Source organism: Meles meles, chromosome 9 (assembly GCF_922984935.1).
Source record: "Meles meles chromosome 9, mMelMel3.1 paternal haplotype, whole genome shotgun sequence".
NCBI classification, from domain to species: domain Eukaryota; kingdom Metazoa; phylum Chordata; class Mammalia; order Carnivora; family Mustelidae; genus Meles; species Meles meles.
The window spans coordinates 58,951,597-59,095,775 of NC_060074.1; the positions used below are offsets into that span (position 1 = coordinate 58,951,597).

The following is a 144,179-nucleotide window of genomic DNA, read 5'->3' on the forward strand; positions in this document are numbered from 1 at the left end:
TATGCAAAACCTTTACTACTCTATAGGTTTATTCCCTCTGCTCTCTCTTGAGCTATTATGGTGATACAAATTACATCTTTATACATAATATGCCAACACAAAATTATTATTGCTTTATGCAATTGTCTTTTAAGTCAAATAGAAAAAAATGAGTTACAAATAATACATTTATACTGTCTTTTATATTTACTTATGCAGTTATCTTTACAACTGTCCTCTATTTCTTCATGTGAATTTGTGTTATTGTCTAGTGTCCTTTTATTTCAGTCTGAAGGACAAGTATCTCTTGTAGGGCACATTTTCTGCAATGAATTCTATTTTTGTTTATACATGTATTTCGGAAATATATTAATTTCTCCTTCATTTTTGAAGGATAGTTTCCCTGGATATAGAATTGTCAGTTGATGGTTTTTTCCTTCAGTATTTTGAATATGTCATGCCACTGCTCTCTGCTTCCCTAGCTTTGGTTGTTAATTTTATTGAGAATTATGTAATGAGTGACTTCTTTCTTGACACAAGATTCTCTCCTTGCTTTTGGCTTTCAATAGGTTAATTATAAAGTGTCCAGATGTGGATTTCTTTGAGTTAATTCAATTTGGAATTTATTAATCTTGCTGTGTAGATTACTGTTTTTCATCAAATTTGGAAAGTTTTTGAACACTATTTCCTCAAATATTTCTGCCTTTTCTCTTTTTCCTCTTTCTAAGACTTCCACGATACATATGTTGGTATGCCTGATTGTGTTCCACAGACGTCTGTGACTCTATTCATGTTTCTTTATTTTCTTTTCTATTTGTTCCCCAAACTTGATCACCTCAACTAATCTATATTCAAATTTGTTTTTTCTTCCATCTGCTGAGATCTGCTATTGAGCCCCTGTAATGAATTTATCACATCAGTTATACTTTCCATCTCTAGAATTTTTGTTGTTTTTAAATAACTTCCTTTTATTGATTTTATCTATTTGGTAAGAAACTCTCTTCATAGTTTCCTCTAGTTCTTTAGACATGGTTTCCTTTAGCTTTGTGAATATATCTAAAATATCTTATATAAAGTCTTTATGTATATGGACTTCCTCAGGGAGAGTTTCTATTAATTGCCTTTTCCACTATGTATAGGCCATATGTTGTTATTTCTTTGAGTGTATTGTGCTTTAAAAAACACATTTTATTTTGGGGTGCCTGGGTGACTCAGTGGGTTAAGCCTTTGCTTTTGGCTCAGGTCATGATCTCAGGCTCCTGGGATCAAGCCCAACATCAGGTTCTCTGCTCAGTGGAGAGCCTGCTTCCTCTTCTCTCTCTGCCTTAGTGTGATCTCTCTCTCTATCAAACAAATAAAATCTTTTAAAAAAATGCCATATTTTATTTTGAAAACTGGACGATTCAAATAATATAATGTGGCAACTCTGGAAATCAGACTCTCCTCTGTTCCCAGGGTTTTTATTGTTTGTTTGTTATAGTGATATTGGTTTAGTGACTTTTTGAATGCATTCCTTAAAGTCTATATTTTTTGTTGTGTGTGACCAGTGAAGTCTTTGCTCAGTTAGCTTAGCAGTCATCTGATGACTGGACAAAGATTTCCTTAAATATAATCAAATAGTGAATCTCCTAGTCTTCGCTGAGGGGTTTAGTATGTGTATTGGGACATGCCTTCAACATTCAAGCAGCAAGTTTACACGTCTATATTGGTTTTCACTTCTTGCTTGTGTAGAGCCTCAAGGTCAGAGAGAGGTGAGAACTTGGGACCTTCTCAGGTCTTTCCTGAGCATCTACACAGCCCTAGATATGCATATGCCCCTAAGCATGCATATTACCTTCTAGATTCCCAGGAATGTCTCAGTTTTTCAAAGTTCCTATGGACATCTCATTCTCTAGCTAAATACTTTAAGGTGGCTGGAAGCAAGAGTGTTCTGAGCAAAATTAAGAGATTTTTGACCTTTCTATTAATTGTTAGGGGGAGTTACTGGTGAAATTTTTAGCAAAGAAGGAGCATGACTGTATTTGTGTAGCTGAAAAAAATCTTTGCTACTAAAGGAGAATGGATTTAAGGGGGACAACTGGAGGTAAGGAGTTTAAGATTATTGGGGCATTCTAGGAAAAAAGTAAGGAAGGCTTGAGTTAAGATTGGAGTAGAGGGAATGGAGAAAGGGGACTGGTTGGAAAAGCTCTTTTACAGATTAGACACTTCATGATTTTTTGGGTGATTTATTGGGAGGTCAATAGGAGAATAGGGGAGAATATGTCTATTCTCGGGTCTGAGCAGGGAAACTAGCTGAAATACGGGGTCATTCACCAAAAAAGCAAACAAGAGGCACAGGTTGGTGGACACATAAAAATGCTGATCCAAATATAGTATTACCTATGGTTATAATAATTGATTTTTTAAAAAATAGAAATGAGGTATTTTTAAGAGGGAAATTCTGTGTAACTATGCCCAGATTGGTTTGGATTCAGATGCTGTAATCCGTCCTTCCCCTCCATCCAGAAGATTCATCACTACTCTTATTTAAGAATGCTTTAAAAGTGCTTATTATTTGGAACATATTTGACAAAGTGAGAGGAACTTTGTCATCCTAAAGAGAGCCTGTGCCTAACTACAATATAAATTTGTTGATCATCAATCATTTCTTGGGTGATTTTGTCCTCTGAAAACCTAGCACAGAGCGGATAATGGGTAAAACGTTGTTGACGCTAATTATTTGGAGAAGCGCGAGTGATGATTTTTTCTAAGCCCTGTAAATTAAATTGGGCCCAAAATGATTGGTTTTAACATTTGGGAAACGTTGGTTTCTTTGAAATCCAATTCCTGGAAAGCGGAGAAATCGAGGAGGTGGGCGGACTGCGCTATGGAAGAGAAGCTCTGACCTATTTCCCCGCTTTACTCTTTTCTGCCTCTCAAGACGACCAAGTTGCGTTCAAACGAACCTTTCAGTTTTTGAGTGGGACGGCGGGGAACACCCAAACGAACAGGGTTCTTGTTTCAGCGTTCCCGCTGTTCATTTCCTACCAGGTCACCTCCAGGCTCCCGCAGGTCGGCGTCGCAGATCTCGAGCGAGGCCTGGATTCCCAGAGGGGAGAATGGGGGGCGGAAGGGAAAGGGAGGATGTTTGAGGGGCGGGAGCGGCCCTGGCGCCAACTTCCGTCCCGCCCTCCCAGCCTAGACTGGAGAAGCACCGCGGCCCGCGCCAACCGGCCGGCGCACTCCTCCCGGGACGCCCGCCGGACTCTCGAGCAGTCTCCAATTGGCCGTCGGGGGAACGGAAGCCGAGGAAGAGAAGTGAACCCGGAAGTGCTTCGCCGCGGAGGCCCGGGCGACTCTTTTGAATGGAATCGGGCTGATTCATCGCCGGTTCGCGGAGCCAGAGCCCTGTGGAGTCTGAGCCGCCGCTGCCGCTGCTGCCGCCTCAGCCGCCTTCGCGTCACCGTAGGTGGAAACGAGGGCCCAGACCGCGGCTGGCCGACCCCCCCCCCCCCCCCCCCCCCCCCCAGCCATCAGGTAAGACCGGGAAGGCAGGCCCGGCAGGTCTGCGGAGACAGCCCTGCTAGGCCGCTGCCAGCCCCGTGCTTTCCTGAGTCACGTTGCCCGGCGGAGTTGCCGCTGGAGGCCTGGGCCCTGAGGGAGGAGCTCAGGCTTCAGCGTCCTCCCCGCGGGTTACTCGGGTGTCTTGTAAGTTAGGTCTGGATGTGGTCTCCTCTTTCAGGCGTTTCTGCTTCTCTAAATTTAAGCGCATCTCGGGAGTCCTCTTCCTCCTATACCAGGAGAACCCTTGTGTGTGGCCTGTGTGTGTGTGTTTGTCTATTGATAGTCATTCCCGTGTTGAAAAACTTCAAAGCAGGCAGAGGAAACAAGGGAGAGAGAATAAATATAACTTTCCCGTTGAAGGCATGGTTGTTTGATCACTTGTCCTTCCCATAGGCCTGACCCTTTTTCTTAGTGTTAGGATTTCAATTCCCTTTAAAAACTAAACAGAAACCCCAGAGATGCACTGGTTTTTTGACCTTGAAACTCTTCAAAGTGTGTTTTTTTTGCTGTGCCTTTTAACTTACTTTCAGTTTGTCTTAATTAAGTAGTTGTTGTGAATAGGTAATATTTCCTGTTTTAAATAAAATAGTAATCTGCTACTCTGTGTTACCTCTTGGAACTTAATTTTCCCGGGGACTTACTTTGTGGCTGTCAAAAGAACACAAAACGCAAACTTTTCGGAAGAGTTTGAATATAAATCTAGTGACCGAATGAAAAATTCTTGAAATTAAAAACGGTAACTAAAAGTTGGTAAAGATTCATGGGAAATTTTAAGGCAGGGAAGAAGCCTTAAAAATTAACACAGAAATGCAGTTCTAGGATGAAAATTATTTTTTTTTTATCGCTCACAAAAATATGTTTTTAGTGCTACTAAGTTGTTGGTTATGTGTAAAGCCAGAAGACAGTCACTGGTAATGTTGAAAGAACAAAACAGAACAGAATACAGTTTTAGTGGAAATGATTAAGACAGTGGTGCTTTTCATGTTTTGTCATGGAAGGGTAGCAGCTGGCTCATTTAAAGCTTATATGTTTCAAACAAATTTAAATTTAATGAGTAACTGCGCATTTGGAAAGATTAAGATACAGTAGTTCAGAATTATCTACAGTGGTGTTTAGTGAAGTGATATTTAGTGAAAGGCCTGAATATTGTCTTGAATTTGCTCCAGAACATAATTACTTCTAGCCCACAGAAGAAAGTTTTGAAGTCATCTTTCAATGAAGCCTCACCTGTTGATTTTGGGATATTATCCCCCCCCCCACGCCCCCAAAGGTGCTTGGTAAATAATATTTTGCTGTTCTAATTGTAAAGCTGCATTTTAACCTGGGTTTAATTTATTTTTATGCTTGTCATATAAACCTTATGTTTAGTATGTAGGTTTAGAACTCCTTTTTGAGTATCAGGAACAAAAGGCAATTGTGTTTTTGTTTTTCATTTTATAGCAGTGTTCATTTCATAATTTACTGTCCACTTCTGAAAGTCATGTGAACGTTCATGGGATTTATTACTCATGAGCTTGTCATATAGCCAGTTTGTTGCACTCATTTGAAATTCATATCCTGCTTTGTGATATATTGGCATCTCCATCTGTAAAATGAGAATTGGATTAAATAATAGCTTCTGGTTCTGTGATGATAGCAATAATAGTAACAACAGTTATTGAGTACCTTACAAATGTTCCAGGCACTGTATTAGGTGCTTTGTGTTTTATCTTACCACTGACTTGCAAGGTAGGTATTATCCCCATTTTATAGATGAAATCTAGATTCTAGAAGAAGGTATTTTTTTCCAGATCATAACAGAGAGTAGGTTTGCTTGCCTTTTTTTTTTTTTTAAGTTTTTATTTATTTATTTGTCAGAGAGAGAGCGAGCGAGCGCACAAGCAGGGAGAGGAGCAGAGGGAGAAGCAGGCTCCTCATGGATCAGGCAGCTTGATGAGGGACTTGATCCCAGGACCCTGAGATCATGACCTGAGCTGAAGGCAGATGTTTAACCAACTGAGCCATCCAGGCATCCAATTTGCTCATTTTTTGAAGACTGTATTTATTTGAGAGAGAGAGAGTGAGCATGAATGGGCTGGGTGGTGCACACAGGGAGAGAGAGAAGCAAACTCCCCACTGAGTGAGGAGCCTGATGGAGGGCTCGATCCCAGGACCCCAAGATCATGACCTGAGCTGAAGTCAGATGCTTAACTGACTGAGCCACTCAGGTGCCCCTGGGGAGTAGGTTTTGAAGCTCAGATTCCAGTCAAGGTCTGATCGCCTTCACAGCCTTTCTGGCTCTACACTGCTTCCTTTCACTTTATGTATTTTTCATGGATTTATATCATGCCTCCCCAAATAGACTATAAATTCTTTCAGTGAAAATCACTGTTTCTTAGTGTCTCTGTTTCTGTATCACCTTAATATGTGTGAGATGGTACAGGTTTCTCCTATTTTCTGAAAGTTAGCTTTACCCCACTTCTCTTTTATAGAAGGCCTACATTATGCCTGTTTTTTGCTAACTGAAAGAAGTCTGAAGAGGATTTGTGCTTTTACAAAATGTTAATTGTTTCTTTGATTTATGCCATTTCCACTTAGGAAAGTTTTAATAGGAACACTCTGCTTTTGGATAGAGGGGGAACCTTGTATTTAATGAATGTTAAATTGAATGTTGTAATTAGGAAACAGCACAAAAAGGATACTGTGGTAGTTCCATCTTCTCTGTTCTAAACTGGAAAAAATCTTGCTTTCAAAATCCTATTTATATAATTAAATTTAATCTTGACTCTTTCTATTTCTTCCATTGAAGAAAGCCCTTAAGAAAGTCAAAGAAGTCCCTAATACTTTCCACAATTCAGAAAACAGTGGAATTAGAAATACAGTGAGATCTGGAGTACAGAAAGGATTTAGCATCAGTCTGAGAAGTAATATGTAACTGCAGCATGCGTTGGGGAGTATAAGATGAACTAAGAAAAACAATGATAAACTCGAACAGCTGAGAATTTCATGATTTTGTTTGAGTTTTTTGAATTACTGGGACAACAGTGTCCCTTGTGAACAGGTTGATAAGTTAAAAAAAAAAAAAAAAAGCCACATTCCAAATCTGGATTAAATTAATTTTGAAGATTCTGTTTTTTTTTAAGTTATTCGTGGTTCCACACATTTTCGATAAATATTTGAGAATTGATTTATTTTATTTCCAACGTGAACACAATCCAACTGTGTCAGGTTCTAACTAGATATTTACTCAGTAGGAGATGAAAAAGTGGAAGATCATCAACTTTTTGATGTACAATCTTTTGAAAGTACCAGTGCTTATTTCGTACTGTTTTTGCCAGTTAGGATTCTAAAGATTACTCTGTGCATGGCATATTAGTTACAGTTAAAAACTTTATTCAGGGACGCCTGGGTGGCTCAGTGGTTTAAGCCTCTGCCTTCCGCTCAGGTCATGATCTCAGGGTCCTGGGACCGAGCCCCACATGGGGCTCTGCTCAGCAGGGAGCCTGCTTCCTCCTCTCTGCCTGCCTACTTGTGATCTCTGTCTGTCAAAAAAATAAATAAAATCTTAAAAAAAAAACCTTGATTTATATTATCTGATAAATTTTTTTAAGGATTTTATTTATTTACTTGAGAGAGAGAGAGCCCCTGAGCAAGCACAAGTAGGGGCGAAGGGCAAAGGGAGAAACATACTCCCTGCTGAACAGGGAGCCAGATGTGAGACTGTGGGATCATGAGCCAAAGGCAGACAGAAGCTTAACCTGACTGAGCCACTCCAGTGCCCCTATCTGATAACGTTTTGAGTAAAGTTAATCATATCATGATAAGCTCTGGAGTCCTCTCTTTTTCAATAGGTGTAAAAGCTTGCTTTAGGTCTATAGGTGTTGGGGCCTGGGTAGCTCAGTCATTAAGCATCTGCCTTCATCTCAGGTCACGATCTCAGAGTCCTGGGATCCAGCCCTGAGTCAGGCTCCCTGCTCAGAGCGAGGCCTGCTTCTCCCTCTCCTGCTCCCCCCTATTCATGTTCCCTCTATCGCTCTCTGTCAAATAAATAAATAAAGTCTTTAAAAAAAAAAAGATCTATAGGTGTTATGTTTGGCTTTTATTTCTAAGAATTGGAAGTGTTGTCTTATTATAGTGTAACACTTTTAATTTTATGAACCCTTTTGTTAAATTCTGCAAAACACTAGTCCCTCCTCCAATATAATTCATTTAGTACTGCAAAATGTGCCTACTGTATTGAAATTTCACTAAGTGGCAAACTATGTATGAAAGAATCTGTGTTGTATGAACCGTAGCTCTGCTAAGGAGGGTGTTGCTGATAACAGCCAACACCCATTGTTTACTTACTGTACACCAAGCATTATGTTAAATGTAGATTATGTCCACTGTCTTGTTTAATTTTCTGAACAACTGTATAAGGTGGATGCTGTCATTATCCCTATTTTGCAGATGAAGAAACAGGCTCAGGAAGGTAACTGACCCAAGGACACACAGCTAATACGTATTAGAGACAGAATTTGAATCCTGTCACTTGTACTGCAGAGTCATAGCTCTTACCCGGATATAAGATATGCATAATACAAAACTTACCATTTTAACCTTTTTTTAGAGGTATAGTTCAGTGGCTTTAAGTATACTCATGTTGTGCAACCATCACCACCATCCATCTCAGAACTTTCACTTCCCATTGTAATACTTTTGGAATTCTAAATGGCTCATAATTTTGTTGAAGAGACCTTGGCTGTCATCTCTGCTTGCAAAACATTTTTTTTTCTTTTAGATTTATAAATACTAGTTAAATCTAGTCCAGTGATTATTTTTACTTCTACATTATCTATTTCTTTTTGCTTTGCTTTGTGGACACTTAAGCATTGGTCCACATAAGAACTTCATCAACAGTATAAAAGATAAAAAAGAATATGTCACTAACTTATCTCTTTAGCAAAACAAGTTCTTGTTGTAAAATAGTGTGTCATTCGCCCTTGTTGAATACCCAACCGGATGAGAACATATTACTTTTTTAGTCTTAGAAATATATTGTTCACTCATTGATCCACTTACTAAATAATTTTTGTGGTGAGATTCAGGTAACAAAATTAACCATTTTTTTTTTTTTTAAAGTCTGATTGCTGTTGCTAGACTTCTTTTTTTTTTTTAAAGATTTTATTTATTTATTTGACAGAGAGAGATCACAAGTAGATAGAGAGGCAGGCAGAGAGAGAGAGAGGGAAGTAGGCTCCCTGCTGAGCAGAGAGCCCAATGCGGGACTCGATCCCGGGACCCCAAGATCATGACCTGAGCTGAAGGCAGCGGCTTAACCCACTGAGCCACCCAGGCGCCCCCAAAATTAACCATTTTAAAGTGAATAGTTCAGGGGCACCAGGGTGGCTTATTTGGTTTAAGCATTCGACTCTTGGTTTCAGCTCAGGTCATGATCTCAGGGTCTTGAGATCAAGCTGGTCGACAGGCTCCATATTCAGCTTTAAGTCTGCTTGAGATTCTCTCTCTCCCTCTCCTCTACCCCTCTCTCCTCTCACAAGCATCCATGTGCTTGCACTCCCTCTTTCTTCTCTCAAATAAATGAATCTTTAAAAAAAAAAAAGTGAACAGTTCATTGTGGTTTAGTACATTCACAGTGTTGTGCAACTACCACCTCTGTCTAGTTCCAAAACATTTCCATTATTCTGAAGTAAAATCCCTTACCCATTAAGCAGTTTTTTCATGTTACTCCTTCCCTGTAACCTCTGGCAATCACTAATCCTTATTCTTTTTCTATGGATTCACGTATTTGGGATATTTAATATGAATGGAATCACGTGACTTTCCGTGCATGTTTTCTTTTATATAGCGTAATGTTTTGAGGTTTAATCACATTATCACATGTGTCAGTACTACATTTCTTTTTTGTAGCTGAATGATATTCCATATGTTCCATTGTATGTGTATTCGTACTGGAATTTGCTTTATCCTTTTACCCTTTGGTGGACATTTGGGCTGCTTCAGTCTTTGGGCTGTTGTGAATAATGATGCTCTAAACATGCATGTACCTGTGTTTGTTTTGAATACCTATGTTTAATTCTTTTGGATATATATCTAGGAATGGAATTGCTCGGTCATATGGTAATGCTTTGTTGAATTTTTGAAGAGCTCCCAAACTGTTTCCAGCACTCCTTGGTTCTTAAGTTCGAGAAAATGAATGTAGGGTATTGTTGTCTGAAGATGTATAGTCTGAAATTTTGTTTATATCAGTGATTATGAACTGGGAGTGATTTTGCCCTTCCAGTAGACATTTGACAATGTCTGGGGACATTTTCCATTATCATGACTGGGTGGGTGCTACCAGCATCTAATGAATAAAGGCCAGGGATTCTGCCAGACATCCTGTAACGCACAAGACAGTCCCCTACCAAAAAAAAAAATTTGGTTCTGAATGTCAACAGTGCTGAAGAAACCCTGGCTTATACCATCAATTTTATTGTTATTGTTATTGTTAGAGAGGAGAGTGCTGTTACCTGTTTCTTTACATTCACCTTCTCTAATTGTTGTGAAACTTTTTCTCGGTCTGTTCTCCTCTTTGACATTATGGATATAATACGAAAAATTCTGAATTTTCAGCTGTGTTCAAATGAAAGTTTAAAGAAGGACTACAGAGATTGTGTCTCTAGTCTTTTATATCTTTCTGAAAGATGATGAAATGGCTTTGGGCACAATAAAAACTGAAGGATGAAACAATAGCAATAATGTATTTCACCACTGCATAATTTTGAGTAATTCTTATTCTTCCATTTTCTTGTTATTTTATTTATTTTTTCCATTTTCTTGTTATTTTAGTCTTTCTGGCATAGTTGGGAATAATTGACTAAGACATGAGGAACTAATTCCTATGATAATGAAATAGCAGACTTTCAAATATAGGAAAAATAACATCTCTAAGATTCCATAATGTATTATGGATTTATAATAATATGCAATGGAACTATATGGTAATTGCACAGTAGAATGGTCTGTTTAAAAATAGGAGTAAATTTTCTCTTTGTTCTTTGAAACACCTCTAGAAATACATGTCAGTGAAGTGTCATGACATGTCAATTCTTAAATAAAATTATGAACTGCTCAAAAAAGTCATGAAATGTCAATTCTTACATATAATTAGAAGTGCTCAAAAAAGAAAATTAAAAACAACATTTGTATGTGGGGTAATCCTCTGTTCTTTAGCCTCCTGGGATGCTATTTCTTTCCATATTCTTCTGGAAATGGTGATTAAAATCGGTTTTGATTTCTATTTCGCTTTTAGGAATTTTGCTTCATTTAAAGCTTGTGGCATATTTTCCTCCTTAGGTCTCAAAGTAATTATATCTTATTTACATTTTTTAGGAGTGAGAGAAAAAGAACACTTGGGAAAAGTTATACCTGCCAGTATAAGCAAGAGCTTGAATTAAGAAGAAATTTGTCAAACTCAACGAATTGAAGCTTAACACCTCAAGAGTTTAGTCACTGACCAGGTGAGAATTGAGAATGTATATAACTTTTACCTATTCTTTCAGGATATGATATAAAGATGTTATGAAAACATCATTTTTTAAACACATCAAATTATAAATATGTGATACCCAGATTTAAGAGCTCATGAAGGTCATTTAGATAACTAGCAGTTTTGTTCTTATTTGCTTTCTATAAACTTTTTAAAAAAAGTAGTGTGATATAGAACATTTATTGATATATTTCATTTCCAAATGTTAGTATTTTTATTAAACCTCATTATGTTATCTAAAATGTTTTAGTTTGTTAAATATTTTTTCCTGTTTGCTGAGACATCTAATTTTACTAAAAACACAAATTTGACCTGCCAGATTTTCTTTCCCTCTGTTCCCCACATTGCTCATGTATATTCACAGCATCTGGAGTCTGTGTAAAGTCATAAGAAACAACACTGGGGAATAGATAAACTAAACACAACTGGGAATCGACTTTGGCCTGGAATATATATAATGTCTAAAGTATACTGTATGTTAGTTTTTTTCTGTTTGTTCTTAAGCTTGAAATGGTCCAAAAGAATTTTTTTCCTTTTGTAATACATTCTAGAGAAATATCTTTAATATTTTAAACTATTTGGGTTTTGCCCCTCTATTTATAGCCTTTAAAAAGTGCTATGTATTGAATGCTATATTTGAGTTGAGGAATTTTAATGAGAATTTGATGGAGATTCTGTTGGTAAATGCTGCTGTTAGAATGTGTTAAGGTTATAAAGCAGAAACTTTGTCTGGACTAGCAAGTTTTCTTATGTGCCTTTCATTTTTTTTTTTTTTAAAGATTTTATTTATTTATTTGTTAGAGAGAGAGAGATCACAAGTAGGCAGAGAGGCAGGCAGAGGCAGAGGGAGAAGCAGGCTCCCTGCTGAGCAAGGAGCCTGATATGGGACTCGATCCCAGGACGCTGGGATCATGACCTGAGCCGAAGGCAGCTGCTTAACCAACTGAGCCACCCAGGCGTCCCATGTGCCTTTCATTTTTTAAAATGAATTTATCCATTGTGAATCTCACAGACTTGTTGATATAAAGTTCTTTATAAATTGTTGTTTATATAAAATTCAAAAACAGCAGAACTAATCCATGCTATCACAAGTTGAAATTCTGTCTTTGCATGGTGGTAGGGACTGGAAGGGGGGCATGAGTGGTGTTCTTAGGTGGCCATAATGTTGTTTCTTTATCTAGGTGGTGGTTATGGGAGTGTGTTCATTTTGTGAAGATTCCATGGCTATGTCAGTTGTGCGTTTTTCTGTATGTGGATTTGGATAAAGTTTGCAATATTAACATTGTTAAATATAGGAGTAAATTGTTAGCAGAATCAACAAACATGATTAAGCTGTAATGTAATGATCTTGAGTACATAACATTAATTTTTAGTTTGTATAGCAGTTCTAACTAGTGAACAAATAACTAATTCATTAGCATTTAAATTTAGAATATAAATTGTAGTAATAACCATTATCTAAAGCATAAACTTCGAAAAGGAATTTTAAGGCACAGTAGCAATTTTCAAGTAGAAGAAATGCTTCATTGTCACTCTTAAAGCATTTAGTTGCACTGATACTAATTTTCTAGAATTTGGTTACACTTTTTTGTATAGTTGAGGTCATAGTGATACTCTTGCTATTTCTTTCCTTTGATTTCTTGTGAGTTTTTCAAGCTTTTAAGAATGTCTTCTATAGTTATTCTAGATATAAACAACAAATTAGATTGATACTCTAAAGTTAATCTTTGTATTAACTCTGAAATTATCATTGAGAATAGTTGAATTTCCTTAGGGAAAAAGGTGTATATCTCCACATCTGAAATAAGGCAAAATATCTGTGTAGGTTCTAGAACACTATCTTAATGCATTTAATGTTTACTTTATAATATTTCTTTTAGTATAATGAGTTCATTTTAAAAAAGCCTTTGATGCTAATTCAGAGATCCATAATCTGCTCACAATGTCTTTCACATGTAGTTTTGATGATAACTGACAAGCTGTAAGTTAATTAGCACAGAACTTACTAATGAGGATGTTAAAATTTAATTTAAAAGTGAGGATTTTTATTTGTACACTCAACAAATTGAAGGAAATTCAATCATACATATGATAAGCATTTCAGGCACTTTTTCCTCATTCAGGTACTTTATTAGATAACAATGAGAAAATATAATTAACTTAATGATAGCAAAGTTTTGAAAGTATGCTAAGATTGCTTGTCTTTAAAACCAGGGATAACCCAAAACCAAAGCAGTAAAGTAAGGTCTGTTAATTAGCATGGAAGACAGCTTCTTGAATTAATATGTGGTGTTAATTAACAGGAAGTCTGATGTTGTGTTGTAATTACCACCAATATTTTTGACATACTGAGTGACTGAAGGTGCATTATATAGATAGCAATTGAGTAAACACTTTTGTGCTTAGGAACGTTTTCCTTTGTTTCTGTTTTCTAGAAATATGGACAGACTTCTTAGACTTGGAGGAGGTATGCCTGGACTGGGCCAGGTTAGTATATAGACTTTCAATATTTCTTTGTTTGTAAACTACACGTCTTTCTCTAGTTATCCAAAGAGAAAGAAATCACTCCCAAGAAAATCATCTCACAGGTAACCTTATAGTAAGAAGCTTACCTTATTGCTGGTTGTTGTATTGCAACACTAAATAACATGAGGGGAACATTTTCTATTATCTTAATTTAATTCTCCTAGGAATAAGAATTTTCTCTGCTTCTTTTACTTAAATTTTGGGGATATGTAAGGTTCTCAAACTTGACTTTTAATAAAAAATAAAAGGACTCAAAATACCTTATTTCTGGGTTTACAATGTAGACTTTAGAAGAAACACATGAAAAAGTAAACATGGCATATTTTTGGCAAGATCCAGAAAACTGGCCCATAGAATGTTTGTATGTACAGTTTTAATATTGATAAATTCCTTCTGGTAGTTACACTAGGTGGCTCAAATAATATGTAATATCTCTTTTTTACTTTAAATTTGGAATGTATGGTTTCTTTTACATTCTTACTAAAATTAAATTTGTTTTCAGTTTTAATATTATCTATCTTGTTTCTTGCTATTGGGCAAATGGCCTCTACATAGATTTTCTAATCTCAGAATATTTATTCTGCTTTAGGTGAAGCAAAAATCTTTGCTTTTTTTGAGTTCTACACTGATTAGCTTTCCATTTTTCCATTCATAAAAGTGATAACTATGTGTTGTTCCTTTCTCGAGACTTTTATGTAACATAAGGTTTTATGACCAAAATTTGGGAGTATTTTTATAACCTACTTTTATAACCCTTGTAGCTACCAGCTTTCCCTCATTTTCATATCACTATTGATCAGTTTGTCTTTCTTCATTTAAAGTAGTCTATATTGGGGCACCTGGGTGGCTTGTTGTTAAGTGTCTGCCTTCAGCTCAGGTCATGATCCCAGGGTCCTGGGATCCAGCCCTACACTGAGTTCCCTGCTCAGCAGGGAGCCTGCTTCTCCCTCTCCCGCTCCCCCTGCTTGTGTTCCTGCTCTTGCTGTCTCTCTCTCTCTCTGTCAAAAAAGAAATAAAATCTTTTTTTAAAAATATAAATAAAGTAGTCTATATTTTGTGAAACAAACAGTTTTGTTGGGGATTTCATGGTATTCTCAGTGTGGAGGCACTTCCATAAGAATTCCTTAAGTAGGTCTGTCTCATGGCTTCTACTAATAAACCTTTTCCTTTTGGAAAGTTGGAATCATTTTGTGATTCTGTGTTGTATCCCTATATAGACTTCAGTTATTTTTACTTTTTTTTCCCCCCAGTTTTTACTTTTGTTGGTGTTGACTATTTCTCATGTTCCCTTACTCCCAGCCTATTTTTTTATGACTATTCATTTTTGTAAAAAATCTCTTTTTTTCCCATTTTATTTATTTTTTCAGCGTAACAGTATTCATTGTTTTTGCACAATACCCAGTGCTCCATGCAATACGTGCCCTCCCTATTACCCACCACCTGTTCCCCCAGCCTCCTACCCCTGACCCTTCAAAACCCTCAGGTTGTTTTTCAGAGTCCATAGTCTCTTATGGTTCGCCTCCCCTTCCAAATTTTTTTTTTTTTTAATAAACATATAATGTATTTTTATCCCCAGGGGTACAGGTCTGTGAATCGCCAGGTTTACACACTTCACAGCACTCACGATAGCACATACCCTCCCCAATGTCCATAGCCCCCTCCCCCTCTCCCAATCCCACCTCCCCCCAGCAACCCCCAGTTTGTTTTGTGAGATTAAGAGTCATTTATGGTTTGTCTGTAATATATTCTCTTAAGAAGCCTAAGCCTTGGGGTGTCTGGGTGGCTCAGTCAATTAAGTGTCCAACTTTTAATTTTAGGTGAGGTCATGATCTCTGGGTCTTGGGATTGAGCTGTGCATCGGGCTCTGAGTGATGTGCAGGGTCTGATTGAGATTTTCTCTCTGCTTCTACCCCTACCCCGCATGTGCGCATGCTCTCTCACTATTGCTCTCTCTAAATAAAATCTTTAATAAAAAGAGGCCTAAGTCTGTGGGAACTTGACCCTTCCAAAGCTGTTTCCATACTTTCATAAGCATTCTAGATAGCTTTTAGAATTCCCTCATTTATTCCAAAATTAGCAATAACGATGTTAAGGCATATCAAAGTGTCAGAAGTGAGCTGAGGTGGTACATAGGTACTGCAAATTTACCTACAAAATATAGGCAGTGATACTCCCTTTGTAGAATTCTTAAAGGAAGTTGCATCAAATTTAAATACCAAAGTACCTTTTCTTAAGCATTAGATGAAATAAATTACATATCCGTGCTAGAAATCCATGATGGGAAATTGCTGGATGTGAAATACAGTTTTATTGACCACAAATTGAGCTACATCATATCTCAGTGACCACTGCAAACCTTTGTAATAAGCAAAAAATTTAAGTTTGGTTCAATAACCTCTCCTTGGTTTCTGATAATTTAGTCACCTTATGTGTCCTGCATTCTTACTTGAACTTAAAAATATGTTGTTTGAAAATCTGTTGTTTAAGTATGTGTTTTCTTCCCAGTTAGATATCTCCTCTATCAAATACTAGCGTTTGAGTGTTTGTACTGCGCTCAGTGCAGAGTCTGCTTGTCCTGCTCCTTCTCCTCCCACAACTCACACTCATGCTCTCTCTCTCTAAAAATAAATAAATAAAAATATTTAAAAAATTTTTTAAATTTTACTTTTGTTCTTAATTTAAGATATATCTTTGCAGTGGATGTCAAGTGTATTTTTTAATATACAGAAGTAAAATGTGTGTTTATTTTTAATAAAGTGAAAAACATTTGAGTTAATAGCTGCTCTTTCCATTCAGTAATGCATAGCAGCCAATAGATGTGGAAAAGGAGACATAAACTCCAAAAGTAAATGGGTAATGTTACTGTCTTACCATTTAATGGAAAAGTTAGAATTTCCTTAAGATGGGGCAGGGATACTTGCTGGTAAGTTTGCAGATGGTCCTGTGAAAACATGAGAATATAAACAACAGGGTTCTTCATTCTGATAACTCTGAACTTCTCTGAAACTAAATGATTTCTCTTCTCCATGGCTAATCCTTCCACTTCTTCTTTGATCCCTTTGATGAAACCTTGCTTATCTGCACTGACCCTTTTCTCTGTGTACAAAAATGTCTGTCTGTATCCAAAAAACAACAAAGCTTCACTGTACCCTACCACTAAGCCTTTCATATATTTCTAGAATTCCTGGAATAATGGCTTATACTCACAGATTATACTTCCTTACCTTTGACTCTTGTGAGGTTATGTACTGGCCTTCTCTTCCATTACTTTTCTGGAATTGTTCAAGTTGCCATATCTGTTGGCCTAACTTTGGGTTCCTTTTCACTGGACTTTAATATTTTTTAAAGATTTTAATTTATTTATATGTCAGAGATAGAGAATGAGCAAAAGCAGTGAAAGCAGCCAGCAGAGGGAGAAGCAGGCTCTCCGCTGACCAGGGAGCCTGATGCAGACTCAATCCCAGGACCCTGAGATCATGACCTGAGCTGAAGACAGATGCTTAACCAACTGAGCCACCGAGGCATCCCTGAACCTTAATATTTTAATACTGTTCACAATGTCAGTATTAAAACTTTTTCTTCCATGCGCTTTATCATGGTACTTTTTCTTAGTTCTTCATTATTGTGTCTGTACCTACAAAAACAAGTTGAAGATTTATTTTTTTACATATTACACTTCTAAATATTGAATAGGGATGCCTGGGTAGCTCAGTGGGTTAAGCCTCTGCCTTCGGCTCAGGTCATGATCTCAGGGTCCTGGGATTGAGCCCCGCATCTGCTCAGCGGGGACCCTGCTTCCCCTTCTTTCTCTGTCTGCCTCTCTACCTGCTTGTGATCTGTCAAATAAATAAAATCTTTAAAAAAATGTTGAATAGCGATAGGCTAACATCATTAAATCTATCCACCATCCCATACTTAATTATAAACTTTTTTTTTTTTTTTTTTTTTTGTCAGAGAGAGAGAAAGAAGGAACACAAGCAGGGAGAGTAGCTGGCAGAGGGAGAAGCAGGCTTCTCTCTGATCAAGGAGTCCAATGTGGGACTTGAACCCAGGACTTTGGGATTGTGACCTGAGACAAAGGTAGATGCTTAACCAACTGAGCCACCCAGGCATCCCCAGTATAAACTTATTAGTGTGAAGTAGAAACAAACAGATTTTTTTCCAAGAGATTTATTTATTTATTTAAGAGAGAGAGCATACACAGAGAGCGGGAGAAACACTCTCTGCTGAGCAGGGAGCCGGATGTAAGGCTCAATCCCAGGACCCCGGGATCATGACCTGAGCCCAAGGCAGCCCCTTAATGGACTGAGCCACGCACGTGCCCTGCAAATAGATGTTTTATTAAAAATACTAAAATTTGTTAACTAGTAGCTTTAAATTTCAAATGTATTTTTTTATTTGCTAAGGTGTTTATGAACTTGAAATTACTGTAAGACATGAGACGATTTATTAAAAGCATTTACTGCTGTAATTTGGGTACTTGGTTATCTTTATTACTATCCCAACTTAGGTCTTGGCAACTAAACTTTCCAAAATCTGTGAAGATAAAATGCATAGAAAGGCCTAGTCAAAGCATAGTCTCCAGTCTCTAAAATGTTTTTAGTGTAAGTCTTTGGGTCCATTTTGCTTTAGAAACAGCCAAGGTAAGCTTATAAAGTAGGTTGAAAAGTAAATGAATTCTCATGGCCCCTGTGTGGGTCAGTCTGTTAGGGTCCGACTCTTGGTTTCTGCTTAGGTCGTGATCTCATGGATGGAGATCTCATGGGTCAAGAGGTGAAACCCCGCCTCTGGCTCCAAGCTCAGTGAGAATTCTCTCCCTCTGCCCCTCCCTGTGCACGTGCTATTTCTCACCAGGATAAATAAATCTTAAAAAAAAAAAAAAAAAAGGAAGAAAAGAAAAGTAAATGAATTCTTAAATGAAATGTCAGTAACATCTGTTAGCTTATATTGTATTTGAATTTGTTCTGCCAGTATCTTGATTTTCTAAGACTATTGTTACTTAACCTAAGTACGTTACATTCTACTCTGTATCCTTCTGATTTTAGTATATGTGCTGCTTGGAAGCCAGCACAGTATGTTACGTTCTAGTAGAGACACACCAATTATGAGTGGATACTAGAGTTCATTATAAATAATGTGATTTGAAAGTGTAGGGATATAGGGTTTCTTTTTTTTAAAGATTTTATTTATTTATTTATTTGACAGACAAAGATTACAAGTAGGCAGAGAGGCAGGCAGAGAGAGAGAGGAAGAAGCAGGCTCCCTGCTGAGCAGAGAGCCCAATGCGGGGCTCGATTCCAGGACCCTGGGATCATGACCTGAGCCGAAGGCAGAGGCTTTAACCCACTGAGCCACCCAGGAGCCCCTAGGGTTTCTTTTTCTACAATAACGGTACATAAGACTGAATTAGGGAGATGATGTTTGAGTTAAATTTTGGAACATACGGCAAGACATATTCAAAAGATTGGAGAATAGGCGATGTAAGGGAAAATAAGGAAAGAAGCTGATGAATGAATTTGGAGTAGATTGTGAAAGGGCTGAATGACATTCCTAGTGATCTATACTTTTTTTCCCCCCGTAGGCATTATAGTTTCATGAAGATATTTTTTTTAGCAGAGTTATGAGATAATCCAGTGTGTGCTTTTAAAAAAAAGATTTTATTTATTTGAGAGACACAGAGAGAGAGGGAGTGCATGCATGTGTAGAGGGGGAGGGAGAGAGAATCTTGAGCGATTCTGTACTGAACACAGAGTCCAAAATGGGCTTGATCTCACAATCCTGAGATCATGACCTGAGCCGAAACCAAGATACCCATAACTGACTAAGCCACCCAGGTGCCCTAATTCAGTCTTGTTTTTGTAAAGTAATTCTAGTGGTAGTTTGCGGAATAGATAGAAGGGAAGAGATTGAAGGCAGAGTCATCAATTATATGAAATAACTTCTGATTTATAACCTTTCTGGCACATAGTAGGATTTTATCTCTCTATCATTTTTTAAGTTAGCTTGACCATGAATTAACTTTGACCAGTGTAATGTGAGTTGGAAATTAATAGGTCACTTTTATGTGGACGCTTTAAAAATCAGTATGATTTGCCTGCCCTGGTAATCAAGAAAACATGGAAACGGAATCTTTGTTGGCTGGGTCCCTCAGAGAGAATTATATCTGCAATTCAGAGATTCTGTGATTTTTGTGTGAAATGTCCTAATTGTTTTGATCTCTGGTTTTTGTTTTAAGAAACATGATACAGGCTGAACTAAATACATATGCAGACCTGTGTTGCCTGTAAGTTCTCAAGTTTGTATCTTTCTGATACAGAGATAGTAATTTCCAGATGCAAAAAAAAGGGAGAAATACTATAGGTGAATGATCAGAGGAGGCTTTCTGAAAGCGGTGAGATGTAAGCTACATTTTGAGGGAGTATTTCAGGTGGCTTGATTTAAAAATACACACACACACATACACAAAACCTTCCTGAATTGGATGTACTCTGTTTTATTTGTTATAACTCCCAAATCGTACAGTATGTGGATTTTGTGTACATAACTAATAATCATTTTTCTGCTTCCGTGGGTCTTTGAGTAGAAATGTTCTTTCAGTTATTTGTCTTTTGGGTTTTGGTCTGATGTTTTATAGAAAAGATTAACTTTACATAAGAATGGGAAAAAAATTCCTGGAATAAATGAGGAAATAATACCATTTTCACAGATGAGGAGTCTTAATATCACATGCCAGTTCTCCAGTTATTTTGGAATTATTTTGGAATTTATTCTCCATAAATTCAGTGGAGTTCCAGTAAAAATATAAACTGGAATTTTCATGGAATTAGAAAATTGATCCTAAAATTCACATAACAAAAAATAATTCAAGAAAAACAGAAATTTTTAGAAAGGAAAAAGAGACTTGCTCTACCAAATATCAAAATATATTTTAATGTTATATGACTTAAGTAAGCTAATATTGGCATATAGATAGATCAGCGTAATCAAGTAGGAAGCCTAGAGATAGACTCATGCATATATGGAAACTTGATTTCTAATAGAGATTGTATTAAAAATTAGCAAGGAAGGAGTGAGCTGAGTGGTTCATTAAATGATGCTGGAACAAGTGGCTTTCTATATGGGGGGAAAAACTAATACTAGATTCCTACCTGTTTTATATAAAAAAATGTATAGCATGTGGATTGAGGCATGATTGTGAAAATCAAACTTTATAATTTTGGAAGACACACCAATTAGGATGGCTATTCAGAAAAAAAACCCAAAAACTAGAAAATCACAGTTGTTGATTAGGATGTAGAAAAATTTGAACCCTGTGCATTGGTGGTAGGAATGTAATTATGTCACCTCTATGGAAAACAGAATGGTGGTTCCTCAAAAAATTAAGCAAAAAAAATAAAAATAAAAATAAAAGTACATATAATGCAGTAATTCTATTTCTGTCATTGTATATATCCCCCAAAATTGAAAGCTGGAACTCAAATAGATATTTGTAAGCCATTGTTCATAGCAGCGTTATTCCCAGTAGCCAAAAGGTAGAAGCAACTTGTGTTGTACTGAGAGATGAGTGGATAAACAAAATGTGATATGTACATGCTGTGGAATATTATTCAACCTTAAAAAGGAAGGAAAAACCTGACATCTGATACAGCATGGATGAACCTTGAAGACATGATGCTAAATGAAGTGAGCCAGTCACAGAAGGACAAATACTGAATGCTTCCGCTTATATGAAGTACTAGAAAAGTCAGATTCATAGAGACAGAAAGTAGAGTGGTTGCTGCTAGGGGTTGCAGAAAGTAGTGGAGTGGGTTAGTGTTTATAAGGTTAGAGGGTTTCAATTTAGGAAGACAAAAAATTCTGGAAATAGTGGTGTTTGTTGCACAACACTATGAATGTGTGAATGTACTTAATGCCACAGAAATGTATAGTTAAAAATAGTTAAATGGTAAATTCTACGTTGTTCATATTTTACCACAATAAAAATTTCAATTACTGTATCTTTAAAATGAGATTAATACCTGCCTTGGCTGTTTCTTAAAAGGATTAAATATGTTAGACACAGAAGATAGCCCTAAACATTTCTTTTAAAAGAAAATTTTGTCTGTATGACCTCAAAATAGGAAAGCAAAACTCAAAAGATTGCTAATTTGACTGCTTCAATACATTACTAACTCTTGTCCCAACAAAGACCGTAGAAACAAACTTAACAGCCAAGCAATAGAAGGAGGGAGGATTTTTGTAACACATTCATCTGCAACACATTTAGCAGAACTACAAAAAAGGACAACTTCATAGAAGAAAGAACATGAAATGGCAGTTCGTACAACTGCCAGCAAGCATAAAAAAAGAAACTCAACTTCAATGTATGTCAGAGAAGTGAAAATTAAAACAAGTATTAGATTTAAAAAAAAGTCTGTTGTATTAGTGTTAATGAACATTTTGGACAGCAAAATTTTCATGTAAGTTCTTTTTCTGTAGGCCGGGTGTCGGTGTGGAGTTGGGTGTGGGAATTGGTTAAGGATTGTATCTCAGTGCTTAGAACATTATCTGAAATAGAAGACCATAAATACATGTTGAATGAACACACTGCATGTGGAATATAAATGGTTGTAGTCTCTTTGGAAAGCAATTTGACGGTATCTAGTAAAATTGAAAAATGCCCTAATTGCTGTGTCTCAGCAATTCCATTTATTCACTTTAAAGAATTCTTACACATGTTTATCAGGACATGTGTTTGTGGATTTACAACATACTATGACACTGTTTACACTATTGAAAAATTGCAGAATATTTAAATGTCTTTCTGTGGAAAAAAATGTGTTATGATGGAATATTATACTGCAGTTAAAATGATTCTTGGACTTATAAACACAATAAGAGAAAAATTCAGGTTGTGGAGAGATACACAGTATGAAAGCATTAATGTTAATTCTAAAAACAACAATTTTTAAAGGGTACATAACTCTCGAGTAAAAGTATTACAAGTTCTACAGCAGCACTGTCTGGTAGAACTTTCTGTGGTGATGGAAATACTCTATACTGGCTCTAACACAGTAGCCGCTAGCCATCAGTGGCTGGAGGTTAAGCACTTGAAATGTGAGTAGAACAACTGAAGAATTGAATTTTAAATTTTATTTAATTTTAACTTCTGTTAATTTAAGTTTAATAACCATATGTAGCTGTTGAGTCCATGGATTGTGCCTACCTCATGTGACTGAAGAACTAAATTTTCAATTTTATTTAAATTTATTGTTATATGTGGCTAGTGACTACCATAGGCCTAGATAAACCCACACAAATTCATGAGAATGGAGGGAGGCAAAAGGAACTTTTACTTCATATATAATGTTCTCTCTTTTTAATAAACAAATGAACAAACAAAAAAGCCAAGCAAAAGAACAAGTCAGTGAGTACCATTAAATGATACTACATAACATTTTCTTTACTACTTTTTAAAAAAGGTACCTAGTGAAACAAAATCAGAAATGAATTCTAATTTGCTTTTCAGTACTTATTTTCATGCCTTACTTAGGTATTTCATATAACACTAGAGAGGTTGCCAGAGGCTAAATTATGTAGGGTCTTATAGAAGATTCTCTTCCAAGTGAGTTGGGAAATCATTAAAGATTTTTGAGCAAAGGAGTTATGCCTATGAAACATTTTTAAATAGTACTCTGGAGATGGGATGCAAGATGGAAAGAATGGAAGCAGAGACAAGAAACTACTACAATACTGTTTTAAGATAAGTTACAGATTAAATTATTTTATTGTGTATTCATCTGCCAAAGAGATTCTGGTGTAGCTTGAGCCAACAGAGGTTATGTGTACACAGTTAATGTGTACACAGTTAATGTGTACAATTAATCTTTACATTTGCCACATTTGAAATACGACCTTTATTTACTAAAAGGTGCAGTAGCATGAAAATGAGCAGACATTTACAAAAGACTTTTTATGATTATGTTCTTTGAGTGCTTTAGTCTGTTTGTATTGACAGTTGTTACATACCGATGGATGCTTCTGGCTACCTTTTTTTCTCTTTGATTCTTTGAGTATCTATCCTTATGTGATCCTCTGAACATTTACAAAGAGCCTTTCTGAATATTGGTAGATTAATTTGGCCATTTTTCTGCCTATTAAGAATAGGGAAGGGTCAAGAAATTGTAATTGTTTTCTTTCTTTGCTTAACTACAAATAAATAGTGATTTTGCTTTAGAAACAAAGCAAAAATACAACATGCCTTTTAATTTTTTTCATTTGCTGCGTCTGTCATGTAATAATTTTATTATTTTTAAAAGTATAGTTCCTAATTATTCTATTCGTGTACTTGAGCTGATGTTTCTACTATAGAAAATTAAGAAAGGTCAGGTCTATAGCAAGCTAATTAGAGCACACTCTTTCTAGTTGTCATTGTAATGTAATTCTTCTGAGTAGATATTAAACCCCATGAAAAATGTGGTGCTCTGGAGAGGTCTCAGATCTACTCTTGAGAGTTCTCAAGTGAAAGGAAAACAAATTCCTGGTGGGTGCATTATAGTTACTCTCTTACCATTTTGTTTGAACATTCTGATGAGTGGTCTTTCAAGGGGAAGGATCTTTGACACTTGTGAATGTTAAATTTCTATTATGATATGAAATTACCATAAATGGTTTTGTTTGAATTTTTAAGATATAAGGGGAGCAGTTATTTTCAATTAGTGAGATCATCTTCCAGAATTAATCACATTCTGATGAAATAGAAAATCAAAATTATGAGGAAAAATGAAACATTAAGATTCTAAATTTGAAGTCAAAGATATGATGAACCTGTGACATTTGATACTGTTTTTGGTAGAAAAGATAAATGGGATGAGAAATAAGATACCTCTGTCTAATATAGGAAACTGAGGTATTGCAAATATAATCTCAATCTGCCAAATATAGGGGGTGTTACAGTCTTGAAAATCCAGTCTGTGTCTTTTTCTTACCTGCCTTCTACATTGTTTTATATATTTGATTTACTGGCTACATTGTTCTTTGGGTTTCCTATCTTAAACTTTTGGAATGTACCTTGTAATTTTTCAGATCATACTATCATTTGGACAGTACTGTAGATATCCTACTTATCTAAAATCTGGGCAGACGTGTTGTTTCCCACAACACACAGTCAAGGTGGTTCTTTGTGCACTGTTACCTGGATTGAGTGTCCAAGAAGCATGCCACTAGAGCGGGGCAGTTGTCTCCACTGCGCAGCCTTCCAGTGCTGCTTTTCAAACTGTTGCTGGTGATTTCATGGGCTCTTCCTGCCAGGACACTGAGTGCCTGTGTGGAGCACCACGGGAGGGCTTAGGGACAATAAAGAGTAAATTAATGATTCAGATAGTTATACTTTTCTCTTACTCCTATGTATATTTTCCCTCTTTTTACCTGTGTACATTCTTATTGCCTGTGTAGTTGTCTGTTGATGAGTTCTTTATTCCCTTAGTGTTCTAAACACCAGAGCCTAAGTAATTGAAAGCAAAATGCTTATCAGAAGTAGATGAAACCACAAAACCTAGTTGGAAAAGCACCCCTTTCGGTTTTATAGAGAAGGAGGTGTTCTTTTACTAAATGGAAATGGCTTATTTTATCACCTAGTAGAATACATTTTGTTACTATTAAATAGCCATATCACTATAGGGAGATGATTTTGCTTTTACTTTGGTTTTCACCTGGTTCCACAGTTTCTAGCTGCTGTTTCTTTCGCATCCCCCCCTCCCCCATTTCTATTTGGTAGGCTAAATGAGATCTTGGAATATTTTATAGTTTAGTCTTTCAACAAGACTCTTTCTTAGGGGTTTCCTTGAGGGTTGTGAACATTGTAGCTATATTGTAGCGCTACTATAGCAATAAAGGGATATAGTCTGAATCGGAAATGTAATTGTCAGTGGGATCTAGGGCAAATGTCTGAATCCATGAAGAGAACCCACATATTTTGACAGTTTTATCAGGATTGTCCTAGAACTTATAGAAGTGGGGATGGGGGAGAGGATGAGAGCCAAATGGACTAATACTGAGTGCCTCCTGTGTTTTAAGATGTTCTATGAATTTAATCTCATTTAATCCTCACAGCAATCCTGTGTGAATAGGGATAATTACTCCTGTATAATAGGCTTGAGTCATAGAACTAAGAAGTGAAGCTAGAGTTAGAACACAAGTTTTTCTGTTGCCAAGGGCTATTCTACATCAACTTTTTCTCACATAGGTAATCTTACAGTGTTGTCACTGGCTACTTGCTTCATATTAAAAAACCTTAGTCTGGAACTTCTTATTGCAAAATGTAGGTGAAGAGTAAGAAGCTTTGCTTTTTATTTATTAATTTTTTTATAGTTATTTCTTTTTGAGAGAGAGAGAGAATGCCTCCGTGCCCTCTTATGCAGTGGTGGGGAGGACCAGAGGGAGAGAGAATCTTAAGCAGACTCCCTGCTGAGTGCAGAGCCCACCTGAGTTCTATCCCACAACCCCAAGATCATGACCTGAGCCGAAATCAAGTGTTGGACACTTAACTGAACCACCAAGGCCCCCCAGATGCTTGCTTTTTAAATTTTTAAGAAACACAAAAAAATATTTGAGAGGGGTTTTCTTTGTTGTTATATGTCATTCTTGTTTCATGTTTTAAGAATATTTAAGGAATGGGTGAATATTTCATTTTATTCTCTATGATAACATGTAATATATACCTTGATATATTGATTAAAAATAGAGGATACAAATAGTACAACTTATTAAAGAAGGTATTTATTTATTTATTTATTTATTTATTTGACAGAGAGAGAGATCACAAGTAGGCAGAGAGGCAGGCAGAGAGAGAGGAGAAAGCAGGCTCCCTGCGGAGCAGAGAGCCCGACGCGGGGCTCGATCCCAGGACCCTGAGATCATGACCCGAGCCAAAGGCAGCGGCTTAACCCACTGAGCCACCCAGGCGCCCCTTAAAGAAGGTTTAATACCTTATTCCTTTTAGTTTATAAAACATTTCCTTACTATTCAGAAATCAATTAGTATTCTAAACTAATTGCCAAAATAAGCTGTTTTATTTTAAAAAATATTTTTGGAAAGACACTTCTTTTAATAAGCTGATTTGAATGACCAGTCTTGTTGTACCTTGACTTGTAATAATGAAAGAAGAGGTACAGAGAGCTGTTTTATTTGAATAATAGACTTGCCAATTAGCCATCAAGTGCTCCCATCTGTGAAATTGTTGATCAGATGGGTTAGCTGGGATGTTTCCAGACTAGGGCATCATAAATGGCACTTGAAAACTGTCACTTTGATGATGAGGTTTCAAGTATTACACGGCTTGATGCTGTGGAACCTTTTTTTCCTTTTGCAGTACCATGTTTTTTTAGAACATACTGATCCCACTTACGAATTCTGTGGCATCAAGAGAACTTGGAAGACCTGCCACTGATGTAAAGTTCTGCTTAATCTGCTGCTCTGGCCTGTGCTGAGATTGGTTTTAAACCAGAGTTTTAACAGCTTCTTTAATGGCCTGCACAGTAATGTTGGTTGGTGATCTGACTGGCACAGACAGGCGATGCTCACCGCCCATGGGCTATGGAGCTGACACACACTGGCAAGTTTCTTTGCACTTTCCCATTAATATAAACTCATTTTCAGATGTCTCCCTCCCTTAAATAAATGTGTGGCAGTCTAAGGCCACATAGATTTCTACATGTAGCAATTGTATGAAATGAATTTAACATCTGCCCTATAATTTTTTTTTAGGATTTAAATTACTTATTGGTAATTCTTGCATTTTAAAATTTGTTTAGTAATTTAGAGATACACATTTCTGGAAAGAGTCATCATACATTTTTTTCCTCACTATGCCACATCTTCGTTGCTTGGTCTTTTATTTTGCAGGATATTTTCCTTAGTAAGTTGACTTCTTTGAATGCTTGTGGGTATGATTAGATTGTGGAGTCCCTCTCTGGTCCCCAGTTTGTGTGGGGACAAATTTGTGTCTTTGCCCCTTTGTGAACACCAGAGTGTCTTTCTCTCTGCCCTGGCACAGATACTTAATCCAAACCTTAATCCAAACTCACTGAGAAAGGTAGTATATATTGGGCAGCAATGAAAGGCCACATTCTGGAACTAGACTTGATCTGAATAGTGGCTGAGATCCATGGAAGAGGAAAAGAGAGTGACAGTACACTGTCATTGTGCAAGGAAGTGGATGTCTGGGATCTTGTTCCAATTCATTTTTCTTCCAGGGTGTATTTTCATACATTAGCATCATCCCCAGGCCCTTCAGCCTCTCTGAGCTATCTCCCAGTGAGAAAGTACCAATTCAAATGTTTTGTTATTTGTTATTATGGATTACCTGATGACTGCCTTTTATATTCTCAGGTTTGGCTGTTATCCCATCTCCTAAGCAAAAATGTCCAGTAGTTAGTAAATAACACTGATTAAGCAACAGGTTTCCATCTCACAGGTGAAGAGATTGAGGCATATAATAATAAAGTAACTTAATGACCTTTGAAGGAAAAAATAGGATTTCGGAGTAGAACTGAAAAACTTGCTTTCAAATGCTCCTTTGTAAGCATTAAACAGCAGTATGAGAAAGGGAGAAGAGAAATAGATGTGGCAGCGTGACCCATACCTTCCTTCCCAAAAGAATAGAATTTCCCCTGGGCTTTTTGACCACAGCCTCTCTTTAATGCTCTGTAATACTTTTTCTTACAGTTTTTTTTTGTCTGTCCCTGTTTCTTTAATTCCTCTAAATGACAACTCTGTAGTTGGTTGGTATCCCAAATAGTTTTATGAATAAACAAATGCTTAATGAAGTTAAGGTAGTAGTTAGGAGTATTTCTAGGAAATCTTGAAGAGATGTTTTCTATCCCTTAATCTCTTTTGGTTCTGCCTCAGAACTTCTTGAGCCTTTTATGCTTCTTATTAGCATAAATCAAGGAGTTTGGGAATGAAACGAGCTATTTTTAAATAGGTAGTTACTTTTATTTTTATTTATTTTATTTTATTTTTTATTTATTTTAATTAATTAATTTATTCTTAAATTTATTTTTATTTATTTATTTTAAAGATTTTATTTATTTATTTGACAGACAGAGATCACAAGTAGGCAGAGAAACAGGCAGAGAGAGAGGAGGAAGCAGGCTCCCCGCTGAGCAGAGAGCCCAGCTCGATCCCAGGACCCTGAGATCATGACCTGAGCCAAAGGCAGAGGCTTAACCCACTGAGCTACCCAGGTGCCCCAGGACACAGAGAGAGAGAGAGATCAGCAGGCAGAGAGAGAGGGGGAAGCAGGCTCCCTGCTGAGCGGAGAGCCTGATGCGCTCAATCCCAAGACCCTGGGATCATGACCTGAGCTGAAGGCAGGGGCTTTAACCCACTGAGCCACCCAGGTGCCCCCCGGTAGTTACTTTTATAGGTAGTATCACATGTTAACAGAGATCAGAAGTTAGAACTGCGTATATATATTGAATAAGTGTCCTTGCCATTTCTGTCTTCTTCCCTAGAAACAACCACTGTTAACAGTTTTTGTATTGGTGCTGTCCAGTAGAACTTTCTGTGAACAAAGAAATATTTTATACTCATCTGCCCAGTGTGGTAGCCACTAGCCATATGTGGCTGTTGAGCCCTTGAAATACGATGGTATGACTGAAGAACTAAATTTTTAATTTTTTTGTTCTTTTTTTTTTTAAGATTTTATTTGTTTATTTGACAGAGATAGAGAGAGAGAGAGAGATCACAAGTAGGCAGAGAGGCAGACAGAGGGGGAAAGCAGGCTCCCTGCTGAGCAGGGTCCCAGGACCCTGAGATCATGACCTGAGCTGAAGGCAGAGGCTTAACCCACTGAGCCACCTGGGCACCCCTAAATTTTTAATTTAATTTTAAAAATTTAAGTTTAAATAGCTCCATATAGCCAATGACTACCGTATTGGACAGTGGCATGCACCTACTTAATAGTATATCCTGGATATTGTCCCTTCCCATATTCAGTACATAAAAGCTACTTCATTTTTCTTTAAGTGATTGTTTGCTATTTCCTTTTATGGAGGAGCCATGACTTATTTAACCAATCCTCTATTGATACACACTTAGATCATTTCCTGTATTAATGTTTTCAAAAAGATATTTGCTACAACATTGGTAGCTTTAAAATTAGGCTTCACCACTTAATCACCATGGGCACATTGGTTAACATTTTTGAGCCTCAGCTTCCTCGTTTTACTATAGGCACAATAGTACTCACTTTTTAGGATTATGTGATTATTAGAAGTAATGTTAGATAACAGACCTTTGGTGCTAGGAGCTCATATTAGGAGTAGTAGATAATAATAGCCTTATTAACTTATTTTAACAGTGAGACCATAACAAGCCCAGAGGCCTATTAAATTGTTGAATTATGGCCGAGCATTCAAAAGGCTTTGCTTAGCTCATTTTAGGTTTGTAAGTACAGATAGTTTCCACCTTTTATTCACTTGACTTCTCTGAATTTTACATAGCCATATGTAGATTACTTTTCATATGCTAATTTAGAACTTTTGTATATCAGCTGGCAAAATTGTACATTTCAAGCTTTTCCATAGTGCCTTCCTTGTCAGACAATGGTTAAATTTAAGCAGGGTCACTGGCTTTTTTTTTTTGTTAGTTGACATACAACATTATAATTAATTTCAGATGTACCACATAGTGATTTAACATTTCTTTGCATTGTGACATGATCTAGTTACCATCTGTCACCAACGTTGTCATAATGTTATTAACTATATTCACTGTCTGTACATTGCACCCCCACATCTTATCTCTTTTATAACTGGAAGTTTGTACTTTGTCATCTCCTTCCAACTATTTTGCCCATTCTCTGTCTACCCCTCTTCCCTGGCAATCACGAAATTGTTCTCTAAGAGTCGGTTTCTGTTTTGTTTTATTTGTTTGTTTTGTTTTTAGATTCCACACATAGTGAGATTATGTGGTATTTGTCTTTCTCTGACTTATTTCACTTAGTGTAATACCCTGTAGTTCCATCCATGTTGTTGCAAATGGCAAGATTTGATTCTTTTTTATGGTTGAGTAATATTTCATGTATTAATACCACATCTTTATCCATTCATCTGTCAGGGGATGCTTAGGTTGATTTCCATATTTTGGCTATTGTAAATAATGCTGCAGTGAGCATAAAGATGCATATGTCTTTTTTAATTAGTGTTTTGTTTTCTCCTGATACATACCCAGAAGTGGAATTGCTGGGTCATATGGTAATTGTATTTTTAATTATTTGAGGAACTCCGTACTGTTTTTCATACTGGCTGTACCAGTTTACATTCCCACCAATGATGCATAAGGGTTCCGTTTCCTCCACATCCTTGCCAATATTTGTTATTTCTTGTCTTTTTCATAATAGTCATTCTGACAGGTTTAAGGTGGTTTTGATTTACAGTTCCCTGATGATTGGTGATGTTAAGCATCTTTTCATTTGTCTATTGGTCATCTGTATGTTTTCTTTGAAAAAAATGTCTATTCATAACCACTGCCTGTTTTTTAATACATATGCTCCTGAAGTGAGCACTCTGCCCGTTTTTAAAAACATATTTATTTGAGAGAGCGTGTGAGCAGTGAGGAAGGGCAGAGGGAGAAGGAGAAGCAGACTTCTCAGTGAGCAGGGAGCCCAGTGTGGGGCTCAGTCCTGGAACCCCATGATCATGACCTGAGCCAAAGGCAGAGGCTTAACTGACAGAGCTACCTAGGTGTCCCTGCCCATTTTTTAATTATATTGTCTTTTGATATTGAGTTGTGTGGATTCTTTGTATATTTCAGATATTAACCCCTCATCATTTATATCATTTGTAAATATCTTCTCCCAATCAGTAGATTGCCTTTTTGTTTTTTAGGGTTTCCTTTGCTGTGCAGATTCTTATTTTGATTTAGTCCCATTTGTTTATTTTTGCCTTTGTTGCCCTTGCCTGAGGAGACATCTGAAAAAAAAAATATTGCTCATATTGATGTCCAAAAGCTTACTGCTTGTGTTTTCTTCTAGGAGTTTTATGGTTTGTGATCTTTAATCTGTTTTAAGTTTATTTTCGCATATGTTATAAGAAAGTGGTCTCGTTTCATTCTTTTGTATGTAGTTGTCCAGTTTCCCCAGTACCATTTATTGAAGAGACTGTCCTTTCTCCATTGTATATTCTTGCCTTCTTTGTTGTAGATTAACTAATTGTATAACTGTGGGTTTGTTCTGGGCTCTTTTGATCTCTGTGTTTGTTTTTGTGCCAGTACCATACTCTTTTGACTACTATAGCTTTGTTGTATTGTTTGCACTCAGATTGTGTGATACCTCCATCTTTTTTGTTCTTTCTCTAGATTGCTTTGACTATTCAAGGTTTTGTGGTTCCCTACAAAGTTCAGGATTATTTGTTCTAGTCCTCTGAAAAATACCATTGGCATTTTGGTTTTTTTGGTTTTTTTTTTAAAGATTTTATTTATTTATTTGACAGAGAGAGAGATCACAAGTAGGTAGAGAGAGAGGCAGACAGAGAGAGGAGGAAGCAGGCTCCCTGCGGAGCAGAGAGCCCAATGCGGGGCTCGATCCCAGGACCCTGAGGTCATGACCTGAGCCGAAGGCAGCGGCTTAATCCACTGAGCCACCCAGGTGCCCCCCACTGGCATTTTGATAGGGATTGCACTAAATCTGTAGATTGCTTTGGATAATATGGACATTTTAACAGTATTAATTCTTCAGTCTTTAAGCATGGAGTATCTTTCGACTTGCATGTGTCATCTTCAGTTTCTTTCATTGGTGTCATATAGTTTTCCGAGTACTGGTCTTCCACTTTCTTGGTTAAATTTATTTCAGGTGTTCTTTTGGTGTAATTGTAAATAGGATTCTTAATTTCTTTCTGACAGATCATTAATGGTGTATAGAAATGGAACAGATTAATTGCAGCTTTGTTGAATTTATTGAATAAATTTAAATCAAATTTTTAATTTTACTTTTTATTTAATTTTTATTTGTATATATTATTTATATATTTTAATTGTTACTTATTTATTTTAAATTAAAATTAATTAGATTTAAATAGAGCTAAGTAAATTTAAAGTGAACTTATTTATTTAATGGTTTTTATGGAGTCTCTAAGTTTTTATATATATAGTATCATGTCATCTGCAAAGAGTGACAGCTTTACTTCTTTTCCAGTTTGGATGCCTTTTATTTTTCTTGTCTGATTGCTGTGTCTAGGACTTAGAATACTATGTTGAATTAAAGCAGATCACTGTTGTTAATATAACATTGTATTTAAATATTTTATGGATTGGAATATTGATGAAAAATGGGGATATAAAAAGGCTGTGGTACTATTTAGAAGGGGCCGTAGGTCCTAAAATTATGGATAATGGAAGCATATTATGAGTGTGGGTATAAATTTTTTTCCTCAGTATTTTCAGTGACATTTATTTGAAATAAAACCCTTAGAATTATAGGAAAAAAGTAAACCTCTTTGAAATTATTTATCACAGGTGATTTTTATATTTTTAGTACACTGGAAATAATAAGCTCATTTTAAGTTTATCTTTATTTTTATAAACATTAAGATCTATTATCAACCCTGTGTACTATCATGAGAATGATTTACTTACTCGGAGTTTTTTAAAGAAAAAATTGGATTAGTTTTTTAAAACCAGTACAGAATTTTTACAAATATACAGATTCAGAACCAGTCTCAGGCATGCTGTATGTCTGTATATACTGTGAAGAAATTTGCTGACTTTGTTGTTTTGTTACTTTTTAATCTGTGTGCCTAACAGTCATGCTTATGAGTGAAACTGTTAAAGGAAAGACAAAGTATTATCCTTTATATATCTAAATTTAGTGTTTATTTCTAAAGCATATCTACATTATTGATGATAGAATTACTGTTTTTGACAGACATCAATAACTTAAGTATAAAAAGTATATTGTTAAAAATAGTAGGGGGAGTAGTAGCAGCTGTGTGCCAGGCACCATACTAATGCAGTATCTGATGTCCTATCATTTAATACTTACAGTAATCAGTACCATGGGTATGAAAAGCCCCAATTCACAAGAGTCTTAGTTTTAAGCAATGAGGCAGGGATAGAACCTCATATTTATTCTTTCTGATTCCAGAATATCTATTTCCTTTACCAATATTTTGATTTGGGAGGGGGTTTTATCAGATTGTTGATAGGCATTGTCATTTTTTAATATACTGAATTTATAAGAATGATCCAGTGCAGATGGTCATTTTTATTCATGGTGATCGGCTCAGGGATGCCTGTGCAGATGACATTGAGCAGTAAGTCATAATATTTTTCATTGTGTAAACAGCTAACATTTGCAGTAATTGAAAAGATGCGGTATAGCAAAAAGTGGATTAGACCTGATTAGACCTCCTGACCTGTAGCTTACATATTTAAATTATCTATTTGCCTGTGTCTGTGCTCAGTAGAAGTATGATTATACCTCTCTAACTACATTGTTTGAAAGATCAGTAAAAAATGAGAGGATTTAAAAATGTTTTGTAATCTAAAAGATTAAAACTTGGTCTCTAAATGCATAACGTTATGGTGAGTTTTTGAGCCTTGAAGCATCCCTAAACTAGACTTGTCTCCTTTGACCAGAATATTTCCCTAACAACTTTTGGAATTAATTATCTCTGGAACTACAAATTAAGAGATGTGGAGTTTGGAAACTGCTGTGTGTGTGTGTGTGTGTGTGTGTGTGAACACAGGAGCTATAATCCAATCACATTGTAGGTGGAGTCAGGGATTTTTTTTTTTTTTTGAAAGATAGGAAAGCTGCTCTTAAAATGTTTTGAGCTTTTCTGAATGAACGCTATTTTTGAATGATATATGAATTTGCTGAGCTACTACACCAAATCGTATTATCTATCCTATTCATAAGCCTTTTTCTATTTCATGCTTACAAAAGTTTTATTTTGTAGTCGCTGTACTTGAGAATTATCACAAGAGGCAGTATATGATCACAGAAATCATTAAGTAACTTTACAATATTCTTTGAGTTACAAGAATTTAGGATAGGAATATTTATATGCCTTTTTCTTTTGCTTTTATTAGCTTTATTGAGATGTAATTGGCATGCACTAAACTATACATACATAAAATAAAATTTGATGAGTTTTGACGTTAAAGTTAAAGTTTTGACTTAAAGAACCAGCACTACAATCATGGGAACGTCCGTCACTCCCCAAATTTATTTAGGCCCCTTGATAGTCTCTCTTTTATATTCTTCCCCATTCTCCAAGTAACCACTGATCTATTGCCATTATGCATTAGTTTTCATTTTCTAGAATGTTAAGTGAATGGAATCAAACGATAGTAGTATGTCTGGCTTTTATACCATAAGTATTTTTTGTCTGACTTTTATACCAAAAGTATTTTGAGATTCTTCTAAGTGTGTATCAATAACTCATTTCCGTTTATTGCTCAGTGGTATTTCATTGGATCAATATACCACACTTTATCTGTTTACCTGTTTACAGCTGTTTTGGTGTTTTCTAGTTTGGGGCTGTTTTAAATAAAGCAATAATGGAACATTATGTACATGTTTCATTTCTTTTGGGGAAACACCCAAGAGTGGAATGGCTGGATCATACAATGGATATATATTTAACTTACTGAAAAAACTGTCAAATGTGTTTTCCAAAGTGGTTGTACCATTTTACACTCCTACCAGCAGGGTATGAGTTCAAGTTCCTCCACATCCTTGCCAACACTTGGTACGGTTAATCTTTTTAATTTTAGCCATTTTAATAGGTAGTAGTATCTGATTGTGGTTCTAGTTCACACACTTCCTTAGTGACTAATGATATTGCACACCATTTCATGTGCTTATTTGCTATCCATATATCTTTTTTAGTGAGGTCTTTATTCAAGTCTGTTGTCCAGTTTTTACTGGACTGTTTTATTTGTGAGTTTTGGGAGTTCTTTATATCATCTAGATACAACTCCTTTATCAAGTATGTAATTTGCAGATATTAGTTTTTTACTCTGTTAGTGTTTTTTGAAAAGCAGAGTTTTTAAATTTGAAGTCTAATTTATTAAATTTTTATTATAAGGTATACTTTGGTATCATATCTAAGAAATCTGTGCCAACTCAAGATCACAAAGATAGTCTCTTATGTTTTCTTCTAGAAGTTTTCTAGTTTTAAGTTTTATATTTATGTCTGTGATCCATTGTGAATTTTTTATATATATGTAAGTTGTGAATCATGTTCATATTTAAAAAATTTTTTTGCATGTGGTTATCCAGCTCTTGAAGCAACATGTATTGAAAAGATTATTTTTTTCTTAATGTTTTATTTGCATCTTTATTGAAAATGAGTTGTCCCTGTATGTATGACTATTTCCAGAATCTGTTCTGGTTCATTATCTATGTATTTTGGGTTTTAAAGCGAACACATTGTCTTGGATAGTGTAGCTCCATAATGTGTTGAAATAAAGTTCTGTTAGTCCTCCAGTTGTTCTTTTTAACAGCATTGTTTTGGCTATTCTAAGCTCTTCTGCATCTTCATACAGACTTTAAAATCAAGTATGTAATTTATGTAAGTAAAAACTTGTTGGTATTTTAACTGATGGTATATCAGATCTATACATCAATTTGGGGAGAACTGATATCTTAACAGTATTGAGATTTATGAGCCATGAATGCACTATATATCTATTAAGGTTTTAACTTTTTCTCAACAATTTTTGTAGTTATTAGTGTATAGAATTTTCACGTTCTGTCATATTTATATCTGTTTCATATTTTTTTGATGCTACTATAGCAGTATTTTATTTCAATGATTATGTTGTCCGTGAAAGAGACAGTTTTTATTTCTTTTTTTCCAGTCTGGATTCCTTTAATTTCTTCTTTTGCTGAATTGATTGGAACCTTCAGTAAAATGTTGAATAACGTTTAGTAAAACGTTAAAGTGGACTTTTTTTTTTTAAGATTTTATTTATTTATTTGACAGACAGAGAGGCAGGCAGAGAGAGAAGGGGAAGCAGGCTCCCTGTTGAGCAGAGAGCCCGATGCGGGGCTCAATTCCAGGACCCTGGGATCATGACCTGAGCTGAAGGCAGAGGCTTTAACCCAGTGAGCCACCCAGGCGCGCCCCTAAAGTGGACTTTTTTGTCTTTTTCCTGATTTTAGGGGAAAGCATTTGCTTTTTACCATCAAGCATATTAGCTATGTGGTTTTTAATAGATGGTCAGGTTACAGAAGGTTACTATTTTTTACTTTATTTACTTTCCATGTGGAGTGGATATTAGGCTTTGTCATTCTTTTATTGCTTTTGTCGAGATGATCATATTGAACATAAGGAGCTTCTTTAATACTTGTAATACTCTTTGCTCTGAAGTTGTTAGGTATTGACATAGACACTCCAGCTTTCTTTTTGACTAGTGTTACTATGATACATATTTTCCAGTGAACTTATTTGGGTCTTTATTTAACCTGCTTGTAGTACCTTTCTTATAAGTAGCATATAGGTTTGTCTTCAATTCAGTCTGATAATCTTGGCTTTTTAATTATGATATTTAGGTCATTTACATTTAATGCAATTATTGATATGATTACATTTAAATCTATTGTATTACTGTTTTATCTATTTTTCTCACTTGTTCTTTTGTGGTTTTTTTCCTTTTCTGCCTCCTTTTAGATTGAGTTTTTAAATAATTCTGTTATGTCACCTTTGTTGGATTTCTAGCTATAACTTTCTTGTTAGTTTATTATTTGTTTTAGGATTTATAGTATAGATTTTTTTTTAAGATTTATTTGTTTGGGGGCGCCTGGGTGGCTCAGTGGTTTAAGCTGCTCCCTTCAGCTCAGGTCATGATCTCAGGGTCCTGGGATCGAGTCCCGCATCGGGCTCTCTGCTTGGCAGGGAGTCTGCTTCCTCCTCTCTCTCTCTCTCTCTCTCTCTCTCTCTGCCTGCCTCTCTCCCTACTTGTGATCTCTATCTGTCAAATAAATAAATAAAATCTTTAAAAAAAAAAAAAGATTTATTTATTTGGGAGAGAGAATGCATGCATGCACAAGTTGGGGGAGTGCCCTATAACACAAAAAATTTTTTTGATTTTTATTTAAGTACTGTATATCAGTTTTCTCTTATAACTTATGCCTTCGATATTGTACCAAGAAATTACTGTCTAACCACAGTTCAAGAAAAATTACTCCTCAGTTTTCTTCTAAGAGTTTAATGATTTTAGCTCTTTTTAAATTTATTTGAGAGAGCAAGCATGACTGGGGTGAAGAGGGGCAGAGGAAGATGGAGAAGCAGACTACCTGCTTAGCAGGGAGCCCAATGTGGGCCTTGATCCCGGGCTCCAAGATTATGACCTGAACTGAAGGCAGATGCTTAACCAACTGAGCCACCCGGGCTCCCCTGTGATTTCAGCTATTACTTTTTTTTTTTTTTTTTTTTTTTTTGTGATCCACGATGTGTATGTGTGAGGTGGGGATCTTGTTTTTGCATGTAGATATTCTTAGCACCATTGAAAAGACTCTCTTCCCATTGAATTGTGTTGGTCCCTTTATGAGAGACCTGTTGACTTTAAATGTTGGGATTTATTTCTGAACTTTCAATTCTGTTTTATTGATCTCTGTATTTATCCTTGTTATTCTATAATATTTCTAAGATTTTTCCTTTTCACTAGTCTTTAGTTATGTGCATTGATGAGGTTTTCTTTGTGCTTCTTGTTCTTGTGGTTCTTTGAGATTCCTGTATCTGTAGGTTTATTATTTTCATCAAGTTTCAACAAATTTTGATAGTACTTCTTTAAATATTTTTCTGTTCTCCTCTCATCCCCCCACCCTTTCAAGGATCCAAAAGACATATATATTTTTCTCCTTGTAGTTGTCCCATAGCTCATTTATGGCTCTGTTAATTTTTTTCCTATCATTTTGGACTCTGTGTTTCATTTTCTATTCCTATGTCTTCAGGTTAATTCATTTTTTCTTGTGTAAGGTTAAATCTTCCCATTAATCCCATTCAGTGTATTTTTCATGCATATATATATATATATATATATATATATATATATAATATTTATTTATTTATTTATTAATTAACCTTTTGGCCACTCACAGGCACCATAGAGTTAAAGCTCTATCAAGCCTCTCTAAATTCACCCTTACTTCATCCCATTGCCACTGACTTATTGCAGTTTTTGCCTCAGGAACTTTGATTTGGGCCATTTTTTTGTCTTCCATGTCTCCACTTTTTTACCAATTATAATACCATTTTAGTGTCCTTGTCTGCTAATTTTAACATCTTTGTCAGTTTTAGATTGGTTTCAGTTGATTGATTGATCTCCTCATTGTGGGTCATATTTTCATATTCATATTTGCCTAATAATTTTTCACGAGTGCCTGCCTGAATTTTGTCTCGTATGCTGACTGTTTTTTACTCTTATAAATATTCTTGATATTTGTTAAGAGATGCAGTAAGTTACTTGGAATCTGTTTGATTCTTTCTAGTTTTGCTTTTAAATATTATTAGGTAAATCTGGAGTAGTGCTTAGATCCTTCTGTCTAGTTGATGCCTTTGCATTTGTAGGTTTTTCAGTTTGTTTAGTGGGAACAGACACTATTTTCAGTGCTATGTGAGAGGTAGGTGTTCTCTCTAATTCTTTCCCCAGCCTTTGGTAGTTTCTTTACACACGTGCACTTAGCAGTACTCAGCTGAATTACTCATGGAACACCCTTAAGATCTCCAGGGTTTTCTCTCTTAGCAACCATTTTCTTAGCTATTATCAGTACTCCATCCTGATACCTCTAGCTTCTTTGGTTACCTAGTCATCTTAGCTCCATCACCTCAACTCAGGGAGTCCACTAGACTCTTCCTGGTTTCCCTCCTCCTACACTGTAGCCCGGAAACTGTCCTAAGGCAATATGCTTGGGTTGTAATAGGGCTTACCTCTGTGTTTTACAGTCCTCAGATACCACTCTCCTTTGTTGCCCAATCAGCCATGTCCTATAAGCTGTTGTTTTTTATAGTTTGATCTATGTTTATTTGTTTTAGGTGGGAATGTAAATTTAGTCTCTGTTACTTTATCTTGGACATCAGCAGATCTGTCTTATTTACTTTTTGATGGCAAGAACTGTATTGGACTAGGTATTCTAGAGGAGTTTCTATTTTCTACTTGAACTTCATAGAGATCAGTATTGTACTGAAGAAAATATGCTGAAACTGAATAGTTAATTGAAACCATGTTAACTGAAAGTGTTGTTCTTTCTAAGCATTCAGAGGTAGTGATAGGTTGAGACATATATTGCTTAATGGACGCATAAAATTGAAAGTGTAGGGTTGGATTTCTTTAACGAGATAGCACAAATACCAATGGGTAGATTGATAAATTAATTTACATTGAAATTTAAAATTCATTTTCCTGTAAAAACAACACTGTAGAATAAATAGTTAGCATTTGTTGAGCACTTACATGTGCCAGACACTGTTCTAAGTACTTTAAATATATTAACTCAGGTACTCTTTACAACAACTGTATGAAGTTGAGTTATGTTATAATCCTCATTTTTCAGATTCAGCTGAGACATGAAGGTGAAAAGCAAAATGGTGAGCCACAGATTGGGAAAGAGGTATCTAATTTAGTGGGCAGAGTAGTAGTTATCTGTCTATAATATATATTTAGCTTCTACAGATCAGAAAGAAAGATGTCCATTTTTAAATGGGTGAAAGATTCAAACATTGGAAGAGGCATGAGTGGTCTATAAAAGTATATAACTAACCACCTTGGAGAAGCAGTTTGGTAAAAATCTAGTAATGATAAAGACTGGCCTACTCTACAACCTAGCAGATCTTTTCCTAATTATGTTCCCTAGTGAACGTCTCCCACATGGATAGGGGAACATTCATAACAGCATTGTTAATAACAGGGGTTGGTATCCTTTCCTTAAAGGGCCAGATAATAAATATTCTAGGCATGTGGACCAAATGGTCCATACTTAATTCAGCTCTGCCACTGTAGTGTTAAAGCAACCATACGTTTAAAAAAAAAAAAAAAGAATGGGCATGGCTGCATTCCAGTAAAACTTCATTTTCAGAAGCAGTCAGCTGGCTCACCCACAGGCTGTAGTTTGCTGATCTCTATTTTATAATATCAAGAAATTGAAAACAGCCTAATTGTCCATCAATGGGAGAATGTGTGCATAATTTTGCTTAAGAGTGGAATTTTATAAAGTAGGTGATCGTCACATGCCAACATGATTAATCCACACTAATATAATGAATAAAGCAATGGAAGAATAGTACATTGTATATGAAGTTTTTATATAGAATTTAAAACATGCAAATACTATAATACTTTATTTTATCTGTATATACTTTTATAGTGAAAGTATAAAGAAATGTATGATAGTGACCAAAATTAGAGTAGAGTAGGGGTATGGAGAGGATGCAGTCAGTCGGAGAGGATGGAGTCAGAGAGGATGACAAAGGAACTTCAGCCCAACTGTTTTAATGATGTTTTATTTCATAAACTGGGTAATGAGTATATTGCATTAATATTAGATCTTTTTGTACCTCTTAAATATTTTATGTGTTAAAAAGAAGCAGGGTTTGAAAGTAATGAACTAACAATGACTAGAAAAAACATTAGTTCTTCATGCTGTGGATGGTTGTCAAACTTGGCCCTCTTTCTTCCTCTCAACTGCTGATGTACAGGCCTCGTTGGCCTCTCTCACACCCTAGAAAGCAACTTTCTACTCTTAGGCCCAAGACAGATCAGTTCTCTAAATGAAATACCCTTGTGCCCAGTCTGCTGCCTGCTTGGTTTACTGTTTCTTGTTCTCTTTCTGGTATACTTCAAGTATATTAGTTTCCTTTTCTGTAGCCTCTCATTTATTCTGCCTTTTGGATATATTTATCCTTCTGGGAGAAGGGATCTAAAGTTCTTAATGGAGACCACAGAAGCAAAGGATTGCCTTTGGCATTTTCATGTATGCTTGGCTCACAGAGGCATCAGAATGCCTGCTGCTGGCATGTTTGTGGGTGAGATAGTGATCAAAAATAAAAGCTAAAACTGCATTTATTTATAAAGAGATTGAAGAGTTATTTATTGAGCATCTTTTGTGTGGGTTTTAGGTAATCTTTATCTAGTGTGGGATTCTTTCAGTTATGTCCATAGATAGCTTTCTCTTAACTTTTTGACTTTTCTATTAAGATGTTCTAACAGGGAGCAGTAGTAAGATGCAGAGCACTCCCCCAGATGCTGTGGTGGATTTTATTTTACTAAATGGAGACTTAATGACATAATAATAAGAGTTTGTAGCAAAGAAAATCTAGGGGAGCTAAGGAGCACTGCTCAGGGCCTGCATGGAGAGTTTACTGTCAGCTAGACTTGGGTCAGAGGTTGGAGAGGCCAGCAGGACACAGTGTACTCTGAACTATGAATGTTTTGTTGCCTAAAGTAAAAGACGTATTTATTGGTTATTGAATGATTATTTTAGCATTTGGTAAGAGAAGACATTTCAAAGTAGATGCTGATTTCTAACAAGATAGGAATGTGTATATATCATTAAGATGATAACTTCATTTATATTCTTATTAGAGGGAACTGAGTGACCTTTTGGTCAGGGTGCTTTACTCTTAAAAGTATTACTTATTTAAAGACAAAGAAGTAGCATTAGGTTGTGTTTTTTTTTTTAAAGACTTATGTATTTATGGGGAGGGACAAAGAGAGAGGGAGAGAATTCTCAAGGGGAGAGAGAGAATCCTCAAGCAGTCTCCTGGCTGAGCTCAAAGCCCAAAGCTAGGCTCAGTATTGGGACCCCAAGATCCTGACCTGACCCAAAACGACATCAGTTGCTTAACTGACTGAGCCAACCAGGTGCTAGAAGAAGCAGCATTAGGTTTTGAAAAAGTTACGGGTGTGTGTAGTAATACAAAGTTGCCTCTGGCTTAAGCTAGGCAGAACAAATAAAATGGGAAAGAGACTTACTAGATTAGAAAGTACTTAATAGGGCCCCCTTGGGTGGCATAGTTGTTTGAGCAATGACTCTTGGTTTTGGCTCAAATAGAGCCCCTTGTTGGGTTCAGTGCTGAGCAGGGAGAGTGCTTGAGATTCTTTCTCTCCCCCTCTCCCTCTGCTTCTCTGCCTCTCTGCCTCTGGTCTCCACGCCCGGCACTCCCACTCGCTCTCTCTCTCAAATAAATAAATCTTTTTAAAAGAGTACTTAATAGTCACTTGGAAATTGGGTTGCTGTATTTAGCAGAATAGAACAAGGGATGCCCAGGTAAATTTGAATTCCATATGAACAATGAGTATTTTAAAAATAGAAGTATGTCCCAAATATTGTGTGGAATGTACATATTAAAAATATTCATTTATTTCAAATTCAAATTTAACTGAGAATTATGTATTTTTTTATTGGTCAACTTTGCTTAGGAATAAAGAACTTCAGTGGTTTATATTGAGAAGGAAGAATACTGTCCTACTAAGAATAGAAGTTACTGTGTTTAATTTTTAGTGAATAACTGATTGCCATCATGGTTTTTGGTAGTCTTAAATTTTTCCTCTTTAGACAGGCATAGACCACTATTTGCAGATATATTAGATATAATGTTAATGTTATTAAAGTTTCATGAGATTTAATTAGAACTTTGTAATGTCAGGTCTTGCTTAATCAAGGTAATAGGAAAGAAAGATCACAGATCATTTCTAATAAGAGGAAAAACAAAATTAGGTAAAATGAGATGTAGATGGATTTCCTGTCCCTGTAACATTTATAGTTATCATCAGAGAGCTGTGGTGGTAAGCACTAAAATTCTGGTGGTAAGAAATGGATTCTGGAGATTTGGGATATGGCTTGAAGGTATTTTCTATCTTGATTAGTGGTGTTAATATTTACCCAGCTTCCCCAGGAAAAACATGTAATCACAGTGTACTACTCCATTTCCTCTATATAGTTAGTCCTCAAGAATTGTAGTATGGGGTCTGTTTTCTAAAAGTCTCTTGAATATATTTCTTTTGTCGTTGCCTCTGCTTAATTCAGGCCTTTACATAATCTTTATCTGTACCCTTCTTGTCACAGTATCCCTTAGTAAATCTTTCTGCCACCAGAAATGCAAGTCCTTTTTAAAATACAGAACTAATTATTTTATTCATTTGTTTAAACATCTTTTTTTTTTCCATTTTATTTATTTTTTCAGTGTAACAGTATTCATTCTTTTTGCACAACACCCAGTGCTCCATGCAAAACGTGCCCTCCCCATTACCCACCACCTGTTCCCCCAACCTCCCACCCCTGATCCTTCAAAACCCTCAGGTTGTTTTTCAGAATCCATAGTCTCTTATGGTTCGCCTCCCCTCCCCAATGTCCATAGCCCGCTCCCCCTCTCCCAATCCCACCTCCCTTTTTTTTTTTTTTTAAGATTTTATTTATTTATTTGAAAGACAGAGATCACAAGTAGGCAGAGAGGCAGGCAGGGAGAGAGGAGGAGAAGCAGGCTCCCCGCTGAGCAGAGAGCTGGATGCAGGGCTTGATCCCAGGACCCTGAGACCATGACCTGAGCCGAAGGCAGAGGCTTAACCCACTGAGCCACCCTGTTGCCCCTGTTTAAACATCTTTCATCAGGCCTCAGTCATCTTCACTGTAGAATAAACACAGTCCTCAAGTGAAAGTGTAGTGTTTCTTGGGATAGGGAAGAGGAAGGACCATCCCTCCTAAAAGTGGAACAGAATAAACTAGAGCTTTCTAAAATTATATATATATATATATATATATATATATATATATATATATATATATATAGTAGTATCCCATTGTTACTGGTGAAAATGGGTCTTCTCACTTAGGTATAACAAGGCAGAAAGAAGATTGAGGACTACTATGTGAACTGTTTTGTGGAATGGCTGCTTTGACCTTTTTGTCTAGATCTGTAGTCCTTCATGAGTTGTCTTTTTCCAGCTTTATCTCTTGCTGCAACCCTCCCATATCCTAAACCAGCGATATTATACTATTTTATAATTCCTCAAATATCCTGTGTTATCCTGCTTATTCATTCATGACTTTATATAAAGTAGTCTCTGAAAACAAATGCTCCTTGCCCCATTGTCTAATGAATAGCACTTATTTCTTCTTTATTTTTTTAAGTAATGTCTACATCCAGTGTGGGGCTCAAATTCACTACCCTGAGATCAAGAGTCCCATGCTCTTCTTACTGAGCCAGCCAGGCGCCCCTGAATTGTACTTCTTAACTTTCCTTCTGGACTGCTTAAATAATCTTCTTCCTCTGGAAGTCTTCTATGGTCTTTGCGTCAGGAAGGCTGGATTATGCTTCAAGAACAATTCCTAAATCTCAGTGACTTAAAACTACAAAGCTTTCTTTTTCACTTCAGCTATATGTCTGTCATGGATCAGCTGGGTGCCATTCTGTGTGTTATCCTAACTCTGGGACTCAAGCTGACAGCATGTTATCATTGAACTCTGATTCTTAAAAAGCTATGACTGAAAACAATAGGTCATCTCTGTATTTCATTGGCTAAAGCCAGTCATATGTTCACATCTAACTTGAAGAGGTCAAGGAGGTGCACTCCTGTTACATGCTAGAGAGAAGGACGAGAAATATTTGGTGGGTAGCAGTAGTTACTACACATGATGCCTTCAAACCTGATTAATCTCTTCTTCATACTTCTGCAACACTTTGTAAAACCTCTGCATTTCATTGAATTGAGATTATAATAAAACCTTGTTGTAATGTTGAATGTGATTTGGTTGGTGACTGGCTCTGATCTTCCTAGCCAGTTAGCCAGGCAAACTTACCCCAATAATTTCATTGAGATCTTTGGTTTCTAAATTTATATCCATGGTTCTCTACCTTGGCTGTATGTTAGAATCACTTGGAGTGTTAAAAAATAAAAGAGATTCCTGAGCCTTACCCCGGAGCAATTTAAATCAGAATCTCTGAGGGTGAGCCCAGGCATCAGAATATTTTAAGCCCTCTAGGGGATTCTGAGGAATAAACAAGGTTAGGAATCACTGGCTTACATGTTCATTGCCTTTTTGCTTTCTGTGGAAGGCTCTTTGAAAATAGGCCTTGTTTTTATTATATTTCCAAAGCTTGTTCTCTTTCCTATTATTTTCATACCAAACTCAAGTTACAGTTATATACTCGTTTTTATATTTACTTGCGTATGATCTGTCTCCAATATTTATCTTAAGGACTAGCACCACATCTTATTTGTTCATCATACACCTAGTGCATGTTACAGTGTGTTGCACACAGAGCTTTTCCTTCTTTTTTTTCAATTTCCTCCTAACCATGCCTATATTCACCCATTATTTTTGGATTCCCTCTCCTCTGTAGGGTTCTTTCATACATTGTTCCTCGTTTTTCTCTTCTTTCATTAGGTGACATAAATAACATATTTGAAAAACACAAGATGTAAATGTAACATATTTGAAAAATACAAAGCAAGATACACCCAAACAGGCAAGGTTATTAGTATTCTGTGTTAACACTTCTAGGGCCTGGTTTTTATGGCTGGTCAGTGGCTATAACAGCTGAACACAGAAGCATCCACTTATTCTTCAGCTCCTTTGGTTAGTGATCCAACTAATCCTAGTCTTGAACTGTCTTCTTTTCCAGTGATATCCATTGCTTGGATGTTAGGTAATCAGCTATTTATAATACTATTTGTTAAAACAGTATTTTATTCTGAGAACTACATGTTAAAGAGAAATAGTCCTTGGCCTCAGATATAATATTTATACAAAATCTATAAGCCAAAAGACAATGCTTATTATTAGATAAATTTGGTTTAGGGATTTTTTTTTTAATTTTTTGTTTTTTTTTTTTTAATTTTAGAGAGAGAGAGTGTGTGCAGGTGTTGTGGAAAGGAGGGATAAGGGGAGAGGGATAGGGACAGAGAATCTTAAGCAGGCTCCGATCCCAGGGTGGAGACTGATGCAGGGCTTGATCTCTTGATCCTGAGATCATGACCTGAACCAAAATCAAGAGTTACTAAGCCACCTAGGTGCCCCTAAGATAACATTTTGTATGGAAAAACACATGTTCTCCTTTACTGTCTCATACTGTATGTATATTTTAAAGCATGTCAGAATTCCAAACTGACTTATATTCTAAAGTGCTACATATTTTTCATAAAGGGAAAAGTGTGGATAAGAAAAAGCATTTCTTTTAAAAATGGACTTTTTAAAAAAAGTCGTATTCTCAGAAAAACACCCATTGAAATTGAAGCAATATTAACATATATTTAATTTTAAGAATCCATGCTTTAGTCAGCTTGTTTTATTGTTTAAAAAGCTTAGAACTAAATAAATAGATAGGTAGATAGGAATAGTAATGTGCAAGATGATTACTGTTTATGTCTCTATACCTTTAAATGTGTCATTTGAATAAATAAGTCATTTTTTTCCCATTGGAATGCCTTTTCCCAACACTCCCCTCTCTCTTTTTTTGCTTGGAAAGTCCTGCATGTTCTTTAATTCTTAGCCTATGGAAAGATTTTTTATTTATTTATGTATTTGACACAGAGAGATCACAAGTTGGCAGAGAGAGAGAGAGGAGGAAGCAGGCTCCCTGCTGAGCAGAGAGCCCGATACGGGACTCGATCCCAGGACCCTGAGATCATGACCTGAGCCGAAGGCAGAGGCTTAACCCACTGAGCCACCCAGGCGCCCCCCGCCAATGGAAAGATTTTATCAAATAGATTGCTCTGACTTCTGTACTTCTTAATGCATTGTGCCCCTTATACATGTGTCTATTTTTGCATTTAATCTACTATATTGTGTTTAGGTTTTTTTCCTCTTTCTTGCTTACTTTCTAGTTTATATATTGCATTTATGATTTTTTTCTCTGTTGCTTGCCTTTTTTTAAATTAAAAGATTTTATTTATTTATTTGACAGAGAAAGAGCATTCACAAGCAGGGGGAGTGGCAGGCAGAAGAAGAGGGAAAGGCAGGCTTCCCCAACTGAGCAGGAAGCCCAGCGCAGGGCTTGATCCCAGGACCCAGGACTCTGGGACCATGACCTGAGCCAAAGGCAGACGCTTAATGTCTGAGCCACCCAGGCGCACCTCTTGCTTACTTTCTAGTTTATAATCTTTAAGGGCAAGGGCCTATCTGCATTTGATTAGCTGCAGGTGGGCTCTGTGGTTGTTGAGTGATGATAAAAACATACATTCTGTGTATGTGTGTGTGTAATATTCCGTACATGGCATTATGTAGTATACAATTCAGAAGGTGGGCTAATGGATTATGAATGTTTTCCCAATATAACCAGTTTGTGGCCGACTTGTATTTTCCATGTTTTATAATTTAAATTCATAAATAAATAATACTGTAATTGAACATTATAAAAGAAGAAAGGGGCATCCATGACTATAAGCACTTTAAAGTCAGAGCTAGTTGTAGTGTCTGTTGTGCAGTTTTAATTAAACTTAATGGTCTGTTGTAGGACATTAAAGATTCTGCTTGATTCTGGGAATTAATCTCCAGTTATAAAAGAAAGCATGTTTTTAGCCACTCCTAAACATTTGGAATTTTTTTGTTTTTGTGTGTGTGTGTTTTTTTCAAGATTTTATTTATTTGACACAGAGAGAGAGAACAAGCACAAGCAAGGGGAGCGGCAGCCAGAGGGAGAGGGAGAAGTAGTCTCTCCGCTGAGCAGGGAGCCTTATGTAGGGCTCCATCCCAGAACCCTGGGTCATGACTTGAGCCGGAAAGCAGATGTTTAAGTGACGAGCCACCCAGGTGTCCCATAAACATTTGTAGTTATCTTCTGGTTTCTGAAGTTTGACTAGCTGATCTGTGGATGAGTCTTGTGTATAACAAAGGAAGTCAAGCATTGTTGCTTGCTCCTTCCTCATTACTGTGGAGCAGAGTGAAAGTCACCCAGAATGGGAAACAGATCAGTAGATCCCTGTTCCAGTGAACAGATTTCATAGATGTCTAAAGTGATTCGTGCTTACAGCATGTGTCACACACAAACCTTTAAGTAGGTAATAATTATTTTATTTTTCATTTTTATTTTTTTAAGATCTTATTTAGTTGACAGAGAGAGACTGCGAGAGAGAGAACACAAGCAGGGGGAGTGGGAGAGGGAGAAACAGGCCTCCCACCGAGCAGGGAGCCTGATGTGGGGCTCTGTCCCAGGACCCCAGGATCATGATCTGAACCAAAGGCAGACGCTCAACGACTGAGCCACCCAGGTGCCCCGGTAAAAATTATTTTCAAATGAGTATCTTAAAGAGAAAGAAATGTCACATTGGGCAATGTGCATTAGGCTTCCAGATCCTATATTACTTTGATCAGTTGTCTTTATAACCAGGTGATGTCATAAAGGTCATCCTTACCCACTCCCTTACTATTATGTAGCCTTACCCCACTGCGTTTTCTCCCACTAAAATTTTTTATATTCTCAAAATATTAGTTCTAGGGGGCGCCTGGGTGGCTCAGTTGGTTAAGCGACTGCCTTCGGCTCAGGTCATGATCCTGGAGTCCCAGGATCGAGTCCCACATCGGGCTCCCTGCTCAGCGGGAAGTCTGCTTCTCCCACTGACCTCTTCCCTCATACTCTCTCTCTCTCTCTCAAAGAAATAAACAAAATCTTTAAAAAAAAAAAAATTAGTTCCAGGGCAACTACTTAGGTTTGCTGTATTGGAGGAGGTCAGTAGGCCTAGGGAAAGAAAATCAGTTTTCTTAGAAGAAAGAATTGAGTTTGTCAAAGATTGGGGGGAAGAGTGGGTGAGGTACAGATAGGAATATAGATTTGGGTGTAGTATAATTTCTGTTTTTTGATATCCGTGAACCAGTATATTGCCCATTATTATCTAAGACCTTGCTGACTGAGTTCCTCATAAGCATATTTTTAGTTATAGTTACTCAGGAGCCCAGCTGTATTACAATAGTGGATGAGATTATGTTTTTATTGTCATGTTAGTAATTTTTTATTGATTTATCACAAGGTACATAGTGTTAGGAATTAACACATTTTCCTATGTTTAGTTCTTACTCTGATACTATTTTCATTAAAGGAAATATTTTCAGGGTTATACAGATGAAAGATGTAGCATAGTATGTTAATTTTTTAATTGTAATATTTAGAATATTATTTATATAATTGAATTTTATTTAAAATGCCTATAATGCTTGAAAATATATAAGAATATTAGTATTTATAAATACGGCATTTTGAAAGCAGTGCATCATTATTTTGACATTTTCATTCTTATTTTTCTTTCCTTCTTTTTGTATTTTTTTTTCTTAAGAATTAATGTGCCATCTGGAAACCTCTGAGATCATGCCATAAAAGGAATTTAGGCTTTTTGGCAACCAGTCATTAGGATATGCTGTGACTATCCACCTTATCAGAATAATAAAACATAATTAGAAAGGTGTTTAACTCATATATATTTCAAAACATTTTAAAATTGAGAATTCTTGTATGGACATTATGGGAATAAAAAAAATTAATGTTGCCCTATCCCAAGGTTATAAGTTATCATAGGATAGTTGGATCCTTAAACAGAAATGTAAATCAAAATCCTATATGAATAAATGGTTCCAAGCTATTTCTAAACACTATATCCTGTATCTTCTGTGTTAAAACAAGCAGATAGAACTAATTCCTATGTTTTTCAGAAAGGAGAGTTGCAATATTACATTGCAATTAATTTGCTCTATTCTTCTCTTCTGAATAATATAGTCATTGAAACTGTCAGCCAAAGGACCTTTTTTTGGGAATATTTTTTTTTTAACTCTAAAAAGTAACAAGTTTTTTAAATTAATTGAGAGAAAACAGCTGAAATCATGCATTGAAGGGGTTAAGTCGACATGAAAGAATTCATTTCCACTTTAATGACCTAGCCTTGCTGGGTTAGGACGATAGGGAGCATGCTTCTGACTTGTACTCCTATTGCCAATTAACACCTCCTATAACAGGTTGCCTCAGCTAGTCATTGAAGCTCAGGCAGTAGAAATAGTTTACATGCAGCTTGTTTTTCACACTAGTTGTTTAATACTCACAAAATTAAAGTATTAAAAGGTTGTTTCTTACCTTGCTGGATAGGAGATAAACAGTACCATGGTAGTTATTTGTATATGTTTGATTTTGTCTTCAGTTTTTTTTTTTTTCCAGGGTATTTTAATTGCAGAAACTGAAGCTGGTAGTTTCATCAAAATTTTAAAAGTTCTTACAGAATTTATCAAATTTGGGTGATACTGGATACCGTAAATTAAAAGTTTTCTGTCAACTATTCCATATATGTTTAGGTTTTATTTTCTTTTTTAAAAATGTAGTCTCCTTTATTTGTTAGTAAAATTTATTTTCTCTTTGTTGAAAAATACATATTTTAAAGACCTTTAAAAAATAATTCTTGTTGCAGGACCAAATATATACCTTTAAACAGCCATTATAAAAATGAAACCTGTGTAATATTTTAATCACAGAACAACTTTTTAACAAATTTTGAAATGTTTTATGTTGTTTGCCATGATAACTTTATACTTTTAGATAGTTTTAGAGTGTTGCAGTTCAGTGATACTATTTATTTTACATTTCTTTTAAGTGACACTTTGGTTCATGTTTAATCAGCAGGTATTTTAATAACATAATAAAATTGGCTAAATAATTGATACCAGTTCACACTAAGAGAAAGGTGGAGTAATATAACTAATAGTGTTAACAAATTTGTTAAAAGGCCTGAGTAGGTAACACATAGAGGCGTTAGTTTTATCCTGTTATAATGGCAAATGCCTTTTTTTTTTTTAACACTTAGTCAACAAGGGCTGCCCAAGTAAAAGTCACAGCTTTTTATGCTGGATAAGGTTTTAACCTTCTAAATGGGGGTGGGGTGTGGGGAACCATGTCTCATTTAAGTTAACCACACTTAAAATTTATGGATCTGGATGTTAATTTCTGTTTTACTAAACATAGCAGATCAAAACTCATTGTACAGAGATAAGCTTAATGCCTTTATGGAGTCAGAATAGGTATTATAAAACCAATTGGGTAGATGTTCATGGTTTATATAAAGGTTGGTTGCACTGCTTGTGCCTTTGGCTCATCAGTTTACCCCATAGTTCTGTTAAGTAGCTGATTTTATTGCGCGTTAAAGTGTGGATTTTCTCCCTTTTTAAAATAAACTCATTTTTGAAGAATCAGACTTATGTAAGTGATTTTAAAGTTGACTGTTGAATATTGAGAAGTTATGTAGCAGATGTGATTACTGTATTTTTATAAAGGGTTATATGCAAATATTTTAGTTACACATTTTTTACAGCAATATATAACTAAATCATTCCAATTTTTAAATTGTAACATTAATTTAAAATTTTAACAATAGACTATAAAGTTACAGAACATTTAGTTTAGTTTTTTTAAGTAAACTGCCACCAGTGTGGGGCTCAAACTTACAATCCCAGGATCAAGAGTTGCATGCTGTACCAACCAAGCCAGCCAGGTGCCCCGTAGATGTTTCTTATTTTACTTAACCTGTTAACGGTGATATGTGTGTTTCTGTTTTATAGTGGCATTGTGTGAAATATAGGTCAGTTTTCTTTAGTTTTTTATTTTAGCTTTTGCTTAATACCATATTAGTTATACCAGTGTCTTCAGGTACAACTAATAGTTGGGTTTTTTGTTTGTTTTTGTTTTTTAAGATTTTATTCATTTGTATGAAAGAGAGGGAGAGCAAGAGAGAGCACGAGCAGGGGGAGGGGAGAAGGAGACTCACCACTGAACAGGGAGCCCAACCACAAGGATTGATTCCTGGACTCTGGAATCCTGACCTGAACCAAAGACAGATGTTCAACCAACTGAGCCACCCAGGAACCCTCTAATAGTTGTTTTTAAAGGACCTTGAAATTTAAGTTACATCTTGTTCAGTCCTTACACAAAATGGCTTTCTGCTTTTATTTATTATGGTGATAGTAGAATCATTGTTACAAGGTCAGTAGAGAACTTGATAGTTCACACACTATATAAGCTGGTAACTTTAGAACAATGCTGTTTGATTAAGCGCCAGAAAGCAACTATTTTCTCCATTATTTTTTATAGTAGTAATAGCCAAGTGTAAAAATTCAAAAATACTTGGGTCCAAGTTTTCATTTGGTTTAATCATTGTGTAGTTTTTCATTTTAGTTTACCCAGCATTTTGCTTAGTTTCTTAAACACATAAGTTCTCAAAAAGTGAAAAATGATTGAAGTAATTCAAATTCTATGCATTTATTCAGATGTTTTTCATTATACAAATGGGACATGTATAATCTGTTGATGTTTGTGATCACCACGTGTACATTTTAGTTGAATGTAAACATAGCCTAACAATGACTACCTTAAGTCTAAAAAACCTTTGGATCAGTTTCTGTTTGTGAAATCACTTTGTTAAATTGATAGGGTTGCATATATGAGGCATGAGGGCAGGGCTAGTTAAAAGGACTTGGAGACTTTCAGTGTGTGAGTAATAAAAACCATCATGTCTGCTTTGCTGGAAAATGCCTCATAGTTCTGGGATTCTCATTACTACCTCAATACCCTGACTACTCCTACTCCATACATTCCCCCTTCTTGAATTCTCTAATACTTTGTTTTTCTTGAGTTACTTGGAATAGAGCTTTATCTGTGTCTTTGCCTAGGGTAGCCACCTAACACCTGAAGTATCTTGAGATGTCAGCATAAGGAACTTTTTTTTTTTTTAATATTTTATTTATTTGACAGAGAGAAATCACAACTAGGCAGAGAGGCAGGCAGAGAGAGAGGAGGAAGCAGGCTCCCTGCCGAGCAGAGAGCCCGATGTGGGGCTCGATCCCAGGACCCTGAGATCATGACCTGAGCTGAAGGCAGAGGCTTTAACCCACTGAGCCACCCAGGCGCCCCCAGCATAAGGAACTTTTAAAAAAAATTTTATTGAAGTATAATGAACATATAGTGTTTATATTAGTTTCAGTTGTATAATATAATGAATCAACAGTTATTTACATTTTTCAGTGGTAACCAAAATAAGTATACTTTTCAGTCCTTTTATTTATTTCACCCATCCCCTCTCTGGCAACCACCATTTGTTCTATTTAAGAATCTGATTTGTTTCTTTCTGTCTTTCTTTCTTTCTTTTTTTTTTTTTTTTTGTTCATTTGTTAAATTCCACATATGACTGAAATCATATGGTATTTATCTTTCAGAGAAAGGAACACTCAACAGTATTCTTTATTGGTTGTTATTTTATTCCTTAATTTATTTGCATTATTAAAAGAAACATCATGAACATTCTGATTTATGCAAACATCTCTGATTATTTACTTAAATAATTTCTAGGTGTACAAAAGTAGGGTCAAAAAGTTTGCAGTTGTAAGGCTCTTAATATTGCTCAGTCGCTTTTCTGATAGATTATACCAGTTCACATTCTCACTAACAGTGCTCAGAGTGTTTCTTTTATAATACTCTCTCCAAAATTAGGCATTGTGTAAAGCTTGTGTGATAGAAAACAACGTCTTAATGTGTTAATTGGCATTTCTTAATTAAAGAAGGTCAACTAGTGAGGTTGAACATTCTCATATTTATTTCATCATATATTTATGTAATTACTTGCTTTATATTCTTTGTCCATGTTTCCATTACAGTTTTAGTATTTTGTTAATTTATATATTGACTTTTTGTCATAAATGGGGCAACTTTTTTTTCAGGTTTTTAAGAAAAATTTTTAATATTCAGAAATTAATGCCTTAGTATTTTATTCTTTTTAATGTTACTATAAATGGAATTGCTTTTGTAATTACTTTTTCTTTTTCTTTTTCTTTTTTTTTTTTTCCCCCATAAGTAGGCTCCATACCCAACGTGGGGCTTAAATTCATGACCCTGAGATCAGGAGTCCCATGTTCTACTGACTGAGCCAGCCAGGTGCCCTGCTTTTGTAATTTCTTTTTCAGATTGTTCAATTGTTCACAATAGACATGCAACTGATTTTTGTGTTGACTTTATAGCCTGCTCTTTTGCTAAGTTTATTTATTAGTTACAGTAATTTATGTGTAATCTTCAGAGTTTTCTACATGTAAGAGCATTTTGCCTGCAAACAGAGACAATTTTACTCCTTCCTTTCCAGTTTGGGTGCATTCTACCTCTTTTTATTGCCTAATTGCTTTGGCCAGAACTTCCAATACTAAGTTGGATAGAAGTGATGAAAGCAGGCATACTTGCCTACTTCCTGATTTTAGAGGAAACACTTTTTATTTATGGTAAACAAAGAATGTTATGGTCACTGTGGGCTTTCACATATGGCTTTTGTTTATTTTATTTATTTTTTTTAAGACTTATTTAATTTAGGGGTAGGGAGAGAGTGAGAATCTCAAGTAGACTCCCTGCTGAGCATAGAGCCAGATGTGGAGCTTGATCTCATGACCCCGAGGTCATGACCTGAGCTGAAATCAAGAGTTAACCGACTGAGCCACCCATGGACCCCTAGATACAGCTTTTATTATGTTGAGGTAGTTTCCTTCTACCCCTAGTTTTTCCAGTGTTTTTATTATGAAAGGGTGTTGAATTTGGTTAGATGCTGCTGCTTCATCAGTTGAAATAATCATGTGGGTTTTTTTCCCTTCATTCTGTTGATGGGGTGTATTACATCGGTTAGTTTTCATATGTTGAACCATCCTTGCATTTCAGTCATAAATTCCCCTTGGTCATATGTAAAACAATTCTTTCCATATGCTGCTGAGTTTTGTTTTCTAGTATTTTGTAGAGGTTTTTTGCACCAGTGTTTGTAAGAGATATTGGTGTGTAGTTTTTTTGTAGTGTCTTTGTCTGGCCTTGGCATCAGGGTAATACTGCCCTCATAGAATGAATCAGTAAGTTTCACCAATATTTTTAGCCCAGTTTTGTTATAATTTGATTTCTTCCTAAATGTAAATTATTAATCTGTCTGGATGGTGATGTAATGTGATATGGAGAAACACATTTAGTTTTAAATTTTTTCTGTATTAAATATTTAAAAATTAGAGTATGTTCAATTCTGTGGTGATAACTTTGTAATCTACTGAAAGAAAACTTTCTGGAACAATATAATAAGTATCAAGACATAAATAACCTGAATTTATTAATATCACTGAAAAACTTATTATGATCAGTTCCAAGGTCAGTTTTAGAGCCATATTTAATACTGAACTCTTCCAAATTTTTAAGACAGATAATTTAGTATTTACAGTTGATCATTGAACAACACAGGTTTGAATTACCTGGGTCCATTTATACACAGATTTTTTTCAATAAATACAGTATGGTACTCTAAGTGTATTTTCTCTTATGATTTTCTTAATAACCTTTTCTTTATTATAAAACTACAGTATATAATCCATATAAGATACAGAATATCTTAATTATTTAAATTAACTTCTGTTATCAGTAAGGCTTCTGGTCAACAGTGGGCTTTTAGTAGTAGTACTATTAAGTTTTGAGGGAGTCAAAAGTTATATGTGGGTTTTTGACTGGGTGGTTAGTGCCCCAACCCTTGTATTGTTCAAAGGGTAGCTATATTATTTATTACTAGAGCACAGAAAATGATAAAGTGTAAAATTTCACAATTATTTTTAAATCTAGCATAATGATTAAAGTTGACACATTTAACACAAAAGAGAAAATGCCAGGCTGGTCTCACTTGTAAAAAGGGAAACAAAAACGCTTTAAAAAAAAATAAAAGTAAATCGTGTCAACAGTTTATCCCAGGTGTAGAAAGGGATTTAATACTGGGAAATCTATTACTATAATGTATCACTGGACAAAGGCAAGGTGGGTAACCTTAGTAGCCATTATGGCTGTGTTTACAAAAAAAATATAGGTATGTTACTGACTGATAATTTCACCTTTTATTTTGTTTTAATTTTTATTTGTAATCAGCTTATACATGAATTTCCATTTTAAATCTTATGAAAGGCTTTTAACGAGGTACTTTAATTCATTCATATTTTTCCTTTACCAGTATATTTGATCTTACCTTATATTTGCTGTTTTTTTTCTGTTCCCTTCTTGGTTCCCTACTGGTGTTTGTGTGTTTTTGTTTTTTTAATTATCAGTGTTGTATTTGCTTTTTTTCCTCCAGTGATTTTGTAAGGTGATGTTCAGTTTGAATGCTTATTGTGATGATTTTTAGGTTGTTCAGAAGACTTTTTAAGGGGTGCCTGGGTGGCTCAGTCCATTAAGCATCTGCCTTTGGCTCAGGTCATGATCCCAGCATCCTGGGATGGAGGCCCTCTTCGAATTCCCTGCTCGGTGGGAAGCCTGCTTCTCCTCCCCACTCACCCTGCTTATGTTCCCTCTCTTGCTGTGTCTCTCGCTGTTTAATAAATAATAAAATCTTTAAAAAAAAACTTTAAACCATATTTCTGTAATAGTCAAAATCAGTACTTAGAGTTCTTTTTTTTCCCTCCTTGTATATAATACAGAATTTTGTTTACTTCATTTCTTTCCACTGCCCTGTATTGTTATTTGGACAATATCTGTGGTTTTGAACCCTGTTTATTTGTATTGTTTAGATCTATATCTGTTTTTAACTGCTTTCAATAATCTTAACAGATGGCTTTTCCATTTTTCAGGTTTTAATTTTGATTTGTGGGGGCACAACTGGTTGATTTATTCAAGAAATTCTTTGAAGGAGGACACATGGAATCATATTTTCTGAGTCCTTGTGTACTTAGTAACATGTTTGTGGACCTTCAGACATTTTTTAAATTGAGGATAATATTTCTGACTCATAGGGTTTCTCTCTTAAAACTTGGAAACTTTCTTTCATTGTTTTCTGCCATTTAATGTTGCGAAGAAATCCAAAGGCAACCTGAGTTGCATTTTTTTCACCAGGTTAGTTTTTCTACTTTCGTGTCTTTAGGAATTTTGCTTTATCCATGTAATCAAGATTTACCCAGAGTGCCTGGGTAAATTATCCAAATCTTGATTTTGGCTCAAGTCATAATCTCAGGGGTGTGAAATCAAGCCAGTGTCGGGCTCCAAGCTAGGCATAGAGCCTACTTAAGATTTTCTCTCTTCTGGGGCACCTGGGTGGCCCAGTGGGTTAAGCCCCTGCCTTTGGCACATGCCTGAGTCATGATCTCAGGGTCCTGGGATCGTGCTCTGTTTCTGGCTCTCTGCTCAGTGGGGAGCCTGCTTTCCTCTCTCTGCCTGCTGCTCTGCCTACTTGTGATCTCTCTCTCTGTCAAATAAATAAATAAAATTTAAAAAAAAAAAGATTCTCTTCTTTTCCATCTGCCCCTCCCCCCAGTCTTAAAAAAAAAATGCCCAAGAATCTTCAAGGTGTAATACTTTGTTCATTGATTATTGCCTGACGTTTAGTGATCTGAAAGTTGAAAAAAAATTTTTTTTTCATTCGGGAAAGTTTTCTTCAGCTTTACCTTTACTTATTGATTCTATTATTTTGTCCATAGGAACAACTGTTTCTTAGCTTATAGCTCCTTTGTCCTCTAGTATCATTGTATTTTTAGTAATTTTTATCTCTTCACTCTACATTCTAAGACATCATCTTTAGGTGTTCTGTATCAGTGAATTAAACCTGTCATCATATTATTTTTACCCTTGTTTCCTCCCGTGTGATTTTAGTTCTTAATTATTTTTCATCTTTTCATCTTAGTCTGTTTTTGAACTGTTTCAACATTAGGAAAGTTTATATTATACTGATGCCAAATAGTTTTCTAAAGTTTTGTTTATGAGTCCTATTTTCAGATTTCTTTCCTCCCTTTGAATCATCAGGATGCTATTGCTCAGGAGCATTTGCCAAAGGACAATGTAGGTATATCATCCATAGTTCCACATTTTTCTTAACTTTGGTTAGGTTAACCGTAGTTTCCAGGGTCTTTAATGGAGTTTTCTTCTTCTTTGCCTGGTTGTATGATATTCTGGACAGGTAAGCATTTGAAAAGTGGTAGTCTTAAATATTCACAACTACCAGAGTTCCTTAACATCTGTCCTGTAGACAGTATTTTACACGGGTTACCCTTTTTGTTTTTATTTCTTATAAGAATGCAGTTCAGGGGCACATGGCTCGCTCAGTCAGATGAGCATGTGATTCTTGATCTCTCGATCTTTGATCTTAGGGTTGTGAGTTTGAACCCCATATTGGGTATAGAGATTACTTTTTAAAAAATGTGCTATTCACCACTACAAACTCTTCTCTACATCTTGTCAAGTTTTTTTCTGAGAAATTTAGTCTCTGACTAAATAAAGAAACAAAATAGTAATGGAGTGAGAGGAGCAACAGGAAATATCACTGGCTGTTCTCTCAAAAAACAGCACCCATCCAGTAGAGAAATAGCTGCATGGTTTTCTCTTAGTATGGTTCTAAACTAGAAGAAAATAGTGAAAGAGGAGGTAATGATCTTTTATATCCACTTACATATGGCTTGTTCTCTCTCACAGATTGACTGATGGGTATTTTTCATTTCAGTTACATTGGCTAATAGTACTTCAATTTATTCATTTCTTTTTTTGCTAGGTACTGGTTATATGTTGAACAAAACAGACTTGTTCTTCTTTAATTGGTGGCAGGGGTATTTTCTAGACTTTGTCAGTAATACATTTTGCTGATGATTTGATGTTTTATTTCCCTGTTCCTTTTTTTAGTATTTTTTGGCAAGTTAAGAAGGGCTGCATTAAAAATGAATGAATGAATGAAAGAAAGAAAGAAAAAGAAATACTGTATTAATAACTAGTCTAGATGCCAGTTTAAATTCTTTCTCCGTATGAAATTTTTAAGTTACTCTGGATTCAGGAAATAACCTCTATGAATAAATACAGTGTTCATTATCCTAATTTAAAGTAGTACTTCCCCAAAACCTCTTATCACAGCTAACTTACTACTGTCCTCACCTTTTCCTTAAACTTTACTTTCTTAGTTAGGTGGATAAAATTATCATATCAACAAAATTATCATGTTTTAGGGTTCCCTGGGTGACTCAGTTGGTTGAGCAGCGATGCTGATGCTGACGGTTGACGTTGGCCCAGGTCACGATCTCAGGGTCCTATGATCAAACCCTCTGTGGGACTCTGTGCTCAGTGGGGAGTCTGCTTGAAGATTCTTTACCTCTTCCTCTCCTCCCACCCCAGCTCGCTTGTGCATGAGCTCCCTCTATCTCTCTCTCTCTTACTCAAATAAATAAAACTTTGAGATTCATCTCTATTTAAAGATAAGCAATAAAGCTGCATTAAGCAATAATAAATGAAGAATTACTTTTGGTTTTTAAATTTGTTATCTGACATTTATTATTAAAAAGAAAGCGAGACATTTGATTTTTCTTACCCCTTTGTACATAAGGAAACAAATAATTTCTGTAAGAAAAAAAATAATTTTGTATTCTTGTTTTTAGAGAGAACTTATTGTGAAACTTTTTATATTTAATGCTCCTAGCAAATATTATGACTTTTTAAACAAAAAATAAAAATCACAGAATTTAGCATATAAATAGGAAGAAGCACAAAATACATATAGACCTACTTATACATCTGAAATGTAGTAAGTAAAGTGATTGATTAATTTTAGTAAGTAAACCTTTAAAAACAAGATAGAATGTTGATTTATACTTCGGATAACTAACATTTGCTTTGTAATTTGTAATAGAGTTATTGTCAAGAAAAGGGAACTTTGAGCAAAACAGAACCTGGCAATTATAGGACACATCTCATTTTAATTTTCCAACTGTCAAGTATGGAAAAACAAGAAAGCTTTCTGTGTACAGAATTAGATGTATAAGACTGTAGTCATCTTGAGGGTAAGGACCCTATGTAAAATACCTTGTGCCTCTGAACGTTACAGTCAAAAGAGGCTTGTGCTTTTGATGAGGGAAAATATAAAGTCTCCCTTAACCTTTCTAAGTTAGATAGTAACATTTGTTTTAAAGGTGGTAGTCAGAATTTGAAAGTATTTTCATGATGGCTACACCAGTCAGCAGCCAGTTTGTTCACACCTGGTGCACTTGTGTTAAATTTATTGTATTGCTGGCAGGGAGGGTGGGGGGACAAATTTATAGGCGAAGTGCATAGTATGTTGTTCACAGCTCTTTCACCTAGGGATTAAAATCTTCTGCCCCTTCCCCCCAGCTATATCTACTCATCTGCCTAGATCCCATAGCCCTAAAGTGCATGCTGTCTGTAGCTGAAAATCAGTCTCAGATTGAGAAGAAGAAACATGTCTAATTGGTGCTTTGTAGTTATTTTGTAGCAGAGGTAGATTAGCATTGCTGAGAGATTAAGCTTTATGTCCATTGGACACTTGCCTGAGCACTAATTTTGATTTGTTTTCCATAGGTTTGATGCTTATAAAGTTGTTTTATTTGTGTTGTACCTGAATAAAAGGATATTTAAGAATAAAAGGATACATAGGTTTTCCCAAAACTCTTAAAAACAATCAAGTTTATATAACATATAACTTGAATTTTAAATTCATAAATTGTGTGTTTATAATAATCAATGTGCTTTTTTTTCTAGGGGCCACCTACAGATGCTCCTGCAGTGGACACAGCAGAACAAGTCTATATTTCTTCCCTCGCACTGTTAAAAGTAAGAATTGAATAGAGATACTTGCTTTACAGAACTCTGTTGCTTTTACTTTTTCTTGGGAATATTTATTATCTTAACCCTCAAACTTAAGTCATTGCTCTAGGTACATCTGTAAAAGGGGAGTGTTTTTTTTTTTTTGTTTTTTTTTTTTTGTTTTTTTTTTTTTAAAGATTTTATTTATTTATTTGATAGACAGAGATGACAAGCAGGCAGAGAGGCAGGCAGAGAGAGGGGGTAAGCAGGCTCCCCGCTGAGCAGAGAGCCCGATACGGGGCTCGATCCCAGGACCCCGGGATCACGACCCGAGCCGAAGGCAGAGGCTTTAACCCACTGAGCCACCCAGGCGCCCCAAAGGGGAGTGTTTTATTTCCACTGAAACAAACTTAGATTATTTAACAAAAAAAGTTACTAAGGATCTAACAAAAAAAGTTACTAAGGATCTTAAAGCTTTATATCTACCTATCTTGCTCCTTGCAGATGTTAAAGCATGGTCGGGCTGGAGTTCCCATGGAAGTTATGGGTCTGATGCTTGGAGAATTTGTTGATGATTACACCGTCAGAGTGATTGATGTGTTTGCTATGCCACAGTCAGGAACAGTGAGTACTTTTTATGGTTGCCTGCTGTAAGTAAATGTGTTTCTTTTCTCTTTCCTTTTCCTATGCAAAATAATTTTGATCACATTACATTTTCTTTTCCTGATAGGAAGAATCCATCATAAGATTAATGATAGAAATTTATACCCTGTATGGAATTAAATCACTCATCTTTTAAGTGCATCATGAATTCCCTATAGATCCACAAACTGAATGATGCTAGCATTAAATCCCTTAACTCACACTTTCAGCTTTAACTAGTATAGAATACCAGACTTATAAGTTCGTTACCCTAAACTAGTAGGGTATTAATTTGAACACTCCATTCAGAAGATTTTAGAGACCCTCTTAATTAGTCTTTAAATTCACATATGTTATCTAGTCCTCATGTTTTACTCCTTTTGATTTGAAATATGGTCCCCCAATTTTTGTTAGTGATAAATGACTTTAAGCTTTTCATATTCAAGTGTTAAGTTTAAAGAAACTGAAAAATTGTGGTAAGTTTTAGTTCATTAGCCCAGGCTGGTAATTTCTTCATAGAGGAAGTGTACTACATACAAATTTTGGAAGTCATCTACTTTACCTGTGTAAATGCAGTATTCTTTCTGGAGGGTTTTTGTTTTGTTTTGCTGTTTTGTTTAATGCATTGGACTTGTGTAAAAAGGTATGCATTTAGATCTAAAGAAAATGGCCCCCCCAAAAAAAACCATTCTGCTTTTCTTACAAAAAGCTATACATATATCCTTTTCATCTTTTTGCCTAGAAAAATATAATATGTGTATTGTTCTGATGGTTGTTTTTTCTGTAACATGCAACATTTCTCTTACTGAGCTGTATAAAATAACTAGATTAAAGAAATTGTCGTAAAGCTGTTTGCTTGTTTGCTTTGTTTGAGGCTCTTTAACGGTATACCTCAATAAAATAGAAAATAGAGTAAAACAAGTTATATATACATGTATATGTATATGTGTATTTTTAAAGATTTTATTTATGTACTTATTTGACAGAGAGACACAGCGAGAGAGGGGACATAAGCAGGGGGAGTGGAAGAGGGAGAAGCAGGCTTCCTGCTGAGCAGGGGAGCCAGACACGGGGTTTGATCCCAGGACCCTGGGATTATGACCTGAGCTGAAGACAGATGCTTAATGACTGAGCCACACAGGCAACCCTATGTTTTTATTATTTATTTATATACAGAGAGAGTACATGCTGAGGGGTGCAGTGTAGAGGGAGAGGGAAAAAATCCTAAGCAGACTCCATGTTTGGCAGAGCCTTATGTGGGGCTCGATTTCACGACCCTGAGACCGTGACCTGAGCTGAGATCAAGAGTCAGTCCCCTTAACCAACTTAGCCACCTAGATGCCCAAACATTTTAAGGTTTTATTTATTGTTGTTTATTTGAGAGAGAGAGCAAGAGCACGAACGCGTGTGAGTTAGGGGAGGGGTAGAAGGAAGGGGAGAGAAGGAATTTTAAGCAGACTTCCCATTGAGTGTGGAGCCCAGTGTGGGGCTTGATCCCAGGAACCATGAGAACATGAGCCTAAATCGCGAGTCGGATGCTTAACTGACTGAACTACCCAAGTGCCCCATTCTTTAAAGGTTTATTTATTTATTATTATTTATTTCATAGAGAGAAAGAGAGGCCCCCGCATTTTAAATTGAGTAGTTACTATAGATTGCAGTGTATTTCTAAGTAATGCAAAATATAGACAAATATGCAAATTTTTCTCCAAATGGACTAGTTTGTTGAGGTAAACTAATTTAGATCTGCTGATTTTGCCCACCTGGCTATCCATTGTATTTATTTTGTACATTTGGATATAGGGAAGTATTCTGCGTATTAACTAAAGATTTAGATTTACCTAAAGTAAGGCTATTTTTATATCTTAGGCTATTTTTACCTATATTTATCTTTTATCTTTTATGTCAGAATATGAATAACATAATAAAGTTAACTAGTATTTCTGTTACTTGTGGTCCTTATCAATTATAATAAGTTCTTAAACTTCGTTAACATTATATCCTTGTAAATACTTGTTTGACAATATGAAGTAGAATATTTTGATCTTTGTGTTCGTTCTGTGTAGTAGATTAGAAGGGTTTTCTTCTGGCCTGAGTCAGCTTTCTATAAAGATAAATGTTTCTGTCTCATTCTTGTGGTTTTTGTTTTGTTTTTTTTAAATACCCTTTAAAAATGTAAAAGACCTATAGGCAACAGATTGTATACCCCTGTTCTTGAGGATGCTCTCTCAGTTGGAATTCAAATATTGTTTGTTTTGGTGGGAAGGAAGTACTTATGTTAACTGGTTTACTGGGATAGATTAGAATTAAATCCCTGATGTTAGAAGAAAGCCTTGTAGAGCTAACATGGCAATGATTTATCATTGGAGAGATGACATGAATGCCTTTAATTCTTCCATGTTCTAGGGTGTTTTGGTTGAACTAGCAAGGTAATGCAATATTTAAAAGAGTTGGTTATAGATTGTCTCTAATGGGGAATGGGGGAGGTGGGAGTGGAGAGAGAGAAAAAAAAAATTTTTTTAAGACTTTATTTATTTGAGAAAGGGGGAGAGAGAGAAGCAGACTCTCCTCTGATCCGGGAGCCCATTGTGGGGCTTGATCCTGGGCTTTTGGATTATGACCTGCGCCGAAGTAAAAAGCTTAACCAACTGAGCCACCCAGATGCCTGGGAGAGAGAGCATCTTAAGCAGGCTCCACACCCAGTGCGGAGCCAATGTGGGGCTCAATCTTACAACCCTGAGATCATGACCTGAGCCAAAATTGAGAATAGTTCTAACTGAGGCACTGAAGTTCCTCCGCTCTCAACCCACCCACCAATAAAACAAACAAAAGCTACTCTGGGAAATTCGTAAATTATTTTCCTTCTTTGAAGTATTGCTATTACTGAGGAAAAAGAAGACTTCAGGTTGTTAATTATTCTAATAGCTGAATAGTAAACAAAGCTTTGGATGGGATGGAAGGAACATAGTGCTTATCAGCTATCAGAGATGGCATTTGAAAGTATGCTTGCCAAGGTAGGTCTTACCAAAAATAGTTGGTTCAGTTATTTGGTATTTCTGGTAGTAGTAGTTGTGTGTGTGTGCTCACATGCATGTGCACATATGTGTAGCCATGGCCATAAGTTCTTAAAAGATTCTGAAAACTGTCTTAACTCATTAGCTAATAGAGGTTTGGTACTTGGCGGTTTTAAAAGAGTCATTAAAGTATGGCTTATAATTGATAAAAGTGGGAATCAATTATCAATATCTAAACCTAAAAAATTACTTTGGTATCCCAAAATAATATGTATAGGGGACTTGGGAGTAGCTTTTTGTTCATGTAGAGTGAATAAATGTTTGTGGGTCTATTTTCAGAGTTCTGAAAGCCAATTATATTTCTTTCTGTCTAAACCAGGGTGTCAGTGTGGAGGCAGTTGATCCAGTGTTCCAAGCCAAAATGTTAGATATGTTGAAGCAGACAGGAAGGTGAGTATTTTAACTGATTATATAAAGGAATAATGGGAAGTATTTTTAGACATGTAGTTCAAAAATCTTACGTTTATGAATATCATATCTAGGAAAAAAAGTCATGTAGTTAATGTAAAAGTATCACTTGCAATGCTATGTGTCACCTACCTAGCTAGTATCTCTTTCTTCTAGAATCAAAGAAATTTGCCAATGAGAAAACTGCCTCATGTTAAAATTCTCAACCATCATATAGTAAGCTTGGGCTGTAGCTTCCCTGTTTAGCATATGGAGTTACTGTCTAGTCACTTACAATTGAAAGAGCTTGTATGTTCCGCGTATTGGAACTGAATAAGATTCTGAATATTTAATTATATTAAGCCTATGATTTTTAAAGGGAGAGAAAGTAGAATTCAAATATTCTTCAAGGTCTCCCCCCTCCCCCCCCCCCCGATTAAATCTCAATAGTTGTCATTCTCTTGCTCAAATTCTTCTACTGTGGAAGAAACTTCAAAATTAATGTTAGCAAAAGGCTCAGCAGCTGAGCAGAACAGTGCAAATTGGTTTTTGACTGAGTTCCTAGTTCTACTGCTGGTTTAATTGATATTTAATCCTTTCACAACAGTGGATCCTGGTGTCCATTGTTAAAATTGTACTCTGCATGGAAAATCCAACTCCCAGACCTAAGGAGTTAAAGAGTAGATATTTACTTGAATGCTGAAAGGGTAAAACTGGCTCAGAGAAAGTGTGGTAACAAGGTGAAAAACTGAAAGCCTTATCTACCACTGCTAATGTGCGTCTCTTAATGATAGCACTCCTTTGTCATGCTTACTCATTTCCATGTTTTCTGGATAATATGGTGTATGATTTCAGTGTTTCTAATGGTGCTTTTTTCACACCTGTGTGTTTTTCATCTCTTCCTAATTTATACCCTGTTAGTGTGTTGTTTCTTTTCCTATCATAAATGTGTATTACTTGTTCTGTTCTGAACTGCCGAATGCCCTCTTTGTTTCAGGCCTGAGATGGTTGTTGGTTGGTATCACAGTCACCCTGGCTTTGGTTGTTGGCTTTCTGGTGTGGATATCAACACTCAGCAGAGCTTTGAAGCCTTGTCGGAGAGAGCTGTGGCAGTGGTTGTGGATCCCATTCAGAGTGTAAAAGGAAAGGTAGAGTAGATTCTGTCTTTATTAGCATCTACTGCCACATTCTGTTTACAAATACATTAAATTAAAATTTCTTTTGTTTAAAGCAGGATTCTCACACACAAAAAACCCCTGTCTGGGTACTTTAAAAAACCTGTACAAGTTGAAAAATGTGTCATCTTAATATTAGCAATATAACTACTTAGAGGTTTGTTTCTACTTTAATCAGGTATTGTCTAATCATAAATGTTTATTTTTAAATTTGTATTTCATAGGTTTAGGAATGTTCAACCTTACTAAAACCCTGCTGTACACATTTTATTAGTTTTTTAATAAACATTGTTCTACATTCCTTTATTTTAGAATGGTGAATTTGGGATTGGCACATTTTATGTATCTAGTTAAGGACACTCTGTTTTGCAGACTTTGTGCAGGACATATTCTGGAATTGGATGTTGCGAATATTTTAGACAATGAAAACTTGACCTAAACACTTAGTATCAGCCATTCGCGTTTTTGGAGTGAGGACACAGATGAATGATTAAATATGCTAAATGATTATGAAAAGACATTAACTTGCAAAGCATATTGGGTTATAGTTGTTCTTTGTTGAAATCTTTTGTTCTTGTTTAGTTCTTTTTTTTTTTTTTCTCCCTTCGTTCGTTCTTTCTTTCTTTCCTTTTTTTATTTCTTTCTTTCTAGCCCCATATGCCATTTTCCTATTTCCTGCCTCATGACAGCAGGGAGCAGCTCTATTATCACCTTCACAGAGCTGTCTGCAAATGTGAGAGGCAATTCGATTTTGCTCAACCACAGGGAGAGTGGATTAGAAAAACTACAGAACATAGAGAAATTGGCTAGGTGGTTACTGCTTTAAAATACTGCTGAGGTGTCTTGTTTGAGCTTGTACTTCCATTGTAGTGTAGAATAATTGTTAAAAAAAAATCACAATACATTTATGGAATCCTTTTTATGCAGCTTTTACAAATAATTTTTAGAGCACTTAAAAATAAATATTAGCTTGCTATCTATCAGACCTGGAGTTTGCTAGTATTGCGGATTACATTTACATCTGCTCACCAGCTCAAACAAACTAAATATGGCTGTTAAACATGGAGTTTTTATCTGTCATGATTTGAAGTTGAACACTTTCTGACATCACATTATTATGATGAATAAAAATTGAGGTCTTCTCTAAATCATGATCATATTACATGTGATTTAGCTTTTCAGAGGTGAAATCTAGCCACAAAAACAATAATAGAAACCGATACACTAGACAATTTCAAAGTGGATTACTTCAGATGTTTGCATATACCTATATTTCAATTTACTTTTTTATAACTAAGTATATTATTACTTAACTGTACAGATAAAAAGAGTGGAAAATCCTTGACTTTTATTAGTTTTATGAATTATAGTACAGTATAATACTTCTTAAATCTAACTCCTGATAATTAAGATACCTTTTTAATAACTCAAATTAACTCATTTAAGTAATAATTAACATTTTAGAAATACAATAGTTATCTAATTAAGTCTCTCTACCACAATATTTACAAAAAATAATTGAAGCTTCATGTTAATTGAAGCTTAATGTAAATAGAATTCTATTTTGCAGTATTAGTGTATCTGACTTTTTATACTTGACTCGTGACAGTAGCCACTTTGAAAAGGAAAATATAAACTTAAATACAACAAAAGCAGACATTCTCAAAACAAAATAAATATGTATTTTTAGTTATCTTGTTTATAGCATCTTAAAGGACAGTTTTATATTATATAACTGGAATTTTCTTTATTTCTAATTAAACATAATTCATGTTAAAAGAATGAATTTTAAAAATACACTTGTGTGACATGACTTGTCATCTAGTAAAATGTAGTTATTTTTTCAAAATAACCTATCTAAAATTACTTGATAAAATCATAGGTATCACTGTCTAGATTTATAGTCATTAAAAAATAGTTCTGAAAAATTTAGTATATATACCTATCACTGATGATTCACATCACTTCTTGTACCTAGCATGTAGATTCACACAATTTCATGGCCTGAATTAAGGATCCTGTTCTTTCTCAGTAATGTAACTTCATCTATAGGATGTCTGAGTTTGGTTATAATGTATGGTTCTTTTAGTGTCAGGACCTCCCAAAACTATGAGCCAAATGAAATGCTAGTAAATCCATGGCCAAAGTTTTCTAGTTAAAATATTAAACAAAAGAATATAAGCTTACGAAAAATGAAGAATAGCATAGGATTCTCCCTCTCCTTCTCCCTTCCCTGCATGTGATTTATCAAAGCTGTCAAAATATTTAGTAAGACAATGATTAGATCAGGAGTTAAAATGACAATCTATATGTAAATTATTGAAGTTGAGACTGTTCACTTAATACCTCTTTACTGTAAATTTTATATTTTCATTTTTATAAATCCCAATATTATCTATTTTTGAGTGATTAGGTAAGCACTGAATCTTTGTTATCTCATTAATTCTGAGTTTGATTTCCTTTTATAGCGACTTGATTGTATTTTTATGGAATTATTGCTGTGTGCCAGGTATTGTGTGATAAATATTTCAAGTTGTCTCATGTATTCTTTAGTAATTCTGGAGATCCCATTATTACTCCATTTTATCAATGAAAAGATAAAAAAAATTAGGGTCAAAGAGATTATTTTACCCAAAATTATAGCATTATTAAGCAGCAGAACAAGGATTTAAATCAGGTCTATAAAATTTCAGAGCTCAAGCTGTTTAAATGACTCTTTAAAAGTAGACAGTTAGAAACTATGTAATTAGAGGAACTCAGGATTGGCAAATGAGTATTAGAAGTCATTGCAAGACTTTTTCTTACCTTATATGGATAGATATCACTCCCTTCGTTGTAAGTCATGATAAGGGGCTACGCATTTTATCTAAGTTCTCAATAGTTCACTGTACTATTTATAGTAGTTACTACATATTAAATGATTTTCCTCATACAGTGTTTGTTGGTTTTTATTTTAAAAAGCAGTTTAGACAGACTCATTCCTCTCAGCTTTTGCAACATCCCTAGGACCAAAATTGAGACCTACATAAATAATTAAATATACTATATAATAAAGAATCTATAGCCCTCTGTATATTATGTAATCCTGTAAATGTTTAAAATCTTAAAAAATGTCTGAAAGGTGGAAAATGATAACATGTATAATTTAAACGGAGAGTAGCTAATATAGAAGTTAGTGATGAGCTCAACTCTAAACTTTAGTGAATAGTTTTAAAAATTCTGTTTTCGTTTATTTGTAAAATGTACATATTCAGATATTTTAAGCTTCAGTTCTCAAGTAGTAAAGTGGCAGCCTCTTAAAGTTTTGTTATCTTGTATTTTCAGCCCACAACTAGACTTGATCCAGCAGCAGATTTAGAAGTTAACTTAGCTTATAATATGATTATTATACTTCTTTAGGGCAAAAAGAATGATGACTTTGTGCAAAATTATAAAACTACCATGCAACTATTACTACTTTTGAGAACCTGTTTTCTTATCATAATTTCTGTCAGTAAAATTTTCGTATGTTATCTGCTAACCGATAACAATCTTTGTGTTTGTTCTCTATTTTGAAAACATTAAAAGAAAAAAAAAACACTAATAACCCTTTAGTCCATATAAATCTTCACCGTCGCTGAATTTTATTGAGAAGTTTTTATTCAGTCTGATCAGAAATAACTTAGCAGCAGGTATTTCTTAAGTACATATAATGTGCCTGCGTGCTAATGATTCTGGTATATAAAGTAGATTAAAACAACAGTCTAGGTCATTTTGGCAAGATAAGTCATATACATTTAGTGTATGGCAGATAACATACATCTAGTGAGCCAGATAACATTCTGCCAATTATGTGCTGATAATCCTACATTGCATACTGATAGAATACAAATTACACTGATACTGCTTTGTTTCTATAACTAAGTATTAAATTGGTTGCTAGAGAGAGAACTAATGCAACAAATACTTATTCAGAACCTTGTATATGCCAATATGCAATAAAGTAGTACTTGTATACCAATCATAGTAAATGCAAATTAGAAGAATGGAGAAATTGGTATGACTGCACAAAGTGAGTGACGCTTGAACTGAGCTTTGATAGGTGGGCAGGACATCACTCCGAAAACAGAAATTTGTCTTTCTGGAGAAGAATGTAGAAATAATTCTATTCCAGGTGGTATACTTACTTACCTCTTTGTTCATGCTTTTTTTCACAGATATATTAGAATGTAAAATGAATAGTTTTTGGTGGTGTTACTGTTGTCTTTATTCAATATTTTATTAAAAAAAAGACGGGGCTTTGAAAAGTAAATGCAAATGTAGGAGGAAAGAATTAGAAAATGAATATTATGAGCATTTACCTATTATTTTTCAGAGATTTATAAGGTTTTCTTTTTCAGGGTAAAGGGGCAGGGCAAATATTTTACTTATCCAAAAGTGGTGTATTAGAAGCTTTAAGGTGGTGGAGATTTTAAACTACTCAAAAATAGTTTTGTCTTAACTTTTTCTTCTTACTGTGAAAAAATACGTATCATAAAGGCAGGGCATAGAGTAATGAAGAGCACAAGCTTTGTGACCAGGGTTTCAGTTGAATTCCATTTTTATCTCTTTATCTCTTCTTTATGGTATGACTTTGAACAAGTTATCTAATCGTGAGCTTCAGTTTTTGTCATCTATAAATGAGGGCTTTTAATACCCATCTCCTAGTATTATGAAGTGATATGTCATGATTAGAGTGTGCATGCCGTATCGGAGATGTACGATAAATGACATTTTATTCTCAAGATTAAATTAATTGCTGCTTAAATAGATTAACAACTAGCTTATTTTAAAATATAGGACATGAATATTTCTGAGAATTTTTTTAAAGACCAAGTCTGTAACTGTGTTGCTCACTTTAAGAAGGTAAGGGTAGGGGCGCCTGGGCGGCTCAGTGGGTTAAGCCTCTGCCTTCAGCTCGGGTTGAGATCTCAGGATCCTGGGGTTGAACCCCACATCGGGCTCTCTGCTCAGAAGGGAGGCTGCTTCCCCCCTCTCTCTGCCTGTCTGCCTGCCTCTTTGCCTGCTCGTGAGCTCTGTCTGTCAAATAAATAAAGTCTTTAAAAAAAAAAAAAGGTAAGGGTAATAACTACAAAAGAAATGAAAACTTGCCCTTGTGTTTTGTACCTCCTAATTTAAGAAGACTCTAATGAATCAGCTGATTTTTTATTGAGCACTTACTATTTTTCTGACATATTTCTCTAGGACATGCTGATGGAGAGAAAAATAAATGCATTAAAATTCTGACCTTTGAAATGATTAATGTCTCCCATCCAAGTACTAACCAGGCCTGACCCTACTTAGCTTCTGAGATCAGACAAGATTGAGTGCATTCAGGGTGGTATAGCCATAGGCTGAAGATAGTGAAAGATCTTTAGAATACCTGTTTTTCATAAGATTTTCTTTGATCAGTATCCCGTAAGGGTCAGTTAGGGCTTGATAGTCCTACTCTGATTGTATACACACACACATATACACACACACACACACACACACACACACCTTTTCTTCATCTAGTTTTCCAGATTGCAAGAGAAAAATAGAAAATAGGACACATAAAAATTCTATTTCCACTCCTAATATAGCTCTGTGAGCATACCCATCCAACACTTGGAACAAGTTTAGTTACTATATTATCTTTTGTTTGCTTCCTGTTTTACACTCTTATTATCAGAAATTGTCAGCTAGGAATGTTAAAGCAATTTTATGTTTGAAGTTCTAAGAAACATAAATCTTATACAGAACTAACACTTCTTAGTATAGTTCTTTTAATTTATAGTTTCTGTGTTTAATTTGTAGTTTAAAGATTCTGTGTTAATAACATAGTCTCTGAGCAACTTTATTATTGTTTAGTACTTGCTATGTATTTTGAGTGATAGAAATCTGTTTCAAATTAATTCAAATTAAGTTGTTTTAGTAAAGATAAAGGAAAAGCTTTAAAAGTCTTCCCATTATCTATAAGAAAATTATTTATTGACTTTTGATTCTGAAATACTTTTCTTTCCCCAGTCTAATGATGGGGATGATGCTTGGTCATTCACCAGATACTTACTGTGTCACAGGCATACACTGTAGACATAAAGAACAAGATCTACTCCCTGTTAATGCCAGTATTGTACAGGCAAATGCAAACTATGACTTTATATAAGCCTTTACATAGCCTATATATTTTAATAAGTTTAATATGTTCTTATCGTTGTAATTTCCTAAAGAAGTTAAGACTGGTTATGATGCTAGATACTCTTGTAGGTCTTAGTTCATTCCTCAGTGATTATTCTTAGACGACTAGTAAGCTGATTAATAGATACCCACTGCCACTTTTTACATTCCAAATTGCTTTACTGGATGAGTTTTTGTTCTAAATTAAACACAGGTCAGTGCTTTCTGATGTTTGGGTTTTTCAGTTCAGTATGCCATGGGAGAGTATTTTATGAATTCAGAACAGGTCAGTGATAAAGAAATGGAAAGTGTATATTTTGTAAACCTAATGATTAGATTTTTATAGAAAACAAATGCTCCCCCTTTTTTTTTGAAGGAAAAATAAACATGAATGGTAAAACTTTATATAAAATGCTTTCTTTGGATATCTTGATTTCAATAGATATTTATTCTGTACCATATTATGTGTGCCAGGTACTCTGCTAGGGAATGGATATGTGACGGCAAATAAGATACAAACATTGCTGTCAAGTAGCTGAATCTAATAGTACTCTTTTCTTGCTTTTGTGTTAGGAGAAAGTGTTATATCAAATAGCTTGGTGATGAACAGTACCAGCTTTGGCATGCTATGTATGTACAAATCATAGTGGTATCACTTTGCTTGTTGTGTAATCTCATTTAATTTTTCCATGTTTTCTGCACCTCCATTTTCTCATCCATAAATTGTGAATATTAATCCCTACTTCTCAGTATTTCAGAGGCTTACACAAGGTAATTTCTGTATAATAATTAATAAGCTCAATAAAAATAGATAAAAGTGATACACAACCAAGTATTAACTCTTACATATTTTTCTTGCAAAAATGACCTTGCCTAGTGAGAGATGGTGGTTTGCATTTTTCTTAAAGATGATGTTAAAGCACAAGCAATGTATGTAAGTCCTTTATTCCCCTTATCCATCTGCCTTACCACCTTGTTAATTGTTAACATGGTTGAGCTCTAACTTTTAGTCTCTAAAGCTTTTTATTTCTTTCCTTTTTGGGCAACTATCAAGAAGCATACCAACTGTATTGCTTTAGTTTTTATACCAGAAAGGAATCTGAAGTCACTTGTTCATTTTACATAGGTTGGGTGAGTAGCCACCAGAAAGAATTGGTATTCTAAGTTGGTATCATACCAGTGACTTAGAGGTGATAGTCTCTTGTAGCTCATAAATAGTCTAGTTCAGTTTTTAAGTTTAGTGTGTATTTGTCATGGTCTAGAAATATATGTTATGCGGGAGTGTCAAGATTCTAGGGATATTGTGACTTTTTAAAAGATAATAATATTTGGTATAGCTATATACTTTAAAAAAAATTTTATTTTTTTTTTATTTTTTTTTTTTTTAAGATTTATTTATGTGGGAGCGGGAGAGTGCTCGAGCAGGGGGAGAGGGAGAAACAGATCTCCACTGAGCCGGGAGCCCGACTCAGGGCTTGATCCTAGGACCTGGAGATCATGACCTAAGCCAAAGGCAGATGCTTAACCATCTGAGCCACCGAGGTGCCCCTAAAAAAAAACTTTAATTAGGAATTTTTCTAAGGAAATAGATGTCTTTAAATGTTTCTCCCTAATTTTCTTTCCTTTTTAAAATATTTTCTTTAAAAAAATTTTTTTCTTTAAGTAATCTCTATCCCCAGTGTGGGGCTTGAACTCACGATCCCATGATCAAGAGTTGCATGGTCTTTCGACTGAGCCAGCCAGATGCCCCCTCCCTAATTTTCTATTGATGTTTTTCCTATGTCAAGTGTCTGTGGATGCCACATTTATAATTCTGATGTAGTTTTGGGAGTAGCTCTTTTCTACCTTTAGCACTCTGTTGTACTAACAGAACTCTGCTCTGTTGACTAGGTCAATTGGGATGCTCCAAGAAGGAGGTTTCAAATGGGATTAGCTATGCAAGAGATTTATTTGGGTAAATACCTGTGATAGACACAGGAGACAGCAGTACAGGTGTCACCCTGTGGAAGAAGAAAGGGAAGGTAGAATTGGGAATTGGGTGGAATTGGGAAGGTAGGAACTGAATCAGGCTATACAGCATGTTTCTGAGAAGGTTTCAGCCAGACTGATGAGTTGCCCTTTAGAGGAATTCTTTCTCTTTGGAAGGAATGCCTAGTTTCTAGTACCCCCACTTTGTCATTGGCTGGGAGTAGCCCGAGGGAAACATGACCTGGGGTGAACTCCCAGAAGATTCAAAGGTGTAGCATGTGTAAGTGTGAGTCAGCTATGCTCTCTCTGCAGCAGCTTCTGTTGAACGGAGGTCTGAGGCGGTCAGCTCTGTGACTGCCGAAGTTAGTAACACTAAGAACTACAGTGGCAGGTATACGTGTATTTTATTTAATCTTATCACCAGCTCTGTGAGGTGTTGTTCATGAGCAAATGGAGACGTTGAGAGCGTAAATAACTTATCCCAATTGCTGAGCTAGCCAGTGGTAGAACCAGAATTGTAACTTGGGCAGGATTGTGACTCCAGTGGCTCAAGCATTTAAGTAGCTATACCAGACTGACTAAGTGCATACCCTAAAAATTTCTGAACTTTATGATTTAACTATATTCTTTTTATAAAGTTTTATAAATCTAAAAATGTCTAATTACCTTTTGCCATACTAGTTTCTTAAGATCCATTTGTTTTCATTAAGGCATACATGTTCAGAACTTGTGGCTTTACTGTTTGAATTTTGATGCATGTCTTCACTTGTCAAAAAAAAGTAAATTATGCTAGTTACACCCCATCCCCCTTCTCTCCCAGTATATTGAAGTTGTACTACAGATCTCTAGCTACAGTAAGCAGTTCTCCAAGGATGAAGAAAGAAAATGTACATACACATAGGAATTTCTTTTCCAGAGCTAAAATTGACATTTTATAAATAATTTCCGTGTTGCAAACTTGAGACTAAGAAATCACAGCAATTCAGTGATATGCATTTGGCATGAGTCAGTTTTAGTTCTTAGTGCTTTTCATTGGAAATGGCATAAAAAGTAAGATTTCTTTGAATTTTTTATGCTGTGGGCTTACAAGAGACAGAAGATGTTTTTCTCTTATAGATGCTTGGCAGTGCATGGCAGCAGAAGTAACGAAAGGGTCACAAACCCTCGCAGTACTTCCCAGGTCAAATGCACCCTTAATTTTTAAAGAATCTAGAAACAACCTAAGCAGTTGATAATAGGTCATTTCTAGGTGATAAAGGGTATTTGATAGGGAGTGCTGCTTTTCTTTTACACCTAGCATTTTTTATAGTCATTTGGAGACTTTATGTTTTTAAATATGTAATAACTGGTAACTGAATTACAACTTTTTTCTTTTTTTTTTGATATATGACATTGATTTTTAGGTCTTAAAATTTTTCTTTCAAGCTTTGTTAAAAAAAAATTCAGTTCATTTTATTTATAAGCACTTTCCATAGTCATTGACTTCAATATAAGTGCAATTGGAAATGCCTGAGGCAGCTACTGTTATGAGACAGAGACAGAGACAGAGATGGAGAGATTATAATTATGGTAACTACTGCCAAAAGTGTTTATGCGTTTTTCTTTCTGATATCTTTGTATTAATTTTAAGAGCGTTACAGTATAGCCTCCTTTGAATGGAAAAATTGGGAAACATGGATTGATGCTTTAGAAACTTAGTCTAGTCTCTCAGTGACCTAGCAGTTGATAGGAAAATATGAATTTGAAAATAAATAGCATATTGGGTAAGCTGTACTATACTCATGAAAGAAGCCAAAAAATTATGGATTAGACAGAATTTGAAAATAATTACAGTTTTGAGTCCTAAACCAGATTCGATATTAAAATGAAATGATAGGTTATTGACCCTTGGGTGTACTTGGAATAAATAGGGAGCACAGTATTGTTTTTAAAACTATTTTGCTTTTATAAGCTAAGACAGATGTACAAAAAAGATGCAGTTTTTATTTTGTATTGGCAGCTTCCAAATATTTAGTATCTATTTCCAAGAGTTGCAATTAGTAAAGCAACCATGGTACTGAAATCTGCACATCCCACAAGCTAATTATATTTGCAAGGTCAGAGTGAATACATATTTTCAGAAAAATAAAGGGTTATATAAATATGTGTCTTCTACTTGGCTGTTATATCACAGTTTGTTGATCTGGAGTATAATGTGTACAATTCACAAATTTGTCTGATAACAGAAAGTGGTGTGTGATTGTGTTTATTTTACTAACCAGTATATTCACAGCAATCACTTCCAAATATCTCTCCAGTAAAGATGTGTTAATTACAAAACAGACAAGGTCTTCTATTATATTAAAGCTACTAACAAGAAGACAGCAGGAATCACACATGTAAATAGCATCATCAACCCCTATTTTAGTCCTCTGTTTTGATCTGTGAGTTGCGCATAGACCAAAGGTGCTATTAAAGACTGAGTGTATGAAATAGGCAGCATTATATGAACAAAATTTATTCAACAAGAAAACAGACCTTTAACATGAATTTAACAAGCCTGAGAAATTATAAACTATCATATGCTGCAGATTCATGCAGTGATAATAAACAAAAAGGAAAGTAAGAGGTTTCCCTAAGCTAGCCAAACTGCTAATGGTTTTGTTATAAGCTGTCTACTGTTGCAGTGACCTCTGAAAAGTCTCAAGGCACTTGTACCAGAAAAAATTAAATGGTCAGGCTGGTGGATAGAGATTCAGTCTGGTAGATAGGACTTCAGCATGGAAAGGAATTATAAAAGTCTAGCATCACATTCCTGAAAATAATCTTTATACTTTCATTTGAAAGTTTTTGTTATTACATATTAATGAGGTAGTTTTGTGCAAAGTTTTTGGCTACATTACTGTTTGGATTTATATGCTGTAAACTGGACTAGTTTAATGTATGTATACTTCAAAACAAACTGTTCAGAAGATTCATGTAGCTCCAAAAGTGGATTCTTGCCCCTGTTCCCTTCCCCATACCTTAATTAATCTTTGGGAGTTCTTTTTGCAGTATATTGTATCTAAGATTTCCTTTCTGATCCATGGAGTGACCACTTTGCTGTCATTCTGTTGCATCATGCTGTAAATACATAAACATGGAGAAACGCCTTCAGCTTATACACACCTCCAAGTACTCACCAGGGCTTTTTCTTGAATCTTACTGTGGCATAATTAACACCTTCTTCACCCATTGCTCATTAGTGCACTGGACATTAATGAGTCTATTTTGATAGGTTGCTCTAAAGGAGGAACCCACTTATTCTCACAGTGCAAAAGGCAATTATAAAATTGTACAGATTAAAATGTAGACTATATTGCCATATTTATATTTTTATTGCGTACTAAATCTAATTTTGGTCTGCAGGTTGTTGAACATGTTAGTTTCCTTAAGACAGTTGCTATAGCAATGGCAGCAAATTCCTTTAATCTTGGTGTAGTTAAAGTATTCTTTCCTATTGGCTATCATATTGCTATTCAGGAATTGTCATAGATCTAAGCATGTCATTTCACATAGGCAATCATTTATTATTTGAGTAGTATATTTTTAGACTTTTTCTCATTTTTTTAATAGAGTTTAATTTTTTTGTTTTAGATTTGTTTCTGACTGATCATAATACCTACTTAGCTGGTATTTTCATTTCCTTTTTATGAAGTTTCACGCCTGCTTATAATATTCCAGAGAAATATTATGGAGATTTTTGCATGTAAAATAGCTGCCTGCTGTTTTCATTTGAAAGTGTTCGGTATAAAACAATATATAGGCATTTTGTTGTGATATGTGATGGAATTTTTGTAGTTTTGTAGGATTGGTTTTTTTCCTGCAAATGATTTTACTGAAATCTTAAAATGGAATCGAAGTGTTCTAAGAACAATTGGGCTAAAACAATGCTTGGCTGTTAAATTGACCACAGTCCTTAAATGGTGGCAGTTCTTAATCTTAATCTTAAGTGGCAGTTAAATTTATTCAAGTACATCTATTAAAATGGTCACTTCTGGGGTCCCTGGGTGGCTCAGTCGTTAAGCAGCGGCTGCCTTCAGCTCAGGTCATGATCCCAGGGTTCTGGGATTGAGCCCCACATTGGGCTCCCTGCTCAGCAGGAAGCCTGCTTCTCCCTCTCCTTATGTTCCCGTTCTCACTGTTTCTCTCTGTTAAATGAATAAATAAAAATCTTAAAAAAGATCTTTTGCTTACATTTTATATATTTATTTTTTACATTTTAATTTAAGTGCTTTTTAGTAGAAAATTTTACTTCTATATTTTTAAGCAAGTGTTTGAAATTATGATAATATCTGGGGCGCCTGGGTAGCTCAGTGGCTTAAGCCTCTGCCTTCGGCTCAGGTCATGATCTCAGGGTCCTGGGATTGAGCCCTGCTTCGGACACTCTGCTCAGTGGGGAGCCTGCCTCCCCCTCTCGCTCTCTGCCTGCCTCTCTGCCTACTTGTGATCTCTGTCTGTCAAATAAATAAATAAAATCTTTTTTTAGAAACTGTGATAATATCTGATTAAAGCATGTCTAATATTAGTACCTATTTTTATTATTTTTTTAAAAATCAAATGACAAAAATATAAGTAAAAGCAGGAAGTATAAACCCAGGCCATATTTATTTATATATAAATGTTAAAGTTAAGTCTGAATTACAGTTATATAGAAAGAAAAAGGAGTTTTCACAAACTATTAAATCATGTATGTTCTGGGAATACTTGATTTTATTTTGAGGCAAGAGGACTCTGGGGAAATTCAAACTGTTAGAAATAAAAGCAAAATCTCATAGTTGATTTTTGTGGTTGTTCTTGTTGGCCTGCCAGAGTGGACACTTGTAATGCTTTTTGGTCTGTTTGTTCCCTTTGTACGATTTGTTGACTCTCTGTGGTAGCTTTCTAGAAAGTGTGACTTTTTCTTTCTTTAGATCTTGTTCTTTAGTATACAGCATGTATACATACTTCCTACAAACATACTTTTCAGACTTGATTAGATTTAATTTGGCTTAACTTGAAAATAAATTTGCTTTTCTCCTCTTACTCAACTACTTGCTCAGCTGTTCTCAAACTATATGAAAACAGGAAACAGTCTAGTTGATGATAACTTTTATAATGTTAATCTCAGTTAAAGCACTTTTAAGGCAAATCTAGAAAAATGTATTATCCTGCTTTAAGATTTTTTTATGTGACAGAAGTATTGAGTTTATTCTCTAGGTAATTGATTTAAATTCCCGGAAAGAAGCATCTGTCTTAAAGTCCCAGCGCTTTACATAAAACTTCACATTTAAAAGCTTTAACGAGTTCTTTCAAATCCATGATAATGAACAGAATAAAGTGTTCAGATAATATGTGATTCTTGTTAAATATCTTAATATATAAGAGCTAACAGATGATAGTGTATTATGTAAGTTTGAACTCTTTTTATACAGAAATTGAATACACTTAGAAAAAGATGTTACCTATCGTTACGTCTTTACTCTGAACTCATGGCCATCTCAGTCTGTACTGTGTTCGTGGCCTAAATCACAGATGACCTTGGTTTTCTTGTGTTTGCCTCCAATTCTTGACACTGGCTTGGCTATTTAAGGCCATCAGACAAGGTATAAAGTCTTTTATAGTCACAAGAAGTAAAAGGTATCTGACTAGAAGAGAATACAGGAGCAAGTGCCTTGCTGGCTGTAATTTTGTTGTCATTTCAAGTACTGTGGGAGTATAATTGATGTGACAGGGCTGGGCTTTACATGTGGTCCCTTAGCTTGTGCTCACTTTCAGTTTTAGTTTCTCTTTGTCATTCATTTTGATTAGGTAAAATTTAGGTGACAAACATATGCACACCAATGGAGGCTGTTTGCTGCGTAAGTTTAATAATGATGTATTTCAATAATAAAGATGCAAAGTTAATATTTTTCTTTACTGCTTCATGAAAATTGCAATAATTGGTGTCACCTTACATTACAAGATAGAGGGTGGTGTGCTGATGGCACAGTCAGCAGGAGGTTCTTTTTTATTAATATTATAATTAAATGATTTTCTGGAAATAGGCCAGAAACAGATGCAAGTTGATCATGCCTGTCCACTGTTGCTTGGCATCATCACTTGCTTTTTAAAAAGAATTGACCTGACACCTTATTTTTACAGGTTGTTATTGATGCCTTCAGATTGATCAATGCTAATATGATGGTCTTAGGACATGAACCAAGACAAACAACCTCAAATCTGGGTCATTTAAACAAGCCATCTATCCAGGTAATGCCTGTATTTGATAATGTGTTGAAACTTTTAATTTTAAAAGCCTATTATAAATGGTCATTTTAAGATCTAATACTTAGCATTTTAATTTGTTTGCAGTTAATTTTTCTTGTGCTTGAGAAGAAGATTATGGAAACACTTGCAGAAATTAGGTTTGCTCATTTATGAGTTCGTTTTTAGTGGAGTCTTTAAACTTACCTAACATAGTTTGAGGATACTCTTTTGGGGAGCATAGTAGAGTCTTTATCTTGAGAGTACCTTATGGCTTTGTATGGTTAACACTGTAGTAAAGGGCTGATACAAGTTTTGGGTAGAGTGCATTAGGGTTATCATTATTGATTGGTTAGTGGACATTTCTCAGCATTACAAATGGGATAATTTTTACACTGTAAGAGACAGAAACATTTCCTTTTAAATGGTACTGAAAACTTTCTGCCTTTTTTTGGTTTACTCTCCACATTTAAAATAAATCCTACAACACATATCTGTATTGTTACTTTTGATTCATTTATAACGTGTTCTAATGTCAGCTGCCATTATTACAGTTAATGCAAGAGTTTAATACCCTCCCGAGTGATTAATGGGTTTTTTTTTGTATCATTCACATGTCTCATTGTTTTTACACAAATCTTCATTGTCTGCAAAGATTATTTTAAATGTGTTTTTAAATGCACCACAACCTGTGTCTCTATAGTTAATTGCTTCTCTGAAGATTAATTAAATGGACAGAAATACCATGTTTGGTTAAATAGAACACATAGGACAAAGACATTATAGTAGCTATTGCTTCTCGCCTTCTGAAACCTGGCTCTGTCATATGATTGTCTTTGGGGAGTTGTGGCTTTGACAGTTAACCATGGTTAAGCCTGGGACACACTCCGATAACTTTACACCTTTAGACACTTACTTTTGCAGCAGTCACTCATTTGAAATCTTCATCAGAGTGAAACCTTTTGTTTCAAAGGATTGAGGTGTGTTGCTTTTGAATAAAATTGTTTTACAAGTCAGGGAAAACTGCAAAGTTTAATGAGTATGAAATAAGCTACCAGTGTTTTGATTGGGTACAGACAAGCCCATGCTTGTATGTTCCAGGAGAATATATGTTTAGCCTGTGATAATGACCTTTCTTATAAACCCCCATAGTATCATACTGCTTCATTATTTTTTTTTTGCCAAAGGTTAAGTAGCATCTCACAATCCAAGGTCATTGTGATTACTACGTAGTATATTTCTGCCAGAAGTTTTTACTAATTGCAAGTGAACAGCCACCTGTTGATGATTTCATCTTTTAAGTGTAAAACCTGCTTTTTAACTTTATAAATTGAGTAAAATCAGTATTAAAATTTGTTCTTTTTCCTACAGTAGTCCAGTTTGTGTTTTTAGTCCTACCTTATAGTTCATAACTTAAGGTGGACCTTGAAAGCAAGTTCCAAACCCAAGTTAAAAGGACCTGGGTGTATAATGGCTACAGCATCATTGTTTTTCCTTTCATTTTAGTTTGTTTGCCTTCTAATTAAAATCCGTAAATACATTTATTTCACACTTTTTATAGCACCCATCCGAATGACATCTATCTGGGTGCTTTACACTTTTAAGACAGTTCATTACTAAACCACTTAAATAGGACCAAGCCAACAAGTAACAGAACAAAGCCACACTTTAAAACTATTTCTTAGTTTTCTAAGATAAGCTAGAAAGAAAGCAACCCAGAAGAACCTGAAGTGACTGGTAATATTTATAGTAGAATTTTGACATATGTTAGTGGAATCTTTGACTCAGGGATCAGAAGCCTTTCCAAAGGGGTTTAATTTTGAAGGAAAATTAGTTCGTGTTAAGAGGGGCATTGCACCTAAACCAACTTTCTAGTAGTAGGGATAGAAACTTGACAGCAACTATCAGCACTTATGCTGATGGCGACTAATGCTTTTCTAACACTGATTTTTTACTACTATACTTATTGTAGTGGGGGAAATTATGCTTATATTGTAGACTACTGTTTAGTAAATTGAGGAAAGTTTAAAATGTGTTAAGAAAAAGATTATAAAATAGGATTTACAAGTTCTCCTCTTTGCAAATACGTATTTTATAAACTGTGCCTATTTATCTGTACAAAGATGTTAATGATTACTACCTTTGGTGGTAATGGAATTTTTTTCTTGTTTTTCCTTTTCCATATTTCTTAAAACTTTCCACAATGAAACATACATTACTTACAGAAAATGTTATTTTTAAAGCACTAAAACAATGTTGGAAATATCTGTAAGAAAAAAACGAACAGACAAAGTTTATCTTAACTTTCATGGTTTTTTTTTTGTTTTTTTTTTTTTTTTTTGTTTTTTAAACTTTCATGTTTTAAATAAGGGAAGCCATTAATAATCCTGATAGGGAGGCAGATGTATGATGCTTACATTCTAGGCTTTTGTTTTAATGTATGAGACTTTGTATTATTTTGTACTTGGAACATTTACCATTATTGTCAAATGGGTTAACAAGCATTTATTTTAGTAATTTTAAACATGTTAAACTATTCCACTTAAAAAAGTGTTCAAAGCATTTCAGATCCTTAGGAGCAATAGTATAAGTGAAGATTGGGTTGTCAACTGCATGGAAATTTTGTAACTATTGATGCACAGATACATTGTGCAAGGCCCGTGAGCCTCTAAGTGTAGTCCTGCTTACAATTGCATTGTCTAACAGAATTAAGCTATTTGAAAAGCATCATTTTCAGTAGTTACTGAAAGTTATAAAACAGTTGCTCTGGAAGGAACCATTGTGTCATTTTGTAGGTGAGGGAACTTTGTAGGGAGTTAACGTAGGAACTGGCATCATAACGTGGACTCCTGGTTCGTTATACTGTACTTGGAACTTAATTAAATAATTAATTTTAGCAGAGGTATATATTTATCAGTTCAAAATTCACAAGTTACAAAAAGGTATTTAACAGAAACTCTCTTCTCTTTTTACCTTTTGCAATCCAGTTCTCCACTCTTGAGGGAACAATAAAACACATTTTGTTTCTTTTCAGAGTTATTATATTTACATAAGGAAAACTCCATTCATTTAAAAATATGATGTAATTGATATTATTTAGCTCCACATTTTCACGTTATCAGTGTAAAATAATTTAAGACAAACAAACCTACCGGGACGCCTGGGTGGCTCAGTTGGTTAAGCGACTGCCTTCGGCTCAGGTCATGATCCCAGCGTCCTGGGATCGAGTCCCACATCGGGCTCCTTGCTCAGCAGGGAGCCTGCTTCACCCTCTGCCTGCAACTCTGTCTGCCTGTGCGCGTGCTCTCTCTCTCTCTCTCTAATAAATAAATAAAATCTTAAAAAAAAAAAAGACAAACCTACCTCTGGATCTAAATAAACACTCCTTTTTTAAGAGCATGGAACTTTTTTGATCGATCAAGAACCTCTGCAAGGGTTATTATTATTGTATAGTTTGTAAGCTGTGTATTTTATAATATGCCTGCTTTTCCATAGCAGTGGGTATATAGAGATATAACTTAAATCTCAGGGCACCTGGGTGGCTCAGTGGATTAAAGCCTCTGCCTTCAGCTCAGATCATGATTCCAGGTCCTGGAATCCAGCCCCGTGTCGGGCTCCCTGCTCCATGGGGAGTCTGCTTCTCCCACTCCCACTCCCCCTGCTTGTGTTCCCTTGCTGTGTCTTTCTCTGTCAAATAGATAAATAAAATTTTTAAAAAATAACTTAAATCTCTTCTCAATAGTCTGGGCAGTGTCAGTGAAGTATGATGAGGGTAAAGTTTTAGTTGTTTGTAGTTATTTGACACAGGCATATATAGGGAGCCATTTAAGTAAAGGATCTTATTTTAGGATCTGTTGTCAAAAATCCCTTTACATAAAATACCGTCTTACACAATTCATTCCAACCTCGTAGCTGGTTGCCTCTCATAAACTGCTTATATCTTTATCCCATAGTTTCTACCGCCTTTGCTCATATATCACTACAGTTCTAAGTTTATTACTTTCCCTTCTTGCTATTATTATTATTTTTTTAAAGATTTTATTTATCTATTTGACAGACAGAGATCACAAGCAGGCAGAGAGGCAGGCAGAGAGAGAGAGGGGAAGCAGGTTCACCGCTGAGCAGGGAGCCCGAAGTAGGGCTCGATCCCAGGACCCTGAGACCATGACCTGAGCTGAAGGCAGAGGCTTAACCCACCGAGCCACCCAGGAGCCCCCCCTTCTTGCTATTATTTATCCTGTAGTGGTTTAGACAGTCTTGAACATTCTTTGCGATTAGGTATCTAGTCTCCCAAAGATATTTGTGCTTAAGTTTAATAAATCACATGAATGAACAAATTCAGAAATATGAATAAATTCAAATGATGATTGATTTTGAAGTTGATTTCACTGTAATGATTATTTGTTTTGAATTTGTCATACTAACAAAATTATGAAGCTCTACTCTAAAGATTAACTAAAGCAGCATGGAAATAATCAGGAAGTTAATCAACAGGATCTCAAAACTCCCCTTTGTCTGTGGTCCTCTAAACCATTCTTTATCTAGAATAGATAGCCCCTTAGACTGGTAATAAGTACCAACCTAGGCCGAACTTCCTTCCTGAAAGGTTGACAAAGTTTGACAAAGAAAACAAGGGTCAGGATATACAAGAGGCAAATAAATAAACTCCCTGCTGTTAGTAAATTCAAAAGGTATTGTCCTAGAAATAGTGCTGTAGAAAGTGACTAGTTTCCTGGATCAACCACTGAAAGCATATTTAGCCCACAGTATATAATATTATAGAATAGATCAGGCTATAAGAATGCTCCTATGAGAAACTCTTGAAGATTTTAAATAGCCAATTAGTGAATGAGTGTGGGGAATGTATCCTGTTTTAATGAAGAATTGCCTAAATTTTCCTAAGTCCGTCATAATGTTTGTTAATTGTAAATTAAGAAGTTAAGTAATGATGTTTTAAGAAATTTCCTAGCTGTCTGTCTCCTTTATCTGCTTGACATACTATGGCATTTGCTAGTATATTCTGTGTAATTTGCAATTTGACCCCTCCAAAAGGTTGGTTCTCCATCTTGATAAATCTAATCTTCTGTTTAGCATATGCTGCCTCAACCTGTTGATGAAATTGGTTAATTTGAGAGAATTTATTATTCACTGAGGCTGTGTTTTTTGGGGGCTCATGTGAAAGGAGGATTGTATATGGCCAGTAGTGATTTGGAGTGTACTGGGGGTACACAGCCCATGAGTAAGTGAAATTGAAAGAGTGCTTGAGGATATCCTTTTATTTAAACTTACGTATTTTTTAATCATTTTATTTTCTAATCTTTCATGCTGCCTGTTAGTTTTACTGATTTTGTCTAAATAATGTCATTAAAAATCAAGTAAGTAGTGCCTTCAAATACCAAACTCTATATTTTAGCAGGATAGTTAATCTCTAAAACGTGGACTGTGGGCCCACTAGCTGATTTCTTTTTTTTTTTTTTTTAAGATTTTATTTATTCATTTGACAGAGAGAAAGACAGCAAGAGAGGGAATACAAGCAGTGGGAGAGGGAGAAACAGGCTTCCCACTGAGCAGGGACCAGTGTGGGGCTCAATCCCAGGACCCTGGGACCGTGACTTGAGCCGAAGGGAGACGCTTAGTGACTGAGCCACCCAGGTGCCCCAAGCTGGCCAGTTTCTTTATTTATTGGCCATAGCTGTTACCAGCTTTATGGCTGCTTCGTAGAATTATATAGTCAGGGCATTGCACAATGGTGCTTCAATGAGGGGGCAATTTGGAACTGAAACCTAGCATAAGTTCCACTCTCCAGTCAGGCTTTATCCACTGGGAAGACTAGGTATCTTCTTCTAATTCTTCAATCCATGGGATACACTTCCTAATTTACATAAATATGAGTACATACTAAGGAAGGCCCTGATTAATTCTGTTTGTTGATGTGCACAGCACAGGCATTTCTGAGCACTGAAATTTAATTCACTACTCTTGTTGATTATTGAGATGAATAAGGATTTAATAAATACACTTAGTACTTTAATTTTGTATGTCAACCATTTTATTATAGCAGATGTTAGGATAAGAATGGATTGTTATAGTACATATCTAAAATGTTTTAGTACTTGGTGGAGTGGTTTTTTGCTAGTGTCATTTTTATATATATATATATATATATTTTTAAATTTATTTATTTATTTTTTCAGCGTAACAGTATTCATTGTTTTTGCACAACACCCAGTGCTCCATGCAATACGTGCCCTCCCTATTACCCACCACCTGGTTCCTCCAACCTCCCACCCCCGCCCCTTCAAAACCCTCAGGTTGTTTTTCAGAGTCCATAGTCTCTTATGGTTCGCTTCCCCTTCCAATTTCCCTCAACTTCCTTCTCCTCTCCATCTCCCAATGTCCTCCATGTCATTTGTTATGCTCCACAAATAAGTGAAACCATATGATACTTGACTCTCTCTGCTTGACTTATTTCACTCACGGAACTTCCAGTTCCGTCCATGTTGCTATGAAAGTTGGGTATTCATCCTTTCTTTTTTTTTTTTTTTTTTTTTTAAATAAACATATGATGTATTTTTATCCCCAGGGGTACAGGTCTGTGAATCACCAGGTTCACACACTTCACAGCACTCACCATAGCACATACCCTCCCCAATGTCCATAACCCCCTCCCCCTCTCCCAACCCCATCTCCCCCCAGCAACTGCCAGTTTGTTTTGTGAGATTAAGAGTCATTTATGGTTTGTCTCCCTCCCAATCTGGTGTGCCCGGGTGGCTCAGTCATTAAGCATCTGCCTGTGGCTTGGGCCATGATACCAGGATACTGGGACTGAGTCCCGTTCCCTGCTCGCGGGAATCCTGCTTCTCCCTCTGCCACTCCCCCTGCTTGTATTTCCTCTTTCGCTGTCTCTCTCTTTCTCTGTGTCAAATAAATAAATAAAATGTTTAAAAAAGTAAAATAAAAAAATAAAATAAAACTGGCCATGCTTTGTTTTTATCCTAACCCTTTAAATTATAAAGACTTAATCCAAGAATTTCCTAAGACACGTTGTGCCATACTATGGTAGGAAAAACATGGGCTTTGGAGTCAGAAATCCCACCTTCGCTTTGCTATAAAACTGGGACAAATTAAGATTTGTGTCACACTTTCTTCATCTGTCAAAACACAAATGGAACCAGTCTTACTGGGTTGTTAGGAAGATTAGAAGACCTAATGTGAAAAGCAGATGCTGGGTACTCACTAAATATTTCCTTTCTAGGCCTTCTTCTACCTCAACACCTTAATGCCTTCACTGTACAAATCTAGTAATTAAAGAGTGCAGTGGTGGTTTTGGTTAGCTTTAATCTTTATATTTGAGCTAACCCTAAAATCCCTTTTGTTTTTATACTTGTTGAAAATAAGTCCAAGTTCATGTCTTACCAGGCTGATAGAGGATTCCCCCAGCATACCATTCTGAGCCCCATTTGAACATCTGTTGCTAGAGTTAAATATTTGAACAGTTGTGAATGGATTACATCACAGGCAGTGTTATCGTTTCTTAGTAAAGCCATGTCATTAACATACATTTTTATTATGATCTGCCTGTTTGTCTTAGAGAAGTCAAGTGCAGTGGAAAAAAATCTGGCTTAGTAAGATTTCCTGTCACTGGGTAAGATCATGAGGTAAATATAAATAGACCCAGTAAAGAACAAACTCCACTTTGTTAATTTGGAAACATGTGTGGATACCCATTGTTTGACTCTATTAGAACTGAATTAACAAAAAGGGAAACCCCAGATTAATGTCATGGGTAAAAAAACAAGTGTATTATTATGACTAAATTTTAGATTTTTGAAATAACAGAGTCCCCTAGATATCATAAAATCAGACTTACTAATTGTGTGTTATTTATAAACTATGATTAATTAATGTATAATTTAGATTATGATGGAGTCAGACCCTGTCTCTGACTCTGAGCAGGGCCACTGAAACTGTTGAATTTGTGCTGCTGTGTATGATATTTTGAAGAATGTATGACCTGTACCTCTAAACCTCACTTCTAAACTTATAGCTGAGAAAAAATATTTTTTCATTTAATTTTTATTTAAGTTAAAGACTTTTTATAGAAGTCAGTAAAGATGTCTGTAGGATATGTTGGCAGTTTCAAACTTATTTTTTTACATACAAAACATTAATTTGTCCTTTAACCCTTTATCTATTTAGGCGTTAATTCATGGACTGAACAGACACTATTACTCCATTACAATTAACTATCGGAAAAATGAACTGGAACAGAAGGTAAGTTAAAATTTTTAACTTAGAGAGAGGGAAAAAAAATCTTTTTCAGACCATTTAAATTATTATCTAGTATGTTTCAGTTTGAATGGTTGACCTTGTTCATTGACGTGTTCAAATATTTTTTCATTCCTGATGAATTGCAGGGATATAAAATAAAGGAATATTTTATCGGACATATAGAAAGACATTTTACCTTATTAGTAGGTGCTAAAACAAGAAAAGAAGCAGGAAACAAACACTTCGGTTTGATTTTATGATTAATTACAAGAATTTCCTCATTCTGTGATTTTTCTGATTATCTTTTTCCAATAAAACGACCTTTTGAAACTTTTTTCAAATTTGAAAGGAATAAATTAGATTATAATTGTGTAGTACTTAAAAAATACCCTGTTTATATAGGGTGAATGAAAAATCTAAAGGGAAATGGGTTTGCATATATTTAAAGCTAGATTCTTACCCTTTTTTATACTAGCCAATTTTTAAATTTGGTTACCTTAAAAATTACCTAGCATCTTCGTGGCTTAACATTCTTTTGTTTCTACTATTTTAGGATTATTTCAACCAATACCAAATATTTCATTTTGCCTGTTATTGCTTTTTGAAATTATAATCTGAACTGCTTTTTTTTTCTTTACCATTGCAATTAGTCATCTTCCAAATTAGCTTCTTGTATTTCTCCCTGAAGAAGACTTAAAATAATTTTTAAGAACCCTGAGTACTATTGGTAGCCAGTAAGTTTTGGTTTCTGTGTGACTCTCAAGTCCAGACATGGTAAATAATCAGAAGTAAATAAGACCTTACTTAACTGATCAAAACTGTTCCTCACAAAGGTGCATTAGAAGGGAATTCTAATGCATGAGGTGAATGGGAAGTGGGATAACTTGGGCTGTCCATATTGCCTCCTCTTTCAACAAGATGACCTCCATTTTTAAGGTCATTTATATACTGTGGGGGAAGATGGTGCTGTGTAAGACTTCGTTGAAAGAAGAATTCTGTTTTGTTTTGTTAAGTTTTATAAACCACTGTTTTAAAAGGTCAAAGCTACCAGTAAACTCTCCTAAAGGTCCGTGTGCTTGAGTGTGATGATGATTGAGGCACTGCAGGGGCCAGTTCTTCCCTGGCCCAAAGGGAAACACAGAGCCATAAAGTTTCTTCCAGCTGCTTGTCTATGTCCCAAAGTTTATACGCGCTGTGTAGATTTAGTTGATAGCTTGAAGTATATTTTCAACACTTAATTTTAATTTTTATAGAATAGGTAGAGGCCATTAAAAAAGGGCACCAGTCAGATGCAAACTGAAGAATGTATTCACATATGTAAATATTTTATCAGTCGGATATCTGACACCCAACTATTTGGAAATATCCAGCTGATTACATAAACTCTCCCACCTTTTTGATGCCCCTAAAACTTACAACTATCCTTGACATAAAAGATAAACACATAAATACCTACATAATTTAATTAATGTTATGTTTATGCTCCTAGTAGCTCAGTTTAGAGCTTTTTATAGTACCAGAAGTCCTGCCTTTACTCTTATCTCACCAACCTATATACTTATATACTTCCCTTCAAACATACTCAAGGGTCACAGTGGAATCCTTGTTGAGGCATGGTAGGGATAGCCTTATGCTCTGTGGGAGCTTTGCTTTTGAAGTAGTAGGAAAAATCAAGTTCTCAACACTTAACTGTAGGTAGTTTTATAACATAAATAGTTGCAGCTGCACCAAAATTTCCCAAAGGTGTGTTTTCTAGAACATTTTTCAGTGGAGAAGATGAGAAGCAAAGAAATTGGAGTTACTTGTGCAGGATTTTTTCAGGTTTTTTTGCAAACTACTATTGTCCCCATGGGCCCTTGAATGGGACTGGAGGAATTTGGAGCTTTGTGTCTTAAGAAGTCTCATAGGTGATTTTTGACATGTACCTATTCTCTAGCATCAAAAAAGAAAGAAAGAAAGATCCAACTCTGTGCCATATATAACTATGAAACTCTAAGCAAGTAGAATCTCTAAACTCGACACTTCAGCTATATCTTCAGATCATGGCTCATGGATCTCACAAGACAGACTGGTCCTAATGGTAAAAGAAAACAACCATTTTTTTCCCCACAAAGATTTTATTATTCATTTTAAAAAGTTACTCAATTTTAAGTTCAACTAAAAAAATTTATAGAGTAACAAGACTAGGATAAATTGTCTTAGGACTCTAAACTTGAAAACCTAGGACCTTCGAGGAATATGTACTCAGAATGAGGACTCTAGCTTAAGAAACAACGAACTAAGGTGTTTAGTTCCGTGATCACTAAAAGGTCTGATCCTAGTTTGCTGCTTTGATTGTAGACTGGACAAATCTGTGATTTCCTGCCCAGTTTCGTGACTTTTCATTCTGACAGTAAGGAAGTTTGCATTTTAAAAATTATGGATGGGCTGTTAGAATTGAAAAGAAACTTAGTTATGAGATCTTAGTTCATAGATATATAAACTGAGGCTCAGAAGGATTTAGCTGAAGTCAGTTCAGTGAATGGGACATTACCTCCTTACCATGCATGGCCTTTGAAAGCTGGGCTATATGCACTTTTAGAGACCTTGTGTGTAATGTAGTAGTTCAGTCGCTCATTCATTTGTGCATTCAGTAAATGTTAATTGAATGCCTGCTATGATTAGATTAGATATTGTTCTAGAATCTAGATCTTGGTGATCTTGAAATCAACAGGTTAAAGATCCTACCTCATTGATTTTTCTTTTGAGAGAGAAATGCAATAATAAAACAAAAATTTCAAGTGTTGATAGTTATAAAAATAATAATGCAAGATAAGGGAAGACAGATGTTTAAGGTAGTGTGAGGTGGCTTTTTAATGTAGTGTGATGAGGAAAGGCATCTATCTCTAAGGAAATGAGAAACGTAAGCCATGCAAAGATAAGGAAAATTGCCTTTGAGGCAGAAGGACAGCAAATACAAAGGCCATGGCATTGGAGTACTCCTGAGGTTATATTAATATAAATTTAGGAGAATTCTTACTTAAGTTTAAGTTAATAAAATTACATTTTAAATTCTTTCATTAATTCTGAACTTTTTTTGTGAAATTATTTCACAAGACAAATGACGGGAATATCCTCAATATGAGAAAATAATTACTTTTTCCTTATATTTTTTAGATGTTGCTAAATTTGCATAAGAAGAGTTGGATGGAAGGTTTGACACTTCAGGACTACAGTGAACACTGTAAACACAATGAATCAGTGGTAAAAGAGATGTTGGAATTAGCCAAGAATTACAATAAGGTGAAAATTACTTCCAACATTTATTTCTTAGAATCTTTGAAATACGTATGATTAGATGGCAAACATGGTATAAATATATACATAGTTAAAAATAGAATGGCCTGTTTTATAGATCAGATAGTAAATATTTTGGACTTTGCACCATCCAGTCTGTTGGCAGCTACTCAGCTCTGCTGTCATAGTATAAAAGTGGCCACACATAACACAGAAAGGGGTGAATGAGTCTGTGTTTCAGTACAATCTTTTTTTATTTTATTTTTAAAATTTTTTAAAGATTTTTTTTTATTTATTTGACAGAGAACAAGAGAGCACAAGCAGGGGAGGTGGCAGAGGGAAAGGCAGTAGCTCCCTAGATGAGGGAGCTCAGCAGGGAGCCCGATGAGGAGCCCAAACCCAGAATCCTGGGATCATGACTTGAGCCAAAAGCAGTTGCTTAACCGACAGAGCCACCCAGGCGCCCCAATACAACTTTATTTAATAAAACAGGCAGCTGGCTAGATTTGGCCCATGGGCTATAGTTGGCAACCCTGTTGTAGACCATATAAAATAGTTTTACATTTAAGATTTCTTCTTTATCCAGGGGTCTTTTTCTTGGAAGGGAAAGGGAAACAAGGAGATGTAGGATAATAACAACAGCATTTAATACTTCTACTATAGTTTAGTTTATGAACTTTTCTTTTTTTCATTTAGTAAGTGTCTATTGAAAACCTGCTATATGCTAGGCACTGGGGATATGGTAAGAAACAAGACGTGTCTTCACAGAACTTATTTTCTGGTAGGGGAAACAAAGTAAACAGAAACACGATATAATAATATATTGTGATTTGGTGCTATAAGAAATAAATGGGATGATATAAAAAAGAATAACTAGGGGAGATCACTTTATATGAAGATGTTTAAAAAGTTATATTTTGTGGAATCTCCTGTAGATACTTGTTGTATGCTAAAATATATGTGGCCATAATATTTTTGTTCATAAGTTGATATTCTTTTACAATTTTGCAATTAAAAAAATACTTGAACTATGACTTAAAATGTATCTTCTGTGTTGTATTAGTTTCCAAGGGCTGCCATAACAAACTACCTTAAACTGGGTATTTTATTTTATTTATTTATTTTAAACTGGGTATTTTAAAACAAATATATTCCCTCATGATTATGGAAGCTAAAAGTCTAAAATCAAGGTATTGGCAGCCTCCAGGGGAATATCTTTCCTTTCCTTTTCCAGATGCTTTAGTCCCAGGCTTGCTTGCTTGCTTGCTTGCTTGCTTGCTTTTTTTTTTTTTTTTTTTTAAAGATTTTATTTATTTATTTGGCAGAGAGAGAGAGGGAAGCAGGCTCCCTACTGAGCATGTGGGGCTTGATCCCAGGACCCTGAGATCATGACCCTACCCGAAGGCAGAGGCTTAACCCACTGAGCCACCCAGGCACACATTCCCCTCACCCCCACCCACCGCACCCAGGCTTTAGTTAGCTTGTGACAACTCCAGTCTCTAACCAGGGTTAGGATTTCAACATATTGGGGGGGTGGGGGTGGGCCATGATTCAGCCTAATGTGTTTTCTAGCTATTTTGACCAAAAGCCCACATAAAGAATAGATTTTACGTTTTGACCCAGAACATGCAATTGTATATGTGTGTATATATAGTTGCTACAAAAGTTTTATGAAATAATACTTACCTTTATTATATGTGATATAGCTTTTTTGTCATTTGACTCAGTTCTATTGTTTCAATTATATATACATACATATAGCTTGCAATCCATTAATGTATTGAAAACCTGCAGTTTGTAAAACATACAAATTATAGTGTTTTATTTACAAATATTTATTGAATGTCTCCTGTACAAGTTGCAGTGGAAAATAGGGACCCTTCCTTCATTTATAGGAAAACAGAGGCAGTAAAAAGAACTCACAAATGATCAGAGTAGTAGGCCAAAATTGGTGTGTTCCTTAACATCTTAGTATTCAGTTTGTCCACAGACCAGCTGTAACACCTGGGATCTTGTTAGAAATGCAGACTCTCTGGCCTACCGAGTGAGCATTGACAGTTGATCAAGATTTCCAGGAGATTTGTATACTCATCTGTATACAAGTTAGAAGTTAGAGAACTGGCCTGGAGAAGTCCATAGTGAAGTCCTGTAGAGATTCAGAGGCTTTTGCTTTCAGTTGTGGGAGACCCAGAATGCGGTCTTAAAGAATAACAACATTTGAACTAAACCTTAATGCTTGAATAAGATTAGACATACAGAAAAATGTTACCCTAGGCAAAATAAACATTATGAGCAAAGACTAGGAGACAGAAAAGGCAAAGACACCTTTTAGGAAACTATGTTTGGCTCGAGTATATAATATATGAGAGTGAATGGGGAGAATAGTTTGTTTTTTTAAGTTATTGAAGTCAAATAACAGAGCTTGGAATATCAGGATAGAGTTACTTTTGACCAAGAGATTGATATACCCAGAACCTGACTCTAGAAATGTAATTTGACACCAGTATAAAAGAAAGAGGGTGCTGTAAGAGATTTGAAATGGACATTCTGTTTAGGAGGAGCTTGCTGTTATCCAAACAAAAGGTACTAGGTATCAGCTTTACTTCAGTGGCATTGGGAACAGAGAGCAGTAGACAAAACATGGCACCCAGTGGATGGATGAAGTGAAAGAAGGAGGAATCAAAGATGAATTCAGGGTTTCCTGCATAGGTGCCTAGAAGTATGTTAATACCATTACAATTTTCCAGTTTAGAATTAGAGGGTTAAGAAAGAAGATAGAGTTGTATTTTAAACAAACAGTGGAAATAGAGGACTAAAATTTAATGATACGGGCTAGAGCTTAAGATTCGGAAGCAGTTAAAATTGATATTTAGGTTGTCACACCAAAAAGTAGTATTTCTCTTTTTACATTAAACACATCTTACCAAGGGGCGCCTGGGTGGCTCATTCATTAAGCACCAGCCTTCTGCTCAGGTCATGATCCCAGGATCCTGGGGATCAAGCCCTGCATCAGGCTTCCTGCTCCAGGGGGAAGCCTGCTTCTCCCTCTCCCACTCTCCCTGCTTGTGTTCCTTCTCTCGCTGCGTCTGATAAATAATTAAAATCTTAAAACACACACACACACACACACACACACACACACACACACACACCTTACCAAAGTAAATATTAGCTAAGAGATAGTACATAAAATTTGCTACATGTAACAAGAAGTCTTTGGAGAGAGTTTAGCTTTGAAAAAAAAGTTGATGGGCCCATACAAACCAAATTCAAGCAGAATTTAGGTCTGGCATTGAAGATCATGCCCTGATTTATATGTGGTGTTCCAGCTGGAAATCCCCATTGATTCTAGATCATATGGGAAAAAAAAATTTTTTTTTATCTTTCTAGTTTATGTTTTCATGTTGTGATATTAAAGAGAAAGAAGTAGTTTGTCATACTCAAAACAGTTATTAACCATTTATACATTAGTGATTTAAGTAATAATATTCAACAGACTGTAGGAATGGTTTTCATTTCTCTGTAACATTGCAAGTTTAAGTAAATTCATATTGGTACCACTGCCAGGAAATAACCTATTTATGGTTACTGCTGCCCATCCACAGAAGTTTCTCCTATTTTACAGTTTTAAAAAATCTCTGTAGTACTCAAAAACTTGTAAGGTTTGGTTATAAAATGAAAACAATGTGTAAGCTGTGATATGAAGGAGTCCAAATTTGAGAATGTAATTCCCTCTGTGATTGAAAGAGAATGTGGTGGAGTTTTTAGTAACACTTAAAATATAAAAAGAAAGGCCCATACTACCAATTCTTCATAGTATTCTTTTTTAATTGGTTGGTGTTTTAAACTAAGGTAATTACCGTTAGGTGCCAGTTAGCTCCTAAAGTGAAAGATTAGAAAATAATTAAATTCCTTTGTCCCAAATTTTCTATTTCAAGTCTGAATTCCACACAAAGATTCTGCTTGATCACTAGTCATTGATTTCTCTAATTACTAAACTACAACACCACACTCTTGTTATTCTAGATCTCCTAATTTATTCAGTTTAAGATGTGTCAAATTTTAAAATATTGATAATATTTGATGGATATTTGTAAGTGAATGTGGAAGTAAAAATGAATTGTAGAAGAGTATTTTAAGAATAACATAAAAACATAAAAATTTGTCTTGTTTTCACACATGTAGCCCTATAAATCTGAGATCTGACAGTTTACCTTTCAGATAGAAATAGTGCCTCCTCTGTTACCTGAAAGAAAATTAAGGTATGGGGTGCCTGGGTGGTTCAGTCAGTTAACTGTCTGCCTTTGGCTCAAGGCATGATTGGAGGATCCTGGGATTGAGCCCTGCATCAGGCTCCCTGCTAAGCTTCTCCCTCTCTCTCTCTGCTACTCCCCCTGGTTGTGCTCTCTCTCTCTGTCAAATAATTAAATTTTTTAAAAACCTTAACCAAAAAAAATAAATAAATAAAATTCAGGTGTATTTTTTATATATAAATATATATTTTTTACATGTAAAACGTGTAATTATATGACTACATTTGGTTTACTACAGTAACTATTTTAAGTAGGAAAATGTTGTTATATGCTAGTGTAATAAGATAAGAAAAACAAAATAATATGTAAATACTGGGAAAACCAGGCCAGATTATCATTATTTAAGTATGATAGGATATGTTCGTAGTCAAACAGAAATCTAAGCAACTAAACTAGAAAATTGTTAGAACTTTTACAACAGAGAATTATGTAGGTAGTAACCAAGCAGTTACATAGGCTGAAACCAGATGAAAAATATATAATAGGCAAATCAATTCACAGCATCCAGAATTACAAAAGAATTACCATAAGAAATAAGTGTATAAATGTATATGACTTTATTTGAATAATGCTAAAAGCATTTAGAATAGATTCCATGGAAGATTCAGTATTGTAAAGCCGCTATCAAGCTTCCCCAAAATTACTTTAATGCTAGTAAGAATATCAGTGAATTTTTGGGCACCTGGGTGGCTCAGTGGGTTAAAGCCTCTGCCTTCGGCTCAGGTCATGATCCCAGGGTTCTGGGATCTAGCGCCGCATCGGGCTCTCGGGAGCCTGCTTCCTCCTCTCTCTCTGCCTACCTCTCTGCCTACTTGTGATCTCTGTCTGTAAAATGAATAAATAGAATCTTAAAAAAAAAAAAAAAAAAAGAATATCAGTGAATTTTTAAAGTTTACGTAATTTGACAGTAAAGTTTATCTGCAATAAAAATAATAACTAACATTTATGGAATGCTTATTAGGAGTCAGCTGGGAGAAAATATTTGTATTGGTAACACAGAAAGGACTAGTACCCAAAAGATGCATAATATCCAGGAATCCCTATAAAATAGTTTTGAAAAATAATGATTGGGACAAAAAGCTAGAAAACTCACTGAAGACAAATGGCATATAAACATGAAAAAACAAGTTCAACCTTATTAAGTGGTCAAAGAAAAAAATTAAAATTATAAATAGAACTTTTTTTCTTTTCAAATATAAAAAACAATTTGGGAAAATGTATCAGTAGTGGGTAAGTAAAAGTGACAACATTTTTGAGGCCATCTTTCAATTTTAAATGCATATAACTCTTAAAACTAATATGTTCTTTTTTAAGGGTTTATTATGAAGAAAAAAATTCTTTAAGTACCGACTTAGAGAAATATTAACAACCTGCTATTATATAAAAAATTAAATTACAGAACAACATGAAAAGGTCCTATGTTACTTTCCCTTTCCTTTTAAAAGATACCTATCTTGGGGGACCTGGGTGGCTCAGTCCCTTCTGTCTGCTATCTGCTCAGGTCGTGATCCTGGGGTCCTGGGATCAAGCCCCGTGTGGGGCTCCCTGCTCAGTGGAAAGTCGGCTTCTCCTCCCTCTGCCCTCCACTTTTGCTCTTTCTCTCTCTCTCTCAAATGAATAAAAATTAAAAAGAAAAGAAAAGATACCTGTCTATCTCCCACTTACTTATCTCAACATATTTTGTTAACACTTTCACCTCAAAGGTGGAAAGCAGAGAAATGATATCCTTTATGTAAACCCTGCATTATTTCAGTTTTTGCATTAACCAGGTGTTACTTATATCTAAGATTGTGTTAGCTCAAAGTAGCAGCCGCTTCAACAAGATAGAAGTGTAGATCTCAAAAAAAAGAAATGACGGTTTCTGGCAACTCAAGGCCAGTATGAAACTTTGAAGTCATCATGAACCCAGATTCCTTCCCTTTTTTTTTTTTTTTTTTTTTTTTTAAGATTTACTTATTTATTTTAGGGAGAGAGAAAGAGAGGAGAGACAGTACACAGGGATGGAGGGGCAGAGGGAGAAGGAGAGAGAGAATCTCAAGCAGACTCTCCACTGATTGTGGAGCATGACCCAAGGCTTAGTCCCATGACCCTGAGACCAGGATCTGAGCAAAACCAAGAGTCGCATGCTCAACTGACTGAGCCACCCAGGTACCCCAAACGCAGATTCTTTCTATCTTTTGCTCCCCTTCCCTTATATTGGCTTCCATCCTGTAAATACCCTCTTGATTCACAGTGATTGCTAGAGCTTTAGCCATCCCATCCGAATTCCAAGCAACAGGTAAAAAAGGAAGGGCCAAAAGGGGGTTACTTTCCAGCTAAATCAATTCCCTTTCACAATCCTTTCTTAAGGCCTACCAAGCAGCATTTCTGATTATATTTCATTGGCAGAACTCAAATGGACACACCTTGCTTTGAGAAAGGTTATATAGTGTGGTCTTTTACCTGGAAGCATTATTTTCTTTACTAAAATCAGGGAAGAAGGGGAAAATTTTTGTTTTCCCCTAAAAGAAGGGGAAAATGTATGTTGGGGTAGACATCAAATAGATTCTGCCATAGAAATTTTTTCAACAAGCTGAACTACAATTTCTATTATGTGTGCACACACATACTCATGCGATCTTTATTGTATATATCTGTTTTGTGTAATTAACACTTAAAATTGGATTCCCTGTAAGATTTTTAGAAAGAATTTATGCTGTTCAGGTCACTTATTAAACCATGGTTTTGGCTTTGTTATTCAGGATATATCATTAAAAACTAGTCATTTCCTGAATTGTCATGAATGTTACTTCAAGGTCTTTGGAGATAGATAGTACTGTTGAAGTCACACTTGCATTGCTTATTAGCTGTGTGGCTGTATGTGTCCCTGTTGTTCTCTGTGCACACTCCATTTTTGTATATTTCATACTGCATTGCAGTTTGAGATTTATAGGCAAGTAAAGCTCAAATGTGAGCTCCTCAAAGAGCAAGAACTATTTTATTCAGAATGAGTGATTATTGAATATGTAAAATGAAAATACTTCTGTTGAGGACATGTATAGAATGTACTGGAATTTTATAATTATGCCAAAAGGAGAATTAGAAATATGTTTTTTTTAATAATAGAAGTTTTGCTGGAATTAACATAAAGTTCCTCAAAGGAGGGGCACCTGGGTGGCTCAGTGGGTTAAGCCACTGCCTTCGGCTCAGGTCATGATCTCAGGGTCCTCTCTCTCTCTCTCTCTGCCTGCCTATCTGCTACTTGTGATCTCTCTCTGTCAAATTAAAAAAAAAAAAAAAAGTTCCTCAAAGGAGATGATGCCTAATTTCTTCATATGTAAAATGTAGATTAACTACTTCACTGGGATGTTTTTAGGATTCAGTAAATTAATATTTGTAAAAACATATGTATAGTAATATTTAATTACTGATAGTGGTAGGAGTTTCTCCAGATTCACACGTCCTCTCCCATCTCAGATTTGTAATTGTTTTAGGTTTGTTAATTTTGCTTTCCCAAGTATTTTTTATAAAAGCCGTTTCTTTTCGTTCATTCTCTACTGCCTTAACTCAGTGATGTGATTTTAATTTATATAGTCAATACATCGATCTCACGTAAAATCAGAAAGAAGTAAAATGCATTATCTTAAAATTCACTAGCACTTAGTGACCATATATGTGATTTTAGAATGTGCTTAAAAGAGGGGCGCCTGGGTGGCTCAGTGGGTTAAAGCCTCTGCCTTCAGCTCAGGTTGTGATCCCAGGATCATGGGATTGAGCCCCACATTGGGCTGTCTGCTCCGCAGGGAGCCTGCTTCCTCCTCTCTTTCTGCCTGCCTCTCTGCCTAGTTGTGATTTCTCTCTGTCAAATTAATAAAATATTTAAAAAAAAAGAAAGATTATGACATGTTATAGAGTGAAGACAGTTAACATTTCAGAGGGAAAAGAAGAAGCCCAAGGCCTAGAGAAGTATAAAGTAGAATAAGAGACACGATGTCATAAAAGTAGAGAGGTTAAAGGATTAGAAGAGAAAACAGGTATTGGAGAAGCTCTTAAAGGTGTTCAGAAAGTTCAAGAAAACTGAGTTTGTTGGAATTTACGTGGTGGAGATCCTTAAAAGAGTGTTAATGAAGAGCAAAGAACCCAGTCCATATTTATTAAGGGGTAAGTTAATGGTAGAATCTAAGATACAGGTTTTCCATTTAAGAAATTTGACCATCACCAGAAAAGAAAAGAATGAAGTTAATGGGTTTCATAAAAGCCTCTTTAAGATGGGGGTACATCTGAGGGGATTATGATAACATAACAGACCAAATTCTAGGAATTTCTTAGAACTGTGCAGACCGTGCATGATGGGATAGCCATCTGGGGGTCTTTGTTGATAAACTGTTAAAAACGTTTCTAGTGTGAATAGCCACAAACATTTTCAGTGCTTTTTTGTTGGTTGAGTAAACCGAAGAGCATGAATGCAAAAGCAAAATTTGATGCCAAATCACAGAAGTTGCCATAAACACAGAAGTTCCCCTAGTGAGGACACTGCCTGTGCCTGAATTTCATTTGTTTCTGCTGCTACCATTTCTTAATTTTTCCTGGTGACTAGCCAGATTAGAACTATGAATGAAGACAAACTGGTCTTGCCCAGATCGTAGATGAGATATAGGTGACTTAGGTAAGTGGAAAAAATACTTAGGGGTTTGATGTGATGATCTGGTCTGATCTGGTCTATCATAGAATGAAAAAGATGTGCTTATTCTTTGTCATGGGGGTTTGCAACCTTAGTATATGCCTAAATCTACAGCTGCTCCTCATTTTCCAGATGGCATCTATGGCTGGGAGTACTTTTTACCATCTGCACTTCTCAAAGAGTTTGTGAACTCTCTCTTTTAATTATTGGAAATGGAAAAACTAATTGGTAAAGTGGTTAAATGATATAAAAGATTTTAAAAATTAAGTTAGAGCTTTTTACATTCTATTTAACTTTTTAAATAAGGTCAATACTTTAAGTGCTTTTTGATTTTCATCTTTGCATACCTACGATCTTTGATATTTACAGTACTCCAGAATACTTTGTAATAACTATTTGTACATTGACTGGTACTTTGAGCCAAATTCCAAAACTCTTACCTCCTTCCAATACTGTACTGTTTTTGACATGTGGATAGAGCAGCTAACACTGAATGAATGCAGAGTACAAACTTACGTGAATTGTTCCATTCATCTCATAAGGTTTTCAAGTTGGTAAGGTACAGTGTCGTGATTTGTAGAAGTAATTGAGAAAAACAAACTTTTTATGTGTTGCTCTCATGTTTTTATATACGTAAAATATTGAGATAGTGGGAGAAGCAATTTCCCATTTAAGTAATACTTTTTTAACTAGCTGAGCATAATAGGAGTGACATCTGACTCTGAAAATGAACATACTCTCTATCTAGGGAATTCTAGATTTGGAGTGTTACTAGCTTTTATTTTTCCTTCTTCCAGTTTTATGAATCATAAATGTATTTTCTTAATGACATGTTGTAAATAAGTATCCTCTAATAATCTGTAGATACAGTACTTATTCACCATCTTTTCTCTTCAGGCAGGTTCTACTGGGGAAAATTCTCTAGATAGTTTGTCCATTTATAAAATTAGACACTTGCCATCTTTGCTCATTTTCAAGTTCTCTGTTTACAAAACTATTAAGAAGGTGTGAAATGCAGCCAAACTTCCCAGTTTATGGGAAATGTCTGATGATTGCATTTCCTACATGTTCATTGTTCACACATGAAGAAATTTGGCAGCTGCGAGATTATTAAGTTTAGAGTATCCAAATCTAACCCTCACTGGGATTTTGGTTTCCTGCTTTCCACCCCCACCATCTCATCTTTTGTAATCATATTTGTGGTAAGTGCTGTGGTGGTATTTCTTAAGGTTGATGATCCTTCAGTTTGCTTTGTTTTCCATTTATCAGATGCTGTGAATAAATCATAGACCAGGAGTTCACCTGATTGAGAGTCCTGGCTTCAGACAGAAACATAACATACTCTGAAAGAGGTTCCTTCTCAATATAGACGTTTTATGGTGGCACTGTTGTTGAGAGAGGGGGCAGTGATGGTAGCTAATCTATATGCTGTAATTATTTTGTAAGAACTTGCTAGAAAATTTATGGTCATACATGTAAGAGTTTGTAACTAAGAATAGTAGAAAATGGTTTGTGTATATTGTTTTGTTGATTTAATTTTTACTTGATTTGGCTTTTTATTCAAGTGAGTTTTTCCTGTTGAAAACTTCAGATTACTCTGTTTTCTTCATGATTACTAAAGATCAGTCATGGAAAAGTGAGATTTTTTTTTTCTGAATACATGTGCTACTTTTAGAGATTTAAATATGTAGAATTATGAAGGGAGAAAACTATATAATTTGTTAAGTGGATCAAAAGGCAGCAGCTTCTTTGATCCTAAGAGCTGCCGATCGTTATATAGATACTGGGTGTGACAGTTGACAAAAAGGAGACAAAAAAATGGGAAGTTGGGGCAGAGGTTTAATGAAAGTAGGACAAGGAAGAGAAGACAATAGGACTAGTTAGCACCATGATGCCATAAGCAACTGCCTTAGTTACTTCTCTCCTCCACTTTAGCCATCCCTCAGAGAATTCTGTAACAGTTTCCAGATGGTGAATACTACCATGTGGTGGTCCAGTTTGACATATTCAATGTCTTTTATGTATTCTTAAGTCTGTTTTCAAAATGATGGTGGTAGGGTGCCTGGGTGGCTCAGTCGGCTAAGTGACTGCCTTCGGCTCTGGTCTTGTTTCTGGGATCCTGGGACCGAGCTCCACGTGGAGTTGGGGGTCCCTACTCACTCGGAAGCCTGCCTTTCCCTCTGCCACTCCCCTTTCTTGTGCTCTCTCATGCTCTCTCTCAAAATTAAACAAATTTTAAAAATTAAAAAAATAAAAAATAAATGATGGTGGTAATGGTTTTTATTACACTTAAGGTTATTTGGAAGATTAGCACACTTTCTTTTTTGTTTAGTAAGTCACGTGAGTAAAAGGTTCTGTGAATGAAAATTATGATCACTATTGTCTTCAGTGAGTATTCTGCAGTGGAAAAAATAGATTTAGAATTTGAAACTCTGTCCTTTGTGTTTCATTCGCAGGCTGTAGAAGAAGAAGATAAGATGACACCTGAACAGCTGGCAATAAAGAATGTTGGCAAGCAGGTGAGGTATACCATAATAGGTTACGCAGTCGCATAATAATGCGCTCTTGTAGAGTTAAGACTCTTTTAGGGCCTGTATGATTTTTTTCCTCGTTTGTTCACTCTACATTTTTCTTTTGTCATGTAAATATGATGCTAATTTTAAAGGTCACTGAATTACTTGATGTCAAATCCTGTTTGCCATATATAGTGAAGTCACAAATAGATCTGTGAGGTACTGTCTTTAGTGAAAATAATTTACTAGAAATAAATTAGGAAACTTATATCCTGAGTTAATTTTTCAGGTATTATTTTTACTTGAAATAATATTATCAGTGAAGATAATAGAATGGTTTATTTCTTACATATGTAACAGTTTTTTAAATGATACAGTTTGTCAGTATGAAGGCTTCAGTATATAGGTAATGTTCCTGAGAAGGCTGGGAGCACCATTGGATTATAATGAGGGAAGAGAAAGGGTTTTAAGTATTTGCTCTTTCACATTTCCAAGATGAAATATATATTTTAGTTCCTATTTTCTGAGAGTTGGGGGAACACACCAACCAATTAAAAGAATCTACAGATTAATTAGACTGTTTTTTAAAGAATGTTGATTACATTTTTTTCATTTCATGGAACATGGTTATCATATTGCTGATGTTGGCAGAATCTTGATATTTCAGATGCAAGACACTAAGCTGTCTTTGCTTTCAGCCATCCTACCATATGCTCTGATCCCATCACATCTCACAAGCTATGTAGGTTTGGGCCAGGACCATTCTTGGATGGGAAATCTCTAAGAATCACCCAGCTGCCACAAGAAGTAATGTAGATAACTGAGGGAAGTGTGTTACCAATTCACTATACAACCAGTTACTCCAACAGCGCAGTAGGGGCAAAGGTCTGACTTAAATATCATAATTAGTGAAATTAAATCTCACTACATTCTGAATATTATAATGTAAAAACAGCTAGAACTCTCCCCAAACAAAATGAAGTGTCGTTCATCTTATTCTCTCATCCTGTGTGATCTAGTTACCTAGTCTTTTCCTACTACTTATTGTAGTCTAATGTATGTTACTAGATCACCAGCTTGGAGTCTTGCACTTTATAGAACCCACTGGTTTTTGTATAAATGCCTCTGAGGCTACCACGTAGATTTTATTTTAACAGCAACAAATAAAAGGTCTTAATTAAAAGTGATGCTGAAAAATATGTAATGGACAAAGATGAATAATCATCAGAATCATTTTTCTTAATCTAGCTCTTCACTGGTTTAGCCTGTTGCGTGGCAAAAGCAACACTGTCTGTAATGGAATCAGATCACTTATCTTTTTCTCCTGCCAGTCTTTCTCAGATACTTCCACCTAAAATGTCCTAAGGCTTATTCTTGAAATAAAGAAAGTGTAATACGTGGTCTAATTACTTGAAATTATTTGTAGCATGTTGCATCTCTGGGTTCTTTAAGGAAATCAAGCATGTATTGAAATTGTAATTTAGAAAAGAACAGCCAAGAAAATAATTCCAGTGATGAGCATTTATTTAAAGTTAGGAGTCTTGGGTATTGTAGCAATACCCATACAAAAATAATGCTTTAATTGAGAGTTTAATGTGCAATATATATATTTTAAAGCTTTCACATTTAGCTGAAATACTTCATTCAGCTCAGCCTTAAACATAAATTAAGCATTTTAATTTAACTTCATTTGTTACAATGTTATTTTAAGCCTCATTTTTTTAACTCAAATGTTTCAAATATAGATTTGATCAGGTTTCAGTTAAAAGATTGTACCTATATACTTTTCTGATACTTTATTTTTTCAAAATAGCTACAGAAAATATGTATTCTTAACGTTATTTTGTACATATTATATACATGTAAAATATGTGTATCCTAACATTGTATTTAAAATTTTAAGCAAGTAACAGTGACTTTTGATCTAAGAATATTTCCTAAATCATTTAATGTACTTTTCCCTGAAATATTAAAATTATACAGGAATTAAATTTAAATTAAAATTACAGAGGAAGTGATGAGAAAGAATTCACATTGAACTCTTACCTGTTGGTACGTCTGCTTCAAGTAATAAGAACCCCACAGACAGTCAATAAATATGAATGGCAGAAAATATGCACACGTACTTGGGCTTGTGCACACTTACAAATGCTTATACTTTGTTTTTAAAAAAAAGGATGCTGCGGCTGTATAGAATTCCTTGTTACTCTTTATAATTTCCGGTATAAAGTTATAGCATTGATTGTGTAAATCAGTTTTTCATTGTGTAATCTATTATTTTATCAGGTACTTAATTTTTTAATACATTTAGGAATCTTAAGGATATAACAATATATTAGGAAAATTAAATTCTAAAATATATATAAATTTAGGTTTGGCTTTCTTTACCAGTTTCAACTACTTAAACTAAGTAATTCTTCTATCAGTAATATGGTTCTTTTTTTCTTTTTCTTTCCTTATTTTTTATTTAGGACCCCAAACGTCATTTGGAGGAACATGTGGATGTACTTATGACTTCAAATATTGTCCAGTGTTTAGCAGCTATGTTGGATACTGTCGTATTTAAATAAAACAATGCAAAAAGCTATTGGTGATACTTCCAGCATATATTCCTCTATTGTTCCTAATGCTCAAAATCAAGGGACCTCTGAAGGTGTGTTTGGTTAAATGTAAGACATCTGGCATCATTTGCAGCACTGTAACACCTTCAGTCTCAGTTGTGCAATTACTTCTGTTTCTTTAGTCAGGGTCTTTGCAGATTCCAAAGTTGTATAAGAATACATCAAAGTGGACAAATTTTGTTAAGATCCCATTTAATATTTGAAGAAATCAGTAACACAAATATATTTTGATTGTTGCTTACAAAATAAAATACATTTACAATCTATGTCTCCTGAGGTTTTTTGGCACTGGGTGGAATTGACAGAATAACATTTGACAGTGCTCTCGAAATCTCACACAAAGATTCGTTTCTCTTTGCAATTTAAGATCTTACAACACATAAAACATCAATGTGATAACAAAACTTCACAAATGTAAAGTCATTGCCATTAAGGAGTTGCTACGCCATTAGTAACCCGAAAAAAATGTTGACATATTTTATTAAAAGTATCTGTGGCAAATTAATATTGTATAATCAATATCTTAATATACTTTCCAGGGTTTTAGAGGAGTATATTTAAGAAGAAAAAGAAGACAATGTTAATTCAGACTTTATTTATTGTTTTTAAGAGTACATGCTACCAATGTTGAGACTATCTGTGAGTTGCCTGCTGCAAACTCCACTAGACTTTTAGCTAAGACTGCCATAAAAGGTATATAATCTCTTCAAAGCAAATTAAGAAAAGTCACCATAATGTGAGTTTAGTATCATGAGCACGTAAGAAATAATTTGTTGTTTTCTCTCATCTTTCCCAAATTAACTTGAAAGTACTCAGTTTTCTGAGAAAGACAAAAATTTGACTAATGGCAGGTTTTATAGATGACCTTATCCCTCAACCTGTTTCTAACTCGATATACATAAATAACTGCCCCTGTTAATACTCATGGCACAGCACCATTCTGGGTACACGAAGGAGTATGGGAAAACATGAAGGCAGATTTAATTCTTGTTTGTACCCTTTGTGAAAATATGGTAAAAATGTTTGTTTCTAAGGCTTCATTAAAAGAGGGTTTTACTTTGGGGACTTGGAATGTGGTAGACCAAATTACTGTCCTATTTGAACAATTCCAGTTCTTACTGGTTGCCTAATGAACAGTTACCAGAAACTAAAAGTGGAAATGGCTTAAGTTCCCACTGTGTTTCACAGTCTCTTTTTTGGTGGAATAAGAGGTATTCTGAGCATTTGTTTGTCCTGTGGCTTTTTCTCTTATATATAGTCATAGTATGTTTTATGTAGGACATGTACTATGTATTAATTTAATTGCTGAGATTACAACAGCTAACCTTTTACAATTAAAATATAAGTGGAAGTTAGCAGAAGTTTTCCTTTTGCCTAATTTAATCTTGTGTGCAGACTTTTTTGGGGTACATGATTTTTCCCTTTACATAAATAGGGTTCTATGATTTATTTCACAGGTATTCATTAGAGCTAGTCAAGATTTTTTTCATACAGTATGCCCTTAGAAGAAGGCTTCATAATCCAGAGGTTCTTCTCAACATTCCATTTGAAGTACTTCCTTTTGTTTTTCATTTTATTCTGCTGAAAAAATGCCTGCCTTTTGTTCTTACTTGATCACCTCATCGTCTTGCACTCCCCACAACCAGTACCACTTTCTCCTATTTGGTTCATGTTGGAAACACTCCCAATTTCAAAACCTTACCAGGATCCATCCTCGCAAAAACCTGCATTTTCTTTTGAGATTTGGAATGGATGAAAATTAGGATGCCCTGAGTCTTGTGGAGCACTTTTGTCCTGGAATATACAGCTATTTTAGCAGTAGTCTGATGGCTCAGGTCCAGTTGGGCATTGAAATGACTTATTTAATCACCGGTGTGTATGTGCTTATGTGCGCATCTTTACCCATCTATTATGCGGCGTTAAAGCAGCGCAAGAACCCAAACTCCTGCTTGCCTCTAGTACAGAGATATCCCTGCTTTCCTCTTTGACTAACATGGGGCCACTGAAAGCTTCAACCTCAATATACAGTGTGATCTGCCTGGACCAGGAGCACCTGGCTCTTCTGGGAGCTCATTATATATACACAATCCAGGCCCCCACTCCAGACCTGAATCAAAAATCAAGAATCCTGTCATGGTTCATATGCACTTTAAAGTCAGAATCCCTGCTGCACGCAAGTATGGCTCAAGAGCAGGTGTGCTGATCTTGAGGAAAGTTAGTTTTCCCTTTTGAGCTTATGTAAGTTCAAGATACAGCCTGTAAGGAGGAATCACTGAATTTAGTACTGATAATCTAAAGTCAGAATGCACATTTATCTCCTATTCCAATTCCTTAAAAACTGAGGAAGGTGCACTCTATTCCTTTTCTACACTTTAACATTTCAGTTTTGCATTCTTCATTCTTTAAAAAGTTAATTCAGGATGCCACGAATGAGAACGCCTCCAAGAGCCTTTTTGGCTACCTACTTAAGGCTCTTGTCCCACTGAGAAAGGGGTGGAGGGTAACCTTGGAAGCAGGGGATAGAGAGGCGCTCAGAGACAAAGAAGTTAATGGTCGAAGAAAGGAAAAAACAAGAATAGCCAAAGTTGGGCAAAAACCACTCAGGAGAAATGGTGGTGAAAGGTAAAGGGCAGAAAAAACAAGTGTCAAATAGTGTCATAGCTCCCGTCCCCTCCCCCGCGCCCGGATGCCTCAACAGCCAAGGCCCTGCTTGTTGATGAAGCTTCATGGCCAGGAGCTGAGATTTGCTTCCGAAGAGAAAAATGGGCCTGGCTGTATTTTTCTCTCAAAAAAACTGTCTCGGCTTCAGTCGGGCATCTGGTCACCCACTTGTCCAGCCCAGGGCCGTCGGCGCTGGACCTGGCTCGTGGCGCCCTGCTGGAGGCCACAGCTGGTGTCCTCTGCAGCCAAGGCGCCCAGCCCGCCTTGAGGGGTGGGGGGGACTCAGGCTGGGCTCCGCGCTGACCGTTCGGCCCACTGAGGCAGCGCTCTTTAAAAAGGCGCCCGCCTAGGCGGAAGTCGAGTCTGGTTAACCCCTCTCTGCCCAAGTCTAGGACCCACCCAACGTCCCCAGAGCCGCTCTCCGTCAGGGAGGTGCCGAGCCCCGAGGAGGACTGACCGGGCGGAGGTTCCCGGGCCGTGTCTCTGCCACCAGAAGAGTGTGTGCCCCTGGCGTCTGCGCCAGCGCGGCTCTCCCCAAGCTCCCTGAGTCTCCTGGGCGGCGGCTGCCTCTCGGGACCGCCGGGAAGCTGGGCAGCCTCCGCTCAGGCCGCTCGGGGACGTTAGACAATGAACCAGAGCCGGGCGGATGGCCCGGCGCGGGGAGGGCCGCTCAGGCTGCCAGCCCGAGCAGTGCTCGGCGCGGAGCCCGCCCGCCTGTCGGCCAGCCTGCGGGGCCCAACTGAGCTCCCGCCGCGCTCCTCCTCCTCCTTCCCGTGCGGCTCGGCGTCCCGGGGAAAGCCGCGGGAGGGCAGAGTGGCGGGTGCCGCCACCGGAAGCAACTTGGGGCGGATAAAGCCTTTGCGCTCTCGGCCCTCTGGTCCAGGGCTGGGTTCCTCTCCAGAGCCAGAACTGGGAGATTTCTTCCGACATCCCAGGGTCGCTTTGGGCCTCGTGCTATTTATTTGTGCCAACATCCTTTTAAATTGGTTATTTTCTCTGTTCCTCCGCTGATTCTCCCTCATTTTAAACTTACTGGCATGTTTTCTTTTTCTCCCTCCCCTCCAGATTATATAAACGTTGCACACACACACACACACACACACACACACACACACACACACACACACACACGTCTTCGGTATCGATCACTGCGTTGACACCACTTCCACTCTGTCTCCCCAGATCAGCGCTTCCAGCGAACCTATTTGCACGAGGACTCGGCCCTTTCTTTTCCTGGCGAGGCTTTTGAACCTTGTCGCCAAGCCAGTACCTCAGAGAGAAGGAAGTGCAGTGGGACGCGCGGCATGCATGGCGCCTGCCCCCAGTTAGATGCTCTTGAGATAATCGGCAACCAAGCTCGCTGATAAAATATTTAGGAAAGACCTCGTAAACATCACTGCAAATACATTAAGGCACTTCAGCCCGACAGCTTATGATTATTTCAAAACTTAAAAAGGTGATCATGGATTGTTACTGTTTCTGTGCTCAAGCAAGAAACCGAACCTTCCCGAGGTGGGTGGATGGGTGGGTGAGTTGCAGTTTTTCGCCCCCACTTCTCTCCCCCCCGCCCCGCTCACTTTCATCGCTGTGGCTCTCAGCAGCAGTGATTTATTTATTTATGTATGTAGTTAAAAAGGTGTGCGTGGTGGGGGGCGGTTCGCGGAGGACACGCAGGACCTGCTCACAAAGGACTGGCTCAGGTGTTATGTGCTTCTGTATTAACTGGAAAAGACAGACTCTGGAACTTTTACAGGGCGAGAAGAGGCCACCGGCTCGCGCTTTGTATACTTTGCACTTGAAATCGTTACATTCAACTGAATATTTGGCTCATTCAGATCCGAAAAGTCTCCTAGCATCATCGAATTCCCTCCTCCGCCCCTCGGCTCGAGAGGAGGGAGGTGGGGGGAAGGTAGAAAAATGTTTAGTAAATTGCACATCTTTGAATCTTCCTAAAGCAGTGGTCACAAAGCTTAAAGGTGACACAACAGTGCTCACGTAAAGCCAACACACATTCCCCACCCCCCAAGCCAACAATAAAATCATCCCCTTCAATTTGCCATGATCGTCGCGACCAGGAGCCAGGTGATTATCCTAATTAATGTCTATCTAATTAAATTACTGTCAGCAGTTAACCAATGGCAGGAGCCGTTTCATCGGCTGCACAAGCAGCAAGATCAAAAGTGAGCCTTTTCTGATTGCTGCATAGTGTCAATTGGCCAATCTCTTCTCCCAGGGAAAAAAAAAAAGTAAATCAAACCTTTGAGAAGCATTTGCTGGTTGAAGTGCTTTCTGTCTAGTGAGGGGGTCTGTGGATTTCTAGTTTATGATAAATAGGACTTTAAAAACCAGGGACAGGAGGGCGAGTGTTCAGGTTCTAGAGCTATGCAGCTGGAGCACTGCCTTTCTCCTTCTATCATGCTCTCCAAGAAATTTCTCAATGTGAGCAGCAGCTACCCACATTCAGGCGGATCTGAGCTTGTCTTGCACGATCATCCCATTATCTCGACCACTGACAACCTGGAGAGAAGTTCACCTTTGAAAAAAATTACCAGGGGGATGACGAATCAGTCAGATACAGACAATTTTCCTGACTCCAAGGACTCACCAGGGGACGTCCAGAGAAGTAAACTCTCTCCTGTCTTGGACGGGGTCTCTGAGCTTCGTCACAGTTTCGATGGCTCTGCTGCAGATCGCTACCTCCTCTCTCAGTCCAGCCAGCCACAGTCTGCGGCCACTGCTCCCAGTGCCATGTTCCCGTACCCCGGCCAGCACGGACCGGCGCACCCCGCCTTCTCCATCGGCAGTCCCAGCCGCTACATGGCCCACCACCCGGTCATCACCAACGGAGCCTACAACAGCCTCCTGTCCAACTCCTCACCGCAGGGCTACCCCGCGGCCGGCTACCCCTATCCACAGCAGTACAGCCACTCCTACCAAGGAGCCCCGTTCTACCAGTTTTCTTCCACGCAGCCTGGACTGGTACCCGGCAAAGCGCAGGTGTACCTGTGCAACAGGCCCCTCTGGCTGAAATTTCACCGCCACCAAACAGAGATGATCATCACCAAACAGGGAAGGTAATGCTACATTCTTGGCAGTCGCTGCTCCAGGCACGGCCCGGGGGCAAGTGCGCCGGGTTGTGACTAATCCCGGTGGCGATGTTTTGGGGTCGGGAGCGGAGTGGAAGGCGCTCTGGTGCGCCCTGGAGTTGGCTGGTTTTGGAAAAAGGGAAAGTGGAAGGTATAACCGCCGCGGTGGTGTTGGTAAGGGGGTTTCCGCTCTAGAAAGGTGGTCAGAGAGCCTGTCAGGGGCCAGAGAAAGGCGAAAGAGAGGGAGAGTCCGGGCCTGCAGCTGGGAAATTGTAGGGACGCATCAACGCCCGGAACCAAGGACAGGTGGAGGTGCGGGTCGCCAACCTCACTCTCCACCTGGGCAGTGACACCTGCCGACTTCCCACTCCAGCTAACCCGCGGATCTCCCCGAATTCATCCTCACATCTTTTCCTCCCCCCATCACCTCTTCTCTAACCCAGCAAACATTCGCTCATCCACGCTGGAAGAACAAGTTTTGCTTTGCTATCTGGCGCCGCGCTTCTTGCATTTAATCTTTAACATTTACGTGTTTTTTTCTCTTGTTTTCTCTCCCCCCCCCCCTTAATTTAAATAGGCGCATGTTTCCTTTTTTAAGTTTTAACATTTCTGGTCTCGATCCCACGGCTCATTACAATATTTTTGTGGATGTGATTTTGGCGGATCCCAATCACTGGAGGTTTCAAGGAGGCAAATGGGTTCCTTGCGGCAAAGCGGACACCAATGTGCAAGGCAAGTCCTTCCAATTAACACATTTTCCTGACACTTATTTAGGTGAGAATGATTAATTAAAGCCTTTGTGGACTGGCTCGAGAGACTTTTAAAACGATCGGCCAATGACTTCTAAAAGGAAACTAGGGGGACAGACTGAGCAGCGAGAAGGGGGAGGATTATGCAAAAGCTATTTTAATCATCTCCAGTTAATAGGAAGAAAGCGAGGCCTAAAAAACCCCCAGCTAATGGGCCTTACTGTGGAATAAGGTGTGTGTGTGTATGTGTGTGTGCGCGTGTGTCCTACGTGGTGAGGAGTTGGGACTGGGCAGTGCCCGGGGCATATGTAAACAACATATTTCTTTCTCTAGGAAATCGGGTCTATATGCATCCGGATTCCCCCAACACGGGGGCTCACTGGATGCGCCAAGAAATCTCTTTTGGAAAATTAAAACTTACAAACAACAAAGGAGCTTCAAACAACAATGGGCAGGTCAGTGGCTCAAGCGCTCCTTCCCGCCCCCCCACCCCCACACATCCCTCGCTAACATCCAGTCCATTAGTTTAAATCAGCATGAGAAAATGGACATATGTTTCTTTGCTTCATTAACAAGCCTTTTTCAAAATTTTATTTCCACCCTCCTATAAAGTTGTTCTTGCCCCCCGCCCAATTCCCGAGTCCCCGACCTTCCCAAGAACTGTACAAATACTCGATTGATTTCGAGAAGGAAACCCACCGGATCGGGGGGTTGTAAAAATCTTTGTTCCTCCTAAAAGGAGGGCTAGGCGGATCGGGAGGCCCTGAAGACCAGGCAATCGGGGTTGGTTTTCCTCCGGTGCTCCGCTGATCTTTGCTCGGGGAGGAACCGGGGCTGGTCCTGCCCCAGCTAGCCAGTCACCAGCCGGGCGAGTCCCGCAGTCAGTTAGCAGGGGCGGCGGGCTCCAGCCAGCCCCGGCACGACCCGCGGCCCCAGCCCAGCGCGCCCTGACCGCGCTAACGCGCCGCCCCGCGCTCCCCTTTCTCTCCGCCGGACAGATGGTGGTTTTACAATCCTTGCACAAGTATCAGCCCCGCCTGCATGTGGTCGAAGTGAACGAGGACGGCACGGAGGACACCAGCCAGCCTGGCCGCGTGCAGACATTCACTTTTCCCGAGACCCAGTTCATCGCCGTCACAGCCTACCAGAACACCGATGTAAGGAGGCCTGGGGGCTGGGCGCGCGGCGGGCGGCTTCGGCTTCACCCCGCACCAGCCCGCAGCCCCGGCCATCCTCGGCTCGGGCACTGACATCAGCAACAGCTGGTTCTGGTGCGCCTTTTAGGCGGAGGGTTAGGGGCCTGCTGGGCACCTTCTCTGAATACCTTGCGGGTGGGAAAACGCTTCCTATTCGTCTCCATCCCGGGTCACACGGGCCATCTTTGAGGGCCTTCTAGTAGGGTCTTCTTCTAGTAGGGTCTCTTTTGGGAATTTTAATTCAGTTCTCAAACTAGAAGAGATTTAAATTTGCTTTCTCCCCCCATCCCCTACCCAAGACTTTTTTTTTTTTTTTTTTTGAGTCCTTCTTCCATTTAGAGAACAAGCAGATTTTCTCCTGCATTTTATTATTGGCAAGCTTTGGCATCTAAAAATAAATAAATAAAGTCTCAGAATCGATGGCTAAAATAAACAAACGTCACTTTTTGGGCGATCAAAAGAACAGACACATTCACATATCTAAAAAGTACAATAAATCGAATTACTGGAAGCTGTGGAGTGAGTTTTTTTAGCACTTGAACCTCTTCAACACTTGCAAGTTCGCCAAAACTTATTTTACTTCTGTTGATTTGACGAGTAGGAGTGACGGTGGTTTTTTTTTTTTTTAATTTAAATGGAAGTATCAAAAATGAAATATGCATTTATTTTAAATTAAAGTTGATTTTAAGATGCAGTTATGGGTTCTTGAGGTTGTGAATCAGAAGTGACCAACTTTTTTAAAAATGTGGTGAAACACTTAAAATAGGCAACATTTGGTGAATTCAAGTGCCCCTTAAAGATTTGTCTTTTTGTAACAAGTATTTTTAAAATGTGCATGTGAGCTGACCTAGAACACGTGGGAGAGCTAATTGAAAGCAATCATTATTAATTTAAACATGTTCCTCATAACTTTCATGATACATTCTCTTTTTTCCCTTTCTGTTCATTCCCTCCAATTTTTCCCTTGCTCCCTAATGAAATTGTGGGCCATAGGCCCCTGTGAAAAGTGGTGATACATTCATAAACACCTAATCCACCTACAAGAAGGTGAGACCATATTAACCTTTTTTTTTTTTTTTTGTCTTTTCTAGATCACACAATTGAAAATAGATCACAACCCCTTTGCAAAAGGATTTCGGGATAATTATGACACGTAAGTAGTTTTGCACCTTCCTTCTCAAATAGTTGTGGAATTGGGCTTTAGGTCAAAGGTGTATTGTTCTGTACAAGGCTGTTGGAAGCTCAAGTGTGCGAAGACAAGTCTGTTTCCAAGGTCTTCCCTTGCCTTTTTGTGGGCTCCCTTTCTTTCTGGTGACTTTCTGGCTTGGTGTTTTTGTGGTTTGGGTCAAAGATTTCCTCCACTTATTTTTATCTTTCTTATGAATTACAAAGTTGTTGGCGGGCCTCTGGGGCTGGCTGACTGGTGAAGCTGCCCCGGTTCCTGGGTGCGGGAGCTGTATGTGTCGCTGCAGATGCTCAGCTCAGATTGTCTGTGTCTGAAACCGCCCGATTCTGCCGGAAAGTGCATGTGGCTCTGGCAGTTGTTACATTCTCCTTGGCATATGTGACTTTTATTTACCCATTTCCAAGTTTTGTGTAATAGCTTTTCCTGTTCAAGTTTACTATGGACTGAATAAAAATGTGCACCCACCATAGGCAAGGTCATGAACAGAGCCGTTGTTACAGTTATTTCAGGCTTTGGGAAAGACCCAGGTGCTGTTGCTGTGTAGTATTTATAAGCTTCAAAAGAAAAATATTTCCTTTTATCTTTTGCATCTAGGCGTGTTTTAATTAAACGTGTTGGTACCCTTTTCTCCAGGCTTCCCTTACTTGTGTCTTTTCTATCAAAATGATGTTCTCTGGGGAACAGCAGAAGATATAAACTTAGTGCTTGTTCTCAGTGCTTGTTCTAGCATTCTTGCTCAGAGTTCAGATACAGTGCCCAAGAGTTCAGATAGTGTTATATAGCAAAATCTAAATCTGGATTGTCAGAATCTCCCCACTTTTATTCTGACCATAAAAGGGAAGGGTACATGAATTTTAATTTCATGGGTTGCATGAAGTGTCTGGGATAGAGCTACAAAGTCAAAGTTGTCTTTGACCAGAAATAGATTAATTTTGTGGAGAAATAGACAAGTGGCTGTTTCTATTCCATCTCCAGGTAGATTGCAAACTACCCTCCTGATATCTTTTATGAAAAGCTAAAAAGAGTCATTGATATTTCCACCTATAACTGTCAGGTGCCTCCCTTAAAAGTAGTTTTGAGGAAGCAAGGCTCATAAAGATGATTCCCCAGAATAAAAACTCAGCTCTTCTAGTCCTCACAATCTAAAAATGTGGACCCGGCACTGTGGGAAGTGTGTGGCCCAGGAGGCCAGAGATACTGGTCTCTGTACTAGGGGGTCTTGTAGGTTTTGAGCTTTTAATTCTGTTGTGGACATCTGTTCCAAAGCATTTTATTTTGCACAGATCAATTCGGTAATCCCAAGTGGGTTGGGACCTGCATGGGCATCTAAACTGTATCTTTTGCAGGCTGTTTTTTTTTTTTCCTCTTTTTAAAATATTGTGGTAAACAGAGAAGATATTTGCACGTTGCTGGTTATGTTCCCTTCCTGCCTCCCTCTACTTATCTGAAGCTGGAATTAAATTTCAGGAGGGAAATTTTGTGTGGTAAGCAGAATGGACCTGCATCACCCTCACCCACCCTTCTCTGTCTGACTTCTGTAGGAAAAGTCGCTTCTTTTTGTTTCTTAAACTGTATATTTTCCATGAAAGCTTCCTTATCTATACAAATGGAGACTTGAGTTTTCAGGGGACAGGGGAGAGCAGAATGGCTTATGCCACCCACCCTTTGCCCTTTTATGCCAATATTTTGAGCATGGATCACTTTTGGAGAAACAGGGTGAGCAGTAAGAGTTCAGGGGGACTAGAAGGTTGCTTGGCCACTCACCAGGGAATCTCTTCCCCAAAGGATTAAGGTCTGACAAGACTGAGGCTTTCTCTCAAAACAGTGTGTTGATTAAAGATTAAAACATTTATGTGTGAGCTAAATAAAAAGGGAGGCATGTGTCTATGTGTAGGAGAAAACACTTCTACCAATCTTGATCCAAACTCTGGTTCTTTCTCAATTCTAATGGGATTTTCTAGGCCCGGGGCCTGGATTAATCTTCATTTCACCTACGGTGATGGTGATACCCAGTAACACAGTTACTGTCTGTGGGCAAGTTATTTAGCTTCCCTTTTGCCTCAGTTTTCTCCTCTGTAAGGTGGGATAATAATGCTACACAATTGGGAGGATTGTTGTGATGGTTAACTAAATTACTATCTACAGTCCTAGACAACAGTGCATGGCACATAGTCAAGTTGTATAAGGGTTAGCTATTATTGGTGGGAGAGTGCTTGGAAGAGCTTGATAATCACTGTGAGAGTTTGTCCCAAAGGTGTTTTTTGTTTGTTCGTTCGTTTTGCTATTTGTCTTTTTTTAAATTTTAATTTTTTTTACTTATTATTATTATTTACCAGTAATGGTTCAAAAGCTAGGACAAGGTCAGCATACAGAACCCTTTTTCTTGGAGCACCTGGCTGGCTCAGTCAGTAGAGCATGTGACTCTAGATCTTGGGTTCCACTCTTGACTCTTGATCTCATGTGGTCAGTTCAAGCCCCATGTTGGGCATAAAACTTACTTTACAAAAAAAAAAGTATATATACTTTTTCTTTGTAAAAGAATTTTATTGATTGATGACTTCATTTCCAAGTAGTAATTCTTGTTAGTATTGGTAGAGGTGGGGGTTAAAGGACGACACGGGGGAAAAAATGGACAGTAAATACCGTGGAGGCTTCCAGCAGCAGTCCTCAAGTCTCGGAAGACTGGTGAAGCCCAGTCTTTGATGATTACTACCTGGATAGCCTACGTGTCTATCAAATGGAAGAAAGTGTTCTTCACAGAGTGAAGAAATGTGTATCTTGTTTATAAATATTGCCCAGAAACTCTCACTGCACAGAAAAGGCCCACTGAGCAAATAACACCGTAGTCCCTGGGCAAATCTGCCCTAATGTTCCTACAGACATTGGAGAAGTGGGATGAGACTCTCCTGCTGTGCTCCGCTCTCTGATCCCCTGTACAGCTGGCGAGAGAGAGAGGGGACAGGCCAGCCTTCCTCTTGATCTGTGTTTTGCCTAGCTCCCTGATTAGACAAATCGACCTCTTTCCAATTGCACGATTTATTTTATTTTGGGGAGAACATCGGTCTGTGACCTTTTGCCCGTCTCCACCCTGGACCGCAAGTTACAGATGGAGATTGTGGGGGTGGGCGAAAAGTGGAGGTGGCCCTTCCTTTGCCTCCCGAGGGGACCTCTCTGCCACCCCTCGGTTCTCTCTCTCTCTCCTTCCCTCGCAGGATCTACACTGGCTGCGACATGGACCGCCTGACCCCCTCGCCCAACGATTCCCCGCGCTCGCAGATCGTGCCCGGGGCCCGTTACGCTATGGCCGGCTCTTTCCTGCAGGACCAGTTCGTGAGCAACTACGCCAAGGCCCGCTTCCACCCGGGTGCGGGCGCGGGCCCCGGGCCGGGCACGGACCGCAGTGTGCCCCACACCAACGGGCTGCTGTCGCCGCAGCAGGCCGAGGACCCGGGCGCGCCGTCGCCGCAGCGCTGGTTTGTGACCCCGGCCAACAACCGGCTGGACTTCGCCGCCTCGGCCTACGACACAGCCACGGACTTCGCGGGCAACGCGGCCACGCTGCTCTCCTACGCGGCGGCGGGCGTGAAGGCGCTGCCGCTGCAGGCGGCGGGCTGCACCGGCCGCCCGCTCGGCTACTACGCCGACCCGTCGGGCTGGGGCGCGCGCAGCCCCCCGCAGTACTGCGGCGCCAAGTCGGGCTCGGTGCTGCCCTGCTGGCCCAACAGCGCCGCGGCCGCCGCGCGCATGGCGGGCGCCAACCCCTATCTGGGCGAGGAGGCCGAGGGCCTGGCCGCCGAGCGCTCGCCGCTACCGCCCGGCGCCGCCGAGGACGCCAAGCCCAAGGACCTGTCCGACTCCAGCTGGATCGAGACACCCTCCTCCATCAAGTCCATCGACTCGAGCGACTCGGGGATTTACGAGCAGGCCAAGCGGAGGCGGATCTCACCCGCCGACACGCCGGTGTCCGAGAGCTCGTCGCCGCTCAAGAGCGAGGTGCTGGCCCAGCGGGACTGCGAGAAGAACTGCGCCAAGGACATAGGCGGCTACTACGGCTTCTACTCGCACAGCTAGGCCGGCCCTGCCCGCCCGGCCCCGCGCCCCGCCGCCGCCCGGCCCCCCAGCCAGCCCCTCGCAGCTCTCCCCAGCTCTTCCTCCCCGCGGCCCACCTCGCGCTCCCCCTCATGTCACTTGGCCCTCGAATACCGTCTGCGACGAATAAGTACAGGTCTCCGAGTTTGATTTTAACCTTTTTTTGCACAGCAGTTTCTGCAGTTAGCTCACCGACCTTCAACTTTGCTGTAAACCTTTCGGTTTTCCTCCTTACTCTCCTTCTGTGAAGTTACACTCCTAACAAGCCTCCTCCCTCTCGTCTTTTTCTCACCCTCTCCTTCTCTTTCTTGTAATGAAACTCTTCACCTTTAGGAGACCTGGGCAGTCCTGTCAGGCATCAGCGATTCCGACCCTCCAAGTCTCGGCCTCCCCATTAACCGTAGGATGTTGACTCTAGAACCTGGACCCACCCAGCGCGTCCTTTCTTATCCCCGAGTGGATGGATGGATGGATGGTAGGGATGTTAATAATTTCAGTGGAACAAAGCCTGTGAAATGACTGTATATAGTGTTAATTTATTGTAACGAATGGCTAGTTTTTATTTTCATCGTCAAGGCACAAAACCAGTTCACCGCTTAACCTTTCCATTCTTTTCCTTTCTTTGCCATTTTCTCCACCCCCTCTCCACTTTAAAAAAATTGCCTTGTGAGATAATTAACAATATCCTAAGAGGCTCTGGAAACGTGAAATACTTGATTGATAATGATGGGTTTCTCACTTCTCCTCAATCCGTTGCATGAAATAATTACTCTGTGCCTAATGCACATAAATAGCTAAGGAGACTCCGACCGAACACCTGCAAAGGATAGGTGTCCGCTCATAGGCAAGTCCATTAAGTGGCATGATGCCTGCAAGCAAAGTTAACTGGAGATGTATGTCCCACCCCAACACCCCCCCTCCCATAGAGTAGCTCGACATCAGCAATATTATTTTGCCTTATTTGTTTTTCCCCAAAGTGCCAAATCCATTACTGGTCTGTGCAGGTGCCAAATATGCTGACAAACTGTTTCTGAATATCTTTTCAGTCCCCCCCACCTTTATATGCTGTAAATCTTTGTAATGAATACTCTACTAATGATATAGATGACTGAATTGTTGGTAACTATAGTGTAGTCTAGTGAAGATAAATTGTGTGAGTTGTATATTTTACTGCATTTTAGTTTTGAAAATGATTTCCCTGCCACCTAGAAACAGCTGAAATTTGACTTCCTTGGGAAAACACTAGCATTAATGCAAGTAAGACTGGTTTTTCCCCCCTCTAAGTCTTGTTATATTTGATAAGGAGCATTAATCCCCCTGGAAATAGATTAGTAGGATTTCTAATGTTGTGTAGCAAACCTATACTTTTATTTGTATTTTAAAATTAATGTGAAATATGCATCATACACAATATTCAATCTAGATTCCAGTCCATGGGGGGATTTTTCCTAATAGGAATTCAGGGTCTAAACGTGTGTATATTTTGGCTCTTCTGTAAATCTAATGTTGTGATTTTTATATTTGTTTCGTTTTGTCTGTGAACTGAATAATTTATACAAGTACACACTCCATTGAGAAACGTTTTGTTTTTTGCTCGTTTGTATCGTCTGTGTATAACAAGTAAATAAATCTGGTAAAACGCTATGGTGTTTGAAAGCAGTTTACAGTTTGAAAATAATTTATTATAGGTGATTACTTTTAAGGGTTAAGGAAGTATAGCCAGACCCCACTTGGATATGGGGCAGTCTGTGTAATGGGAATCAGGTCCCATTTCCCACTTGAATTTGTTTTATAGCACTGCCAGTAATTACTTTCTCCTTCTTATTTACAAGTAACTTAATTCCCTAGGAGTCAAGTTTCACTTTGTTGCACTCTTTTCTTTTTCCAGGAAAATGTAGGCACTTCCTCATCATAACTATCTGACTTTCTCTGAAGTAGGAAAAAATGCGAGCAGGAAAAGGAGGGTCTTAAAGAAGGAGTTAAGAATTTCTTTAAATTTCGCAGGCGGGAGGCTTTGGGCAGAAGAATAGGATGTAACTGAAATGCGTGTCAGAATAGGCTGTTGACCACAGCTTTAGGCAGATGTCGAACGAAAATCCCGGTCTTTAAATACGAGGCCTTGGAGATGAGTGGCGACTCTGTAAATGCAAACACGGAATGGCCTGCATTTCTTGAACAGGATGTTTCAGGGGGATTGGGCGGGGTTGGAGTGGGGTAAAGACTCAGAGAACAAACTCATAACGGTCGATATTTAAGCTTTGAGCTTAAAACTTGCTTTGGGAGGTTATCTGGGGGTGACCACTCCATCTCCTCTACGGTGGAATTCCTGTGCCAGTCCTGCCCAGGCCAGATTCCCATTCCTTGAGAACAAATGCAGAAATGTGGATATCCCTGCCGGGAGCGGGTGGGGGAGGTCGCTGCGTCTTAGTCGAGGAGTCCGCAGAGCTCTGACTTTATCTCGTGGAGAAGCGGTTTTTGTACTCTTGTCTCCAGAGAAAGGAGATCCAGGAAAGAGGCGGAAAATGGTTCAACATTCTTGCTTAGTGTGGGTCAGTTTCAGGTTATGGGACTAAATGTAGCACCACCTAGAGATTGTCCTGTAACCCCTTTGCAATTTGAGAGATGCAAAGAGGCTTCAAAGTTCCAATTAAAATAAAAATTCAGAGGGGGGTGTTGGGGGGTGGGGGACAAAACCGATTTGTTGTTCCTGGACAGTTTCGCCACTAGACGGCGTTCCGCGGAGTTTTGTCTGCCACACAGAAAGGCGATGGCTGATTTTCCTTTGTGTTTCTTTCACCCTTCCCACACCTAAGACCCGAACGAGGGGACGAAAAGTACAAAACACGGTGCCTGTGTAGCCAGAGAAGTTGAGCAGTGTTTTCGTGTAATCCCCCACTGGGTCTGCGCTCCTGCGAGCCGGCCGCCCCGCGCGGCCGGGGAGGAGGCGCACGTGCGGTCCCGAGGGCGCTAGGGGCGCCGAGGCCCGAGGGCGCGGGGTGCGGGGGCCGCGCTCCGCCCGCCGCCCTCGGGCCGCAGGCCCCGCGAGCAAACGAGCTGCTGTCATGTGCGGAAACGCAGCTCTCAGCAGCCGAGGATAGATTTCACAGGAACGTAGTGCCTTGTACCGAAAGACGCACTTTAGCTGCTATTAGGAAGTACTTTAAAAAATTGGGGAGGTCGTTTCCCTTGCAGCTCTGCCACCATCTCCACCATCTGCTGTGTGGACTGAGTCAGCGTGAGGTAAATTTGCAGCTCCGCGCTCCTCTCGGAGGCAGTGTGCTTTCCCCTTTCAAGCATGATCATTTCTGCTCGCTTTCAGTGTCTTGGGTGTCTGGTGAAGGGACACTGTCGCCGTGTCTGAGAAGCTGCTGCTGTTCCAAGCAAATCGGAGTTTGGATTTGGGAGGGCCTGTGGGAACCAAAGTTCGCGCCCCGGGTTAGATTTCGATTTGCCTTCTCTTCTCCGCGAGGGTAGGGGTCAGGCGAGGACGCGGTCCTCCCCGCAACCTGCAGATACGCTCAGTTTTCAAAAGTGTGTTTTCCACCGTGTCTTTTCTAAAAGAGACGGGAAGAAAAAAGGCGAGCGTGCGGCGAGCCCTGCATTCTGGCTCACGCCTTCCCGCCACTCGCCCTCCGCGCCATCTTAACTCACTTGCAACCACCCGCTCGGGGCTGAGTGCGGCCGCCTGCCCGCGCTGCTCCAGCCAGGGGTGCTGTGCCCTCGGTTCCTAACCTTCGAGGCAGACGCCCTGGGTCTGTGTAGAGCAGAGGCGGAGCCAGGGCGCGCTGCGGCGGCGGGCGGCGGGTCCGTGGGGCTCCCGCGGCCGAGGCTGGACTTGCCCTGGGCCTAGCGCCGTCCGTCCGGGCGCCCTCGAGCCCAGACCGGTGGGGGTGCGCGCCTGCAGGAGCTCGGCGGGGAGTGGGGCGGTGCGGGAGGCCTGTTGCCCGACGTGCAGCCTGCGCCGAGGCTCCCCGCTCCGCTGGTGGCCGTGCTCTGGCTGTCCTGGGCCCGTCCAGACAGGGATGCGGGGCGCGGGGCTAGACTGGCAACCTGGGCCCACGTGCAGGCCCGGAGTCCAGGAGACTCTGTCTGCGTTCTCGGAGTCCGGTCCACCTGGACCGAGACCTTGGCTGTGCCTGAGGGCGCCCTTTCCAGTATGTAGCTCCTCGAGAGAGCCACGCCAAGGGACCCTCGAGGATTTAGGACCTGACGGCCTTTTTAGGCCTAGCAGAAGCTTACTCCTGAGTTTGCTTGCAAAGCCAGGCTGTTTCTGCCTCTTTAGGACTGACTGACATCTCCCGAGCCCTTATAATGTAGTAATTTAGATTATACAGAAAACTTTCTGAATCCTCTTACCTCCCGAATTTATGTTTTCTTACAAATCCTACTGCTAAAACTCTTTGACCCACCATTCTGGTGACGCTAAGTATTTATCGTTTTAGCACTGAAGCTTTCAAGGATGTTCTACTTTCTCTTGGGGGTGCAGACAAGGAACAAAAGCCTTGTTGCATAGAGACCATTAATACTCCAGCAGAACTTCAAACTCTCTATAGCAATATTTGGGCAACGTGTTTGTGTTCGTGAGTGATTTTATAAAATGTTTGGCCTGTATTCAAGTGCAGCACCTTTTCTGTGTGTGTATTAGTTATATTACCATGCAGGCTTTTTACCCGTGGGGATAGGAAAAAAGTAGAATTTATGATCCTGAGTGAAAACAAACCGATCTAGATTCCCCAAAGGAAAAGCAGCTATTATTTAGACAAACTTAGGAAGAAGTCAGCATCTTTTTTTTTTTTTTTAAAGATTTTATTTTTAAGTGGTCTCTATATCCATCCTGGGGCTCAAACTTACAACCCAGAGATGAAGTCTCATGCTTCACTGACCCAGCAAGCCAGGGGCCAAAGAAGTCAGCACCTTTAAAGACCAGTGATAAGCATTCAACTTAAAAAATACTTAATTTACTCTGGTATGTGGGCAGTTACTCGGCTAATTTTAATATCTGAAAGAATAAATTTATAGTGTAATATCAGTAAAACCAGGCTTTTAAAAGCTGAGACTTTTAAAGCAAGTTGAGTCATAGGATTTATCGAAGTTACAATCTGAGTGCAAGACTTGCATTTGGACAGTCAGATTTTCTTTTGCCAGAACAAGAAGATAAGACAAACTAGGCAAGATATCAGGCATTGAATTATACTTAGTTTAATTCAGTGGTCTTGAGATTTGTGGGGCTTCCTGGTTCCTTCTTCAGCTTGTAAGTTAGGTTGCAACATATTTAAAAATATATTCACTTGAAAGAAAACCCCACTGCTTTCACAATAAAGTAAACTTGATGGTGTACAAGTCACTGGTCTCATCTGAGCTGATTATATCTGCCTTGCATGTGTTTTACACCCACAGTATGGTTTGCAGCGGTGTACAAGGCATGGCGTGAAAAATTTGATTTGAATAGTTCTATTAAAGCGATGAAAAAAAACCATGGCTTAATAGACCTTCTAGTGATAGCTCCCCCTCTTACTATGCTAACTCTGAAATAAATATGTAATCTAGTGTTAGGAACATGGCATTTAGAAGACCCTCGCTGGTAATATTTAATTTAATAAACATACTAACTGTGACATTATTAATGCAATGAAGCTGTACCACAAGCTGATTCTTTCAGGTTGTTTGACCTATTACTTATCACTAGATTCCTTAAAACATATCCTGTGATTTATAACTTGAATTTTATATTAATATTATTTTGGACTTCAGCTCTTGAAAAATATCTGCATGATGGCACTCATTTTATATACAAGTCATTTTATACTTGGGTATCTTGGCATATCTTTTATGAGGAGGAAGAGGGAATTTAGGAGGGGAGAGTGTCTCTAGGGATATGCCCCTGGTCATTTTAGCCAATACAGTTATTTTGTTCCAATACTAGCAAGAAAAAAAAAAAGAATCTAAGATTAAGTTTTGGGGTAAGGGTTATACTGATTTCGTATATATTGGTAGTACATATGTTTTATCATATATACATGTATATATGTGATCATACCAAGTTTTAAGAAATGGCAAATTAATTCAACCTCTGGTAGAAAAATACAACAAAACATATCTTGCTTCTATTAAGTTTGGTGCTTATACTAGATTTATTTAGGTTTCAGTTTAGTACATATCTTCACGTTAGCAAAAGTGTACTGTATGGGAAAAAGCCTTCTCCTTACAATCTTATTTCAGGTTCCTAAAAAAGAAAAAGTCAACAATGTTGTTCTTAAACCACAGGATCTTCCTAGCTCACATTTCAACTTTCAAGATGTATTTGTCTTTTATTTTGTCATTCCTAGTAGGAAAGGGAAGGCATTTTTCAATCTTAGGATAATTCAGAAGCAATTTTTTGGTTCTCAGTTAATTCAGTTTCATCTTAAAAGTTCAAATTTAGCAAAGCACATGTTCCCTTGTTCATGCCAAGTGTGATAAAAACTAGTCGAAAAATAAAACCATTGCAAACAAGTAGAGCACTGCACTTCACTGCATACTATACAGGCCACATCATTTCTAGGTCTGATGTCACTGCCTGCTGGGCTGCCATTTGTGGGCACAAGTAAGGCTGCCTTTGAAAGTTGATAGAAGGCACGACCATTTCAGATATGTGTGCTTAAATTTTGTGTGTGTTTGAAATGTCCTCTTTGAATAGTGATATGCATACCGGTGAACATTCAGACATTTGCTCTCTTCTATTAATGAAAGGTTATTCTGTTTAGTCCCAGAGGTGTTTTTCTCCCTCTGCCTTAGGAGATACTTTCTTTGATTGTATCTAAAATGTGAAATAGCAACGTCATCTCTCCCCTTGTGTAATATAGTCAAAATTATAGTCTACTTCGTGGAATTATAACGTTCTTAATAGTTTCATCTTTGTATCTACAGTATTAAGCTATCACATTTATATTTTTAAACCTTAACATCCTTGAGCTTCAGTTAGTAAAATACACAGACCCATTATGTAGATTCAGTTCAGGTCATCTGCAACCAATAATGACATTTTATGAGAACTTTTCAGTTATCATAGTGATTTCTATTTTGAATGGCTTGCTCAAGTGGAAATTTACTAAAGGCCAAACCATTATTTCCAATTAAAAATGTTTCAAAGGTGGCTAGTACTTTTATAACCTGATGTGTTTTTTAATTAAAAATTTATAATTTTACCAAATAATAGCAATGTTTACTACTCAGCACCTTCCTTTGAAAGGCTATGATGAGGAGTTATTCGTTTCACAGTTTACTTACCGTTGAATGCTATATATTTTGTTCAAATAAAATCTTTTTTTCTACCTCTGTCTTAATTTGCTATATATATATTTTTAAATTGACTGCATTCTAAATAATCCTTAGAGCTCACTCACCTTTGGGATTCACTCTCTTAATTTATGCTCACATTCTGCTTTGTTCCTGTGGAGAAAGTCAACGAAACATACTGACTTCCTCCTCAACAAATTTGTTCTTCCCTCCTCCAACTCTGCTGTCTTTCTGACACTCATTTTGCCCTTGTTGACTCTCTTGCCAACAACTTTTTTTTAACCTCCTCTTTTTTTTTCTCACGCTACCACGCTGAACCTGAATCTTTATAAAATCTATGCCTGATTCATCAGTTTGTTTATTTCAGGTCAGGATTTTTATGCTTTCCCCAAAAGCAATTGTACAATTTTCAGGACAAACGTCAGATACAGTGTGTCTTCTTATTTAGCCTTTCCCACATTGTTTTTGAAGATTTTGTGCTTTTTTTCCCCCTATATACTTGTATAATCACTTCGTCTCTCAATATTCACTTTCCCATTATCTTTTTTTGTTGTTGTTTTGTTTTTTGTATTTGTGAAAGGACGAATTAATATTGTTGTCTCTTACTGGTGTTCCTGTGTTCTTCTTTACCCCTAACATTTTTAGCTCTGGGAGGCACTCACTTCATTCATTTACCCCTGATCTCTTTTGTACTTAGGACCCATCTTTCAAAGCTTTCTTTGATCCTTTTCAGTTCAGCTTCCTCATTTGCACAGACATTAAAATCTTTCTTATTATATTTGTCAGTGTGCTCTTGACTGAATGTAATGGCCTTATTACAGACTGATCTTCATTTTCTTAGCTATTTAAAATCATAATTAGCCCTTGGGGTGATTCAGAATCACTGATTCTGCAACTCCTTCACTTTCCCTTCCTTCTTCCAGCTTTTCATGGTTCTCTCTGTTTGCTGGCTTATTTATTTATGCATTTATAGGTTTCTATAGGATTCTTTGCCCAGGGTGTGTCCTCCTACATTTCTCCTAAGAAAAATTTGCTCTATGTGTGTTAGGGAAGAATGGGGTGGGGGAAAGAAGACCGTGTACTAGTTTTCTTAACATATACCTTCCACCCATTGCCTAGTATCCTTTACCTATATGATGGTTTTTTATTTTTTGTAGCCTGGTGCATTTCAGTTGACATTCTGAATTTTTCTATTACCCTTCCTTGAACTTTCTGATACCGACTCATGCTCTCCTTGCCCTTAAGTTTAGCATGATGAAGACTAAAATGAATTTTTAAAAAGTGAATTTTTCTTAGTTAATATTAATTAATTTAACCCCTTAAGGAGATTGCAATATGAAGCGTGTATGCCAACACCATGAAGAAGGAAGGCTTTTTAAAAATATTTTTGAATGGCTATACAAGTGTGTGTACTACACTTAGTGGTGACATCATTATCAGCCCTTTCTCTGCATAGCTTCAAAAAATAAGATTCCAAACCTAGGAGTATCAGGCCTTACAGAGCACGAGAAACAGTTTCACTTGCATTACCATTTCTTTAGGAAACTCTTTGTTCCTGAGATTAAAGTTACACCGATTTTTAATTTCATTTTCAATTCTTTCTGCTCTGCAGCAAATGCATATATATGTCTGTGTGTGTGTGTTGTGTGTGTGTGTATACACAACACCATGATGTGACAGGAGAATAAGAACATAAAGTCAAGAAAAGCAAGCAGAGAATTTCTCACACTTCTTGCACAGTGCTGCCCTAGGTACTGTCATGATCCTGTGCTCTTTGAGGACCTTCTCTTGGAGCCTGAAGAAATACCCTCTTGGCAGTCTCTTATCTATGAAAATAATTCTCCACTTCTGAGCACTAGAATCAAGAGCTTTTACATTTATCACTTAATTGGCACATGGTATAATTTCCACTTGAGTAAGAAATGGGTGAAAATGCCACCATGTCACAGAAATGTTCACATAATGTGACAGAAAACTTGTTGGTGCCACGGCAGTTTAGTATGTGAGATACCTGCATTCAATTTATTTTGAATATAAGTCTCAAAAAAACCTGACTCCTAAGGTATAGCAGAAAACACTGGACACAGATAAGACAGTTTACTTCTGTGATTTTCAATACAATCATTTGTAAAATAAAATTATAAATCAAATGTTCCAGGTATTTTTCAGCTTTAAAGAACTTTGCTGTTTATGGACCTCTGAATTTCTCTGTACCCTGACTTCCAATGTTCTGAGTTAGGGTACAACAACCTCGAAAGCAGTGGTTTTCAAAGTTTTTTACTGAGACTCACAGTGATGAATACATACACAAAGATTTCACAAAATACCTTTGCCACATTTGATCATTTGATACACTCTGATGGTTTTTCTTTTATGTTTAATTTCATTCTGGTTATGACCTTGTAATTTATTTCACTATTCTCTGATGGACAGTGCCTCAAAATGAGAAACATTGTCACAGTGATGATGTTAATGAAACTTGCATAGATTGTCCTCAGTTTCCTGTTGTACCTCTGTGTTCCAATCTTTCTTTTCTAGAATGGCAGACTACACATGTTAGCAAAGTAGAGTGAGCTGCTTCTTGTTTGATAACCTGCTTGAACGTGTGGCATAAAGGATTCTTGGGGGAAAGGCTTGAGAGACTGTCCTTTACAATGTTCTTTCCATTATGATCCGCATATTAGAAAAAAATATTTAAATTCTGTCTCTTCGAGATTGCTAGATTTTATTTAAGATTTAACCTAACTTATTTGTCCTTAGGCATCTCCCATTCTTCTCTCTTTTTTAAAGAATTTTTAAAAAGGTTTTATCTTTAAGTAATCTCTACACCCAATGTGGGAGCTCGAGCCTGTAACCCCCAAATCGAGAGTCTTGTGCTCTACCACCTAAGCCAACCATGCACCCCTCATTCTTTTCTCTTTTATGCACACACATACCTACTCCAAGCATACTGATTTATTGAAATTGGGGTCACTTCTAGTCTTGGGGATAAGCAGGCCCATACTTGTTGGTGTGGTTCTTTGCATAAATTGCCTCTTTCCCTTTCTTGACACCAAGGCACAGCTGAAAGGGGGCGAGAGGATAGCAGCAGCCTTTATATCCTTTAGGTCAGTGGCTTTACATTAGTATCAGCAAGGGAACTTTTAAAAATCTAAAGTTTTTAATGCTCAGGGGCACCTGGCTTAGTAGGTTAAGCCTCTGCCTTCGTCTCAGGTCATGATCTCAGGGTCCTGGGATGGAACCCCCACTGGGCTCCCTGGTCGGTGGGGAGCCTGCTTTCCCCCAACCCCTGCCTGCTTCTCTGCCTCTCTGTCAAACAAATAAATAAAATCTTAAAAAAAATAAATAAAAAATTTTAATGCTCAGATTCACACCCCATCCCAGATAAATCAGAATGTGAATGTTTGGTAGTGAGTGCCAGGGATCAGTACTTTTTAAAGATTGCTAGGTGATTGCAACATGCAGCAAAATCTGGGGACCAATCTCCTAGGATTTTTGTTTGCTTGAGGTTTTTTGGTTGATGTTTTTGTAATGAAAGAAAAGGTAGAAGGTTTGTTTGTTTTTCGGTTTTACAGCTATTAACCATGGTGACAAACTACCTAGTTATTGTAATTTCATGCCTAGGGACTCAGGTAATGGCAACTTTCTTAAAAATAAAAATAAGCCCATAGATTTAAAAGTTAACTATTTTCAAATAGCTTTCTATTTTTTCTTAAACATTGTGACACATACTGTCATGTTTTAGAACAGGCAGTTTATGACCTTGACTATAAGAGAAAAGTGACCTGAAGAGCTCTGTCTTCTTACTTTCTGTATAGAAGAAGCATTTGTATTCCTTCTCCAGCTTTAGCATGATTAAAACGTGGTGATTCGTACTGTCTCTGGAAACATCCATCTGTAGTCATCCATAAGGTAGCCTTTATCTAGAGAGACTGAAATTGGAAGATCATCCGGAAGTATTGCATGTTTGACATCTGATATCATTCTCAAAACAATAAATGCCAGAGTATTCAAAATAGTCCTAATCCATGGAACAAATACAGAATGATAGGGTGGGAATTCAGTATAGCAATGCCAGCCATGTATCATATTTCAGTTCAGATACGAGGGATTACCTCCAAAATGTATCAGATGGAAATATTTCTTCCCCTTAATATAGGCCAGATATAAGCAGCTTACTTACTCAGATAGTCCATGGCAATCTCCCAAGTCATTCATTTTTAAGTGGTTGCATCCATTTGAGTCATGATATGAACATCACCCATCAAACTGAGTCACGGATTAATTTATGTATTTGAGAATGTGTTGTATTAAGGATATTGTAATAGAAATACCATAGAAGATAAGATGAAACGAGATCTTTTTTTTGCTGAGAAATATCACTTAGAATACAAAAATTCACCAGTCCTAGGAATCAAAATGGCTAAAGAGTGAAGGTTAAAAGGAAAAACCTTGGTTCAATGTATTAGGGGATTTGCTGAGCTTGAAATATTAGAAAAGTCGTAGAGTTTTTGTCACATAGAAATAATTCAGTTTGTCCAGTCTTTAGAAATCTCCAAGTTCTGAGATTTAAAAATAAAAGAGAAGCAAGAAGAAGAAAAGTTAAAGTTATTGATTCTCCTTATTTTTACACTGCCTGCTATCCATCTCTCCAAATGCAGTATTTCATCTGTGCTGGAATTAAGTATTTATTAATGTTCAAGAAACCAGGCAGTCATCTGACCATGGCTTATTTATAGCTCACTCCTAAATTTAGAAGTGTTCCCAGATTGAAAAATGGTAAAGGGAGTAGAGAACAAATGCACAGTTTTTAGTTTACTACTTGTTTTAAATTTTATGTATTTTTTGAAACTAGATTTCATTATTCTAATCATACTGTGTTGAGCCTTTTAAGAGAGTAAAGTAAGATTGTTAGAGTTCTCTGAGGTCTCCAAGTTTTATCTGTATAAATTATACCTCTTTTGTTTGTCCAATTAACATACTTTCTAGAAATGATAGTCAGTTTTTAAAAAATCAGACGTTTCCTCTTTCCGAATTATCTGTGTGAATTGCTTCTCACTTGCTTCCATCTGCCAATCTTTTGATTACTTTTACTCCTTATTTTTACTAGATAACAAAAAAGGGAAGTTTATGGTAAAAATGAAATCTGTTTATCAGTGAATGCAATTTGGCAAGAAGGAGGATACAAATATTTCTAAAATGAAATCTTTAGACTAATGAATTTTATTTATCCTTGCTCTTTTTGCAGTCTTAAACTACCATTAATTGAGAGATTTTAGTTTATTTTTATTGCAAACTGAATGCAAAATTGTAATAGTTCATTTCATAGGGATCTAAGTTAGTATGGGATTAGCAAGGGGAACTCTCTAAGACAGGAATTCCTGAACCAAACCTTGGGATCTCTCTGCCATTATTTCGATAGCCTCCCTGATAGATCTCAAAAATGATTGTTTGGTCACTTCTCTTTTTTTCCTGTGGATTGCCAGTTGAGAGGAGAGTAGTGGTGGACAGTAGTATACCTCCATTTCTTGTCTCCGTTTAGGGTTATTATGGTTCAGATGAATTTCTTTCCTCTCTACTTCTCTTGCACTCACAACTTGGAAAATGTAAAGTAGCCCCTCTTTGTAGAAAGGTTGGGGATTTTTTATCTAAGTTAAACTGATGTAACAAGAACTTTCTATATTGATCTGATTATTTTAGTTTAGCAAGGCTTTGTTGAGACTGCTGACTATGATTAAGGTTTTTATAAGGCATCATAGAGGTTATAGGATGAACTAAATATGGATTCTTTGTGATTTGTGAAAAGACTATTACGAGATAAAAGTGGTGAGTATGAATTCTAGATTCTTTGTGATTTGTGAAAAGACTGTATTACAAGATAAAAAGTGGTGAGTATGAATTCTAGAACAGAAGCACAGGTAAAAATCCTCTGGGACAATGGGGGAGGTGTGATTCCACGTAGGTGAGGGAATCGTGGTGAATGTGAATACATTCACATTCACATTCTTTGTGAATGTGATACTTGTTGAGCCTGGACTTGCAGAGACATTCTGAATGGGGAAGGAAAAAAAAAAAAAAAAAAAAGGAAAGCCATAAGCCAAGTCTGGGAGGGAGAGAAGCAGAGGTCTTTTGGGAAAGAAGTAATATTTCACATTTGAGAAATAAAGTGTATAGAGGAGGTAATAGGAAGGTAAGTGTAGAAAGGCTAGGTGCCAAGTAATGGCACACTTTGAGTGGAAGGTTTATACAAACTGGGCCTCTGATTAAATGGAAATAACCCAATCTGATTAAATATAACTGACTTTCACTACGAATTCCATTAGAAGAAACCATATGTACTGTTGTGCAACTTATATTTTTTATTTAACAATGTATTTAGGCTATATTTCTAATCCAGTACATATTGATCTTATTCTTCTTAACATCTTTACTATTAACATTGTATGGATAAATTAGTCCTAATTTAACTAGTCCTACGAATGTATATGGAGTTGTTTCTAGGTTTTTGCTATTATAAAAAAAATGCTATATTGTACATTTCTCCCTGTATACTTGTGTTAGATGTCTATTGGATAAGTTCCTAAAAGTGGAATTTCTGGGCTAAAGGCTGTATCAATTTACAGTTACTCCATAAGTATATGAGAATTTGTTTCCTCACCCTCTTAGCAGTTCCAACTATGTCAGTCTTGACATAATTAAAAATTTGATCGTATTGATGAAATTAGAAATTGGCATCTAAAATAGGAAGGTATGCACTAACTAGAAAATATATAATTTTGGAGAGTATGTTATCCTGGGGTATGGGATTGTGTGACAGTATAAGAAAACTTATAGGAATAATGTGACATGCCTTTCTAGATTGTTAAGTTTTAAAGATTTGGGAGGAATGTTATTTTCATTTTAAAACAAGCTGAAAAATTTGAAGGTAGAATGTAGAATTTATATGATTTCTTTTTGATTAAGAAAAATGAACATTTATTCTGTTTAGTTATTAAATAATGTTTATGATAGCACTTTGGCTATTGGGAGGTGCTGTACAAGTTTTATTACTGTGTCAGCCAACAACCTATTATAAGACATGAAATCTCTCTTCATTGCCTAACAAAACCATTAATATATGAGAAAAAGGAATGGCAAATTATTGATTTATTAAAATATTCTGATAGAATTATTACATATACAAATCAAAAAGCATTGTAAAGTAGAATTTAGTTAATACCCACTTCTCTTTCTTTTTCCCTTTCAGGGTGTAAGCAAACTATTACATTGCCTTAAACAACTTTAACTTGTTTCTTATACATTTGCTTTTAATAAAAAAGTCACTTTTTTTTTAACTTGCAGACATTAAATATATTTTTTTTTATAGTCCACATAATCTACACTACTTTCTTGACTAGTAGATGAACTGAAGGAAACAGAGGAAAATTCATATTTAAAATAACACACCCAATAGCAAGCACTGGGACACGTGCGTGGCTCAGTCGTTGAGGGTCTGCCTTCGGCTCAGGTCATGATCCCAGAGTACCGGATCGAGTCCCGCATCTGGCTCCTTGCTCAGCGGGGAGTCTACTTCTCATTCCACTTGTGTGCTCTCTCTCTCTCTCTCAAATAAAGAAATACAATCTAAAAAAGAAAGAAAGAAACACTAACAAAAAAATCATTACTTTTTTGTCTCTCTGTTTCCCAAGAAGGGCAGTCATCTTCATACTTTAAAAAATTTTTAATAACAGAATTGTTTTTCAAAACACGATATGCAGAATAGAAAACATGTACATGTGGAAGCAGAGTGAGGCCTCTGGACTTCTGGTTCCTCCAGTGATTCCCGAGGGGCCTCCAACAATATCTCAGTTGTTGTGAATCCAGTGCAGGAACAATACTTTCCTCGGTGATTTTGGTCCCCTGCTTTTTAGGAAACAGCAGGTGAAAATCCCAGATTGTACTTCTTCCATATTCTGCCTTATTCTTGGAAGACATGACGTCCTGAATTTGATATACGGAATTCTTATGGCTTGAAGTTTTAGGTTCCAGGTTTCTTGGCTGAAGAAGACAGGTCTTTGAACTTTAGTTTTTCATGTTGTTTATTGATTCCCGTGAGCTGGCAAGTTTAATAATAAATTCAGCTACTTCTGTGACCTCAAAGAACTTCTCCATTGTGATTCACTGATCCTTTCTCTATGGATTTCTTTTAAAACACTAGTCTTCAGGCAAAGTTTATGCTTGGGCTAGATGCTTTGGGGTCTGATCCTGACTTCCAGGACCTCCTAAAACCGAGATGGTTATTCTGGTGGAAAAGTTTATGATAACATTTTCCTTTATAATAATCATGTGTTTCTGAGGTATGTTAAGTAAGCTTTGATGATTGGCTCATTGATTCTTTCTAAAGGTAGATTTCCTCTAGAAATTCTGCCTTAAATATTACATTTTAATAATACCACATTTTTATCAACATGCTGCATATAAATCTGGCCACAGAGCGGGAGAGCGATGACATGTGGCAAATGGCTGAAGTTACTAATGTCAGTGCTGTGGATTAAAACTTGTGATTAAATCTGAAAGGAGGTTGGAGGTGCCATAATGTGCTCCTATTGTCATTCAATAACTTTATTCATGAAGTATCAACCTAGATTGAATTGAAAAGATAGTAACTTCACAGAGATTTAATTTTCTTCTTATTTCTGTCAGTGCTTTTTAGTAATTGCTTTATGCTATTGTAGTAGTTAACAATGATGAACAGAAGACTATATCTGCGGAATGTTCTGGTAATCCTCAGTATAATGGTGGACATGTTCATGAAATCAGCTTTCTTACTTCATGTCATATCTTGCAAAGGTATTAAGTTAACTGTATTAACTTATGGATTTAATTGGTGTTTTAAGGAAGCGTGCTTTTCGCCTTTGACTAATGAAAGGATAAGCGAAAATAGATTATTCTCCCTATTCTAATGATGTTCGTGGCTTCTTTCATTCTGATTAGCATCCCATGAGTCCTCTGACCATTTAAATATCATTTTTCTTTTTTTATATATTTTATTTATTTGACAGAGAGAAATCACAACTAGGCAGAGAGGCAGGCAGAGAGAGAGGAGGAAGCTGGCTCCCGGTGGAGCAGAGAGCCCGATGCGGGGCTCGATCCCAGTACCCTGGGATCATGACCTGAGCTGAAGGCAGAGGCTTTAACCCACTAAGCCACCCAGGCGCCCTTAAATATCATTTTTTCTTAAAGAAAGTATTTATAGAATGCTAATAAACTATTAAGTGAACAAGTAATACAATATGTGATAATTTTTACACTCTTTCTACAGAGCATAAAATTTTAATACAAACTTAGTGTATACTTGATAACAATTTACATGTTTATTTTACCATCTGGTAAATGTGTAAACGATATTTTGAGAAGCACATTTCATATTCACTTTAACAACTTATCCTTGACAATATGTGCCCTATCTTATGTATCGACTGGAAGGATCTTGGAAAATTTTTAAAAAGATGAATCCAGGAAAAAAAAAACACCATTCATGTCCTAGTTTGTTTGTTTTAAAAATATTATGGAGATTTAAGACTTGGTTTTTAGTACCAAACTCAGGCATTGCGTTGTTTGCTGACTTTTACCAGACATCCTGCTAATTAGGGTAGAATAATCAGAGCGGCTTCCAAACATTATATCATGTATATCAAATCAGGTTTCCTACGAACACTATGGGCCACATAGGTAGCGGTAATAAGATAAATATGGTTCTGTGTGTTGTATAACAGTATCACATCTTCTCAGAGTGTTTGGCTTGCTCTCACATGTGTCTAAATATGGGAAGATCATTTTTTTTTCCCAATGTGTTGCAATGAACCTCAAGTGGATAGCTTTTATCGAATACTTTAACAGCATTTATGACACTTTGGCCTTCTGCCTTTTTTATTTCATTCTCTCTGCTTATTGTTCTCATTGGAATAAATCTCAGGGACTTAACACAAAACAAGCAAATAGATAATTCCCTATTTAGTTTTATTTTAATGCACTCTTTCTTAGCTGGTAATAATCTAAGAATTTTTGTAAAATTTCATGGACTACCTCTACATATTAATTGCCATCTGTCCATCTATAATGAAGAGGTTTGATAAACAAATTGCAAATATTGGCTTTAACAAGTATATTCCTCATCACAAAATCTTTAATTTGAAGTTAAAATAAACCTCAAAGCCATATTTCTTTTTTCTACTAGATTCAGAAATCAAAGTACAGGTGTATCTTAAAAATATTTTTGTAAAAGTTTCATATCACTAATTACTTTCTAATTTATTCTAAATGGCATTTTAAATTTAAATTAGTTGTCCTTATCATTTGTTTCCTCACAAAATGCATATATCACTGTTATGATTATATAACATAATTCTGGGAAATATTGTCTGTGTATATCTTTATCTACAGTTGTGATGTTAAGTTACATTGTTTTTGATGCTTTATAAGGCTTATAACCTGTTCTCTACAAAAACCCCACAACATGGGCTCTGGCTTCCTTTTGCAGATAAAAAAATAGGACAAGATGTCTAAGTTATCTTTCCAATGATGGTATAATTAGTTAATGTTAGAGCAAGAATTTAATCCTAAATCTGCCTTGCCTGAGGCCCATGCTCTGTTGAATATATTATTGCCTCAAATTTCAATCAGGAGCACATGTAATCCACTTTTACTGAAGTAATTAAAAGTCTACCATAGTGTCATTTGGTCTTGGAAGGGTGAAGCTTCTTGATACAAGTGTGAGATGGTAGGTGTGGAGACTGGGAAGAGAGGGAAGAAATGGAGATGACCTTCTAGTATCCATTCAGTGCTTTGATTTTATAGTCCCAAAGTCTGTTTCTCTTCAGATTATTATTATATGCCTCCAACCCTTACCTCAAACCTTTGCACTTGGATTTAGTTTATTTTAAAGTTGATTAGAAATTCAAATCAAGTATTTAAGAATCAACTAATATTCAGATTAAAAAAAAAAAGCAAAAATAGTATCTCAGACACCATGGCAACTCTGGAAGAAAGCTGATTTCTTTTGGAAATGCCACAAGTGTGAAACTGATAATAATGATCACAAATATTTACTAAATGCTTTATGACAATTTTCTAAGATGTTTTTAAATATATATTAACTAATTTAATTCTCATAACAATCTTGTGAGATAGACACTATTATTCCCACTTTTCAGATGGAGGATAGAGATAGTAACTTTTGTAATGACACAGTAAATAGTAGTGGAATCAGGAATTGAACTCAGGCAATCTGATTTCAGAGTAATTATTATTATTAGCAAAGGTGTTAAGATAAATGAGATGTTAACTGATCTAGACTACTACTACCAAAAGCAGTATGAAGAAAAACATTGAATCAAATAGGAGTTAAGAAGTCAAGAAAGAGGGGCATCTGGGTGGCTCAGTCGTTAAGTGTCTGCCTTTGGCTCAGGTCATGATCCCGGGGTCCTGGGATCGAGCTCCCCATCATGCTCCCTGCTCAGTGGGAAGCCTGCTTCTCCCTCTCCCACTCCCCCTGCTTGTGTTCTCTTTCTGTCCGGCAAATAAATAAAATCTTAAAAAAAAAAAAAAAAGTCAAGAAGAAAATCTGCAGTGGATCCTTTAGGACTTTAGTTTGTTTAAGGATGTAAATATTAGCAAAACAAATGGACTATTTGCCTTTTTCAAAAAAGAATTAGGATTTTATTTCAGGTTTACAATATTCATTATTTCGGGGTGCCTGGGTGGCTCAGGGGGTTAAGCCTCTGTCTTCGGCTTGGGTCATGGTCTCAGGGTCCTGGGATCGAGCCCCACATTGGGCTCTCTGCTCGGTGGGGAGCCTGCTTCCCCCTCTCTCTCTGTCTGCCTCTCTGCCTACTTGTGATCTCTCTCTCTGTCAAATAAATAAATAAGATATTTAAAAAATTCATTATTTCTTCCAAATGGAATAATAAGAGAATGTGTTGTTTGTGAGTCTGCCAAAATTTTCCTCTTTATTGCTCTCTAATGTTCTTTATAGTTTCTTTTTACTATTTTATTTCAAGTAATCTCTACATACAACATGGGACTTGAACTTATGACCCAGAGGTCAAGAGTCCCACAGTCTATCAACTGAGCCAGCCAGGTACCCCTATAGTTTCTAATAAGTAGAATTAAAAATATTTTAAGCTATGTGAGCTTGTTTTATAAATCATGAGGATTTCAATTTTGTTCAAAAGTATCAGTAATATTTTTGCTATATAACTTCCTTTGTACAACAGAATAAAAATGTATCTGGTAAAGTAAAGTTATTATTTTGAATTAGAAAAAAAGCATTTTTGCCAATAAAATTGAACATTTTTTTAAAGATAAGACAGTGTATTTGTACAATTAATCAGAAGCTTGTTAAATTCATGTCGAATCATCTGGTCCCTCATTTGGACAATAGTAAAGGTCAGAATTTTGAATGAAATTATTAAATGAAAAGTTTCAATATTACTTTCATGTTTTACTGAAACACAAGACCTAGTAAAATGCTTGCACAGAACACAAAAAACACACTGGGTATTTAAACTAGAGATTAAGTTTTTTTTTTTCTTTTTGGTAAAAATTTCTTTTTAATATATTATTTATTTATTTGACAGACAAAGATCACAAGTAGGCAGAGAGGCAGGCAGAGAGAGAGGGAGAAGCAGGCTCCCCGCTGAGCAGGGAGCACGATGTGGGGCATGATCCCAGAGCCTGAGATCATGACCCGGTCTGAAGACAGAGGCTTTAACCACTGAACCACCTGGTGCCCCTTGGTAAAAATTTTTGTTCTAAAGTTGGAAATCCTCTACTTTAAATGCTTTCTATTATTATTAATTTCAAAATGTTAATCTACTTGTGTTTTTTTTTTAAATGGAGCTATTTCTACAAAAAAGGAACAGGACATGTAAAAAAGAAAAATAGTAATGGTAGTATTTCTTTTTTACTTATGTGGCTTATTTTGAGTTTCAATTAAATATATCTATGTGCAAATTGAGAAATGTTCTTTTTCCCATATTTAAAAAAATGTTTGTGTATTTTTATGAATGGACTTTATTTTGTGGTCTAAATTAAGCTGAACTCGTTTCTATGTCCATAGTGGTAAAATGATTTGAAACTAGATCTTCATGAATTTTTTTCCTGGCAGCATTTGTTCCTCCTTCTCCTGTTTCAACAGTGTCCCTCTGAACAGATCCTAGGTTTACACGGTTGGCCAAAGGCAAAATTGGAACCCTTGGTTTGACTGCCTTAGTCTCCCCATACTGTGTCTTTATTTTGTATATTGCTTCTTCCCTCTCTTAGTTACCTCACATCCTCTTGCTTTCTCCTGTATCTATTCAGATTTGCTCAAATATCCTACCAGTGGCTTTCAATCATGGCTACCCATTAGAATCACCTGTCATTCCTTTTTTTTTTTTTTTTTTTAAAGAGAGAGAGTGAAATCGTGTTGAGGAGGGAGAGAGAAGAGAGAATCTGAAGCAGGCTCCATGCTCAGCAGGGAGCCCCACACGGGGCTTGATCTCATGACCCTGAGATCATGACCTTAGCTGAAAACAAGAGTTGGCTGCTTACCTACCTGAGCCATCCAGGAGCCCCTCCCCTGTCATTCTTTAAAAAAAAAAAAAAAAAAAAGAAAGAAAGAAAAGAAAAAAACACAGATGTGTAGGCTAAAATAAGAATTTCTGGGGCTGAAGCTACGGCATCGATGTTTTAAAGACGTGCCCCAGATAATTCTAAGGATTAGCCAGGACTGTGAACCACTGAGTTAAAGAATGAAATGCTTGCTTCAGGAATCAGCAGACAGTGTGAGAAGAAAATAGTTTGGGCTTGGAGACTTTCTGGCATCTTTAAGCTCACATTAATAGATAATGCCTCCTTAGTTTATTCATAAGGCTAGCCATGGTAGTGCTGGTAAACCAGAGAGGAGAGCCTGAGTAGATGGGTGTATCTATTAAAAGCCTGTAGAATTTGCTTTATGGGTGTTTATCATCTCCAAGTAGTTGGCATTAAGAAAACAAGAGGTAGGGACTCCTGGGTGGCTCAGTTGGTTAAGTGACCTTCTTTTGATTTCAGTTCAGGTCATGCTCTCAGGGTCATGAGATTGAGCTCCAAATGGGGCTCCATGCTGGGCATGGAGCTCCCTCCCCTACCCAGCTCTCTCTAAAATAAGTAAATAAATCCTTAAAAAAAAAACAAAAACAGAACAAGAGGTAAAATTTATCCATCCCTTTTCCCAAGAACGTGCATTGCTAATTCTCGTAATGTTGCTGGGCATGGAGCTCCCTCCCCTCCCCAGCTCTCTCTAAAATAAGTAAATAAATCCTTAAAAAAAAAACAAAAACAGAACAAGAGGTAAAATTTATCCATCCCTTTTCCCAAGAACGTGCATTGCTAATTCTCGTAATGTTTGGCATTTTAAATAATAAATTATTCTGACTTAGTTTGTTTTTGCCTAATATTCACAAAAATTTCAATACACCAGTAATGGGAATTGATGGTGGTTTTGATAGCTTATTTATTATTCAACTACTTTCATAGAAGAAAATTAAAAAAAAAACTCACAACCTTATTTTGGATAAGTCAATAAATAATGTCCAGACCCTCATTAAATCTGGTCACAAGCTCTGGCATTTAGATTGGGTGTTATCTGAAACTTGTATAGATTAATTGATTGTTTTCTTTTAAAGATCTTACACTGAGATGCACCATAGTGGATCAAATACTTTTAATTAACTCAAATGAAAGCGGTATCCAGCACCTACCTATGGTTTTGGAAATTGTTTTGCTGTTTGGTTGAGCTGAGATTGTTCAGACTATTTGATGGAACTTGTTCAAACTGATTCTTGAGGAATTAGCTCATCTAATTTAAAGAGACATCTTTAAAGTCAATATTACTTTGGATTAAGTAAGATTTTTGTAGAGAAATGAATTTTATATTAGGGGGACTAGAGTGTGTCACTGGGAGTTTCTTCTGAGTTCTGTCAGCTACTTAATTTTGTTGAGCCACTATCTCTCCACCAGCAATCTGGATCTAATAATGATTGCCCTGTACATACTTTAGAGGGATTTGGAGCAGGAAGAAATTTTGCTGTAAATAAATGAAAGTACTGTTGAGCCTTTAGTAAAGCTTTGTTGGAATCTTTGAATAAAATGTGTTATACAATAGTGAATTAGGTCAATACAGTTGTTAATATTATTAACAAATCAACAGTTCCAAATGGCATAATGTGCCCCACGGCACTTTGTACTTACCTTCTCTGTATCCTGTATCAGACTATATTTTCATCAGTTGATAATGTCTAATTCTCCTTTTAGATTTAACTGAACTTGAGAACAGGACTTTATTTATATTTGTATTTAGTCTAATATAGACTTTGGCATATATAATCTCTGTTATATGAGATTCTTAAAAATGTATCTAGGATGAAAATGTTAATTACTTTAAAACCAATATATCACCTTTTTTTTTCTTTTTTGGAGGGAATACTATTAGAAAAGATAATTTTACTGTCTCTGAAAGAATGCAGAATTTATTTAAGGGGGGATTTAGTGATTTTGAGAATTTGTATTGGGTTGGGAAATGGATTAAATTAAGTCAGAGTGATGTAGTGGGGCACATTTGCTGTTTTATAATGGGTAAACAGTGAGGTGTGACATTTGCTGTTTTATAATGGGTAAGCAGTGAGGTGTGGAGGAAGGATCATGAGCTTTGTAGCTAAAATGACCTGGATTTGAATCCGCTGCTTTCAAGATGGGTGACTTGGGGAAATTTCTTAGTGTCTCAGTTTCAATTTCCTTATCTGTGAAAATCGTACTTAGTTCATAGAATGGTTGTAATGATTAAGTAGAATCTTTAGGAAAGCAACTGATACAATGTCTGGGCATATTAGGGGCTGTGATAGCTGTTATTACTAGATAAATTAGCAAAAGGATTCTTTTCAGGTAGAAAATTATTTAAACATGTGCTTTTCTTTTTCAAAGATAGGCTTTTCAATTGAATAGAAATTTCTGCCCTTTTACATTTTCTTTTACTTTAATTTGCTGGAAGTTGATTTCCAAATTAAACATTATGAAAGATTGCATAGGATATATTTTACTCTTTGCTCCTTGGGGATCTTGTACTATCAGAGGATTACAAGGTGAAGCTAAGCTGGTGGTTTTCATTCTAGCCTCTGTTAGTCCCTGTCACCAAACTACCACACAATTTGGAGCATTTGCCAGTGTTGGCTCAAGAGAGGCCAATCGAGACACTAATAGATGCATTTTCTCCATGAGTACACCCTTGGATCACACATAGAATTCCTATTAACAGCAATGAGAGTTAAACTTGTAAATCCCTTATGCATTGGTGGGAGAATAGACCTTTTAGTTTACTTAGCCATCTTCCAGTTATTTGGCACTTTCCCCATCCCTTGTGAGTTCTCCAACATTTTCATTAAAGGCTTTTCTATTTTCTATTCTGCTTCATTCAGTTTGGGTTGTAATTCACGTTGGCCTGATGCCTTGGCAGCAATGAATGATTCTAATTGCCTCACTATCTATCTAGTCTGGCCTAATCATAAAGCCTTTCAACTTTTCATTCACGCTTCCAGCAGTATCAACTTCATGGGTCACAAACTTCCCACTCACATCCTTTCATTGCATCTTAGCTGCTTACCTCTTATGTATTTAAGAAACTCTAGAGAGTTCATCATTATTTCATTCCTTTTCTGTTATACCATCTTATCCTTTTCGTAAAATTAAAGCAGCACTGCAAAAACCTAAGGATGCAGGACGACTTTTGTCCAGACATTGTATCGGAAAACCTAGATACCCGAGTTCTCATTTAAGTTACAGTAAAGGGCTAGAAACTAGAAAGAAAGTTTTAAGTATTTTCCCGTGTCTACTGTGTTACTTCTTTAACTATAAGCAGCTCCATTTCCTTGTTTACCTCCTGAAATACACACTGTTCTTTTCTGATCCTGAAGATAGATATAGTATGAGAATCATAATGGTAAGCTGAAAACAAAGCTCCTGCTTTGAACTCATGTGATTTTCTGGCAGACAGGGAAGCTACTCCAGCACTCTATCTAGTATGACTATACTGTTTTGATTCGGTGTGGCAGTCCCTTTTTTGGAGACTTTATGGGAACTCTTCTCATATGGTGAAAAGAAGCATATATTTTTTAAACAGTCTCCAAGGTTAAAAAATGAAAAATTACACGTTATTTGATTATGAAATCTTTTATTTTTGCCTTCTTCTCCCTCTTTTTCTCAAAGAAGTATTCAAAAAGTTTAAAAAGCTTTCTATATATATACTTATTTATTTTTTAGTAATCTCTACTCCAAACATGGGGCTCAAATTCAGGACCCTGAGGCTTGAATGTGAGCCGTGTGCTTGTTACACAATATAGTGATTCATTTGCAAATTTTTTAATTAATCATATTTATAATTCCAGGGTTTGGTTCAAGGGAGGATGGTTCATCAGAAGAAGGCTCTTGATCCTTCACTTTTAGCATGGTTAATTGGATATTTTAAAAAGTTGATAATTGTGACTAGTAATCAATGGGTACTGATT

The 144,179-nt window shown here is 36.9% G+C and overlaps 2 protein-coding genes across 4 annotated transcripts; both read left to right on the plus strand.

The window, feature by feature from the left end:
• Positions 1-3,191: 3,191 nt before the first annotated feature.
• Positions 3,192-106,645, plus strand: PSMD14 (proteasome 26S subunit, non-ATPase 14). 3 transcript variants are annotated; one of them, XM_046019753.1, is made up of 12 exons: positions 3,192-3,495; positions 10,876-11,003; positions 13,468-13,519; positions 61,015-61,086; positions 61,564-61,683; positions 65,095-65,165; positions 66,160-66,310; positions 80,624-80,731; positions 88,925-88,999; positions 92,153-92,278; positions 103,702-103,764; positions 106,230-106,645. In XM_046019753.1, exons 3-12 carry the CDS (start codon positions 13,472-13,474, stop codon positions 106,326-106,328), a joined length of 933 nt encoding a protein of 310 aa, XP_045875709.1. In that variant the 5' UTR covers positions 3,192-3,495; positions 10,876-11,003; positions 13,468-13,471; the 3' UTR covers positions 106,329-106,645. The 3 variants fall into 3 exon arrangements, with proteins under 3 accessions (XP_045875709.1, XP_045875710.1, XP_045875711.1); XM_046019754.1 differs by having other exon boundaries at positions 3,192-3,423; XM_046019755.1 differs by lacking the exon at positions 3,192-3,495 and adding an exon at positions 3,648-3,666.
• A 4,623-nt stretch (positions 106,646-111,268) lies between these two features.
• On the plus strand, positions 111,269-119,407 carry TBR1 (T-box brain transcription factor 1). Its single transcript, XM_046018113.1, has 6 exons — positions 111,269-112,114; positions 112,704-112,858; positions 113,209-113,330; positions 113,874-114,032; positions 115,163-115,224; positions 118,470-119,407. Exons 1-6 carry the CDS (start codon positions 111,423-111,425, stop codon positions 119,326-119,328), a joined length of 2,049 nt encoding a protein of 682 aa, XP_045874069.1. The 5' UTR covers positions 111,269-111,422; the 3' UTR covers positions 119,329-119,407.
• The last annotated feature ends 24,772 nt before the right edge of the window (positions 119,408-144,179 follow it).

What these genes read in the sequence shown, in the direction of transcription:
- PSMD14 (XM_046019753.1), top strand. Translation starts at nt 13,472, where the DNA reads ATGGACAGACTTCTTAGACTTGGAGGAGGTATGCCTGGACTGGGCCAG. An exon ending in CTATGCCACAGTCAGGAACA is followed by an intron (nt 61,684 to 65,094) that starts GTGAGTACTTTT and finishes TGTCTAAACCAG; the next exon opens with GGTGTCAGTGTGGAGGCAGT. An exon ending in TAGCCAAGAATTACAATAAG is followed by an intron (nt 92,279 to 103,701) that starts GTGAAAATTACT and finishes TTTCATTCGCAG; the next exon opens with GCTGTAGAAGAAGAAGATAA.
- TBR1 (XM_046018113.1), top strand. Translation starts at nt 111,423, where the DNA reads ATGCAGCTGGAGCACTGCCTTTCTCCTTCTATCATGCTCTCCAAGAAA. An exon ending in AGCGGACACCAATGTGCAAG is followed by an intron (nt 112,859 to 113,208) that starts GCAAGTCCTTCC and finishes TTCTTTCTCTAG; the next exon opens with GAAATCGGGTCTATATGCAT. An exon ending in CAGCCTACCAGAACACCGAT is followed by an intron (nt 114,033 to 115,162) that starts GTAAGGAGGCCT and finishes TGTCTTTTCTAG; the next exon opens with ATCACACAATTGAAAATAGA.